At 46.5% G+C, this 135,885-nt stretch overlaps 17 protein-coding genes across 19 annotated transcripts in view; 10 read left to right on the top strand and 7 right to left on the bottom strand.

Annotated features, from left to right (window-relative positions):
• Positions 1 to 3,053: 3,053 nt before the first annotated feature.
• On the top strand, positions 3,054 to 17,072 carry LOC136932699 (AP-4 complex accessory subunit RUSC2-like). Its single transcript, XM_067227917.1, has 13 exons — positions 3,054 to 4,568; positions 5,004 to 5,526; positions 8,182 to 8,772; positions 9,320 to 9,490; positions 9,728 to 9,886; positions 10,433 to 10,509; positions 10,786 to 10,960; positions 11,143 to 11,248; positions 11,500 to 11,546; positions 11,784 to 12,697; positions 12,834 to 13,096; positions 13,428 to 13,595; positions 14,002 to 17,072. The coding sequence occupies exons 1-13, from the start codon at positions 3,054 to 3,056 to the stop codon at positions 14,198 to 14,200; spliced, it is 4,908 nt and encodes a 1,635-aa protein (XP_067084018.1). The 3' UTR covers positions 14,201 to 17,072.
• A 2,114-nt stretch (positions 17,073 to 19,186) lies between these two features.
• On the bottom strand, positions 19,187 to 21,818 carry LOC136932700 (C-C motif chemokine 19-like). Its single transcript, XM_067227918.1, has 5 exons — positions 21,762 to 21,818; positions 21,607 to 21,678; positions 20,282 to 20,405; positions 20,086 to 20,200; positions 19,187 to 19,547 (listed from the first exon to the last, which is right to left on the bottom strand). Exons 2-5 carry the CDS (start codon positions 21,659 to 21,661, stop codon positions 19,509 to 19,511), a joined length of 333 nt encoding a protein of 110 aa, XP_067084019.1. The 5' UTR covers positions 21,662 to 21,678; positions 21,762 to 21,818; the 3' UTR covers positions 19,187 to 19,508.
• Positions 21,819 to 23,588: 1,770 nt separating this feature from the next.
• Positions 23,589 to 25,539, bottom strand: LOC136932701 (C-C motif chemokine 8-like). Its single transcript, XM_067227919.1, has 4 exons — positions 25,433 to 25,539; positions 24,737 to 24,860; positions 24,341 to 24,463; positions 23,589 to 24,162 (listed from the first exon to the last, which is right to left on the bottom strand). Exons 1-4 carry the CDS (start codon positions 25,491 to 25,493, stop codon positions 24,156 to 24,158), a joined length of 315 nt encoding a protein of 104 aa, XP_067084020.1. The 5' UTR covers positions 25,494 to 25,539; the 3' UTR covers positions 23,589 to 24,155.
• A 4,619-nt stretch (positions 25,540 to 30,158) lies between these two features.
• ube2l3b (ubiquitin-conjugating enzyme E2L 3b) lies at positions 30,159 to 32,881 on the top strand. The gene is made up of 4 exons (XM_067228285.1): positions 30,159 to 30,224; positions 31,465 to 31,560; positions 31,700 to 31,886; positions 32,407 to 32,881. Exons 1-4 carry the CDS (start codon positions 30,198 to 30,200, stop codon positions 32,559 to 32,561), a joined length of 465 nt encoding a protein of 154 aa, XP_067084386.1. The 5' UTR covers positions 30,159 to 30,197; the 3' UTR covers positions 32,562 to 32,881.
• A 2,569-nt stretch (positions 32,882 to 35,450) lies between these two features.
• On the bottom strand, positions 35,451 to 39,734 carry ydjc (YdjC chitooligosaccharide deacetylase homolog). The gene is made up of 6 exons (XM_067228020.1): positions 39,605 to 39,734; positions 39,172 to 39,345; positions 38,713 to 38,875; positions 38,328 to 38,427; positions 37,254 to 37,431; positions 35,451 to 37,150 (listed from the first exon to the last, which is right to left on the bottom strand). The coding sequence occupies exons 2-6, from the start codon at positions 39,333 to 39,335 to the stop codon at positions 36,796 to 36,798; spliced, it is 960 nt and encodes a 319-aa protein (XP_067084121.1). The 5' UTR covers positions 39,336 to 39,345; positions 39,605 to 39,734; the 3' UTR covers positions 35,451 to 36,795.
• Positions 39,735 to 42,513: 2,779 nt separating this feature from the next.
• Positions 42,514 to 44,904, top strand: sdf2l1 (stromal cell-derived factor 2-like 1). Its single transcript, XM_067228010.1, has 3 exons — positions 42,514 to 42,745; positions 43,547 to 43,743; positions 43,888 to 44,904. The coding sequence occupies exons 1-3, from the start codon at positions 42,514 to 42,516 to the stop codon at positions 44,164 to 44,166; spliced, it is 708 nt and encodes a 235-aa protein (XP_067084111.1). The 3' UTR covers positions 44,167 to 44,904.
• A 22,357-nt stretch (positions 44,905 to 67,261) lies between these two features.
• On the bottom strand, positions 67,262 to 68,254 carry LOC136933141 (keratin-associated protein 4-6-like). Its single transcript, XM_067228522.1, has 2 exons — positions 68,249 to 68,254; positions 67,262 to 67,852 (listed from the first exon to the last, which is right to left on the bottom strand). The coding sequence occupies exons 1-2, from the start codon at positions 68,252 to 68,254 to the stop codon at positions 67,262 to 67,264; spliced, it is 597 nt and encodes a 198-aa protein (XP_067084623.1).
• Positions 68,255 to 69,266: 1,012 nt separating this feature from the next.
• LOC136933142 (interleukin-17F-like) lies at positions 69,267 to 70,430 on the bottom strand. The gene is made up of 3 exons (XM_067228523.1): positions 70,416 to 70,430; positions 69,907 to 70,082; positions 69,267 to 69,486 (listed from the first exon to the last, which is right to left on the bottom strand). The coding sequence occupies exons 1-3, from the start codon at positions 70,428 to 70,430 to the stop codon at positions 69,267 to 69,269; spliced, it is 411 nt and encodes a 136-aa protein (XP_067084624.1).
• Positions 70,431 to 71,891: 1,461 nt separating this feature from the next.
• Positions 71,892 to 84,903, top strand: top3b (DNA topoisomerase III beta). The gene is made up of 18 exons (XM_067228358.1): positions 71,892 to 72,295; positions 73,134 to 73,265; positions 73,649 to 73,755; positions 75,453 to 75,527; positions 75,663 to 75,859; positions 76,339 to 76,495; positions 76,794 to 76,907; positions 77,428 to 77,518; positions 77,915 to 78,069; positions 78,191 to 78,296; positions 78,425 to 78,571; positions 80,880 to 81,053; positions 81,547 to 81,675; positions 81,920 to 82,069; positions 82,237 to 82,337; positions 83,018 to 83,219; positions 84,110 to 84,297; positions 84,547 to 84,903. The coding sequence occupies exons 1-18, from the start codon at positions 72,226 to 72,228 to the stop codon at positions 84,826 to 84,828; spliced, it is 2,577 nt and encodes an 858-aa protein (XP_067084459.1). The 5' UTR covers positions 71,892 to 72,225; the 3' UTR covers positions 84,829 to 84,903.
• A 1,308-nt stretch (positions 84,904 to 86,211) lies between these two features.
• On the top strand, positions 86,212 to 94,493 carry ppm1f (protein phosphatase, Mg2+/Mn2+ dependent, 1F). 2 transcript variants are annotated; one of them, XM_067227972.1, is made up of 10 exons: positions 86,212 to 86,244; positions 87,955 to 88,021; positions 88,151 to 88,308; positions 88,927 to 89,107; positions 90,159 to 90,283; positions 90,862 to 91,064; positions 91,374 to 91,562; positions 91,812 to 91,955; positions 92,539 to 92,632; positions 92,836 to 94,493. In XM_067227972.1, the coding sequence occupies exons 4-10, from the start codon at positions 88,929 to 88,931 to the stop codon at positions 93,222 to 93,224; spliced, it is 1,323 nt and encodes a 440-aa protein (XP_067084073.1). In that variant the 5' UTR covers positions 86,212 to 86,244; positions 87,955 to 88,021; positions 88,151 to 88,308; positions 88,927 to 88,928; the 3' UTR covers positions 93,225 to 94,493. The 2 variants fall into 2 exon arrangements, with proteins under 2 accessions (XP_067084073.1, XP_067084074.1); XM_067227973.1 differs by lacking the exons at positions 86,212 to 86,244; positions 87,955 to 88,021 and having other exon boundaries at positions 88,244 to 88,308; positions 88,920 to 89,107.
• Positions 94,494 to 95,225: 732 nt separating this feature from the next.
• LOC136932876 (C-X-C motif chemokine 11-6-like) lies at positions 95,226 to 97,370 on the bottom strand. Its single transcript, XM_067228174.1, has 4 exons — positions 97,150 to 97,370; positions 96,699 to 96,822; positions 95,588 to 95,674; positions 95,226 to 95,449 (listed from the first exon to the last, which is right to left on the bottom strand). Exons 1-4 carry the CDS (start codon positions 97,202 to 97,204, stop codon positions 95,413 to 95,415), a joined length of 303 nt encoding a protein of 100 aa, XP_067084275.1. The 5' UTR covers positions 97,205 to 97,370; the 3' UTR covers positions 95,226 to 95,412.
• A 1,209-nt stretch (positions 97,371 to 98,579) lies between these two features.
• Positions 98,580 to 100,329, top strand: LOC136932877 (C-X-C motif chemokine 11-1-like). Its single transcript, XM_067228175.1, has 4 exons — positions 98,580 to 99,062; positions 99,275 to 99,398; positions 99,567 to 99,661; positions 99,793 to 100,329. The coding sequence occupies exons 1-3, from the start codon at positions 99,002 to 99,004 to the stop codon at positions 99,649 to 99,651; spliced, it is 270 nt and encodes an 89-aa protein (XP_067084276.1). The 5' UTR covers positions 98,580 to 99,001; the 3' UTR covers positions 99,652 to 99,661; positions 99,793 to 100,329.
• Positions 100,330 to 100,728: 399 nt separating this feature from the next.
• Positions 100,729 to 102,057, top strand: LOC136932933 (C-X-C motif chemokine 9). Its single transcript, XM_067228250.1, has 3 exons — positions 100,729 to 100,815; positions 101,161 to 101,287; positions 101,366 to 102,057. Exons 1-3 carry the CDS (start codon positions 100,761 to 100,763, stop codon positions 101,460 to 101,462), a joined length of 279 nt encoding a protein of 92 aa, XP_067084351.1. The 5' UTR covers positions 100,729 to 100,760; the 3' UTR covers positions 101,463 to 102,057.
• Positions 102,058 to 108,013: 5,956 nt separating this feature from the next.
• Positions 108,014 to 109,174, top strand: LOC136933019 (interleukin-8). The gene is made up of 4 exons (XM_067228369.1): positions 108,014 to 108,083; positions 108,510 to 108,642; positions 108,840 to 108,920; positions 109,088 to 109,174. The coding sequence occupies exons 1-4, from the start codon at positions 108,020 to 108,022 to the stop codon at positions 109,140 to 109,142; spliced, it is 333 nt and encodes a 110-aa protein (XP_067084470.1). The 5' UTR covers positions 108,014 to 108,019; the 3' UTR covers positions 109,143 to 109,174.
• Positions 109,175 to 109,256: 82 nt separating this feature from the next.
• Positions 109,257 to 118,020, bottom strand: cnot6l (CCR4-NOT transcription complex, subunit 6-like). 2 transcript variants are annotated; one of them, XM_067227963.1, is made up of 13 exons: positions 117,922 to 118,020; positions 116,853 to 116,974; positions 116,362 to 116,548; positions 116,030 to 116,115; positions 115,828 to 115,917; positions 115,631 to 115,699; positions 115,128 to 115,285; positions 114,575 to 114,729; positions 114,194 to 114,345; positions 113,702 to 113,917; positions 113,135 to 113,334; positions 112,817 to 113,022; positions 109,257 to 110,443 (listed from the first exon to the last, which is right to left on the bottom strand). In XM_067227963.1, the coding sequence occupies exons 2-13, from the start codon at positions 116,962 to 116,964 to the stop codon at positions 110,440 to 110,442; spliced, it is 1,635 nt and encodes a 544-aa protein (XP_067084064.1). In that variant the 5' UTR covers positions 116,965 to 116,974; positions 117,922 to 118,020; the 3' UTR covers positions 109,257 to 110,439. The 2 variants fall into 2 exon arrangements, with proteins under 2 accessions (XP_067084064.1, XP_067084062.1); XM_067227961.1 differs by having other exon boundaries at positions 117,917 to 118,006.
• Positions 118,021 to 118,596: 576 nt separating this feature from the next.
• mrpl1 (mitochondrial ribosomal protein L1) lies at positions 118,597 to 122,508 on the top strand. Its single transcript, XM_067228168.1, has 9 exons — positions 118,597 to 118,686; positions 119,135 to 119,252; positions 119,383 to 119,656; positions 120,173 to 120,256; positions 121,001 to 121,072; positions 121,172 to 121,283; positions 121,416 to 121,516; positions 121,812 to 121,893; positions 122,347 to 122,508. Exons 1-9 carry the CDS (start codon positions 118,614 to 118,616, stop codon positions 122,442 to 122,444), a joined length of 1,014 nt encoding a protein of 337 aa, XP_067084269.1. The 5' UTR covers positions 118,597 to 118,613; the 3' UTR covers positions 122,445 to 122,508.
• A 1,772-nt stretch (positions 122,509 to 124,280) lies between these two features.
• The window catches only part of fras1 (Fraser extracellular matrix complex subunit 1), a 71,920-nt gene continuing 60,315 nt past the window's right edge, over positions 124,281 to 135,885 (top strand). The window contains exons 1-2 of the mRNA XM_067228524.1: positions 124,281 to 124,347; positions 125,756 to 125,787. Of these exons, the coding sequence (XP_067084625.1) occupies positions 124,281 to 124,347; positions 125,756 to 125,787 (99 nt within the window). The remainder of the gene's footprint in view (positions 124,348 to 125,755; positions 125,788 to 135,885) is intronic.

Raw genomic sequence — 135,885 nt, forward strand, 5'->3', positions numbered from 1 at the left:
CAATCAAATAAATGGATATAAACTTGACTTTATATGGACAATATTAAGGCCTTCAGGAAGGGTGTGTGTGTATGTACGTGCGAGCACGTGTGCCCTTTAAGTTCTTACCTGATATATCCACAGGTCTGAGAGGTAAAGCTCTTCAGCTGACAGGAAGACACGCACACACACCTGAGTCCTGTCTGCTTCTCTTCTCACTGAGACCTGACAAGGGAACACGCGTGTTACATGTTCACACTCGAGAGGGAGATGATCACACTCACTTGTCTGTCAGTGTGTGTGTGTGGGGGTTATCAGGGCAGGAAGAACATGGCTGATCTGTTATTGTTAAACATTTATATGGACGCCCATATGTAGTGCCTCTAAACTGACTGTCTGAGAGAGATACCCGAGAGACAAGGCCTGGAAGTTGCAGTTGTGTGTGATGATACTGCAGCTACATAGTGGTGCTCTGGCCCGCTGCTCAGGTGGTGTAGTGGTGCTCTGGCCCGCTGCTTCCTGTCTGCACTCTGCAGACAGGAAGTTGGAGTAAGCACACTCTCACTGATGCGTTTCAGATCTCACATCGTTGTGATCCATTGTTAGTGATTGGTTGAATCTGTTGGTTGGCCTCTCAAAACTTCTTGCTGGATTTATTTTCCTGGAGTGAGTTTAGACATGGTCTGCTCTGAATAACCTTACACCTGCCTCACAGCTGGTTCCCTGTCTGGCTGTTCAACCCTTAAATAACCGTATCCATGCACAGGACTTTTTGTCTGGGACAATTCTGGTCAACCTGTGGTGTATGTTTGAAGGAGCAGATTTTGAAGGAGGCTGTGGAGTTTGATGCTACTAACCGAGCTAGTCCACACTCCTCTCAGACTTCTGGACACTGTTTAGGCATTTTACTGACCCGGCCATGCTGTGGTTCACTGGCCTGGTCTGAACTTGTTCTATTGCCTGACAACATGAGCTATTACCAATCTTTACTGTTAGGGTCAGGCAAATAGTCACTCTCCAAAGTTAGCACCCACAGTAGTTATCTTGAATGCAGGATTTTGAGGCCAAGGACTAAGGTTTCATACTTTTCTGACTTTTTAATTAAACCTTTATTTTCCCACGGTTGTTTCCTGCTTTACTAGAATCCATGAAGAGAGTGAGACCAACTGGAGGAGAGGTAGAACGAGGAGAAGATTCAGGAGTAGATGAGAACTTGTCTTTTTAAACCAGTGATAGTATCCTGCACTCTGTTGCAGTAGAGTTTTACTCAAGCGTAATATGAATTGTAGGATATCTGTTGGGTGGTACATCTCTGGGTGGACACTGCTCCCCTCCCCTCCCGTCCTTTCTTCCTCTTGGAATGTGGTCATGATGATGTAAGAGGGAGGAGGCGGGGCCTAGCAGGATGTCCTTTGTTGCTGCTTTCCCTTTCCTAACATTCTGTCTGTGTGTGTGTGTGTGCCTGTGTGTGTCTGTGTGTGTGTGTGTGTGTGTGTGTGTGTGTGTGTGTGTGTGTGTGTGTGTCTGTGTGTGTGACATGACCCCCTTCTTTCTTTTTCTCTGGATCTTCCAGCAGGATCTCCGGTAGAGAACTCTCTCTCTTTATTCTCCCTCCCTCCCTCCCTCCCTCCCTCCCTCCCTCCCTCCCTCCCTCCCTCCCTCCCTCCCTCCCTCCCTCCCTCCCTCCCTCCCTCCCTCCCTCCCTCAGAGAGCAGTAGACAGGGTGAGGTGATTTCTAGAGAGAGACTAGTGAGTCATGGATAATACAGGATTGATTTAGGAAACTATACAAGTCATTTATGATTTTAGAAGACTGAATCCCAGATATTCCCTGTCTGTGTTTGTCATCGACCTGAGGTTCTGCTGGGCAGCCTAGTGAGACCAGAACGCTCTCCCTTCCCAGCTCCTCACTCCCTGGAGCTATTTCAGCCTCCATCATTTAACATCATTACGGTATCCATGGTTACCGTAAGAGTACCTTATGAGTTTCCCAGCTGTTGGATCAGCATAACCTGCTTCTTCTAAACTTTAATCTAAAGTGTTGATGAGAGACCCGAGATGTATCCAATTAATTTACCATATCACTTTGCTGCGTATTTCTGTCACCTTGTGCTTGTGTTTAGACAACCAGCAATCTTGAGAAGGCTTATCTTAAAATGTCTGCCTGAGCTGGTTCTAATTTTACATAAATATATATACTGTACACAGATGCACCTATTAATATACGATCAGAAATATTGCATATTTGTGGTCGCATAGCCACTGTGTTCTATTGGTGTTTGTTGCTTCAAATTTCAACTTCATACAATGCCACACACACACACACAAACACACATAGACACAGACCAAGACAGATTCCTGCCTTTATAGTTAGATGATGATCTCATAGGCCTGTTTTGCAGTCAGTAGTGTGTGTGGCTGCTGTAGTTAACAGACCTCACCTCACCTCTCTCTCTCTCCTCCACACTCACTGCTGCATGGTGTCTCTCACCGTTTAACCACAAATGATGGATTTTTTCATGGATACTTTTGACTCTGTGGAGATACTGGTGTGTGCGTGTCTGTGTGTGTCTGGTGTGTGTGTGTCTGTGTGTGTCTGGTGTGTGTGTGTCTGTGTGTGTCTGGTGTGTGCGTGTCTGTGTGTGTCTGGTGTGTGTGTGTCTGTGTGTCTGTGTGTGTTCGTGAGGGAACGTGTGAGGGATGCATAGTTGTGTGTTAATATCCTCCCTGTCTCTCTCCAGATGCTCCTCTCTGACCCCAGGCTGGACTCGCCCATCCTCTCCTCCCACATCCCGGGCCCTGCAGCCCCGGGCCTGGCCTCCGTCTGACCCTACAACCTCAACACCTCCTGGCCCTGCGCTACACCTCTCTCTCCCCCAGCCTCCCCTCACCTCTCCCCCAGCCTCCCCTCACCTCTCCCCCAGCCTCCCCTCACCTCTCCCCCAGCCTCCCCTCACCTCTCCCCCAGCCTCCCCTCACCTCTCCCCCAGCCCCCAGCCTCAGGCCCCTAGCCTCCCCCACCCCATCCCCAGTAGCCCACCAACAGCCTGCCAACCCAACCCCCGGGGAGGACCATGGACAGCCCCTCCAAGCTGTCCGGGGAGACCCTTATCGTGCACCACATCCCCCTGGTCCACTGCCAGGTGTCGGGGGGACGGCAGGGGGGCTGCGGGGGGTCGCTGCGGAGGAGCCACCCCTTCAGCCCCCCGGAGAACCTGGGCCTCAGCCGCACCACCTCCCTGCCCGAGAGAGACGTGCTGCAGAGGGAGGCGCTGCTCTACAGCAGCCTGGTCCACGCCTCCTGCCGGCCTGGAGGAGGAGGAGGGGGGAGGGGAGGGAGCACGGCCAGCGACGACTCCTCCTACACATCGTCCAACTCGGGGGATCAGCCAACCACGGCTCACACGCTGCCCAGGACAAAGCCCAGGAACCACGGCAACCGTCTCCGTCACAACCCCTTCCTGCTGAACACTGAGGACGACGAGGAGGAGGAGGAGGACGACGGAGACAACCTCAACGGTTACCTGGAGGACTCCTCTTTCCATCTCCACGGCAACGCCAACTCCACCCTCGACGACGGGGTACCCCCCTTCCACCTCCACGACCTGGGGTTCCCCCCCGAGCCCTTCCTGCTGCACGGCACTCTGGGAAAGCCCTGGGGGTCCAGCAGCCGGGAGTCTCTCAGCGGCACGACTTCCGACCTCTCTGCCCACCTGGAGACCCTGGACCTGCTGGGATTGGACAGCCAGCGTCGCCACGGCAGCAGCGGCTCCAACATGTCCATGGACTGCGGGGAGCAGGAGTGGGGCGAGGATGAGGAGGAGGAAGAGGAGGACCATCCCAAGACAGGTTCCTGCTCCTCCAGCTGCTCCGCGCCTCCCTGCTCCTGCAGACCCTCCCGGACGTGCCCCCAGCTGCCCCACTTCTCAGAGCCCTACTCAGACTGCCAGCTGGGCTATGGCAGCGACTCGTCCTGCAACAGCTCTGACGGCGTGCTGGTTAATTTCAGCGCCATCTTCAACAAGATGAACAACAGCGTCCCCGCCAAAGTAGCGCCTGGACCCTCCGCCAACCTCAACAGCTCCGCCCAGCACTCCTGTGTCTCAGAGCCGGGTGGGGGGCGGGGCAGCTGCCATGGGGGCGGGGCCTTCTACCTGGACCTCCACACCTCCCCCACCGACCCCCCCCAGCCCCAGCACGCCCCCTGCCCCTCCAACACCCTGCCCGTCTATCTCCAGGAGACCCCCACCTCCACCACCTCCCCCTGCACCTGCTCCGCGCAGCACCAGGGGCCCCTGGACCTGGACGACAACTGCAACTCCTACCAGAAGCTGGGGGAGGCGGGGCCCTGCCTGCAGAGCCAGGCCCGGCTGGTGGTGGCCACCCAGAACTACTACAAGCTGGTGACCTGTGACCTCTCGTCCCAGTCCTCGCCCAGTCCCGTGGCCTCGTCCGCCACCAGCTGCTCTGACGAGCACAGCAAGGAAAGCCCCACCCCCACAGAGTACTTCCTGTTCAGACACCAGGCCGAGGAGGGGGGCGGGGCCAGGGAGGAAGACCAGGAAGATGAGGACCGACAGTCACCGAAGGTAGGAGGAGACCGAGGGAGGTTCTAGGTGATTCTAAGCAGTGCTAGATTCCCTCAGTCGCTGTATGTTGTGTCAAAACAACACGGACAATCTCTTACCCCATATCAGGAGTAGGATATTCTGTTTCAGCTGTAATATTTCTATCTTGGCCCCAAATGTTCTTTCCACAAAGGAGAAAGAGAGGAAGTGAGGTGGGTGTGAGGAGACTTGGAATGTTCTATTGTGGTCAGAGGCGGGGGGGTGTATTCCTGGAGTTTCTGTTCAGTGTGCGTGGCTCAGCTGCTTGTGATGAGCCGGTGTGTGTTGACACAGTACTCTGACACATAAGGAACATAAATAGTACAGTCCTGAAACAGTACAGTAAATATACACAGTAGCTATGCAGTATGTTGTGTGATGCCTTATCCCATACCTGTTCTGTCTCTCTGTCCTCAGCGTGATGAAGAGGAGGAGGAGGAGGAGGAGGAAGTGAGCAGGGCAAAGCGAGACGTGGGCTTGGCCGGTAGTGCTCCAGCCCCAGGTGTGATCGAGGGTCAGGTGTACGTCAACATCTCCCCTCCCATTGGCTGCCGTGCCGACATCGGTGGCGGGGTCTCCGGGGGGCATACCCTTTCCCGTAGCTACGACCGTAGCCTGGCCCATGCCCCGCCCCCTGGGCTGGGCCCTCTGGAGCGCATGCTGAGCTGCCCCATGCGTCTGAGTGAGGGTGCCGGCCACGCCCTCGGCCAGGCCACGCCCACCAGGGTCACCTCCTTCGCCGAGATGGCCCGCTGCAAGCGCCGGACCGGAGCCTTGCTGAGGACAGACCCCCTGTCCGGCCCCCACGCCCCCTCCGCGGCTGAGCCCTCCCCCCCGGCGGAGCAGCTGGACCCTGGCTCCACCCCGCCCCCCTGCCCCCTCACACGCTGCTACAGCCAGGGGAGCACCGAGGCCCAGCAGACACGCTCCAGGACTGGAGGTAGGGAGGCAGACTGGAGGCAGGGAGGCAGACTGGAGGCAGGAGTACAGACTGGAGGCAGGAAGGCAGACTGGAGGCAGGAAGGCAGACTGGAGGAAGGGAGGCAGACTGGAGTCAGGAAGGCAGACTGGAGACAGGAAGGCAGACTGGAGGCAGGGAGGCAGACTGGAGGCAGGGAGGCAGACTGGAGGCAGGAGTACAGACTGGAGGCAGGAAGGCAGACTGGAGGCAGGGAGGCAGACTGGAGGCAGACTGGAGGCAGGAATACAGACTGGAGGCAGGAAGGCAGACTGGAGGCAGACTGGAGACAGGAGTACAGACTGGAGGCAAGAAGGCAGACTGGAGGCAGGAAGGCAGACTGGAGGCAGGGAGGCAGACTGGAGGCAGGAGTACAGACTGGAGGCAGGAAGGTAGACTGGAGGCAGGAAGGCAGACTGGAGGCAGGGAGGCAAAACAGGACTGATCAGGACCTAACCACCAGACTGGTATCACTAAACGACCCTAAAGGCTTGACTGCTATCAGTTTAAAATAAACGATCCAGGATTCTTTAAACCTGTCTTTCCATGAAGTCTCCTTTTAAATCAATGTCTCGTATTTAGTTCCCCATTTACTGTTTCTAGATAAAAGGTATTAAGACAGATAGGGATGATTTAATATTGAAGTACAATGTACAACGCACAGTAGTAATACTCCCTTCTAAGTTAAACAGACATGACTGAGCTGGCATTACTTTCTACTGATAGGATTAAGAAGTGTTTCCTTCCTGTGTTGTGGGAGGGTCAAAGGTGACTGTAGGAGGTTGATCATTAATAGCCTCTCGCTCCATGTTGAAGTCATACTGTGTATGTGCACCTCACACACACACACACACACACACACACACAGCTAGGACCAGAACCAGGTGAGGACACCCTAACAGGTGAACGAACTGCGTGTGTGAAAGTTTGTTTGTTTGTGTGTGTGTGTGTGTGTGTGTGAGGCGGATGGAGGGATGAAGGAGGGAGGTTTCAGTACTCTTAGGAAGAGGATGGTCTAAAGCGCTAGCCAGGTTCATCCATAGCATAGCTCTGATTTAAACACTTTGTAATCTAAGCACAACAAGACTTTATTTTGAAATGGAGTCGATACTTGCATGTGAGTTATTCAATAATCCTGGAATACAGTCTAGAATACAAGATGTTGGCTGTAAGGAGAAGTTAGGTAGGCAACTGTATACTGCAGGAATCCTTATTGCTCATTCTGCATTCCTGCATTGAAAGGCACATTGGTCTGGAGAGAAGCACTTGCTGGCTAATGATGTGGGTTGTGTTCGGGGTGAGCAGCCCTGAGGTGGCTAATCGATTCACCCATGAAATAGGAGAGGAGAGGAGGGGGAGAGAGAGAGAGAGAGAGAGGGTGGGAACAGCCGTGCATGTGTGTGAGTGTGTGGCGTACATGGGCGAGAGACATTCAGTCTGTGAGAGAGAGAGGTCTCTGAGAACAGTCCAGGGTGTGTTGGCTCTGCCTGTCACCCAGCTCAGCGCTGCCCCTGGTGGCTGACAGGGTCCATGCACCCAGCTCAGCGCTGCCCCTGGTGGCTGACAGGGTCCATGCACCCAGCTCAGCGCTGCCCCTGGTGGCTGACAGGGTCCATGCACCCAGCTCAGCGCTGCCCCTGGTGGCTGACAGGGTCCATGCACCCAGCTCAGCGCTGCCCCTGGTGGCTGACAGGGTCCATGCACCCAGCTCAGCGCTGCCCCTGGTGGCTGACAGGGTCCATGCACCCAGCTCAGCGCTGCCCCTGGTGGCTGACAGGGTCCATGCACCCAGCTCAGCGCTGCCCCTGGTGGCTGACAGGGTCCATGCACCCAGCTCAGTGCTGCCCCTGGTGGCTGACAGGGTCCACGCACCCAGCTCCAGTGACACTTATGAGCTGGCCAGGGGAGACAAACAGCTTGCGCAATGTCTCCGACGTCACACAGAAAAACACACTGAACACACACGTTCACACATGCCTACACACACTGACAGACTGAAACAGGCTCACACACACACACATTACAACCACAGAGAAGAGGCTCTTCTAGTGCGGCTGTTTCTGCAGTAGGACAGTGACGCAGTACCTGCAGGTGTATTCTCTGTGTGTGTGTCTGTCTGTGTGTGTGGGTGTGTGTGTGTGTTGGTCTGTCTGCCTGTCACAACACACCCTGTGTCTTACAGCGACTGTTTGTGATAATAACTGTTCACTGTTGAATCATGATGACGCATTTTCTGTTAGTGTGTTCTGGACAGGATTTATCTTCAACTTGGTGTTACTAATCTGCTTCTTTTTGAATGTTCATAATTCTGTCTGATTTGAAGGTTTAGGTTCTAAGAGGAGAATACTGTATGTGAATATACAGAGAGCTGGAGGATTGTTGAGAAGGGAGCTGTAAGAAAATGAAAAGACCTATTCTGACCTTCAGTGTCTTATTGTCTGTCTTCTGCTCTAATTCTCTGTCCTCTTCTCTCCTCCTTCCTCCATCCCTCTCTCCATCTGCCCCTTTATCTGTCACTGTCCTTCCAATTCTCCATTCCTCTTTCCTTTCTCTCTTTCATTACGTCCCTCTCTCTCTTCTCCCCTCCCTCTCTCTCTCCTCCCATTACTCCCTCTCTCCCTCCCTGTCTCCCTCCAGGCTCTCTGTCCTGTTCTCCAGACTGCTGCCCGGCTGTGGTGCGCTACAGCAAGGACCAGCGTCCCACCTCCCTCCCCATCCAGCCCTTCACCTTCCACCACCAGTTCTCCAGGCCCCAGCCCAAGCCCCTGCTGCCCCTGCTCACAGGCTACGTGTCTGGGATGCAGGCCCGCTCCGGCTCCGGGGGTTCTGGAGGTCCGGAGGGGGATGAGGTGGCCGACGAGCCCTCGGACAGTCCTCGCTGCTCGGGTGCGGTGGCGGTGGCCCCCCCTGGCTCGGTCCGGCCCTCTCCTCTGGGGAGTTACTCCCCCGTCCGCCTGCAGGGGGCGCCCAGCTCAGGGTCCTGCTCCACTTGCACCCCTAGCCCCCCACCCCCCACCTGCCTCTCCTGCCCCCGCTCCCCCCACGCCCAGACGGCCGCCTCCCTGCCCCCCACCCCTCCGCTGGGTGTGTCCCAGGCAGCGGTGCCCCCCTCTCTGCCCCCTGTCCAGGGGTACCAGCGGGGGGCGCTGCCCAGCACCTGCATCAGCCCTGGGGGGCCGCATGTGTCAAAACAGGCCGAGCACAGTCAAGGACCCCGCCAGCACCACGGTAGGTGTCCAGAGATGTGCATGACAGGGTGTGGTCGTGATCGTGATGGGGTGGCTGGTGACACAGTTGGTCTAGTTTTGTTTGTGGCACTCACACACAGACTCGCAGACACTGTACTTAAGAGTCATTGAACTGTTCGACGTACATGCGCACTCACACACACGCACACACACACACACACAGGCTAAGAGCCACACCCTTTCTTCTTTTCCTGCTGCTCTGATTGACTTCCTTCTTTACATTCCTGTTCTTCTTTCACTGACTCATCTTTGTCTCTCTGACTTTTTCACCACCTCTCCCTCCCTCCGACTTTCCCTCCCTCCATCTTACCATAAACCTCCTCCACCTCTCCCTCCCCCCCTCCACCTCTCCCTCCCTCCATCTTACCATAAACCTCTTCCTCCATCTCTCCTTATCTTCCCTGCCAACCCATCATTAAATCTCTTATCCTTCCCCCGCCTTTATCATGCTCCTTCTCCATTTCTATCCTTCCTGTTTGTCTTTCAATATTCACCCTATTCCTCCACCTCCTCCACCTCCTCCATAGCCCATCATCTCTCTCCCCAGGCTCTCAAATGGCGAGAGTATCGCCGTAGAAACCCTCTGGGGGTGGAGAGGGCAGGCCGCCTGGACCCCCACAGGGGAGGGGGCGGGACCAGGGCCCGCCACGCCCGCCGCAACGTGTTTGACTTCCCAGCAACCTCTAGCCGCTTCACTGGTGCTGATCTGCCCACTGTGTGTGTGTGTCTACGTGTGAAAGAGAGAGAGGCATTGCGGGGGTTGTAGAATGAGTGTGTTTGTGTGTGTGTGTTAGACTTCTTTAGTAATTAGTAATTTACTAGTAACTGGTCATTTGCTCACAGCTGCTGCTCTGTGAAATCATGTAAATGTTTGTGGATCTAGTTACTCATAATAAGTTACTCATGTGTGTGTATGTGCGTGTGTGTGTCTGCAGGGCCTTCAGTAAAGCAGCTGCAGCAGTACTACAGTGACTACCTGCCAGACTACTTCTCCCTGGCAGAGCGTCCCCCGGAGGAGTTCTGTCTATCCCCCGACGCCTCCTCCTCCTCCTCTTCCTCCTCCGAGATCTCTGTCGACCTGCAGCAGATGAGAGGTGTGTGTGTGTGTGTGTGTGTGAGCTGGTTCTGAGGGTCATGCTGGATGTATCCTGCATCAGCTGGGTGGTGTATCCAGCCTGGGGCCAGGATCACACGCTGGATCAGTCAAGAGAAGCAGAGAAGAAAGGATGGATTAGCATTGTCTGACGGGAGAGAAGATAGAGGGAGAGAGATTTAGAGAGAGGGAGAGAAAGAGAGGGAGAAGGAGAGAAAGAGAGAGAGGAGGGAGAGGTAGAAAAGGAGAGAGGGAGAGAAGGATATAGGGAGAGAGGGAGAGAAGGAGAGAGAGAAGAGGGAGATTACATTAGATGAAAGAGACCAGTGTTCCAGTTACCTCAGAGAGCTATTCACCTATCAGGGGCTTCTATCATAATCAACTTCCTTTTTACTCTCTCTCTCTCTCTCTCTCTCTCTCTCTCTCTCTCTCTCTCTCTCTCTCTCTCTCTCTCTCTCTCTCTCTCTCTCTCTCTTCCTCTCTCTCCCTCTCCCTTTCCCTCTCTCTCTCTCTCTCTCTCTCTCTCTCTCTCTCTCTCTCCCTCTAGGTTTGGTCAAAGCCATCAACACTGCCATAGATCTGATTGTTGATCACTTTGGGACAAGTCGTGATCCAGATGTCAAGGTATGTGCCTCTTACCTCCCTGTAGGAGAGCAGACTGTAGATGATGTATTCAATATATAATGTATATATAGATGATGTACATCTGTTTCAAAAGAGTATACTTCCTTCTTTCATCCTCTTCTCTCTTCCTCTCTCTCCTCCTCTCTCATCTCCTCTCTCCTCTCTCCTCCTCTTTCTCCTCATCTCTCCTCTCTCTCCTCCTCTCTCATCTCATCTCTCCTCCTGTCTCTTCTCTCCTCCTCTCTGTTCTCTCCTCTCTGCCCCCCACCCCCCCAGGCTAAGCTGGGGAACAGCTGGGTGAGTCCCAACGTGGGCCACCTCATCCTGAAGTACTTGTGTCCAGCCCTGCGGGGGGTTCTGCAGGACGGCCTCAAGCCCCACGTCCTGGACCTCATCATCGGCCAGCGTCGCAACCAGCCCTGGAGCCTGGTGGAGGCCTCCACACAGCTGGGTAGGGGGGGCTGGAGGTTGGGGTGGGGTGGATTGGAGTGAGGGGTATTACGTATAGTACTGACCTGACCTGACCTGACCTGACCTGTCTCTCTCTCTCTCTCTCTCTCTCTCTCTCTCTCTCTCTCTCTCTCTCTCTCTCTCTCTCTCTCTCTCTGTGTCTTTCTGTCTGTCTGTTCCCAGGCCCGTCCACGCGTGTGCTACACAGCTTGTTCTCTAAAGTGAGCCAGTACTCGGAGCTCACCAGCCACAGCATGAGGCTCAATGCCTTCATCTTCGGTCTCCTCAAGTGAGTCTGCCTTCTCTCCTCTCTCTCCTGCCTCCCTCTCTCTCCTGCCTCCCTCTCTCTCCTGCCTGCCTCTCTCTCCTGCCTGCCTCTCTCTCTCTACTCTTCTCAGAAGGCAACAATAAAAAAAGTTTTAAAAGGTCGAAGTTTATTCCTCCTGCTGACTCCTGTCTCCCGCTGTCTCCTTTCTCCTGCTGACTCCTGTCTCCCGCTGTCTCCTTTCTCCTGCTGACTCCTGTCTCCTGCTCTCTCAGCTTGAGGTCGCTGGAGTTCTGGTTCAACCATCTTCACACTCATGAAGGTAAACATCTGAAGCCTCCTGATTCCAAACCTTTCGTCTTTCCACATTAACATTGTATTTGGCAACACTTTACATTCAGGTTACAATACCTACCATGCAGCTACATAAGAATACCTATAGTAACTGTTGTGTAATACCTATAGTAACTGTTGTGTAATACCTATAGTAACTGTAACTTGTATGAAGCATCATGCTTGTTGGGTCGTGCTGTTGTTCATGCTGCTCTCCCCCGGTCAGACATCTTGGCGGTTCACTACCAGCCGTGGGGTTTCCTGCCACTGTCGCAGGGGCCGTGCCAACCGCTGTTCCAGGAACTGCTGCTCCTCCTGCAGCCCCTTTCGCTCCTCCCCTTCCACCTGGACTTCCTGTTTGAGCCCCACCTCCTGCAGAAGGGGCAGGAGCACCTGCGACGAAAGGAGTTGCTCTGCTCCGCCGACCAATCAGCTCGCTCCACCTTTCAGCTCATGAGGGGGTGGGGCACGCCCGTGGTCGAGGGGGAGGGGGTGGAATCTGGCGCCTGGAAGAGGAAGAGGGCAGAGCTGAGACGAGAGGGAACATGGCCAGGGATGGAGGGGGCGGGGAGCAGGATGGAGGGGGTGGGGCAGGGGGAGGGGCTTCCCAGAGAGGGAGGCGGGATGGACTCCATCGGGGCGGAACTTGGATGGAAGCAGCCAATGGTGGACATAGAGGAAGGGATCTCCACCTTGTGGAGGGAGAGAGGATCCGCGGGGCAGAGAGTGAAGGGAGTGGGTGGAGAGAGTCACCAGGACAACAGGGATGGAGAGAAGAAGAAGGAGAGAGAGGGGGTGGTGTCGGAGGAGGGCCGTCAGAAACAGGAGCGCCAGGCAGGATGGTGGTACCAGCTCATGCAGTCCTCCCAGGTCTACATTGACCAATCAGCAGAGGGGTCGAAGTTCACCCGGAGCGAGAAGAGGAAGAAGTCGGGCGAGAGGCGAGCCAGCCAACTCCCGCCCACGAGGGAGGGCGTGGTGGAGGGGGCGGAGTCCAGACCGGAAGGGGAGGAGCCCAGGAAGAGGAGCAGCAGCGCTGACTCGGTGGGGAGTAGAGGGAGGAGGGCGTGGATGGGAAGCCCTCCAGACTCCGTCCTCTGCCAGGAGAAGGAGAAGCTCCAGGGGCCCACAGGGGCCCAGGCCTCCGCCGCCCGGCCCCAGGACCAGGCCTCCGCCGCCCGGCCCCAGGCCCAGCCCTCCGCCGCCCCGGCCCCAGGACCAGGCCTCCGCCGCCCGGCCCCAGGACCAGGCCTCCGCCGCCCGGCCCCAGGACCAGGCCTCCGCCGCCCGGCCCCAGGACCAGGCCTCCGCCGCCCGGCCCCAGGACCAGCCCTCCGCCGCCCGGCCCCAGGCCCAGGCCTCCGCCGCCCGGCCCCAGGACCAGGCCTCCGCCGCCCGGCCCCAGGACCAGGCCTCCGCCGCCCGGCCCCAGGACCAGGCCCTCTCCCAGGGCATGCGCTGGGGAAGGCTGTTCGGCTCCAGCAGGGGCTCCTCGTCCAGAGCAGACGACTCCAGGCAAGCCAAGACTCAAAGAAGCAGGTGAGCTGGAAATACATATAAGGTGTATATGATGATATATATATAAGGTGTATATATATGATGATGAGATGATTCATTTATAAGGTGTAAATGATGTTGAGATGATTCATTTATAAGTCTCTTCAAAGTAACAGCATAGACTTAGTGTCTGCATGCTGTATAGCAAACTGCTAACCTTGCTCACAGATAGATGACATGCTATCAAATCTATTCATAGCATGATTTGAAGTTGTCTTTCAATGTAATTTACAATGACCAATACGTTTATCATTCATCCCAACACTGCTATATCAGAGAGAGTTTATTTCCTGGTTGTGTTTGTCCCTTCCAGGCTGCCATCCGGATGGCTGAGTCTGGACAGGTCTGTTCTGGACATGGTGGCCCAGACCGTGGGGGCGGGGTCAGGGAGGAGGGTGGAGCCTTCAGCCCCGCCCCTCGACAGCCAAGCTCCTCCCCTGCAGCCTCAGACAGCACAAGCTGTAGAGACCAAGTCTCCATGGTAACAAACAGGCTAACGTTAAGACACCCTCATACTGAGACTGATTGGTGCTGCTGTCAGAATGGAAGTCAAACGGAACTCTCTCTCTGTCTCTCTCTCCATATCTCATTTCCTCCCCCCCCCCCCTCTCTCTCTCTCTCTCTCTCTCTCTCTCTCTCTCTATCTCTCTCTCTCCATCTCTCCCTCCCCTCTCTCTCTCTCTCCATCTCTCTCTCTCTCCATCTCTCATTTCCTCCCCCCCCCTCTCTCTCTCTCTCTCTCTCTCTCTCTCTCTCTCCATCTCTCTCTCTCTCCATCTCTCCCTCCCCTCTCTCTCCATCTCCATCTCTCTCTCTCTCCATCTCTCCCTCCCCTCTCTCTCTCTCTCTCTCTCTCTCTCTCTCCATCTCTCCCTCCCTCCCCCCAGTGAGGTGAGGGCTCTGTGTCACCACATCGCCACAGAGCCAGGCCAGCTGAGCTTCCACAAGGGAGACGTCCTGCGCGTGCTGGCCCAGCCCGACTCCCACTGGCTGCTCTGCTCCCTGGGGGCCAGCCGTGGCCTGGTGCCCCTCATCTACGTGACGCTCCGCAGCCTGGGGGGGCCCCCCCACGGGGGCCCGCACTGAGGGGAGGGAGGAGGGAGGGGAGAGGACGAAGGGAACACGGAAGCGCCTGAGAGGGGAAGAGAAAGAGACATCAGGTCTGGATGATGTCGTTGCTGGATTCGAGACTCCTCCAGATGTTTAAGATGTTTGGGTGTGATGTGCTCTACTGCAGGATGATACTGGGACTTACAGACACATCTACACAGGAACGGGTCCACATAGGAGCGCATGCAGGCACGACAACACACTTGCACCTGTGAGGAGAGTTCCTCTCAAGCATGCACTCATCCAAAGAGATGATGCAAATACACACACACACACATGTGCACACACACACACACAAGACCTAGAAGACTCTGTGCACAGCTCTCAGAGGTCTCAAACTGTCCGTCAGATTCTTTTTGATAGAGCGATATAAAGCAAGGAACCATATTAAATGTATATAGTGTATATACATATATACACACACACCATACCTAGCTGTGCTTTATCATGCTGTGTATGCCAAGCCCTTCACCCGGCTGTGCCACAACAATGCTAAGCTAATGCTAAACATCCAGCATCGCAATCAGAAGGACAAACTGAGCAGGCAACTCTCGAGTCATTCATCCAGAGTTCTCCAAACCCTTTAGTCTAGTCTTAGGATGACAGTTGGTTTACATAAAAAAAGATAAATTCCAGTAGAGGTCATTGTAGATGTGTGATGAGGCCTGTATGGGTGTCTTAAGGGCCGTATGCTCTGTGGGACAACCAGACACGCTTTCAGCTCCTTTCATCTTCTCATCGTTGTTGCTCGTGCTTGTTGCCATGCCAACCGTTGGACGGACGATTTAGAAGTGGAACCTGTCTCTCCCTCCCTTCAGTTGCAGTGTTTGGGTGACTGCCAGGTTAAACCGACCAATCACAGGCAGAGGACTGTTGTGCATGTGAGGAGACAACATAGTTGTGGATTCCAGACTCCTCCCTTCTGCCCCCACAACCAAACCAAGACAGGCGGATCAGCTTTCAGCTGCAGTGGACCTGTGTATTTAATTCTGACATACATACTATACGTGCATATATGACTTACACATGTGGTGAGTTCTGTTTATTTATTGAAGAGTTCTATAATTTATTTAGATAAGCGTGTGAATGGTTGGGATGGATACAGAGGGAAGGATGTCTAATGAAAGCAAAATCGTTTTGGAGTTGTTTTACAGGTGTTAGGTTGAGGTATTTGACAGGTGTTTGGCGGTTGTGACCTGCCTTGTCCCTGTTAACGGCCATGACCCTGGGGTCACTTTCCCCCAGAGCTTCTACCAGACTCCTCAGGTGTATTTCTGGAAATAAAGAGTTTAAAGATGTTTTGTGGAAGCTGATGAGAACCCCAACCCGTTCTTCACTGGCTGTGTACCTGTGACGCCCAGGTTTGCTATGTGGCCTTAGGTTCAGACTGAGATGTACAGAAAATATACTGTAATGCTGGGAGCAATCCTAGATGATGACTATTGAGGGTCGTTACCAAAAGACTTTCCTAGTAATAATACACCACTTAACGGGTTAGCAAACGTTTCTTTGAGGTTTCATTGAGACGTTAATCTAGTCAGTAAGTTAAATATAATGACATTTGTTTTCCTTTTTCTTTTTTTTACTTTCTTTTTCATATAATTTTTAACATTGCCTCAACGTTAATGATGAACTGTAAATATGATTTATTTGAAAGGTTCATTTCTGTAAGAGAAGTATAGAGATTGTTAACATTAATGAAGCTATAAGTGTTTGCAAATGTTCCTTAATTTGACTGTTAGCATTGATGCTAACTTCCTGGAGGCAGGCCATGGTTTCCTTGGAGACGCTGAGAGAAGGTTCGCAGTCAGTAGTCTATGTATATGTAACTATGTTGGGACTGGATGAACTCACTCCTCCGTAGATATATACCGCCCACCCACACCATCGAACGGTTATCTTTTGTGTGGCGTAGCTGGTAAAGAGGTGTTTACGAGAGGTGATGGTTGCGGTCAGAGAATCAGAGGACTGGTTCGAATGCCAGAGTGAGGAAAGAAGTGATCTTGACCAGCAACGACATGCATCACGATGGACTGGGTCGCCGTTCTTCTTCCAGCACGTTCTGCTCTTCATGACATCCTCAGCTGCTGAAAAGTCACATAGAGAAACGAGTCAGAGAGAGAGAGATCATATGGGAGCTACTGATCGACGATTAAGAACAATTCAATTCCATTGGTTCAGATTGGTTTATTATTTTTCGCCATACTGCAGTGTCCTGCCAGACTCAATGTGTTGGCTGAAGATCTGTACAGTGAGCTTAGCTCAATCACATTCTCCCACAGTCATGGTTTGTTCAAAGGACAAGTCTACATAATCTATATTTGTGCAGTTGTAGCAAGGGGTCTCTCTCTGTCTGTCTCTGTTTCTCTCTGTCTCTCTCTGTCTCTCTCTGTCTCTCTGTCTCTCCTAGTCTCTCTCTGTTTCTCTCTGTTTCTCTCTGTCTCTCTCTGTCTGTCTCTGTTTCTCTCTGTCTCTCCTAGTCTCTCTCTGTCTCTCTCTGTCTCTCTCTGTCTGTCTCTGTCTCTCTCTGTTTCTCTCCTAGTCTCTCTCTGTCTCTCTCTGTCTCTCTCTGTCTCTCTCTGTCTGTCTCTGTCTCTCTGTTTCTCTCTGTCTCTCCTAGTCTCTCTCTGTTTCTCTCTGTCTCTCTCTGTCTGTCTGTCTCTGTCTCTCTCTGTTTCTCTCTGTCTCTCCTAGTCTCTCTCTGTCTCTCCTAGTCTGACTCTGCTCCTGCTTGTACAGTACCTGTAGCAGAAGTGGCTCTGCTGCCCTCTGTGTGTCCATGCTTTATGACCTGTATGACATTATCAACCTACTATGGATATTATTAACAATAACAAAGTGCTCTTGTGATCACAGTTCAAACGACTCCCTCGTCTATTACCCTCAGAACATCTTGTATTGATATGCTGCTGTCATTGTTTCCTGTCACATGTCCTTCACTGTTTCCTGTCACATGTCCCTGTTCCTGAAGAGCAGCATGGAAGTCAATATCAAACCCTACTGGGTGCATAGTGGATGCTTGTCTCCATGGATACACAGTGAAGTCTGTGATTTAGATGACGTTACAAAAGCATGTGTTTTCCCAGGATTATGACATCAGCAAATGACATCACAAAGCTCAAAGACCACAGATTGATGAAGGGAAACAAGTCTTCATTCGGCCACTAGATGGGGATGATGCTCCTAACTAGCGCTCATGGTTAGCTAGAGGTCAGGATGGTGGTTCTGGATCTTGGTGACCCCTAGTCTTGGTGACCCCTAGTCTTGGTGACCCCTAGACCCCAGGAACACGAACTCTGCTCAGGGGTATGGGTGCTGACTGGAGGGAGAAGCACTGCACATCATTTGGTGGAGTGACACATGGAAATGTTCAAACAGTAAGTATCTCATAAATGGTATATACTGTATATGAACAGACAAAATAGTGATTTTAGACTCATAATTCACTAATAATTCATACTGAGTGTTTTAATGAATACTAAATGTAACAGATATAGCTGCCCTCCAGCCAGCCACGCACAAACCTGGAAAACCCTTTCCCTTAACGAAAAGGAAACCCCAGAACTGTTTGAGGTGCACCTTCTCAGCCCTGAAGCCGTGCTCAGTGGTCCTGCTTTTCCCATGGTAACTTCCTTGTCTACAGCAAGGGAGTTTTTTTCAGTTCAGTTTCAGTCTTCCGTTCACGTTTCCAGTTAACCGTTTTCAGTGTGACGGAAAGCAGGGAGTGAGAAAGCGTGCATGCAGGCCCTCGCTTGTGTCTCCAGTGAGCTGCCAGGGTGAGAAAGCGTGCATGCAGGCCCTCGCTTGTGTCTCCAGTGAGCTGCCAGGGTGAGAAAGCGTGCATGCAGGCCCTCGCTTGTGTCTCCAGTGAGCTGCCAGGGTGCCCCAGGAGGGCTTTTTGAGCCTTGGTTTATACCCCGTATAAACCCTTCAAGCACAACAGGTACTTCTGCCTTGTGTCAACTACTTGTCAGGGCTGGTTACAGCTTACAGGTTACATAAACAGGAGGTCACATCTAAGAGATTCCACACCCAGTCTGTTACAGTCGGTATCAGATAATATAAGAGGATTTTTCTCAAGTTAATCGGGACTTCCCAGGGCCCGTAGCAGTTTGCACAAATATGCAGTCAGTTGCTCAATGTGTTCCTGTAAATTGTAAGGTTTCCGAGAAGACTTCCCTATACATGGCTGGGAGAGAGTGCGTCCGCTGACATTCATTCACCATGTCTGGTGATTCACCTGGTGAATGAATGTCAGCAAAACAGCGCCAGAAACCTCCATACTGGTTATCATGGGCGTTGTTTTAACAATTTACTTTATCAGTCAGTGCATTCATTTAGATTGATAATCCCGTAAAAATGTGTGCGCTCACATTAACTATTGATGTCCCTGCCAAAGCTGATATCAAACTTGCGTCCCTGAACTGTTGTATAGTGGGTTAAGCAAGGAGAGTTTCTATAGCCTACTAGTGCATTGTGCGCAGCAAGCTTGAAAGATAAAAAAGGGATATGAATAGGGGCCTGTGCCCCAGTACAGTTTTATGTCTAACAACGCCTCTGCTGGTTATAGTTCTTATTACCGCCGTGCAAATGTGGAGCATCACTGTTGATATTTACACTCATTCGTTGACATTCACATTCACTTCCACTTTATCTCCATCAAAAGATCATCTGTCAACATCTCTCCCTCCCTCTGTCTTTTTCTCTCCTTCACTCACAGTCAACTCTGTCTGTTTTTTTTATATCTGTCTCTCAACAACACTCTCTACCTCCTTCCTTTTTCCACAGAAGTTACCAGTAAGCTTATCAGCACACATCTGTGTGAAAACAGAACACAAGTACTTCTTCCTTAATCTACTATTTAGTGCTACCACAAGGGAAAGTTTTTGCACCACCTCTCCTTTACTTGAGAATATGGTTTACCCCCCCCCCCCCACACACACACCGAGGACACAAGGATAATTGATTTTAAATTAATCTCTTTATTGAAAGGTTCTGTTAAAAAAATACAATTTGACAAATGTAACAAAACAGTAAAAAGTAAAAGAAATCTGTTCTAATGGAATTTGTTATTAGCTGCCCATAATGGTGTCCTATATTGTCCTGCCTCTGACGATAACTGCTAGATGTATATCTGTACTTCTAAGTAACAACATGGACTCGTGTCAGATCAGGAACAGACGGAAAGTGCTTCAGTGGTGAAGAAGAAGAATCACATTTTAGATCTTATTCTGTCGGCTGTCTGAGTCAGAATGCTCCTCTATCATCGACCAGGACGCCGAGCTCAGACTGCCTGTGGCTTCAAACCTCTGCAGCGTTTACCCTGCACACACACACACACACACACACACACACACACACACACACACACACACACACACAGCAGAGGTTAGGATAACAGTAGTATTTTAGAACATGCTAGATACCATTATGTAAATATCATGTTGTTGATACAGGTATTACATTACATTTAGTCATTTAGCAGACGCTCTTATCCAGAGCGACATGGTAGTTATGAAACTTTAAATGTTGTCCACAACTGTCAATTTCTCTTAACAACAGTTTTCTGTTCCGTTATATTGTGGTTCCATGTTGTTGTGTGGTTTTGCAATTACACATTGAGTTTCTCTGGAAGGTTCATCTTTGTTTAAACTACTGAGTCACAAACTCTTCCTCATGATGATTCAACTATGTTTGTGGCTTTTGAGGTCTGAGGCTAGACAGTGATGACGTGTTTGAGGTTTGTGGGATTTATATGGAATCTTGAATGAAAATTGATTTTTGGGATGTAATCTTGGATTAAATGAAGGTGTCTTCCTGGTTTTGCTCGTGAGCAGTGAGGTCAAGGGTCGTAGGTTTACCTGGAAGTTGCTGCTCCGACACTTCTTGGTCAGGTGGTCCACATGGTTGATGAGGTCTCTGACCCAGGGCTGGCCAGGTGTGGCACACAGGAAGCGGTTCTTCTTGGTCACAAAGCTACAAACACAACCAGCCAGTCACAGTCTGCTTGGGCGATGTTCTCATGTTAAACATGCACCAACCCCACAAGGTCCTTACATGACTGCGTCCAGCGAGCAGCCCTGGCCTAGGTGCTGGTGCTGGTAGCTTCTGACCAGCTGTCTGGGGATCTCACGGTCGCTCACCTTCAGACAGCAGTCCACCACCATCTGGCCCTGAGTCACTGAGAGGGAGGGAGGAAGAGGGAGGGAGAGAGAGGGAGCGAGAGATTGAGAGGGTGAGAGGGAGAGGAGAGAGAGAGAGAGAGAGAGAGAGAGAGAGAGAGGGAGGGAGAGGGAGAGAGGGAGGGAGAGGGAGAGAGGGAGAGAGAGAGAGAGGGAGAGAGAGAGAGAGAGAGAGAGAGAGAGAGAGAGAGAGAGAGAGAGAGAGAGAGAGAGAGAGAGAGAGAGAGAGAGAGAGAGAGAGAGAGAGAGAGAGAGAGAGATGCAGGGCAAGGAGAGATGATGAAATTATGCTTAATTTTGACATGCGTGGAGCTGGTGAAGGAAAGATCTCAGAGGTTAGTGAAGGGTCACACCTCGCACTCGGTTTGTTCACCTGCAACAAAAGACTGTCAGCACTCACAGTGAAAGGAACTGAATCTCTTGTGTTGGGTGTCCCAATCCTGACACATGACGTGACTGAGAACTGTGTTGTTTACTAAAACTAGATATGCAATACTCCCTCTGCCTAATCTGTTGGCACACACACTCACACAGACAAACTCTCAAACACACACAAAGTGGAGGATAACACACAGGCATTATGGACAGACATTATTACACATGTACATACATATTTCATAAACGCTTAACTGCAGTGGAGTTGTAGTGAGGTACTAAGCGATCATGTTCATGTTGACAGAACAGAAAAGAATCAATAATGCATTCAGTCTGTCTGGGGCTTTCCCAGAACACTGGAGTTAACCTGTAACCTTTATAACACTGCAGTGAGTTGCACCACGGATTGTTACATAACACACCCACACACATCTACAAGCACACACATACATACATATACACATACACATAATCACTTTGTAATGCCCACACACAGAATATTACTGAATAGTGACAAAACTAAATCTGTCTTGTTTGCCTGCCTGCCTGCCTGCCTGCCTGCCTGCCTGTCTGCCTGCCTGCCTGCCTGCCTGTCTGCCTGCCTGCCTGCCTGCCTGCCTGCCTGTCTGCCTGTCTGTCTGATCTGCCTCCTGATCTGCATCCTCATTCATGCATGGTTGTTCAAACAGTATGATACTTCAAACAGTATAATTTCAATCAACTATCATTTCACAGTTTGACATAATTACAAGATTATCATCATTACATTTGACAACGCAATGCAGTGTACCACATAAAGTACCCATGTTTGACATCAACACTCACCAGTTAGGAAGCAGAAGAGGAGGCCACAGAATAGGAGTTTGTACACAGCAGCCATGACTAGTAACTGATAACCTGTAAAGAGAGATTTCAGTTACTGTTTGTGGGTAAGAAGACGTCTTTCCTTCTACAACGGCACAACAGTGACCTCTGCTCACTTGAGTGTGTGTCCTTGGTTGTCTGAGCTTGGTGATGCTGCTGGACTCTGCTTCGGACTCCCCTCACACACACACTTTATATGTGGTCTAGGTTTCAGTTTGACTCACCCCCCTCAGACATTGGATACCTATTTACTTCCCTTAGGACAAAACAACTGGGGGAATTCCATCTTTGTTGTTTGTTAGTTTTTTTAGATAAGTTATTTCATCATTAGATTCTTTACCGACATGTTTGCATGTAAAACTATTTATCATGTTCTTAGCATTCAGCAATGGTCGTAGAAGTCATGAAAGATAGATTTGTTTGTTTCATTCAGAGATTAAATCCTTCTATCTGGTATTTGATTTCTATATTTTTTGTGTGCAAATGACATAAAAAAGTTCCTCGAGTGTGTGGTATTGTTTTACAGTGTGCATGGTTTTTGAGCACAGTCAATTCATATTTTCTTTGGAAGGAGCATCAAATCAGGAAGTTATCTTGCTGTGCAGAGCCCATATCGTATTTATGTTCCCTAAAAAAATATTACTCAAGAGTCAAGAAGTGTGTTTGTGAGAGTATGTGAAACGTCTTGTGATGGCACGCAGGAAAGTCAGCGATACACTTCATTATTAGTCATTATTACAGTCGGTTATCCAGTCTTGAGGTTTCAGAAATCTCAATAGGAAGCACCTCTTTAGTGAGAAAAAGTTTTCATATCAATGGAAACCTTTTGTAGTACACAGTGAAAACCCACAGCATTCATCCCTTTGATGAGAATAGCAATGCCTTTTTAGTCAGTAGTTGAAATATAACTTGTTTTCTTATCAGGAGTAATATGAATATATACACATTCACTATTTGCATCTATCAAGATAGACTGTAACAGCATATAATGAATCAGATTTGACCACAGAGGTGTGTGTTTGCCTTACAACTAAAGTTTCGTTTTCATGGAAATGGTTTTCTGATGTGTTTCTCCTCAGCCACAGTCAGAATTCCCCTGATCTTGCTGACCTTGCTGCTCTTTTTGGAAACAGAACGAGAAGAGGACAAACCAGACACTCTGCTACTGAGCAGAATTTGTTGGCACCAGGCCACAGTGTAATGTCAAACTCCACAGTGAGAGTGACTGTGAGACAGAAACAGGAATGTGATGGTCTCCGACCCTGACCTCAGCTGTACTGACCTCTACAGGATGCAGAATGACCTTCACATCCCTTAAGGACAAAGCCCTGGGGACTGGAACAAGTCTGGTCCATAACTGATGAGAAACACATGCACCCTTCATGGTAAGGTGATGTGCGTGAAAGTGCTTATTGGACTTTAGGGGGAAAGGGAAATTGTGAAATATTTAGTTTAAATGGTAATAGGAGATTAGATTTTGTGTGTCTAGGCCTAGATGTGCCTGTTCAAATTATTTATTCCTGTGAATGTAGGAATTATTTAACAAGTTTTTTTCTTTTTCATTTTTCTTCTTGTAGAGTTGTAGTTTAGAAAGGGGTTCAAAAGCTTTCAAGCATGTGAGACAGTGTACTGTTTGTGAAACGTGCAGTAGCGTGCAAACGTGAGGTAGCACATGCCTGATTAACCTGTTTCTGACTTTTTATTGTGTCTCGTGCAATGTTTGTCACATTTTACATTTTATTAATTTGTTCTTGTCTAAAGAATCCTGAAAATATCAAACTAAATGAGTGTATCAATATAATTATGTTTTTATTATGTGATTATTCTGAATAATGTGACAAAATGTGGCAGTTCAGTAATGTGCTGATGATGTAGTGTGAGTGGGTCATATAGAGAGCAGAAACACAGAAATTATAGATTTGATAATGACATTTTATGTCCAAAGTTACTTGAAATGTACATTTTGAATGCTTTACATAAACACATATTACAATATTACTAATTGTATAGTTACATTTACATTTAGCAGACGCTCTTATCCAGAGCGACTTACAGTAAGTACAGGGACATTCTCCCCGAGGCAAGTAGGGTGAAGTGCCTTGCCCAAGGACACAACGTCATTTTGCACAGCCGGAGAATCGAACTGGCAACCTTCAGATTACTAGCCCGCTTCCCTAACCGCTCAACCACCTGACTCCCTGCACATATAGTGCAACTATACAAAAACAAAGCTTATCATTGGTGAATAAAAAAGAACAACAAAGTACTCATGCTTGTATATTGACATGGCCAAGTGCAAACTAGCAAACCAGAAAAAAAAAGATTTCGGCATAAAACCATATTCTAAAACCTTGTTTACCATATAACTTTTGCAACCTATATGAATTCACTGTCATGATAAAGGTGAAATGATTTGAAATCTTCAATCGTCAAGGGGTTCCTGATGGATGAACTTGTTCTGATGCTCCCCTCCCTGCTCTCCTCTCCTCCTGTGTTTAAACCAGTTCTGTTCAGGTTCTGGAAAACAGGAAGACAGGCATAAATAAAACACCTCAAAATTGGGCAAATCAGAAGATAAGTTTAACTACTCAAGTAGAATAAATAACAACAGGTAGTTCCAATGAGAAGAAGGAACTGATGAACGGATTGCAATCCCAGCAGTGTTTGTTAAGAATCAGTAGATGTTGATGTTTACCTGTCATGTTGAGCTGCAGAAGCCCCCTGATGTCTCCGGTCCACGAGGGAGATGTAGCCTGCCACCCACCTGCTCTGGCTGGGGTGAGGGGTGCACAGTCTCAGACCATTCTTTGTGATGAACCTGGAAACGCCCCAAAACAGATAATAATCAGAATCAGAATAAAGTTTAATCGTCAAGTAAGTGTACAAAAACAAGGAATTTACTGCGGTGGGAAATGATAACATATTTATTTAGCAGAATCTTTAATACTGCGTCCGCTTATTATTATTATTATTATTCATAATCTAAAGCGACGTACAGTGGAGGGAGATTTGAACCTGAGACCAGGCCGCATGTAAATAACATGAATTTCCTATGAAGCGGGATTTTCGGTTTGCATGGATTGGCACTCACACAGTGGCATCGATCTGACAGCCCTTGTCTGTAGTCTGGAGCAGGTAGGCCTGGACCCTGATGCGACGATTGAAGGGGATGTCTGTGGTGGTCAGACAGCAGTCCACAGGCACGTCAGAGAAAGCTGGGGAGACAGGAGGGTTAGATATGATTAGGGACGGATGGAGACAAGACACCACTGTGACCAGGAGGAGGAGGAGGTGGAGGAGGAGGAGGAGGAGGGGGACAAGGAGGAGGAGGAGGAGGAGGAGGAGGAGGAGAGAGAGAGAGAGAGAGAGAGAGAGAGAGAGAGAGAGAGAGAGAGAGAGACAGAGAGAGAGAGAGAGAGAGAGAGAGAGAGAGAGAGAGAGAGAGAGAGAGAGAGAGAGAGAGAGAGAAAACAACATGACATTTCAAGCTATTCTCCTCCAGTTGATTTACAGTTGCTCGTAAGACACAGGACCTCTGTGTGCCAAATGGAGTTTAGAAACACGGGGAATAACACCCGTTTACAAGAAATCCTCCATCACTGGAACAGTTGCTTGGACTGGACTTCCTAGAGATTTCCTGTGGTCATGAGTTATGGGACATGCTAATACTCAAACTGTTTCATACTGAAATGTGGGTAATATTTATCCCACAACGAAAACATAAAATCCCCTCAACTAGTTTCAGCATTAGCTATGGTCTACCTGAAGTGTGAGGTGTTTGTCTTACCTGCTGTGTAACTCATGCAGACGATCGCAGCGAGGAGGAGGAACGCCAGTCCAGATGCCATGGTGAGCTCGAGGGTGTAGATGTTTCAGGTGAAGGTATGTTTGTTTAAGGAAGATGATGTGAGCCCAAGTGAGGATGCTCAGGTGTTTATATACACACACCTGGACTTTCACTTTCATTCTTATCCGAAATAGGTGAGACTCCACCTCCTGCATCTCGTAAACTAAAACAATTACCTCCACCCCCACCTCTCCACCCCCACCTCTCCACCCCAACATCTCAATTTTCCACCTTCTTCTCGATGTCTTGTTTCAACACGTTTCTCCTTTTTTTTCTTTGACCTCGTATCTGATTAAACATTCACGGAGAGTGAGAAGGTGAAAGCACTGTACATACATTGGATTGTTTTGGCTCTATAAAAATGGAAGCTGCATTCTTGGTTGTGTGATGCTTGAGACAAGTATCTTTCACATAGGTCCATGACAGATCTTTATCTTCCATATTTCGCAGCACTACTGAAAATGTTAAAGATTTTCCCAAAGGTGACATTTTTCCCTTCTGCTGTTGTCTTGAGTTGTGTGTCCATCATTTGATGTGAAGGTGCCTCTAAAGGTGCCAAACTATTCATCACAACAAATGTAATTTCCCTTCTTAAGTTTATAGGGAAGCGATTCTTCCCCATTTCGATGTATTCTCTCAGGAAACAGGAACCAGAGAACCATGTCCACTGCACAGTGTGGCTGATTAGCTAATACAGAAACATTATCTGACTGCTGTCATGGAGGTGTTGTTGATGCAATGTAGTATTCATTTGAGTATTCTGAGTAAGACGTTAGTACTGTCTGATAAGTGAAATGAAATCCTTACCTGACAAACATGCTGCTAGTTGTCCTTAATATTTCCTTCAACAACACAGGCCTATCTTCAAAGACCCAGACACAGTGGAAACCAGCTAAATTCTACCTGTTTTGCATTCTGCTAATTGTAGTTTAAATTGTTTTGCATATGTGTATACATGTTTTTTATTTGGGTTAAAAGCTCTGTCAGAGACCAGACCAGAAGAGACCAGACCAGAGCAGACCAGACCAGGCCAGAGCAGACCAGGCCAGACCAGAGCAGACCAGACCAGGTCAGATCAGATCAGACCAGGTCAGAGCAGGTCAGAGCAGAGCAGACCAGAGCAGACCAGAGCAAGCCAGAGCAGACCAGAGCAGACCAGACACGGCCTGAAGCTTCAACTGCAACAGGAGAGAAGTGGCACAGGGAGGGAGATCGTTTGGTTCTGAATGTTTGGTGGCTAATGTTGCAGAGCTGGCTTCAACTGTGAGATTTAGACACAAAGACAAGATTAAGAATCTCGGTGTGCTTGATGTTCTGTAGCTGGGCTTGTTTCCGATCACCTTTAAGTACAAGCTTACAAACATTATGATTAATCGCTTCAAATCACAAAGACCCTTGTCTGCAAGTCCTTTCAGCAGGACATGAACTGTTGATAGAGACTTTCAGCCCAAATGATGTCTATTATTTAGCTCACATAAATACTTATACAGACATAAACCTTGTTTTAAATAGTGAAAATTACAGCTTGAATTCCATGCTGGAGTATTGAAACGGCCCCATTTCCAGTAATACAAGTCCCTCCACACCACACGCACACACACTTTTTATGAGATTTGAAATGGCTCTACAGTAAATGCTTTAGCATGAACAATCATTTTTCAACCAGGCATGTAATATATTTACAATAACTTTTTACACTACGTAACACGGTCTGGGTACCGACTTTATTGCACAAGTCTGAACATCATTGTCAACCTACCCCACCTACCACACTGCCAGGAAGACAGCATCCTGGAACAAGATGACATCACTCCCTGGGGGGACGAGAGAGGGCATGTTTTCTCAAGCATGTATGTGTGTGCGTCTGTGTCTGTGAGTGTGTGTGTGTGTGTGTGCGTCTGTGTCTGTGAGTGTGTGTGTGTGCGTCTGTGTCTGTGAGTGTGTGTGTGTGCGTCTGTGTCTGTGAGCGTGTGTGTGTGTGTGCGTCTGTGTCTGTGAGTGTGTGTGTGTGTGTGCGTCTGTGTCTGTGAGTGTGTGTATGTGTATTATGTGTATGTGAATTAGATATACAGGTACATTCAAAGAAATACATATGTACAAATGTGTTGAGTTGATTTTCTCGGAACTTTGTTGTTTGACATGCAGTGATGACGAAATGTGCTTAATGAACTGTGTTTTTTTTTCTTTGTTTATTTTTGCCTATTGTATTATCAAGCACTTCCAGTAATCTGTTCTTTACGCTCGGGAGAGTAACAACTGAGTGCCAAATTTCAGGAAAACGAAAGTTTGAACTACCCACATGTGACTGGATATATGTATGTGTGTGTGTATGTGTAAGTGTGTGTTCTGAGGTCTAAAAGAGTAGATTTGAGTACATGAAAGGTGTGAATATGACCTTTTTTATATAATTTACTTGGTCAATGTAAATGTCACTATTCATGTATGTATGATGTATTATGTATTTTAGTTAAGATCAGCCTGCCCAGAGACTACGGGTGAAAATTAGCTCTTGAGCTAAAGCCTGGTACTATGCATCTCTCCTCTTGAGGTTAATGTTTATTGTACGCTGTCCCTGTTTCTTTAAATAAATAAATAAAATAAATAAACTGAGGCCAACTGCTGTTTGACTCCCACTCAAAATGACATGTCTGTGTGTTTTACGAGGGTTAGGGTCATCCTAACCCCCCCCCCAAAAAAAAAATTTTGGTTCTATTTTCTATCGGTACAACAGTTGTTGTCTAGATTACGCTTGTCTAAATAGAAGGTTATGGAGGTTTGTAGCAGGCAGCCACAACAGGCATACACCTAATCCATTTTAATGACAGTGACCATTCCACTGTTGTTGCTGTGTTGAAGCCTAAGACCACCGCTGCCACCCAGTGGTCACTTTAAGAGAACAATACTTCAGATAAGACTTGTATCAGAGTTCATTTTAACAATTGTTTTGTTAAACTTCAAATTTAGCCCTTATTCTACTCCTCGGATTATATTTATGGTTGGTTTGTTGGAGTCAGGTGGCTGAGCGGTTAGAGAATCGGGCTTGTAATCAGAAGGTCGCTGGTTTGATTCCCGGCCGTGTCAAATGATGTTGTATCCTTGGGCAAGGCACTTCACCCTACTTGCCTCGGGGGGAATGTCCCTGTATTTACTGTAAGTTGCTCTGGATAAGAGCGTCTGCTAAGATGACTAAATGTAAACTGTTGTCTAATACAGCCTACAATTGCACATTCCTTGGGCACAATTCATACTTTTTTGTTATAAACATGAAGCATAAAACGGCTTGTGAGAGATTCAGAGTTCATTCTACTCATAAAAAAAAGTAGCAATCACATGACAATAGTGTTTGAATAGTTGGCTACCTTATTGTCTGCTTGGTACAGGTACTCTTTCTCAAGAGAAAAAGGTAGGCTGTGCGTGATATAGCGACACTATTTGGACTAGAAAACAAAACCACATACAACTATAACCTTCTCAATGTTATGATATTTTTCCATCATCTTTGTGTCTGTCTAATTTCTCTTTTTATAACTGAGAATGTACAACTGGAAGTTAATCTGCAGCCTTCTTCCGTCATCGTGAACATCAACCTTGTTTGTTTGTGCATCAGAAAAGGGGCTGTGGTGAACATTTGAATTTATTTTCCTTTGATTATTTTAACAAAACATAGCTGACTACCTAAAACGTCGTTTTTACAGTTTTTCTCAATTGCTAAAACACTAAAACCCATTGGCTGAACAAAGTTCTAAGTTGCCTGAACTCATGTAGCTAATTGTGCCTGTCTGTTGTCAATACATTAAACCATTTCACATGGTAAAACACAATTTGCAGATCTCACTTAGACTGTTCAGCAAAACTCTAAACACATTCTCATTTTTAAAACACATTCTGCACTCTAATGCACATGTCATCCATACTGGTAAACACAAATGGCAACAATCAAATACAAATAGAGAAAACATGTCATTGACTAAACACAACCACTAAAATTTGATTTAACTTGTTTCAAATTATGTGACACAACCAATATAAGCCAGTTCAGAGAGCAAACAGGTTGTTTAAGGTGGGAAAATATTGCTTGTGATGTCGACAAAGTGCTCTGGCCTAACCCAGCCCAAAGACAAGAAGAAGCACATTGATCACGTGTTTACTCCTTTGTTTTTGTCCCTTTCAGTATTGTATACTGTAGTACAGTGCATTGTAGGCTGTATACTGTACAATGAACAAATTGTATGGCCCTGAACATTGTGCTTTCCATTTGTTACAGTAACAGTACTGACTGCTCAATAGATTTTGACTGGTTGCAGGTTCATATCAACAAAGAACAAGAGTGAGTTGTGAGTAGTGAGATGCAGGGTACAGTACTGTATAGGGGTACAAGGAGGAGAAAGAACAAAACAATTGCAAAGAGCAAAGCAGAGTAGTCATTTCTGATCAATTTTGAGCTACTATGATAGAACATGTTTTTGTTCATCAAAAGACAATGACGGATAAATATGAAATTTATTTTGAGATTACGTAAAAATGTGTTTTCTATTTTTTGGTGTATTGTTTACTGACTGCTTGATAGTGTATATAATTTGTATCACTTTGTTTACGCTTCTTTCCCTACTATGTAGAACTACGTCTGTGAGTGGAACCCACCCGTCTCTTCCAGTCAGTCATCCTGTTGCCGCACTGTATTCTGGGAACACACAGAACATTCAAGATGGCGGCGAGCAGGAGGCTGCACAAGGTAAATCTTCTGATATCCCTTTTTTCATATGTATGTAACCATTGGGGGCTTAATGGGATAATAATGTATTCGCAGATCACACAACGCAACTTAATTGAGACATGTATTGTCCTCTGAATGTGTGGTCGACCAAACGTGTTGAAAAACCAACCCGCTAAAAGCGAGAAGTCACTCTTTAGCCATCTCGCTAGCTTACGCCGTTAGCTAAATATTTAGGCAGGGAAGCACCGGCAATTTAGGCCAGAGATTGATAGACCGGTTTTCAGGATCAGGGAAGTAATTGGCCAGCTAGCTAGTTAGCCTGCGACGTTGTTAACTGAAATTTAACACAAAGGAAGGCAGTAGTGTAAAACTGAAAACTCATGATGTAATAACGAACGTTACTCTCTTTTAGCTATATCTAACCTGTAGTGTGGCTAGCTAGGTAAACAACCGTTGTGGTAAATAAACCGTACTTTCGGATGACTAGGCTGTCCGAAATAAAGATGGGGAGTAGCTAGCAAGGTTAACTAGCTGGTTTCACGTATTCAAACAAACCACTTTCGCTAATCAGGCTATCCATACCACGTTAGCCAAACGATTAGCTAGATGTTTCAAAACTAACCATGTAACGCTAACGCTTTAGCGAGCCATTTCACTGAGCCAGGTCATAATTATTGACAGGAAGTACTGTCATATCTTTAGTCAAATCATGCCCAAATTCTTAGCACGCTAACTACCAGTTAACATTAGCTACCTAGTTTGTTTGTTAACTACCCGTTTTTGTTTTTGTGGGACACGTTTTGGTCCGCTTTAGTTGGACTTCATTATAATATAGCTATCCGTCACAATTTCGCTAATATCTGGGTGTGGACCTGAAACTTGACATCATTCAAGCGAACGTTAGCTAGCAAGCTAACGTGCTAGTATCGTTTTCGTGTAATCAAAACCGAAACATGAACTAAATCCGCAATATCGATGATGTCGTCGCTAACAAATGTTATTAATAGTAGCCCAACATTAAGTCAACAGTTTAATTGAAAGTCTGTTTTCATATTTTTTCTTATCCAACTTAAACATGACACAGTCCATCTCTATTATTTAACAAGCTAGCCTCATTGGCTCATATTGATTTGATGCTAATGCCTTTCTTGGCCCCCTTGAAAATCGCCTTTTAAACAAGCAAACACTTCCATTTAAACAAGCAGATTTTTCGTATTGAGATGTTAATTGTATTTTTTTTCTTGTCATCCTCCCTCAGGAACTTGACGAGATTCGCAAGTCTGGAATGAAAAACTTCAGAAACATTCAAGTTGACGAATCAAACATATTGACATGGCAAGGCCTTATTGTCCCTGTAAGTGAAGTCGTAGTAGTTTGAAAATGAGGGGCAAACTGCCATGACTAGATGATTTCATTACCTCGGCAGACATTTTGCAGGTGTCATTTGCGGTACTTATTAACCATGGTTTATTGTGTACACTTCCTCATTACAGGACAACCCTCCTTATGACAAAGGAGCGTTCAGGATCGAAATCATCTTTCCTGCCGAGTACCCCTTCAAGCCCCCCAAGATCACTTTCAAGACAAAGATCTACCACCCCAACATCGACGAGAAAGGACAGGTGTGCTTGCCTGTCATCAGTGCAGAAAACTGGAAGCCAGCCACCAAAACTGATCAAGGTGAGCAAGCGAAATAAGAGGAGTCTTTTCTGTCCACACTAGCTTAAATGGTCCATAGACAGTGTTGATATAGAGGGCAGGGGTGGCCAGACTTATCACTCAATGCCACACAAAGAATAAAGTAAAAAAAAATATATATATATATATATGTGCACGGTTTTGTCACTTGAAGTTGTTCTGTGGCCAAAAGTGTCACATCAAATATATGAATCTCCATCATTTCCATGATATTGGAAGTAGAAAAACAAGGGCACATTATTTTAGTAGTCCCATAAAATTGGAATAAACCAGTTATGAGCAGGCTGTAGGATGGCCTTGAAGCTGTTCCCGACCAGAGCGAAGGGTAGTGCACTTAGTCTCTGGTGAATAAACACCAAAGAATATGTCACTGCGTTGTTTGTTGCCCTCATAGCAAAAACAGTTTAATTTTACGAGCCTCCTTCTGAAAAAGGGGTATCACTTCAGCCTAATTTGACTGACTTAACTTATCTTCCTTTTGTATTTCATTTTTCTTCGTTAGTCATCCAGTCCCTCATCGCCCTGGTCAACGACCCTCAGCCGGAACACCCCCTCAGGGCCGACCTAGCTGAGGAGTACTCAAAGGACCGTAAAAAATTCTTTAAGAACGCAGAAGAGTTTACAAAGAAACATGGCGAGAAACGGCCAATGGACTGATCACATGACGAGTGTCTAGCCCTCTGATCTCTCTGTTTCCCTCTCACTCACCTGCCCAAGCAAATATCTTTCTCCAACATCCTTTCCTCCCTCTCTCCACTCCTGTCCCCCCACACTTCTCCCTGTCCTTCCCTCACACTCACATGCTCCCCAGCCAGCCCCCCAGCAGCCCCCCAGCAGCCCAGGAGCAGCCCCTCTGAGCGTGGCCAAGTTAGCCTCAGCCTCCCCTCCTCCAGGACTCTCTGTGGATCAGACAGGTTCCTCCTCCTGGTGACACATAGCTTGAGGCTGTTACTTACTTTCTACTATTTTCTTAAATCAAAAAAAAAAAAAAAAACATGAAAAAAGTGGTTAGAGGACTTTGTGTAAGATGGCGCACTAGGCATTAAAAGATATATAGAAGGAAAATGCAGATATACAATGTTTTAGTTTGAAAAGAGGTTAAAAGGAAGAACCACAGCTCGGTAGTCCATCTTCTTTGATGAGTTTTCTCACAGAGGGTCAAGTTGAAACCCTGATATTCATTTTCCCTCTAGTTTCATCTGACATGCTCTGTCACACCCAGAAAGAAAATGTCTTACTGAAAACCAGAAGACAGCCCTCTAGAGATCTAGGACCAGGAGGTGTGTGGTGCAATGTTTCTTTTCCTGTTCTGACTACTTCTCTGCTTCTGAAGTTGCACTGTATTCTCTGGAACAAGCCCTCCCTCCCTGTAGTTCGTTACCCATCTAGACCAGACTCAAAATGGCAGCCTATACACCAACTCTGTTATCAATTACATTGTTTCATAAAAGATTGAAAAGGAAGCCTACAAACCTTGTGTGATTGATTTAAGACATGACACTCCATTTGACAAAAGGCTTCATCTGTTGAAAACAGATAAGCCCTTGTAACCGCTTACACTAATTCGAATCAGGTTCTTATATTAGATTATCTTACTGCTGATTAGCTATGTTTTGGAGAAAAAAAAAATATTTACATTCTGTGAGGCTTCTTCCTGGTTTGGGTCCCTAAAACTACAAGACCCAGGGATCAAAGGCAATCGTTTGTTCACTAAACAACGTACAAACTATTGGCTCTTCACATTTGCTTGCTGCCAACAAAGCAGGAAGTGGAAAGGCGAGTAGATCCTGTTGTCTGCCATCCAGGCTGCCCGTTTAAGTTATGCACCTGGTGTCACAACACATCCATAGCATTCAATTGGACCTCTTAACACCTTGCTACAGGGGTATAGTTAGTGGTAGGCTTCTTCGCTTGATGCCCCTACAAAAGGGACTTGCCTAATGATTTGTCAGAGGAGAACCATGGTAAAGGTTCCCTGCAGATCCTTCCACAAGCCCCTGGGCCTACTGGGGGGGCTGCCCACAGGCATGGTTGGTGGGGATGTGGCCAGAAGGCCAGTGTAAGAGCTGTATGACTTGGGCCAATATTTCCTAATAAAGATGGCTTACCATTTGGCCTCACTGTCTAGGTGGTTGTGATGGTCATGTTTGATGTGTGAATGGGCTGGAAAAGCTTTTATGTCAAATCAGTCCCTCAAAAAATATTTGAGAGACAGTTCAAACACAGCAAGTATGTGTTTATATCATACACACATGTAATGGAAGATTTAGCTTGAGAGAGGTGTGGTTTGGTTCTCAATGACTACCCCAAATCTTAGGAAAGATGTAATGAAGTCATCTTAGATCATATGGTCTTCTACCCTGGTCTTAAAGACCCACTGTTCTGTATGTTAGATGTTTCCCTCTTCCAACACACTTGATTCAAATGAAGGGGTCATTATCAGGCTTCTGCAAAACTTGATAACTACCCATTCATTTGAATCAGGTTTGTTGGAAGAGGGGAAACGTCTAAAACATTCAGGACAGCGGGGTTGTAGACCACTGCTCTAAGATGACATGCTGCCTCACGTTTGTGATGTAAAAGTCCACCACTAGGTGGGGCAACATTAAACACGCCACACAACCTTCTAAGATTCAAGATGCCCTAAGCAAAGAGTTTTCTGTAAAAGCCTTTGCTTATACCAGTCATGCTTTCAGATCCATTTGGACAGAGGGGACACCAGACAGGATATCTGCCATCTTCCCGTAACAAAATATGAGTTGACGGTTGGTTCATAGTGGTGATAACATTTACATTTATGCATTTAGCAGCTTGTATCCAGAACGAGTTCCAAGAGGGAGCTTCACTAAAGTGCACAGGTCACTGAACATGAGATAGCCCCATTTCGTTAAATAGTTAACATTTACTTAATAAACGTGCCACGCTATAATTCCCTTCCTGTCCACAGCCTGCCCCTGTCTGGCCCTGCCTGTACACAGCCTGGTCCTGCCTGGTCCTGCCTGTCCACAGCCTGGACCAGCCTGGCCCTGCCTGTCCCCAGCCTGGCCCTGCCTGTCCCCAGCCTGGCCCAGCCTGTCCCCAGCCTGGCCCAGCCTGTCCCCAGCCTGGCCCTGCCTGGCCCTGCCTGTACACAGCCTGGTCCTGCCTGTACACAGCCTGGTCCTGCCTGTCCCCAGCCTGGCCCTGCCTGTCCCCAGCCTGTCCCCAGCCTGGCCCTGCCTGTCCACAGCCTGGCCCTGAGTCATCATTACTGCTGCTTATCTGTCCAAGGCTTCTCCTTCATGCCCATGTCAGAAGCTGTTATCAGGTCTGTTTGGCTCATAAACACATCTTCTGATACCTTTGTACAGTAAACTGTAGTTGTTTTGCTGGTAGTTTGCTGTGCAGTGGCAGTGTAGTTTTGAGTGGACTTCACCAAACATTATCCATTAGGTTTAGTCTTGTGAATCCTTAAACAACAATCCTTTCTGAACATGTTTTACATATTAGCAGACGGTGTGGATAAGAGCGTCTGCTAAAATGACAATGTATTACATAAGACAATCATTGAGGCTTTCGACTTGTAACATTTATTAACATTATTATAAGTTCTTCCAGTTTTGCATTTAATACAAACTCGGCTACAACAAACATATGGCTACAACTGATATTCTATAAATACTCCTGTCACACAATCTTTTATAAAATATAAGAGAATTATTCAAATCAGTGTTAATGCATGGTTATGTAAACATATGTGATGGGTCTGTAAGAGCTGTAGCCACGCTCCGTCTGACAAGGTAGTTTGCCACTCACGGGATTTGAACGCTCAGCCTCCGACTTGCCAAGCGTGACCACTACCAACTATGCCAAAGAAAAGCTATCTCTTCTTTGACACGGGGGGCCTCTTACATACCTGAGGAGTGAGTTTCACGGTTCTCACTCCGTTACAATATAGGACGTCATATTAAAATTAGGGTTAAAATATAAGTTATAACCAGAATGTGTAACTTTGGCAGTTGAACTTCTGGATGACATCAAGATGTGCAGATAACTGAGGTTTTGTTTGGTTGTTTGGTGCTCATTTGTACTCACCTGAGATGAAACAACTGTTGCGCTAAATCAATCTAAAGAGACTGTGCCTGTATTGTGCCTTAAAAACACTAAAGATTTAGTGATGAACTTATTGTCATGGCTATGGTCGCCCAGTTATCCACTGTCAAACTGCTTCCTTACTTCTTTGAGCGACACATGACATTGAAGTGTAGGTCAAATTCAAATAAACCGCCACTGGCTTTATCCCTTGATTTGACATCACTGATCTCAGAAAGGTCATCCTGTCTAGATTCCTGTCATTTTACTTTCCTTCATGTTTAAAATGTATGGTGGTGCCAAACAGGAGGGGATGAGATTATTTCAAGATGCAGGAAATAAACCCCAGAGATTCAGCCCGTGTGCTATGTGACAAGCGTGTGCAGCCTGTGTGCAGCCTGTGTACAGCCTGTGTGCAGCCTGTGCGCAGCCTGTGCGCAGCCTGTGCGCAGCCTGTGCGCAGCCTGTGTGCAGCCTGTGTGCAGCCTGTGTACAGCCTGTGTGCCTACTGGAACATGGTGCTGTGCTAAAAATGAGCCTGCAGGCAGAGTCCAATCTGCCTTAATCTATTTAATCCCAGGGGCCTAAAGAGATTAGCTCAGGTAAATGTGTCAATCCCTCTAACCCAATCCCTAGTTCCTGAGAACTGGGGAAGGCTAGAGTGGAACTAGTGCTATCCTACTGGACCTAACTTACTCCTTCCTGATTACACTCTATCAACTGATGCCTCCATAAACATCTTCATCAGGGGACGGAATCAAGTCAAGTTTGGTGCATAGAGGCGGGTGGGGCTGGAGGTCAGGTGTGGGCCTGTGGGAGGTCACAGGTCCTTGAAGGCACACAGCTGGATCCTCTCCTGGGAGTAGAAGTCCAGGAGCAGTGGCTGGGTCAGGGCGCTCAGCTCCAGCTGCCGCTCAGCCGAGCAGGAGAATTCGTCGGGGCCCTGCCCACAGCCTCCCTCCTGCGGGCGGCTGGGGTACCCAGGATGCACCATGAGTTCAGCCGTCAGCGGGGCCCGCTGGGCCGCAGAGAAGAGGGAGGAGGAGGAGGCCACGCCCCCATGTCCTACAGGGGGTGAGAGATGCCCCTCCATGGCGTAGCCCAGGGCCCGTTTGAGGTTGGGGAGGGACATGTTCTGGCCCATGGTGGTAAGACCCAGGTACACGTCAGGCCACCTGGGAAGCCGGGGTCACAGGGTCAGGTAGGCTGGGTAAGGCTCTGTGGTAAAAACCTCTACAAGAAGGGGCGTTTCTGACAAATTGGTTTACACACACACACCTGATGCCGTGGCGACGGAACACGGGAGCAGCCTCCTGTGCATCCTTCTCAACCTGAGTGTAGAAGTCTTGGAGAGGCGGGCTCAGCCAGGAACATGCATGCAGGCCTGCCTCCACAGGAACACGTGTGTACAGGATCCCAAAATCAGACAGCACCTGTGCAAATACCTCCCGCACCTCTGGAACACACACACACACACGGTTCATGTCTTTGGCTGATTAAGTTCTGTTTAATGGATCTGTACTGGTCAGACAGACAGTTCTCTGCTGGCAGTCTGTCCTCCAGATGGAGGCAGCCTGGTCACCAACACATGCTCAGTACACTCCAGAAGCTTTGTCTGCAGCATGAACACAACAAACATACCATGCAATACCTAAGCAAGTATTATATTTACTAAAACACCAATAATAGAGTGGTAAGAATAAACCCAAAATATATAATTAGGTTCTACCTCATCTTAAACCAATAACCAGTACCATGTTTTATGGACAATACACAGTAAATATCATCCAACAAACGTTTTGCACAATTCCCCTGCATTGGCCAAAAAACCCCAGAGTAATATAAATAAAAGAAAATGCTAATTTAATTGTCACAATACAGCATGTGAATCAGCCCAACCCAGACATGTGGTCAGACGTGTGATCATGTGTCTGTTTGGCCTGACTCAGGGTCAACAGAGCGATACTGAGTGAGGCAGATAGGAAGTTAAGAGCCGGCGTCACATTATCTAAGGGCACACCATAGTGAGGCATCTCACAGAAGCATCATACATAAGTGGGCCAGCTAACTTCTATAAGCTATTTATGCATGAAGCCCACAGACACACAGCATAAATGGTGTTTATGAGCCCACAGACACACAGCCTACATGGTGTTTCTGAGCCCACAGACACACAGCCTACATGGTGTTTATGAGCCCACAGACACACAGCCTACATGGTGTTTCTGAGCCCACAGACACACAGCCTACATGGTGTTTCTGAGTCCACAGACACACAGCATACCTGGTGTTTCTGAGCCCACAGACACACAGCCTACATGGTGTTTCTGAGCCCACAGACACACAGCATACCTGGTAGCACATGCACATGCTGGTGGCCGTCCATGTGACACGGCAGGTGACCAATCAGCTCCTCGAACAGCCTCACCTGTGCCCTGAGTTCCAGCTCCACCTAGACACAGGCACACACACATACAGACACAGGCACACAAACAGAGAAGTGAGAAACTGCCAGAGGCATAGTTATAAACACCTGCCATATGTGTATACTCCCAGATGTAAGACAACACCACCTCACAGAGTAACTACACCTTCGAAAGGAGAACAGCAGAACCTGTGTAGAAGCTCTTCCTCCTTCAGGGAACACAGTAGAGCTACACCTCAAAACAGCTATGTAAAGTCTGCTTAGTTGCCATTTGGTTGTCAATGTTAACAATAATGATGAAAATCAAGTCACCTCTGCCATGTTCAGATGGCCATTCTGTAGTGCTTTGCGGAAGCCCATCTTTCCAAGGAAAAAGCCTTCCTGGTTCAGAAGGGTGGAGGATCTCTGCTTGAGACTCTGGCAAACTGGCACTCCTTCAGAGAGGTTGGCGTGGAGACCGATGGGAATGTGGTGTCTGCAGTGAGGAATACTGTGAGAGTCAGGACTGCTACGTAGATATCACAAAAGATCAACAAAAGCTGGTTATTGTACGTCAAGTTACAGTTAAGCAATCGTATTTATGTTAAGAATTTGAAGATTTGTAAGTGCCACCTAACCAACATTAAAGTTGAAACGTCTGTTGACCTTTTAGTTAGGCATGTATAACAAAAGTCTGGGATATATCAATATTTTTGATAAAGTATATATATATGTGTCACACATTAGCAAAAAAACGAGTAGTCTATGGCTAGATACGTGGCTTCAATTTACCTTTTGGCCAGAACTCCGGCTTCCTCCGCCGCGGAGGCGTTAACCAATAATGACACATTGGAAATGCCCCCAGCTTGGAAACAATCCACTATACCCTGGTTCCTCTTCGGACAATACCCAAAATCATCTCCCGTCACCACCAACTTGACTTTGGGCTGTGGCATGGTCTCTTAGCTTTTGGAAAAAGTAACCAAGTCAACGTTGAGCCGGCTACTTTGTTTCAAGCGCTTTTCAAAAATATGGCAAGGAGCCAGCTATGACTCACGTAACTAGATGCATATCATAGATTTTATGAAACACAAGACCACATGACCGTTTAATGTTAGACTGAATAACAAGCAGAACACAAGACTATTCATAAGCTTAGATTGCCTCACCTTATCCTCGTCAGCAACACAATAGTTAATATATTCCTGACATTACTTTCACGTACAGGCTAGGCTATACGCCATTCCATAAATACAGTTCACGTAAGTAGCCTATCATTAGAATCGCAGTTTCGTGTCTATAACAGAAAGAACTACAACTTGCATCGGATCCACATGAAGCTTGCTTAGTGGTCCTTTCATTGTACCCAGTCCTCAACCAAGCGAACAGGAAGACAACTTGCCGCCACTTAAAGACTAGCATTCTATATGAGTTCTACATTACCTTCACAAAATGTAAATGACTAAAAAATATACTTACATTTGTATGAGAATGATATACAGAGTAGCATACAGGCAGGCCTACATGTCACTTGTTGCTACAAATTAAATGGGCGGACAGAAACACGACTAGTCTCTGAGATGAGTGAATTAACCATCACCTACGGTAAGATTCGAGATGGGAACTGGAATGCTCTGCAAATATCGTAACAAATACTCATCTTACCCATTTTAAGACACGCGTTAGGCCATTAAATATCTGAAGCCAGCCACAACGATGAAACAATACGACCACACAATACGACCACTGTTGTTGTATTAATACATTTCAATGATCAACGAATTACTTCAATTTATGGCGACCTCGTGTGGACACATTGTGCACCTCTTGTGGACATTTTTTTAAATGAAATTTCAAAAAAAAAATTTGAAAAAAGAAATCGGAACTGCAGCCTCTAACTACTGCAGCCTCTCAGTACTGCAGCCTCTCACTACTGCAGCCGCTCACTACTACAGCCTCTCAGTACTGCAGCCTCTCACTACTGCAGCCGCTCACTACTACAGCCTCTCAGTACTGCAGCCTGCAGTTTCAAAACGTGAAACTTTTTTGTGTCAAGTTTTTTTTTTTTTTTTTTTAACAAATAATCTGAACTGGAGTCTGTAAGTAGGCTACTGCAACCTCCAACTACTGCAGCCTTTCATTACTGCAGCCTCTCAGAACTGCAGCTGCTCATACTGCAGCCCTAAATAGCTACATCTAGAATATAGCCTATGACCGAGACCTTAATGTATTGTGTTGTGTATCTGTCACAGGCTTGAAAGTGAGGTACAGGGTGTATTTGTATATTTAGTTAACTGGGTTATTATTTGGGTTGCAGTGGTGTGCTTTGTTTTGTTGCTGTGTGCGATAATATCCACATATCCGATAATACTGGACCACTATCATGTCCCTTTTGGAAAATCTAGCTGTCGTATGAATGTCAAAATGGATATAGCCCTTATAGGCCTACCATGGCGCTATTATAACAGTGTTTAATATATTGACGATGTATGCGTTCTGCTTCTGTGATTGTTTCACAATGACATTCGATTTCTGAGCATTGTTAAATCACGAAATAGAAACCACGCGCTCTGTTTGCGCTTGACGTTACAGTTAAACGGAAAAATAAATCTAGAATACATCAGTGGAGTTTCACAACACCTGGAATCTGTGAGTTCCGTCAAAGCCTTTTGGAGGCCACGGGAATATCAGATCTCCAAACGAACAGCCCTGGAGAGTCCTTCATGGCTCATCACCTTACTGAGTCAGAATGTGACCTCTTCCGGCGCTTAAAGCTGACTGAAGAGTGGACCGATTCCTTGGAGGACGTGGTGATTTTGAGCCGGGCCTCTGGCTTCCCTGCCCAAGGACAGGCGTCAAACTCCGGTCCGAGTGATGTCATGGCGACGTATCTGTGTGAAGAATTCAAAACTTTCTTAGAGAAAAGAGGAACATATAAGGAGCTGGAAAATGTCATTTCCAAAGTCCTTTTAAAAATTGTACAGGCAAAGAAGGCAGATGGGAGCTCGCTGTTTGTTGTCAAGCCCAATAGCACTGTTGAAGTTCCCACGGAAATAGTTACCTCTCCTGTCAGTGAGTCAGACGAACCCTCAATCGCAAGGCCTACACTTCGCACTGTGTATACCACCACTGTAAGCGACATCTTACAAAACCAGCAGACGTCATCTGACTTGCAGGTTGAGCAACATGATGCATTTGGATGGAGTGAAGATGGTACACATACCAATATCGTAAAATGTCTAAATAAGATTGACTTTGACGAATTCTGTGATGTCAAAACGAATCTGCGCGCCGACGGCATGGTAGGTTTCTTACTTGCTCTCTCCCTCTATCCAAATGGAAGATTAACTCGCGCGCGCGCGCGCGCACACACACACACACACACACACACAGAAACACACACAGAAAGTAGTACGTCTGTAAGGAATCTGTTGTTCTGACATAAGAACTTTCACACAACGAAACACCAACGATTATTATGTTAATATTTCTCTTGCCAGAGACTCAGACAAGCGCCTCGCAGGTGCAGATCCACGGCGCGTGGTGGGAGCGACAGCGCCAGGCGTGGTACCGACTCTCTGAGGGCGATTCTGCTGGGCGCGCTGTCCAGCCTCAACCGCCAGACCAGGAGAGAAATAGCCCTGTCTCAGAAACTGGGGATGATTGTCACCCCACTGCCAAACGATGGCAAATCTGGCCAGCAATAAATGTCACAAAGCATTTTGTTTGTTTGTTTCTCAATTGGGTAAATGGTGTTATTAGATTAAAGTGATTGGCTAATGATAGGCTTCAAACGGCTGATCAAGATTAAATGTTTTCTGGTCAACATCTGCTGTAGTCTCAATAACTCAGGTGTTGGGATACCTTTATACATTTGTAACCTAGTTGGAAACTACATTTGACTGTATAACAGTTAATGCACAATTTTATCAGAAATGCTCAATGAAATGCGATAACTTTTTTATCACTTAAGAATCCTCAGATCACGAATAGGTTATTTCGGACTTCCTGTCTTTGCTAAATGCATGACGTCACGCTTGAACCAATCCGCAAGCAGCATGTGTTCTTTGCTTCCTTGTTCTAGGACTTGTCATGTTGTGATTGGTTAACGTCACCACTAATGTTTGAAAGTGGATGGAAATCAAGCTGTACATCCTCACACACGATTATGTGTCGAGAGACATAACAATGAGATTAATCCACGCTATCCGTGTCCTCTTCAAATCATTCTGTGTACTGCTTTTGTGGTCAAATTCCGAGGGTAGAGAACCTGAGTACGACTATGTCACATGCGGTTCACTTGTAAAATTGCTGAACACGAAACACAACGTTCGTCTACATTCCCATGATGTCAAATACGGCTCAGGTAAATAACCAGTTGTTTCTTATAAGATCATGTTGTATTAAACGTTGTCTGAAGTGTTTGCATATCCACCAGGAAATGGCAGATACAGCGAATATACCTCAGCAAACTAGCTAGCAAAGTGGCTAGCTATGGATGTATTGTATAGGCTATTTGAATGTATCGTCCTAACCGGTTTGGCTACTCTAGTAGTGTGCCATTGCATTGCACACTTCATTTTGTATACTTCAGCTCGGAACAGTGTTTATATTAGGTAGGATGTGACGGATGTTCGAGGGGCTTGAATGTTTCTTAATCCTTTGGTTCTAAAATCCCACGTCTGAAGAAATGGCAAATACGTGACGTCTCAGCCCCGAATACACATCTCAAATATCTCGTTTTGATCTGCCCTCATAATGTTACAACCGCCCTGAATGCGAAGCGTAGGCTAGAGCCACAACTTCCGGAGCAGGTGCATTGTAGTCGTGCAGTACCTTAAGGTACAGAAAGAACCGCATATCATGTCGTTATTTAATATTGAGTGTAGTGTATTTTGAGGCACTATAGGTCAGTGGGGTTTTTTCCCCATAAAGAAATATCTAAATTTCTATTGATTTATTTGACCTTTATTTATCCAGGTAAAATCAATTGAGAACCAGTCTCATTTACAATGATGAAAATCGTTGTGGCAGCTTCTGTAAACCAGTTATACATCACCAGATTGATCACCATTCATTTTTGCTTTGAGATCTTTACCCTCAGTTTGAAGTAGAGGTAACCCTGAATTGTTGATGGTCTTGTCTTGGGTTATTTCCTTGTCTGTAGGCAGCGGGCAGCAGTCTGTGACAGGTGTGGAGAGTGCAGAGGATGCCAACAGTTACTGGAGGATCCGGGGCAGGCCTAATGGGACATGCCTACGAGGAGCACCCATCCAATGTGGGCAAGCCATCCGCATCACCCACATGCAGACAGGACGCAACCTGCACTCCCACCACTTCAGCTCCCCGCTGTCTAACAACCAGGTACGACACACACACACACACACACTCTTTATGTATGTGTCCCATACTTCCCAATCCCAAAACAACACGTACACTTGAGCCTGGCACCTTCACATGATAAACGCATGTTCTCCGTGTCTGGGGGTCCCCGGCGCCCGTCTCCAGGAGGTGAGTGCGTTCGGGGAGAACGGCGAGGGGGATGACCTGGACGTGTGGGCGGTCCAGTGCAGCGGGGAGGTGTGGGAACGGGACGACATGGTGCGCTTCAAGCACACGGGCACCAGCGTGTACCTGAGCATCACGGGGGAGCAGTACGGACACCCCATCCGTGGGCAGCGGGAGGTGCACGCCATGGCAACGCCCAACCAGCACAACTACTGGCGCGTGATGGAGGGCGTGTTCATCCAGCCCAGCCAGGAGCCCGCGCGCCACGATGAGCTGTGATGACATCATCCCACGCCGCGCGGCACAATCAGCAACGTAGGATGAGATGACGTAACGCAGTAACACGGTGGTTGTCAGCTGAACTAGAATGCGATGTAAGAGACACGTGATGAATGATCAGCTCACATGCAGTGATTATGTTTAAACTTGTCTGGTTCGGTGCATTGGCTGGCAATGTGCAAGGAGATGAATTGATGGACATTTTCCACAAGTTTGAATTTGGTTAGTTTAGTACATTGTTGCTTGATATTCTTCAAAACTCTTGAACACTTAAAACCTTACTTTTGCGCTTGCATAATGGTCAAATGTCATCAAAAGTACTGTAGTGTTACACTCTTCACAGATAAAAAAACATAAAAGGCCTGAGTGTTGCAGGAAATGTTTATTCTTCTGTGGAGAGATCAACACCTGAGAGAAGTTCTGTCTTAAATCCAGACACACCCTGATCCCACATCACGCCCTTATAAGAGCAACTACATCATTCCACGACTGTATGAACACAGAACTGATGTCCCTGGACCACACGTTAACACCAACCCATTCTAGCCTGAAATCTCTATCTGATAAGCCTGTGTCATTCTCAGTTCAAGTCTTGTTGATTTGTTCCTCTATGCTTGTGTGTTTTCCTCTTGGGTTATGAATTTTACACTAGGTTTTGTGTCACACCAAGTTTGTTTTGGAGAGATCATTTGGTTTATTTGTATAAACGTGGAAAGATCATTTATATTTAAAGAAATTCTGTCTAAATGTTGTAGTTTTGCCCTTTTGTGGTTCTTAAAGCATAAGTGGCACAGTCTTAGTTTGGAATAGTTAACTTCTCTCCATGAGATAGCACTTGCAGGTCATATGCAGCCTATTAGTCTGAAAACCAGCCAAAGAGCATCAGTCACTGAATAATCAGATTGCACTTTGAACTTCCAAAATCCAAACACACACACACATCATTTTGACTACAAAAAGGGCATTTAAGCGTGGCAATTATCAACTGTTTGACTGGTATAGCACCATTGTGTGTCCATATGGGGGGGGGGGGGGGGGTACTAGAATTTGAAGACGTGTTCTCTAAATGTCTTCAATTATGAGCAAAATAATGGACATGAAGGTTTTGAGACTTTTGTGCACAATAAATAGCCTACTTGGTTGTCGGTTATTTTCCTGTCGTATCGGTTGATGATTCATACGTAGATACACTGCCGTATCGTCGTTTATTTTTCATGTAGGTTCATTTTGTTTCCAGCATAGTGAATTTACCTGTGTTAACTGGTGAAGTGTCCACTAGTGCCTTCTAGCGACTGAAAGTAGTAATACAGAACACTGCACCGTTGAAATCAAGACATCAACTTCACCCCAAGACTAATGCACTTGTAGCGACCTGAAGGTGTCTGCTATTGTATTACATCCATACAGCTTAAGTCCTCTATAGGCTCATCTCCTTAATCTCCACTATTGAGCATTTGGTTAGAGCATAAGAAAATTTGACAGTCTATATCCTAATGTACCGTAGCCGAATGCATAACAATACGTCTTCAGATCTGGGATAAAGGGAGGAGAAACTACTGACGATAATTTAATCCAGTAACCAATATAAAGGAATACAATTAAATTCAAATTAACACATCGGCCTATCCCTTACGTCATGTTACGTTCCTGCTCGGCTCATCTCCTTAATCTCTGCTGTTGAAAACTCAGAACAGAAGAAAACTTAATTTACATCCAATGAACCAAAAGTGTTCTCCAAACGATTATGTTTCCAGATCAGGGATAGGCTACAGATAGGAACGTGAACATGATGAATATTATTTAACAATTTCACCAATATTAATGAATAAAAAGTAATTACACTTTGAATGTCAAATGTGTAGGAAATAAAAGCAAAGCGTGAGCATTAGCCTATATCCTATTCAAAATCGACAATGGAATTGTTTTTAGCCCGACGTCTTCCACTTCTTTAATGGTGACGGAATAATCTGTTGTTTTTGAAATGGCGGTTTGTTAAATTGTGGTCGGGTAATTTTAGAGTAGCCTACCCTGCTAATGTTGTTAGTAATTATTGCAGACCTTTCTGGATAGGTTAGTATGTAGGCTATAATACTAATGATAATACTAAGCATATGCATAATTATAGAATAGAATGTATTTGCAATTCATATAGTTCACATAATATTTAAACTAAAGATTTTGTGGATTTAACAAATGAAGGTGTAGTTAAAGCCACCTCATTTTATTTGAGCTTTTATTCTTATTCTTAGATATTCGTCTGTACGTTTTTTTACGCTGTTTTAAAATGAAAAATATAAATCTAGCGTTTTCTAAGAATGCTTTATTTAGCCTTCATTTAAAAGCTTTACCTGATTGACTCATCCCAGTAGCCTAGCCTATACTATATGTACAGTATGTTCTGAAATAGGATATACAACTGTGCAGTCTTGCAGTAAGGTTAAAGAGTGACAACCCCTTAGGCTATGACCATTAGGTTACAGGAGTCAACAGTTTCTGAAGAACTACTTATATTGGCGTGTAGGCTATGCTAATTCAGCACACCTGATTCTAATAATTAGCTGTTTGATCAGGTTATTTGCAACTATGGTTTGTACAAACAGGTAGCTGTCCAGGAACAGTGTTGGAGACCCTTACAATAATGTCTCCAAAGTCGGTCGTTTCTGGCACTTGCATTTACGCATAGAATCCGGAAGATGGCGACGAACACCAGTGAACGGTCCACCCATGGACCAGTGAGGCTGAATGTCTGTCCGCATCCTTGCCTTGGTACTATAGCCTACGGAAGGCCTACAAGACCTGTTAATATTTAATAGGCCTGTTTCAAGCGCGTTGGTCTTTGGACACTTAGACAAACACAATTATGTTGATTTAATTTAGCATGATTGTTCACACGGCAAACATGGTTGTGAGATAGCAGGTACCCTAAACTAAATCATACATTTGACTACGGCTTTTTGTCCCCGTAATCAGATAAACAGGCTATACATTGACAGTCGGTATGGGTCTACTCTTGCTGGCTGTTCATGTAGGCTACAGGCTGTGCATGTATAGGTTACATAAAGATCGAGAGCGTTTGATGATTATTATTGTTTGTGTGTGCTGTAATGTAGGCTACATGCTACGTTTTTATTTGGTGATGAACAGGCTTTGTTAGCGTGTATTGTCAAATGAGGTTATTCAAGATAAAGATCGGCTGCCATGGTTACTTGTTTAACAAAGGGGGAGGGGGGGTGCTGGTGATGTTTTTTGATTGGCATTTAACTGTAGAACTCGAGACAACTATCATTTCGGCAGACATCTTCCCTCAGTATGCCTGCGCCTCGTCCATTAATTGTATATAGCGGGACAAGTAAACCCTTACTTCCCAGCGTGAGAAATGGTGGAAATGCGTGAGAAATACAAGGTGTTGCCCGAGAAACGGCTGAAATGCGCGAGTCTCACGGCGAATGCGTGAGACTTGGTTAAGCTGGGAGCCCTGCCTTGTGCATGTGCTTGTCATCTCAGAATGAGAGCTCGTGAATGCATTTTACCGGAATGGTCTCAAACAGTAAAATTACCGAAGCCAAGCGTCCAAAGATCCTCATGACGCCTGACACACAAGTTGGCCAAGCCTATAAACAAAACCTTGTTGATCCATGCGTTAATGTAGCCTGATCAATCAAATCAAAACAAGAACATTACATTTTGTAGGCCTACGTTTTTGCATTCGACCTTTCTTTCAAAATGTATCCTTTCTTCCATAAATGGCGGTAGGGCCCTTTTCAAAGGTCTAACCTTTCCACTTCTATCAACTGACCACTCATATCTTAAAACCATCAGGTCAAGGAAAGCAAACATTTGGTTTGTCTCGGTCCAAATGATGGGACTAGCTGTTAGCGGTTGTGTGTGTGTGTTTGAGGGCCACTGTCGCCACCTCGTCACACGTCATCAGTATGAGCAAATGGTGACGTAGGGGGATGAATGGGGACTTGCATAAAACCGGAGTGGCAGCAGCGTTTGTAGAGCCGCGTGAAAGCGGGAAAGGAAATGTAAATGCTGCTATTGGGACCACCCACGAGGAGGCACCACGTCTGAATAGGAAGTCTGGGAGCGGAAGGGATTTTTAAATTAACTTGCGTTTTAATATCCAGTTTTATTAGTTGTTTTAACACTATCGTAGGTGAATTACGTCTTTCTAACATCAGGCTAGTAGGTACATCGATGGAACTGGACCGGTTTATAGAGCACTCAACTAAATGTTTTAAATGAATGTAGACTATTTATTTTGTTCGAATCTATTACACAGATGGTAGGCCTAAAATAAGTCAGATGTCAGATAGCATTAACTGCACAGACAACACAAAGTGTGTACACAAATGATATTGTAAAAACGATTTTAATCATCATTTACGAGCGTATACCAGATAAGTTAAAAATAGTTGGTTCAACTTGAGCACTTCGCCTTCCAAGTAGAGGCTAAAACCGTCTTCTGAGATTTAATTGATGTAATTTGTTAAGTTTATAGGCACCGTTAAAATCAAACTCTAGATGTATTTCTAACACAAACAAAACGACGTATTTCTATTAATAAAAGCTCTCAATTCAAAACAAGCATTCATTAACAGTTTCCAAATAAATCGAGCCCAAACGGAAATATTTTGAAAAAAAAAAAACGTTTTATTTGTCATCCACAGGATATCACTTAACACATTGCATCACACAGATTTGGTACCTGTACATTGTTTATGTATTTCCTCAGGAGGGTAAAGCTCTGTCTGCTCTCAGTTCCTCCGTCTGTGAACTATCCAAGCTGACTGATGCCCTTTCATTATTGCACTGCTTGCTGCAGCTTCCACAGTAGTGCAACAGGGAAAGAGTGCCAGGCAGAGAGCATCCGGTTTTCTGAGGGAAAGTTCTCCAGGCCCCCGTCCTGAAGGCCCCCAGCCTCCAGGCCCCCACCCTGCCCCCTCACCCTGTCCCCACAGAGCTGCACCCCAGCGGGCAGGACAGCAGCAGCCCAGCTGCTCTCAGGCTTACAGAGACCCTTGCTCTGCAACCAACACAGTCTCAATGGCTGAAATCAATTCTCCATTTAGGATGTTGTGAATGTGATATTACTGAGCAGGGGTGGAGTAGTGGTGGGGATATAGCTCTAATTCAATAGATGATGCATTTTCTTACATTGATAGAATGATCCTGATTCCTGCCCACACAACCTCAAGGCCCACAGCACACTGCCACCATATAAACTAGATGTTGCACCTCAAACTACTTAAAATTAAATTTATTCTTGCAATTATGTAGACACAATTCCCTCCTCTATCTATAACAGTTTTATACACAATAATATGAAACAGATTTTACACTTCCTTAATGACCATACATTCCTATGATTAGGCAAATATATGGTTCCTCAGAATTAATAGGATTTTTTTTACACATGCTTAATAACTATTCGGTATGGCAATAAATGAGTTCTACTGAAACTTACAATATACAACTCTTCCTGAAGGTTTTTTAATTTAAAATAGTCTTTGTCAGAAGTATACTTTGAATAATTTCCATCATTACGAACTCTTATAGTAAAATACATTTCACATCAACAAAAATGACGAGATCAATTCAATTCCAACAACACAATGAACAAGAACAAGTTAATTGACACAATGTAACGTAGGTCCTTGTAGATTTGTGAGTTACACTGGAATAACCTTCCATGAACATGATCAATTCTTTTGTTTTTTCACTGCTTTTTGCTAAAGCTTCTAATGAATTATTTCACAGTGTTTCCGTGTTTTGTATACATGGTGCTGGTGTGGCAATGTGTCTGCTTAACTCACCCTATATCATCATTCATCATTCTTTATAAAAACACAGAGCAAGACTTAAACAAACTTATGGCCTGCAAAAAAATTTAAGTCTTTGCTTTTAAATCACATACTTAATTAAACAACCTTCACAAACAACTAACAATAACTCAATACCAGGAAAACAAGTCAGGAGCCGCCCAGTGGACCTTCCCTGAAGTCGAGACCCTATAAGCAATATTGCACTGCTCTGTTAACACTCAAAGCAGAGGCAATATTGATAGGGTCACGTCTGCAAGGCATCAAATGTGTATAAATGATGATATGAGCACCATACGAGCAGCCTAGAGGACAAGCAGGAGACAGACATGGCGGCCGACGTAGAGATGATTATTAAGGCACACAACATACCTGCGGATTTTGAGGAAAGAATGTCCAATTAGACGGCCCGTCTCCTGCGTTGGCTCTCGTCACGTGGCAGGTTTGTTGACGTCGTGTGAATTCCAAACTCTCAGCAGCTCTGGCGCTGGGCAGACAGGGCTCTGAGTATCCCAGTTCAACCATTTGTTCTGTTTTTGCTGTCTTCTATTTTCTGTTTATCAATCCTCTGTTTTCTTCTTCCTGATTTCTTAAAGCACCCATCAGATAGAAGTTCCACCACCGGCTGTGTGTTATCTCTAGCACAACCTCCAGTTTCAGAACACAGAACACCTAATCACGGCTGACAAGTGACAGCTTATCCGACATTTCCGAGAAAACACGTAAAGACCGAAATCAATAGACCTACGAGTTTTTCATACGACGCAGAGCAGACAGCCTAGCATAAGTGTCCCGTCCTCCCTTTAACAATTGTAAAAACGCAATGAGTCCCACTAAGGCACAAACCAATCAACCATCATTCCTGCTTATTGCATGTCAAATTCTACAGTCAACCACATTGTCGTATTGAAAAATATTTCAGTTTGATCCTGTCTGGACTGTTAATATCCAGCAGTCGTATGTCATACTGAACACGCTTGGTGCACATGGTTTCCTGAGAGGGAGGGAGGGAGGGAGGGAGGGAGGGAGGGAGGGAGGGAGGGAGGGAGGGAGGGAGGGAGGGAGGGAGGGAGGGAGGGAGGGAGGGAGGGAGGGAGGGAGGGAGGGAGGGAGGGAGGTGCATTCATTCAAAATTGAGCTTTTCAAAATCTCAAATTTAAAGAAATGGATATTATAACAAACAATTCTTTGTAACCACTTAGTATCCACCTAAATAATCAAGCACACTTGTCAATTGTAGCCAAACAGGCATAGCAAATATTAAAACCCAAATATTTAAAGCCTACTTGGGTAAGAAGTGACATACAGCTGCTGTAGGTTTACAATAATTCACGTTATCTGACCTATTAAATCAATCAGAACAGACGAGCCACAGAGAAGCGATAGAGGTTTTCAATGTAGCGTTTCTGAGGGACTTTCGAGCTGAAAATCCATAGTCTTCACGTTGTTTCCATTTATCAAGAATAAGGAAACGTTTGGGTCATTTTAAACAGAAACAGCTTCCAAAGAGGCACTATTATTTTCAGTGGCAGAAACAGTGAACTTTGACCCCCATTAAAACCATAGACTTTGGAGACAACAGATGTGAGAAATTCCGCAGTGCCTTTTTTCTTAGAATTTCGAAGGGGCCCCAGCAATGTTCCGAAAACATCCAGTCTCTGATTCAAGGCAATGTAGACCTATTTTATATTTTATTTTTGTTTTATGTTTCTGTTTGAGGATACTCTAATCACATCACTGAAATAAGGTTGTTTTTCCATAATGTCAGACCCACTGATACATTGTCCAGTAAGAAAAACAACAAATAATCCTTAGAACGATCATTAGCATTGCTCCTAAATGGATTTCTAGGATGTGATAAACACCACCATTGGCTGTAGTGGTCAAGGGAAAGCTGATCGAGGTCTATTCAGTTAAATCCAATTGGCTTCATGACTTGCGCTTCATATATTCTGGTATTTGCCTGCCAGCATTCATGCAAGGACAAGCTCCTACTTGCAGTTTTTATAGTGGACTACTGGAAAACAGACTACAAGTATTTTACCCACCCTAAACTCCCGCCCTAATAATCCTTCACGTTCTACCGGTAACATCAACCCAGTGGTCGTGTCAACAAAACCTGGCCGAGGGCCAAACGGCTCCAGCCAGCCTACCTGTGATGCAGGGCTACATCAACACCAGCACAGACACATCTGACTCACTGACAAATCTACATGCAGTAGTCCATCAACTGCACACTGTCATTATCGTACCCAAGGATCTCACCCTATTTTGCACATAAACTCATGGCGCCATATTGTAAACAACATTGAGTAAGGAGTGAACGTATACAGAGGGAATTGGGCTGCCTAGACTGTCCGTCACACACTCTAACACACACACACACTAACTCCCACACAAACACACACACACAGGCAACTAACCCCTCTGGTCACAGAAAGCAGCAGTCTACAGCAGGGATGAAACGTATCCCAAGGCGGTTCCCCTCCTCCCTGTTCCAGAGCAGGACCTGCCCTCTGCATTCCTCAGAGGAAGCCCCTCCCCCATGCGACCTGACACAAACATGCAGCCCCTTCCCACCCACACTGCTGAGGCTTACAAGCATAGGATGGGATCCGCCGGGAAGGGAAATTAGGTAGTGCTTAAAATATATATATATATATGCATTTATTTATTTTTACAAAGTTCCACTCAAATTATTTGTTTGCAAGAGACAAAAACGAATAGCCGGAAATTCATTGATTTATGTCATACCCGTAACTGCAACAAAACAGTGTTATTGGTCAACTGAAAAATGGCAGAATCAGTTCTTCTGTTACCATCCTTGTGGGAAGTTGTTTTAGTGCATAAACGTCTCACAAACACTCTCTGGATAAGAGTGTCTGCTAGAAAATGACTAGATATAAATAACAATATCTTTAAATTGTGATTACGTGACTGTTTCTTCATTGATACTTTTTGGTGGGCCTATTGGTCCATGTTCCAACATAAATAGCCAACAGCAGACATTTAGACAAATATTTGTTTAATGATTAATTGAGAATGAAATTATTTTGGTACAACAATCCCATTTGTGAACATTTAACGTCTTAAATTGTAGCCTATAACTTCAATTGGTTCGATTGATTTGAGTATCAGTCAAATCAGTTTGGGCCTAGCCTAATCTGCCTGCAAAACTGTTATTTTATCTTTAGTTCTACAGTGAATTTATTAGGCTTTTATGTCTAGGTAATAACAGGTAGTTCCTTTATTTGCTGTGAATCTGCCGTTTCTAGCACAGCTGTGGTATTTAAACAACGATATCTTTTTTCTAGGATAGTACATTTTAGCTTGCCTAAATCTAACCCCTTACCAATACAAGAAAACACCACGAGTCGCAGTGGTTTAGGTTAAACCAATGTGTATATTACACTATTTTCAAAACGTGTGAAAAGTTGTGAAACTGACTTCAAAGCATTGTTTGAATGTTACTTTATCTGACACGTGGTTTCCAATGCAAACGAAGACGACCTCTGAAGTTCTGTCGAACAAAATGTTCTTTTTTTGGAGGCGTGGTCAATAGAGGCCCTATCTACTACAGTAAAAAAAAAAAAGCAAGTTTGGTTGAAAACAAGACCATTGACTGATTCTACAGAACGGTGTTGGTGTCATGGGAATAGCTATGCAAAGTGTAGATTCACAACACAGGCGGAAGCATTAAGATAGAAACAGCAGTAAACTTATATAACACATGGCTGGATTTTTGTGTGAGTTTCGATAAGTTGAGCAGGCTGGTCTCGGAGGCGGAAGACGTGAAACACTAGAGGCCCACAGCAGAACCGTGCAAACGCTCTATACACCCTCCGTCCATAAGTGACAGCATCCGCTTCCAGCGAGGCTCTGGCGAAGGCCGAATGCTATGACAATACTATTGCACTGCTTCAGCGGATGGAACAGTAGTGCAACATCGTCAAAGCAGCTGACCTCTGCTCACGGCTAACCGGAGTGCACTCATACACAACCACACACACTCACGCGCGCAAACAAGACACACACATAACAAACACAAATTTGTCCAGAAAAAAGGCCCACTTCATTGTATCACAATGGCCAAAATGCTAAATATTATGTAATTCAGCAAAGAGCACATGATATATAGGCCTACTTTCATTTTTTTTTTACTAAATCCGTTTACAGTTTTGAATCCAAATGTCTGTCTGAACACGACCTATGGACCGTTGAACTTTCCTCCTTCAACATCTAAATGCCTAAATTACTTAATTATATTTCTACATATGTTTCATGTATATCGGCCTAATGTATCGTTAAAGGCTGTCACAATTAAACTTAAATCACACAATCAACTTGGTTTTTGTTTCCTTTATGTCATAAGCTAATTTGTGTAAGCGGAGATAAGGTGTCGTATCCAGAAGAGAGGAGTTCAGGAAGTTGGGGGTGGAGGGTGAAGATTAAGGGTGGGGGTCTTTTATGTCAACCAATGCCCTTTTAATATTGCACTGCTCATCTGATTTCACAGTAGTACAACAGAAAAAGGGCTTTGGACAACAACATTTATGCGGTCTCGTTAAATCCATTGAATATATTTCCAAATCCTTGAATACAGGCCGTCAACTATATTAACAGTCCAAACACATTTTGACAGCATGGGATTACTGCCTATATGCTACGTTTAATTTGGTCGAATTTAAATTTCACACGTACAATTGCACGTGTCATCTAACACTGCCATCTTAGTTTTGATTTGATTTTAATAGCCGGTTATGGGCCTTTGGCGAACATCTGACACAATGTATGAAATAACACCTACTCGATGAAAAATAAGGAATTAAAACGAAAGGTCGAAAATAATAATATTTGGGACAGTGTATGCCTGAGTTTGTAGAGAAAGCACGTCGAATGGTTGAAGTCTGATATGTTGCAAATAGACGTTTAACCTGTTAGTCATCTTATCTTCAATTGTCTACTTTAGTCACATTGTTCAGAATAAATGGACCATTACATTAAACAGGAATGCATCTAACTATACAATTCCAAGCAACGTAGAACGTCCAAAAGTGAAGAATAAAATATAGCCTATGTAATCGAAATAAAAGTTGAAACATTTTTTATGTTTGGGTCAGGTAAAAACTGCAAACACTAGACATAGGAAATGAGGGAGGGGTCAGCATATGCTATGTGGGGCAAAGAGCACATTCCGCGATACAATACCAGAAACCTTCATTTAATACGTACTATTCTTGTCCCCTTGGCCAAAGTGGCAATTTGAAACCCTCCTCGTTTTATAGAGGAAGGGGCGGGGGCGGGTTGTTATTTCCAATGTTCAGATGAGGTTTGAATCACACAAAAACGTCGCCGCCAAAGTGAACCTTCAGAGTTGCAGAACTTATATTTAGGTTCAAGACTTTTTGTAATCAATTCACACTTCAGACTGTGTCTACATGTAAACTCTTTGTAACCTTCCATTAAAATAATTAGCCGCACGTTGACTTCAGACCGTGGACCACCAACTATTTCTAAGTCATTTAGAGGCGTAATTACATCCACCTCATAAATAAGTACAGCAAACTGTTTTGAGACCATTTTCCAATTTCAGGGGTTGCAATAGGCTAATCACCTACAGCATTACCGTGTGTCAATAACTCCAAATAAACTATTTTGATACCGTGACTGTATAATGCATTTGGGGGCTGAAAAACTGACTCCTGCCAACTTATAACAAATCTTTGTCTTAGCAAGAAGACATTCACCAAAAAGGCTAAGGCCCAACAGGAATAGTTTTAATTCGTGTAAAAACAGGCTACATTTCATTCGAAAATGGGACTCTTATGCCCACACCCGCCAGCCTTCAATATAGGCTACACTGGGCTTTCAATAACAGTTATATCTTAGTGTTGTAAGAATACATAGGTACAAGAATGAACCTCTTGACATAACCCATACACGTCAATAGTCATGACCACCTCTGCGTTCACACATAATGCATGTGCATTCACTTGTCAATCACACCCCTTTCTCTGCCCCTGTATCACAGCGCGGGCCAACACACACACACACACAAAATATTTTAAACTACTTCAGCCGAGTGCGTACCCCTCCCTATCCTGAATACCCAAACCAACATCCCGGTATCGCCGCGAGCTCCCGCCATTTCCCCCACTCACAAGGATGCTACTCACACGGAGATGAGCTCCTCAGTTCATGAATGGTACCTGGCCATGGGAGGGACAATCCTTGGAAGACAGAAAAGGAGAACGAGAAAATGAGCAAAAGTTGTTTATGTGATAGCAGGTAAATGTTCTGCATTTATCCGGCGTATTCCCCAAACGAACATCCATTGCAGTGTTAAGTTGTTCGACCAAGCATGGAAGGCTGTCGCATGCATTGTCTCCAAAATAGAAATTGCATTTCGTCCATGGCCAATCCTCACGGCCTCCGAGCTCCGGACTCCATCTTTGACTAGTTGACATTCAGCTCTTGCTGAGGCAAATTCCTTATTTGCATGCCAGTTTCCGATTGGCCCGTTTCTGCGCTAGTCTTTGCCGCGTGACGAGCCATTGGTTGAATATGTCGGTCTTTAACTATCTTATCACTTCTAGGATTGGTCGCGTACCAAGGAACGTCATCGTATAGTTTTCTTTTAACAATGAACCTACATTCTGTCTTCCATTCACAAATTTCTGATTACCCGCGTGGAGGTTGCGAGATAGTCATTTAACTTCTCTATTAAAGTTTGCCTGAAAAGCTATTCTCTGCTACTTTATATCCCCTGGATTTGTACGTTTGTGTAAAGCCACATATATTGTATTCGATCTAGAGAATACAAGCAGAGAAATTATCTATGAATTTACTGTCCCATGGGATAGAACATAAATGAATGTAATCACTTCCTGACCTCCAAACCATCAGAAGTGAGCATGCACATTTGTACTCCGTGTAATTAGCACAAGATATAGCCTATCTATGTATCCACGTACGCACGACAATCTCGATGTTATTCATACACTAAAACATACACAGATTTCAGACTTCACCAGAAAACAGTGTGGGCAAGACTGGGAAACCTTTTCAGCGTTCGCCTATACTAGTGTCATGGTAACCCTGGTAACCAGTTTGTTAGGCTAAACAAATGCCCTGACAATGGACGTTTTTTCGTATATGCAACTCATATAGCAGGGGTACAGAGCTGGGTAGGGTAGCAGGGGTACAGAGCTGGGGTCGGGTAGCAGGGGTACAGAGCTGGGTAGGGTAGCAGGGGTACAGAGCTGGGTAGGGTAGCAGGGGTACAGAGCTGGGGTAGGGTAGCAGGGGTACAGAGCTGGGGTCGGGTAACAGGGGTACTGGGGTAGGGGACTAGCGTGCTGAAGGCGCTTTGGTTGACGCTTGGAGTAGGGCAGCGGGCTGTGAAATTTGGCATTCCTGACCAATGGTGCTGAACTAATGGCATTGTCCAGCGGAAAAGAACCCGCCTTTCGCTACCACACTCCCCCCTCCCGGTTCTGCGGGGACCTGATTGTGCAGCTAATCGGCGGAGAACGTTTGATGTCAGGCAGAATGAATTCCGAAAGCTGCGAGAGGAGCGAAAGAGGGGACACTTCTATCTGCGCCTTCAGTATCTCTCCCGCTCTCCCACTGACTTTCATACAAAAACTTGCTTAAACCGAGCTCACCCTCTCCTCTAAATACAGATTAAACCAGCCTGTTATGTGTTTGAAACGCTATGTAAGGAATGTTCGTCTGTGTGCACGCGCACGGGATAGGAGTTTGAACCGGGCGCGCGTGAGCAGCCTGTGTGGCTGAAGTGTAGAACGGGGGCGGGGCAGAAGGAATAAATCACAGAGCGAGGTATGTGGGACAGAGGAAGGTGGTGTAAATGCCCATATTTAGTCATGAGGCCCCCGGTCTAATTCTGTTGATATGCTATATCATCACCATTTGTCAACTACACCAAAGATGTAATCATAGGCTTACTTGCTTTGCTGTTCACATGACGAAGCGTTGTTTTTACAGGTTACAAAACACATTCTACGTTGGAAAAAAACAGCTCAAGTAAGGCGTGTCAAGAGACTAGAAACTTGTTTGCCAAAGTTAATATATAGTACAAGTACTTGTGCAATCGCATACCGGTAAATGACTTGACAGACGTTGCAAGCAGGGCCTTACTCTGAATATAATTTAATATTAATTAAAAATCACATGAGCTTTCTCTAATAAACTGATGGAAACGAGAAGACAACTCAATAAAGTAATCAAATGAAGAAATGCGTCCAGAAGGTCGACTTCAAACCAAACGGGATCAAGCAATCACACTTGACTCTGAATGCCCAGCCTGTGTTGTCACTTCCTCACTGCATGACGCTGCAGGAAGTTATGAATTAAATGATTTGGGGTGTCTGTATTAGGTAACAGCTCATTAATAACAAAAAACAACCGAATAGAAACTCTGAAAAATGAAATAACAAATACATGTTTTTGAAAAATTATTATATCAGCAACAACTATTTATACACAGCATGAATACATTTGCAGTTAATCAGTGATAGATTTATTTTAGTTTATTTGCAATGTGATTACACTGGAGGTGTTTTTGTATTCTCAGTTGTTAGCTAAGAGTAATATGAATAACTGTGGTTAGAAAATCTTTGGAAGGCTAAGCAAAGTAAACCAACTGTCCATCACACAGACAGCCATCCATTCTGTGGTCCCTGTTCAGACTGTACGTGAGCCATGGCCCGGCTGTCAGGAGGCCTGGGGTCTCGTCCTGGGGTCTCGTCCTGGGGTCTGTTCCTGGGGTCTCGTCCTGGGGTCTCGTCCTGGGGTCTCGTCCTGGGGTCTCGTCCTAGGGTCTCGTCCTGGGGTCTCGTCCTGGGGTCTCGTCCTAGGGTCTCGTCCTGGGGTCTCGTCCTGGGGTCTGTTCCTGGGGTCTCGTCCTGGGGTCTGTTCCTGGGGTCTCGTCCTGGGGTCTCGTCCTGGGGTCTCGTCCTGGGGTCTCGTCCTGGGGTCTCGTCCTGGGGTCTCGTCCTGGGGTCTCGTCCTGGGGTCTCGTCTTGGGGTCTCGTCCTGGGGTCTCGTCCTGGGGTCTCGTCCTGGCTCACAGCCCAGGCTGAGTCCCACCTGCTCCCAGGGGGTGTTTCACCTCAGATACATGCATTTCTATTCAGCTGAGGATTTTGAATTCACAAGCATTACTCCTGTTTGAGGCGCAGACTGTCATATGTAGGCCCATCTGTATTTGTAGTTGTGTGTTGTTAGTTTTGAAACAAACCTGTCCTACAAGCTCTGAACGAGTCTCTCTTAGTGTAAAAATCAACAATGTTGGCATCAACGTGTCAATCAGGTGTCAACTTGTCAAACTGTTCCTTTAAACCAATGAGAATCGAAAGAATGCTGATGAAATGCTTTTGGTCTTTCCTTTGCCCCCACGCCGGTCACCTGACCAGCCGCATGCTAACATGTGACACACCTCTGGCAGACGTGTGCACAGACACACACACACAGTCAGACACACACATGTGCACAGACACACACACACACACACACAGTCAGACACACACATGTGCACAGACACACTTCCACACTAACACTCTCCCCCATGTTGGGTTTAAGACTCACACATGAGTGACCCCTAAAGTCTTAATTTCTGTTAGTTTTATGATGCATTAAGCCCTTGTTTACACGGCCTATAATAGGTGTGCAAGCCACACTGTAAACAGCAGTGAACTGACCCACAGGAAGGTATAAAGCACACACACACATCCTATAGACACACATCCTATAAACACACATCCTATAGACACACGTACTATAGACACACGTCCTATAGACACACGTCCTATAGACACACGTCCTATAGACACACATCCTATAGACACACGTCCTATAGACACACATCCTATAGACACACATCCTATAGACACACGTCCTATAGACACACATCCTATAGACACACATACTAACACTATCTGAAGGGTCTCCAAGTATGTTATTGTCAGGAAATAAAATGAGTCAGAAACCGGATACAACTCTTTATCTGAGGACGGTTTGACGTGGTAGAAATACTCTTGCCTTATAGATGACATACATTTCTGTAAATCTGACCAATCACTAAAAAGCTGAGGTGTTTTGTACACATGTTTGTTTTGTACACATGCATAGGAGGTGTGTGCTATATACACACACACATACATACATATTCACACACACAAACCTTTCCTTTTGCTTCCTCCTCTTCCTCCCCCTATCTCAACTCTGCTAGCATCATCAGCCTGCTCTTCACACAATACTGTAACACAAAGAAAGAAACTGAGTCGATTCTAAAATAATTACGTCACCCCCCCTCCCTCCCCCTCCTCTTCCCTCCCCCCTCCAGTTACCCTCGTGTCTTTGTACCCTTCTTCCCTAGAGAAGGCCCTCCTCCCCCAAACTAGCCCTCACTCTCCTCCTCCCAAAAATGACCTTTGACCCCCAAGGGGTCAGCAACCGTAGAATACCCAGATGTCACGGTGTGGAATGCTGGGTGGCTCAGGTTACCCTGGGCAACGTGGCGCCAGAGAGAGAGAGGGAGGGGGGGGGGAGAGACAGAGAGGGGGAGCGAGAGAGTGAGAGAGAAAAAGTGGGAAAGAGAGGGAGAGAGAGTGTGTATTTGAATGGAGCATACCTGAAATCCAGCCTTCCAACTAAAGCTACTGGTATACTTGCTTATAAGCAGCCTTTTGTGATAGTATAAACTTCAAAATGCCTTTATTAATTTTTGTTGTGAAAAACACAAAACAATTACATGTATTACGTTGATATTTCCTCCTTGTATACTAGTAATATAATTTGCGTCAATTGCACTTAATTTACAGTGTCCTAATATTCCATAATATTTCAATCAAAACATGCCTACATTCATATGCAGGGTTGCAATAATGTGTTTCATAATGGCATTATGGTTTACCTTGTTTGTCAGTGGGGGTGATCGTGAAATCATAATGGTACTGTCCAATGTGATGTCACAATGCTTGTCTGTGATGACTATAGAAGGTGGCACGATTCCTGGCTGCCAGCTCAGTTTTGGTGTCATGTTGGTTATTTGTGATGTCATAGTGGTATTCCTTGGCATAACACTGACATCACACTGCCAATGTCTTCCTGTGAGATGTCAAAAAGAGGTTGTGCTATAGTTTCACATTGGTGTGCTATGTCATAACGATATTGCATTTATGTAAATTGAATATTCTTCTGTGGTTGTTTGTTTTAATTGTAGATCACTGTGAAATTTGTTTTCAATCAGATTTTCTGTGATTTTACAAATCATTTAAACTTTTCTATTAATACCTCATTTGGATAAAGGCATCTGCTAAACGAAGAACATTTTAAATGTAAAACTTTATGAAACACAAACAAAGAACAAAACAAACTATTAAGCTTGTTTTGTCTCCTTTTCAACCGTTAACCTTGTTCCTGTCTGAGGGGAGATCTTCTACCCCCCCTAGCAGCCTCATCCTGAGCTCAGCCTGCAGCTCCCTCAGCTCCAGGTACAACTTGGTTTTAGGATGTCAGATCAAGCATCAGATTAACCTCCCCAACTGCCGACAGCAAATAAATATGTGAAACACTGAAAACAATACTGTGAAATTCACCTAAAACTGAACCTAGACCAGTGCAGTAACCTGCTCCTAGTGCCTCACCATCTCCCAAACAAGTTTTCTTGGTTACATCATCACATCCTCCTCAAGCCCCGCCCTTTCCATGATGTCAGAGGTCAAATGAGAACCTGCTATAAACACCCAGGGTGGCTTTCTGGAAACACACTTATTCCTTTACAAACAAACGAATTCATTTTTGAGTCATTTAGAAATCTGCCATTTTTGGTTTTCTATTTTGGTGTTGTCCAAACTATGACAAAGCTGACATCTGAATTGATTCCTTCAGATATCGATATATTCTCCTTTTACATTCAGGGACGTGCTGGACTCGGGGCATGTTTTCCATGAATAGTTTTTTGCTTTGATGTGACCCAGCACCTCTGAAACTCCTGACTGACATTATTTGCAACCATTTGTTTGTTTTTAAGTCCTTGTTTCAACCTATTTTCTTACCAGTTACAGAGTTATCCTAAACTATGCTAGTAAACACAGTTGCCTAAATCGAATGCAATATGAAGATTAACTAAATGCAATCTGAGTGGAGTTTACTTATAACTAAACAATTATTTAGCTCTTTCGTGTATGCAGAAACATACACAGATACAACCGGCAGGTATTTCGATTAATTGAATGAGGAATGGTTACGTATTTTTTTAATAACAATGTTTACTTTAGATCATTTGCCAGCCGAGGGGGTAGAATGAGGAAACGTATTTGGCTGAGAGTCCCCTCCCCTCTTCTCTCCTTTTCACCGCGCATATCTGCATGAGTTTTTGAAGGCAGCCACAAATGGAGGCCTATATCTTCCGCGAAGAGGCGTTGTACTCGCATTCCAAGGGGCGTGACTACATTTGTAGCCTCCGGATTCTGTTTCCTGACTGGTCCCACCGTAGCTGCTTAACTACTATTTTGGTACTCCCTTTTCCGCCTTAAGACAAGAACGTTTCGTCATATACTTTTTGATGATTTACGATAGATCTCTTATTTCTGTTGGTGGACAAGGCTTTTTGACATAATCAAAGAAGTAAATAAGTGAATTCTGTAACCTCAAACAAGATATTTTAGGGTTAATTATTTTTGGACAATTGACTATACAGGCTTGTATGATGAGGCTATATTGACCAACATCTTACCGTAATATTAGCATGAAATTCACCTGAAGAGTGGTTGTACTGTTGTATGTAGCCTGTTCAGTATTTATACTACACTAAAGACATGAAATCGAAAAAATATCAAATGTTGTTGTCATAGGGAATTCATTTTATTATTAATATTTAAATGTAAATTGTCTTTAACGAATTCCAAAATATTGAGGAATTACTGATAACAATTTTGTTAGTATTGTGGTTTGACTGTTTTGGAAAACAGCATGCAAGTTATGATGTTTGTACCTTTCAAATATATCTTAACAATAATTTTCATTTATTTTTATGGCCTACAAAATTATTGAATTGTTGCCTTTACAAATATACTTATGTTATGAATAGCTACGTTTTGATAAATTATTGAGGGTATTAAGTAGGCTATTAAATAGGAATGTTATTGTTTCAGATTGTCTCGAGGAAATACCAATATGTTATTGTCTAGAGGAAATAAAACCAATAAAAAAAAAGCGAGCAAGGAACATTATTAATGTCAAAAACACCACATTTGCTTTTTGAGATTTGTATGGCAAAGTTTTACTGGAAAATAACAAACTGCCATCATCAAATAAATTATCTGGATCTCTTCTAAATATTTAGATGGAATAACCAGATTCTAAAGATAATCAATAAGTTCATTTTCTGTTTTCTCGTGGAATAATATAAAATACAACTCATGAAAACATGTTACAAATGACCTCTATTTTTATTTATAGCTTTGTAACTCAAAATGTTAAAGGCCTTGCTTTCTTAAGTAATTAATTATCACAAATGGTTTAGGCAGAATGATGTTGATTCAAACATTTTGGAAAAGTACATCATCAGTTTTTTGTTAAATCATTCAACCTTTTTTTCTTTAGTCACATTGAATCAGAACTATGAAAATAGGTACTTTTTGGTTAAATGTGGTTTCATTCTTAATTTAAAAGGATTTACAAGTGACTTTGGACAGTGTTATTTTAGAGATAAAGATAACTGACAATTATAAGATATTGTTCTATGTAACTGCAGTCTCTTTCCATCTCTTGTTTTTCCTGAAATGCTGTTTGTAATGTCTCCTCTACAGGACACTGTCTCCTGTACAGGACACTGTCTCCTTTAGAGGACACTGTCTCCTGTACAGGACACTGTGTCCTCTACAGGACATTGTCTCCTCTACATGGAATGTTTGGGAAGGTGGGAAGTTTTGCAAAAAAATACATTTGAAAGGAATTTAACAGATTTGTGTTCATAGATTGGGTTCCGGAGAAAGAATAAACAAACATGTTGTGTTGCCATGTGAGGTGATGTACTTAAGTCGGCATGTCACCAAAAAAATCGGTATTGGTTTTCGTATGTTAGCATGATAGCTTTTATGCGTGTTAAACTTCCATATTGTATTCATTGATGTGTGTGTTTGCTTGTGAGTATATGTAATGAATGTGTGAGCGTGTTTACGTGTCTGTTCCTGCTGGTCTCCTGAAAAAGAGAATGTACACAGCTTGGAACTTCAGAGGAATTCCACCCTCACTGTCCACATACCTCCTCACCATGAGTGGAAAGGTCAAAGAGCACCAATCGCAATGGCGAGAGGACTCTGTTCAAACAACTCTGGAATTCTAGGTTGGAACTCGGAAAAGAGAAGGCAGGGTGGGAGGGGGGGGTGGTTTCCATCCACACAGAGGAAGAGAGGAGAGGGGGAGGGGGTTGCCAGGGGTCAGGGGTGAGGTGTGTGTGGTGAGGGATAAAGGGATGCATGAAGCTACCCTCATCAAATCTAATCAATATTCCAATGAGGGAATGGGGGGCTGTTGTGGTCCTCCAATAGCTATGACCTCGTCGGACTCCTACCCTGTTCAGTGTGGAAGTCTCTGTGATGTTTGTACTCTTCTGAGAGAGAGAACAGTTTCCAGCTCAATCAGATAAAAACGTAAACAGAGAGAACAGAAAAGATGGTTGAAATGGTGAGAAGGAAAACGGGTCAGAAACAAGTGATTTAAGGACAGATGGGGAATGGGTAGTAAACAAACAAGAGTTTGAGAAAACTGACAGACAATCTGACAAAGACTGATTGAAGACTGACCAGACAATTAACTAAACTCATCTGGAACACACTTTTCGAGTCCCTCGTAGGAATAGAAAAATAACATTTTGAAAGATGTTGGTCTTTCCAAGGGTTGTTTTCAGTTTCCTTTCAGGGGCCATGTTTCTGGACCCTCACTGACCTTTCTAACAGCTCAGTGCTACAATCCATACTTTGGCGGTGGAATTCCCACAGCTAGTCTGAAGAACTTTCTAACTCTAACGATATATAGAACCATATTCTTCAGGAAACACTGGGTTGAGGAGAACTAGAGGTGGACTGGAGGAGAAGAAGGAAGAGGTGGAGGAAGGAGAGTAGAGGAGGATGGAGATACAGGGTGAAGAGGGGGAGGGAGGAGGAGAAAGTTGGGAAATGAGGAGGCAGAGGACGAGAAGGCGCAGGATGAGACAGAGAACAAAAGGAGGGGTGGAGGAGAAAACGGAAGAGTGGAAGAAGGTGGAGAAGTTGGAACAGAGAGATGAAGCCACTGAAATGAAGGACAGAATGGGGTAACTCAGTAGAGAGGGCAGTGTGGAAGGAGAGAAGGAGGAAGGAGAAGAGTGAGGTGAGCAGGAGTGATGAGGAGGAAGAGCCTCTCTGTGACAGATGAGAAGTAGATGTGCTGGGGGAGAAAAAGCTGTGACTCAGCAATCAGGGCTTTGTTCACACGCTCTCTCTTTCACCCTCTCTCTCTCTCTCTCTCTCTCTCTCTCTCTCTCTCTCTCTCTCTCTCTCTCTCTCTCTCTCTCTCTCTCTCTTTCACTCTCTCTCTCTCTTTCACTCTCTCACCCTCTCTCACCCTCTCTCTCTCACCCTCTCTATATCTCCCTTTTTTCTCTCTGTTTCTCTCCCTGTGTCCATCTCTCTGTTTCTCCCTCTGTGTTCCAGATCTTTCGACATCTCTTTACACTCCCCCCGTCAGCCCAAACCCCTCCCATGACTGGATGCTCTGGCCACACACACTGCCATCTTGGAGCCAGTTCCTTCAGGTCTGTGCGTGACTGATTAGTGCACGTGAGCCCCACGCGTGCACGTTACCAGTTGTCATGGCGAAGTCTTGTTTCTGTGTCTACTGATGTTTGTAAGGTTCATCCTGTCTCTTCTCATAATCCAGGGAGCCCCCTCTCGGCCAACAACATCCCTGTTTGATCTGAGCACGGGCAATAAGGCTGTGCGTCGTGTTCCATTCTAATGGATCCGGTGCGATGCGAAAAACTGGAGCACGTTGCCATGGCAACGCAGCCACAGACCTCATAAGGCAGCGTAACGGGAGAACGGCGCAACCACACGTCCACAGAGTCACAGCGCTGTTCTACCCAATCACAACGAGGGGTGTAGGGGCAGGGGGAGGAGGGGCAGGGGGAGGAGGGGCAGGGGGACGAGGGGCAGGGGGAGGAGGGGCAGGGGGAGGAGGGGCAGGGGGATGAGGGGCAGGGGGACGAGGGGCAAGGGGACGAGGGGCAGGGGGACGAGGGGCAGGGGGACGAGGGGCAGGGGGACGAGGGGCAGGGGGAGGAGGAAATCTCCATGCTTCTTCCCCTTCTTCCTCTCTCAGTTAGGATCTATAGGATCTCATCGGCTGTAAGGGTGTGTGGCTGTGAGGCTGTGAGGGTGTGTGGCTGTGAGGGTGTGAGGCTGTGAGGCTGTGAGGCTGTGAGGCTGTGTGGCTGTGAGGCTGTGAGGGTGTGAGTCTGTGAGGGTGTGAGGCTGTGAGGGTGTGTGGCTGTGAGGCTGTGAGGCTGTGAGGCTGTGTGGCTGTGAGGCTGTGAGGCTGTGAGGGTGGGTGGCCTTTTCAGTGGTGAGTCACCCCCCTTCTGAGTCACCAGCTGACTGTGATATACATCCACTGTGATTCAGACTGTGTTCAGGAGTTCTCACTATCTTTCAGAAAGTATGTCAGCTGGACATACTTTCTGAGCAAAATCGTATTTTACTTTTAACACATTTAATATTTTACCCATTTAAATTCATGTATACCAGTGGACCCCTCCCCCCCTTCTACGCACGTAAAACAGCCCAGTCATGCATTTGCATACGCGTGCATCTGCTGCAGCCTGTCAGCCCATTCACCCTGCAGCCGCAGGCTGGGGGCTAGGATGCATTTAATTGATTGCCCACTTTCAAGGGAGAGCGAAGGAAAAGAAATCTGTCTTATTACCCCCCCCCCCCCCCTTTCTCCCCCCTCCCAACCCCAACGCCCCCCCAACCCCCAGCCATCTGCCTGTGGGTCACCATCCCATCACCATCCCAAAAGATACAGAGCCGTCCTCCTTTCTTTGCCCCCCTGCACACGTATCCCTGTCCTCCATCCTCTCACCCCCCGTGACCCGACCGACACCCTGCAGCCTGCAGGTCTGACTGAGGCCTGCAGCCTGGAGGAGCTGAATCAGCCGGCTGCAGCTTCCAGGAGCAGGTCTGGGTGGATCATGTCTGGGTGGATCAGGTCTGGGTGGAGCAGGTCTGGGTGGAGCAGGTCTGTAAGGAGCAGGTCTGGGTGGAGCAGGTCTGGATGGAGCAGGTCTGGATGGAGCAGGTCTGGGTGGAGCAGGTCTGGGTGGAGCAGGTCTGGATGGAGCAGGTCTGGTTGGAGCAGGTCTGGATGGAGCAGGTCTGGGTGGAGCAGGTCTGGGTGGAGCAGGTCTGTAAGGAGCAGGTGTAGATGGAGCAGGTCTGGGTGGAGCAGGTCTGGGTGGAGCAGGTCTGTAAGGAGCAGGTGTAGATGGAGCAGGTCTGGATGGAGCAGGTCTGGATGGAGCAGGTCTGGGTGGAGCAGGTCTGGGTGGAGCAGGTCTGGATGGAGCCGGTCTGTAAGGAGCAGGTGTAGATGGAGCAGGTCTGGGTGGAGCAGGTCTGGGTGGAGCAGGTCTGTAAGGAGCAGGTGTAGATGGAGCAGGTCTGGATGGAGCAGGTCTGGATGGAGCAGGTCTGGGTGGAGCAGGTCTGGGTGGAGCAGGTCTGTAAGGAGCAGGTGTAGATGGAGCAGGTCTGGATGGAGCAGGTCTGGATGGAGCAGGTCTGGATGGAGCAGGTCTGGGTGGAGCAGGTCTGGTTGGATCAGGTCTGGGTGGAGCAGGTCTGGATGGAGCAGGTCTGGATGGAGCAGGTCTGGGTGGAGCAGGTCTGGATGGAGCAGGTCTGGGTGGAGCAGGTCTGGGTGGAGCAGGTCTGGATGGAGCAGGTCTGGGTGGAGCGGGTCTGTAAGGAGCAGGTCTGGATGGAGCAGGTCTGGATGGAGCAGGTCGGTTGATTCATGTGACAGTCTCAAGAGTTAGTTTGGAGTTGTGGTCATAGTTTCTTATCATTAGTCCTGTGTACTGTAAGGGTTTAACACCTGACTTTGAAACATAATCAAACTCTTTATTTACTGGTCTTGGAAATGTAATGAAAAAAATTGGAGAAAAAAACATTTACATAAAGGATCCATACCGCCATCAAGTGGTTTGATGTGAGCATTGCATGTTCTATTTACTAATTTTAAAGGCTAAAGGGGTTATGCCAGAGAACAGGCTCTGGTTATGCGGAGTGCCCAGGAAACGAACCGGAAAACAGATGTAATCATTTCCGCTGCTGTGCTAACCAAACGGCAAACCCAGCTAGTTCACACAATCAATAACATTATTATTAAGTTCTTAGCGTTAAGAGCTTCTTAACGAATCTGGGAAACCCGGCCATTATCATTATGAGCATTTTGGCCGTTTAAATTAGTTCACTTTGAAGACCATGTATTTATCCAAACCGTTTAAGTACCAGATGCGGGAAAATACGAAACAGTGATTTTTCATGCGTATCTCAGTGTGAAATGTCCGGATGATCTGATGTTGTACCGCCTGGCTAAATGCAGAATTCCCATAGCCTATTTCGGTTCAAAAGTAACGTGAGTAAACACACCTTCAACTTTGACCCATTGGTGGCGCTAGATGGTTGGAATGGGAGACATGAAACTTGGTGAAATTGATGAGGGGACTGGTCCCAAAGAGTGTGCCAAGTTCGACAACTTCTGACAATACGGTTCTAGGGGCTGCCATAGACTCCCATGGCAAAAGAAGATGTGTAATAATAATAAATAATAAGAAGAAGAAAAGGTAGAAACACTTAAGGTGGCTTCGCCGCTTCGCGGCTTGGCCACCAATTATGAGAAGAATCTGGCAGTGCTATGATTTTTGTAGACTCCAAGCTCATTGTCCACTGTGCTTTTCTGAAAGGGACTCGTTCTAAATCCATCTGTATTCAATGAACATATAAAACACATAAATATTTTTTTCTGTGAGGTGGGAAATTTATTGATTATAGGAATTTGACATAGATACATGATTATAAATCATAATACTTATAAGTGACATTGGCAACACAACACAACAACTAACAAAGCATATGAACATAACATTCTCAACATCACCATGAATACATAATGTGAAACTAAAATATACAGTTTAATATCCAGTTCTTAGAATAAGCTTTGTCTAGAAGTAGCGCATATACAGGCGATGTTAATGGCCTCATATTCCAGAGAGTAGGTGGCACAGCGTGTGTTCTTCCTGAGAACAGGCATCTTCAGGGTGATGGGGAGGGTCTCCAGGCTGCTGTCTAAACCCCTGCAGGAGTGGCTGGTCAGGCAGTTAGCCTCATAGATGACCTGAGGGACCCTGTCCAGGTCAATGTGCTCCCTTGGAAAGAGAGAGAAACGGGTTAAATCAAGGTACCAATTCTCCTCCAGCTGAACCAGGGGCCAAAGTTTGTTTTCACATGTGGGTGGGGCAGTTTTGTTTTTTTATAACCGAGGATGCGGCCGTAAAATAAATTCTAAACATAAAGTGTGAGGGACAGATTTGCCGTTTTCAAATTGTAACTGAAACCTGAGCTGAATACTTACTGAACATTCAGAAAAAAAAGCTATCGGCCAAAGACTTTGAGACCTTCTGATCTACTGCTCATAAATTATGTGAAAAGCACTATGCTGGTGAATTAAGAATATTCCCAACACTCCTTGACTATGTTGCATTCACCCTTTTTTGTCTACAGGGGAGGTTAGGAAGCTAGTTATCCGACGTAGAAGTGTCCTGCCGTCGGGGGAGTCAGCTACTCACACATAGCTCCAGGGGGCCACGCTGCGCTTGTTGATGCTGTTGGGCAGGCTGACGAGCTGGGCGTGGTACTCCTCCAGGCTGCTGGTGCAGTAGGCCTCATCTACACACTGGCCCCCCAGGGGCCCAGCCAGGCACTGGCGCAGGACCAGCAAGCAGACCACGAGCAGCCGAAAGACCTGCCGGAGGAGGAGAGAAGGGTTTGGTTTCAGCTCTGTGGCTGGAATACCGGAGGGTTTCATTTTATCTGATAGACTTAGATGATGCTATAAAGATGTAAAGCTTTTAAATTAAATACTAATTGCAAGTTCTCACCCACCAGTGAGATGTGATGTGGGATATTACTTGTCTAAGGGAAAACCAAACTCATTCACAAAGTCACATCAAACACAATCACCTCATGTAGCCTATAGTCCATCAGTGGGAATCACTTACCTCCCATCATCTGTACACCATCACATGCCTATCAATCTATTACTCCAGGTAGCAATCATCACCACACAGTGTCTCACCTGGAGTTGTTGCATGCTGGGATGTGATGGTGGGTCTTGGAGGTTGTTTCTGAGCAGGAGGTTCTGGACGGATGTTGTTTGGGGCTTGTGGATACTTCAGGTCTTCTCTCAGATAGATCCAGTTCGGTGTCCATCGAGTCAGACTGTGGCGGCATTTATACTCCAGGGAAGGAGAGTCTGGATGGGGGGGGATATTCTTAATTATCATTTAGCCTTGGCAAAGGCATTTAATGAGTTCATGTGTGCGTCATAACGTTTGGAATTTGAATACAAATTTAAAACAGTTCACTGGAACATCCAGCGAAAGAAAGCCTCTAAAGCCCATCCAGGTTGACCATACCTGCCCCACACCTGCCCCACCATGCTGCCCCACACCTGCCCCATACCTGCCCCACCATGCTGCCCCACACCTGCCCCACCATGCTGCCGCCCCACACCTGCCCCATACCTGCCCCACACCTGCCCCACCATGCTGCCTTCTGGACTACCAAGCCCTCTTCTCCAGACCTCTACGGTACATCGTCCCACAGCTAACCTACCCACCTAACCCTAACCCATAGCTAACCTACCCACCTAACCCTAACCCATAGCTAACCTACCCACCTAACCCTAACCCATAGCACACACCTAAGATTCAGTCCAGGCCGTCTGATCCACCTAAACATAGACTTCCAATGTGTTTCTCTTGCTCTAAACTCATAATGGCCGGGTTTCCCAGATTCGTTAAGAAGCTCTTAACGCTAAGAGCTTCTTAGGAGCGTTCTAAGAGCGTTCTAGAGCGCTCTTGGAACGTTCCTAAGAAGTGTTGGCTCTTTAATGTCATTGTGTACTAGACTTGGAAAGCTAGTTGTTTTAGTACATTCAAATAGATTTGAGGAGCAGCCATGATGCATTGGAGACATACAAAAATATATTTTTTGTTGTCGCGTGAGCGTAACAATGTCTAAGTACACAGAAAAATCCAGTCCAGTTGCTGTGGCCATTTAAACCATGCACTTAGCTTGGCTGGATAACTTTCTCAGCACCAGTCATATAGAGGACCAAACCTGCCATAATTAAATACTTATATAAATAAATAAGTGTGAGTCAGCCGGCTGAGCGGTGAGGGAGTCGGGCAAGTAATCTGAAGGTTGCCAGTTCGATTCCCAGATGTGCAAAATTATGTTGTGTCCTTGGGCAAGGCACTTCACCCTACTTGCTTCGGGGGGAATGTCCCTGTACTTACTGTAAGTCGCTCTGGATAAGAGCGTCTGCTAAATGACTACATGTACATAAATAAAACACATCTGAAGTAATGTGAAGTTGCATGTCTTTCAAAAGATATACACATTTCATTTAAATGATGTGACACATTTCAATTTAAACGAAAAGTGGCGGGACATAGCCCATTACATGCACTTAGCTTGGCTAGCTAACTTTCTCAGCACCAGTCAAGCCTTTCACCCGGAAATACATCTATACCATCATGGCCGCCCGTACCGGTGAACCTGACAACAACAACCAAAGTTTTCTATCATATTGATGCTTTCTTTAATTTGAGCGATAACTACAATTTAAATTTAAGCTGGACGGATACATTGGCATTGTCGAGATAGGACACAAAACAGCTGGCTATAAGCTAACGTTTTACCAACAGGTCTAGGTAGCTAAAGTTAGTTAACTTATCTTACCGATGTGGCACTAGGTATATCAAGCTAGCTCGTTTGATAGCTAGGCTAGTTAATGCTAGTTAGCTACAGTAGCTTACTTACCAAGACATATTTTTTATATCGCGAAATCCCAAAGAGATATCGCTCTACTCAATTTCAGCATGAAAACTGTATTGATGGTAGCAGAGAAGCCTTCATTGGCACAGTCCATTGCCAAAATATTGTCAAAAGGTGAGTGAGAGTTTTGATTTTTTTATTGATTGTTGCACATCGTGGAGAGGCATTTTCAGTCAGTGTGATGGGAATGGTCTAGTCTAGGCTCAAAGCACTATACAAACTATCCTCAACCTTGAAATTGAGGGCAGGGATGAGTCTAGTCGCTTTGTCACTGGCTTGCTCTCACTGAATTGCTCCTCCCAAGGTTTCTTCCATTTTTTCTCCTGTAGTGAGTTTTTCTGGGAGTTTTTCCTTGTCTTCCCTGAGTGTTCCTTGTCTTCCCTGAGTGTTTAGGTTGGTTGAGTGGCAGTTCTATGGGCGTATGTGAAGCCCTCTGTGACATGCTTGCGTGTAAAAAGGGCTATACAAATAAATGTTGATTTGATTAGACTCTCCAGTCACGATGCGCTTTTCAAGGCCCCCCATTAGCACATAGCCTTGGCTTGGGATGAGCATTTCATTAAACGAGTCACAATGTTGCATTTAGCCCTCGTATTAGCCCCATTAATACACCAAAAGGGAGTTCCGCCTCAAATCGGTTTAGATCGGTCAGTTGTAAAGATTACAGGTAAAAGTTAAGTAAAGTTTTTGTCTGTGTACTTCCCAACGGAAGTACTGAGCTGCCTTCAGATTTTAGAGACGTCAGAGGGGACGGCATGACTGTTTTATGAGACTGGAGGAGCGTTCTCACCTTAGTAAGAGTTCAAATGCTTGTCCACATCATTCAAATCAAATTGCAATGTCACGAAGGTAAACTGATGCTGGAAGGAAAGAGGCCTGTCATTCAATTATCGTCACTGATATTTTCTAACACGTTTACCAAATGTAACCATACTCTTCCTCTGTTCAACAGGATCCTGCTCCAGTCGCAAAGGACTCAACGGAGCATGCTCAGTGCATGAGTATGTTGGCAGCTTCCAGGGTCAAAGTGCACGATTCAAGATGACCTCTGTGTGTGGACACGTCATGAGCCTGGACTTCATAGGTGTGTCTCTGAACCCCCACATCCACTTCCTGTGTCTCTGAACCCCCACATCCACTTCCTGTGTCTCTGAACCCCCACATCCACTTCCTGTGCCTCTGAACCCCCGGATCCACTTCCTGTGTCTCTGAACCCCCACATCCACTTCCTGTGTCTCTGAACCCCAAGATCCACTTCCTGTGTCTCTGAACCCCAAGATCCACTTCCTGTGACTCGTCAGCCTACCTTAAGGCGTGTTATATTTAACATGGCCCAGTCTGGCTGAATTTGGTCTGGGATCAAACTAAAAGAGATTCTCCCTTCTCTTTCCTCTCACGTTATGATTCAAACTGCTCCCGTGTATGGCCGTCAGATTCAGTCTGCTTTTCACTGTCGTCTGTTTCCAGGGAAGTACAACAACTGGGATAAGGTGGACCCTGCCGAGCTCTTCAGCTCGGCTCCCACGGAGAAGAAGGAGGCCAACCCCAAACTCAACATGGTCAAGTTCCTGCAGGTGAGTCTCACCTGGGGTCTGCTCTGGGCCTTCAGGAGGTGAGTCTCACCTGGGGTCTGCTCTGGGCCTTCAGGAGGTGAGTCTCACCTGGGGTCTGCTCTGGGCCTTCAGGAGGTGAGTCTCACCTGGGGTCTGCTCTGGGCCTTCAGGAGGTGAGTCTCACCTGGGGTCTGCTCTGGGCCTTCAGGAGGTGAGTCTCACCTGGGGTCTGCTCTGGGCCTTCAGGAGGTGAGTCTCACCTGGGGTCTGCTCTGGGCCTTCAGGAGGTGAGTCTCACCTGGGGTCTGCTCTGGGCCTTCAGGAGGTGAGTCTCACCTGGGGTCTGCTCTGGGCCTTCAGGAGGTGAGTCTCACCTGGGGTCTGCTCTGGGCCTTCAGGAGGTGAGTCTCACCTGGGGTCTGCTCTGGGCCTTCAGGAGGTGAGTCTCACCTGGGGTCTGCTCTGGGCCTTCAGGAGGTGAGTCTCACCTGGGGTCTGCTCTGGGCCTTCAGGAGGTGAGTCTCACCTGGGGTCTGCTCTGGGCCTTCAGGAGGTGAGTCTCACCTGGGGTCTGCTCTGGGCCTTCAGGAGGTGAGTCTCACCTGGGGTCTGCTCTGGGCCTTCAGGAGGTGAGTCTCACCTGGGGTCTGCTCTGGGCCTTCAGGAGGTGAGTCTCACCTGGGGTCTGCTCTGGGCCTTCAGGAGGTGAGTCTCACCTGGGGTCTGCTCTGGGCCTTCAGGAGGTGAGTCTCACCTGGGGTCTGCTCTGGGCCTTCAGGAGGTGAGTCTCACCTGGGGTCTGCTCTGGGCCTTCAGGAGGTGAGTCTCACCTGGGGTCTGCTCTGGGCCTTCAGGAGGTGAGTCTCACCTGGGGTCTGCTCTGGGCCTTCAGGAGGTGAGTCTCACCTGGGGTCTGCTCTGGGCCTTCAGGAGGTGAGTCTCACCTGGGGTCTGCTCTGGGCCTTCAGGAGGTGAGTCTCACCTGGGGTCTGCTCTGGGCCTTCAGGAGGTGAGTCTCACCTGGGGTCTGCTCTGGGCCTTCAGGAGGTGAGTCTCACCTGGGGTCTGCTCTGGGCCTTCAGGAGGTGAGTCTCACCTGGGGTCTGCTCTGGGCCTTCAGGAGGTGAGTCTCACCTGGGGTCTGCTCTGGGCCTTCAGGAGGTGAGTCTCACCTGGGGTCTGCTCTGGGCCTTCAGGAGGTGAGTCTCACCTGGGGTCTGCTCTGGGCCTTCAGGAGGTGAGTCTCACCTGGGGTCTGCTCTGGGCCTTCAGGAGGTGAGTCTCACCTGGGGTCTGCTCTGGGCCTTCAGGAGGTGAGTCTCACCTGGGGTCTGCTCTGGGCCTTCAGGAGGTGAGTCTCACCTGGGGTCTGCTCTGGGCCTTCAGGAGGTGAGTCTCACCTGGGGTCTGCTCTGGGCCTTCAGGAGGTGAGTCTCACCTGGGGTCTGCTCTGGGCCTTCAGGAGGTGCACTTCCCAGAGGTGCATTTCCTGTCTTTTCAAGCTTTGTCCAGATTGAGTTAATAACTCATGCCTGAAATGTGTTGACAACCACCCGTGGTGTAACCCCTGTTGGTCCTGGGTGTCTCCAGGTGTAACCCCTGTTGGTCCTGGGTGTCTCCAGGTGTAACCCCTGTTGGTCCTGGGTGTCTCCAGGTGTAACCCCTGTTGGTCCTGTGTGTCTCCAGGTGTAACCCCTGTTGGTCCTGTGTGTCTCCAGGTGGAAGCTAAAGGCTGTGACTGTGTGGTTCTGTGGCTGGACTGCGACAAGGAGGGAGAGAACATCTGTTTTGAGGTCATCACAAATTAAGGATTTCTAAATACTCTGTTGTTCTGTACACACACAACTGCAGTCAAATGCTTCATCGCCGAGCTAAACCCAGCATGCGATCCGCTCTCCCTCCTCCTTTCTCCCCCTTCCTGCCTCCAGGTCCTGGATGCCATCGAGCCCGTGATGAACAGGTCCTACAGCTCGGAACAGAGCGTCTTCCGTGCCAAGTTCAGCTCCATCACCGACACAGACATCTTTAGCGCCATGAGCCGTCTGGGTGAGCCCAACCGCAACGAGGCGCTGTCTGTAGACGCTCGGCAAGAGCTGGACCTGCGCATCGGCTGTGCCTTCACACGGTACTGCCCCCTCAGGGAACCTGCCCCCTCAGGGAACCTGCCCCCTCAGGGAACCTGCCCCCCCCAGGGAACCTGCCCCCTCAGGGAACCTGCCCCCTCAGGGAACCTGCCCCCCCCAGGGAACCTGCCCCCTCAGGGAACCTGCCCCCTCAGGGAACCTGCCCCCTCAGGGAACCTGCCCCCCCAGGGAACCTGCCCCCTCAGGGAACCTGCCCCCTCAGGGAACCTGCCCCCTCAGGGAACCTGCCCCCTCAGGGAACCTGCCCCCCCAGGGAACCTGCCCCCCCAGGGAACCTGCCCCCTCAGGGAATCTGCCAGGGGGAGGGCATGAAACTGGTTACAAGCGGGACCTCATTTTATCCAGTATTTGCCGTTTTCATAGTTTAGAGCATGAGAGGCCTATTTCCGGATGTGTAAGTTAAATAATTACGGACTTGATTCAAACTTGTTGATTCCGGGTGCCTCTTTGTTATGACCAGGTTCCAGACCAAGTACTTCCAGGGTAAATATGGGAATCTGGACTCGTCGCTCATCTCGTTCGGGCCGTGCCAGACCCCCACGCTGGGCTTCTGTGTGGAGCGCCACGACAAGATCCAGTCCTTCAAACCAGAAACCTACTGGGTCCTCCAGCCCAAGGTGAGCACCCCGCATCATCAACACGCTCACAGCTCAGATGTTTGTGATTTGTTGTGACCATCTGCCTAGACTGACCTATAACCACCCCAACAAGCTAAGGTTTAAAGTGTGTGTGTGTGTGTGTGTGTGTGTGTGTGTGTGTGTGTGTGTGTGTGTGTGTGTGTGTGTGTGTGTGTGTGTGTGTGTGTGTGTGTGTGTGTGTGTGTGTGTGTGTGTGTGTGTGTGTGTGTGTGTGTGTGTGTGTGTGTGTGTGTGTGTGTGTGTGTGTGTGTGTGTGTGTGTGTGTGTGTGTGTGTAGGTGTTCAAGGGGAAGGACAGCCCCTTGACTCTGGACTGGGACAGAGGGAGGGTCTTCGACAGGGACGTGGGCCAGATGTTTGTCAACTTAGTCAAGACCTCCAGAGAGGCCAAGGTGAGACCGTCACACAGGACTCAACATCACCACCTCACCTCACCCCGACATCACCACCTCACCCCCCACCCCGACATCACCACCTCACCTCACCCCGACATCACCACCTCACCCCCCACCCCGACATCACCACCTCACCTCACCCCGACATCACCACCTCACCCCCCACCCCGACATCACCACCTCACCTCACCCCGACATCACCACCTCACCTCACCCCGACATCACCACCTCACCCCCCACCCCGACATCACCACCTCACCTCACCCCGACATCACCACCTCACCTCACCCCGACATCACCACCTCACCTCACCCCGACATCACCTCCTCTACTGTCACCTGTTGTAAAACCACTGTTGAGAACATGCCCTTCTGAGAACTGATTAGACACATGGAGGGTATTGCTTCACAAGTCATTAATCTCACCTGAAGTGTCAGCTGTACAGAGTGTGAACTCGTTGCTCTGGCTTTTCTAATCCCAAGGCTTCTCCCCCGTCATGCTGTCTTCTGTCCTGCAGGTAGAGTCTGTGAGCAAGAAGGAGAAGGCCAAGCCTCGGCCCCAGGCCCTGAACACGGTGGAGATGCTGCGCGTGGCCAGCTCCTCTCTGGGTACCAGAGCCTGCAGGGGCGTCAGGGCCATTAGCTCAGCCAGGGTCGCACTGCTTCTACCTTCCGCTTTGCTCGTATTCAACTAAATGAAGAGCAGCCTTCAGGGCTTTTAGTGCCGTCAATCCATTTAAGGACAGTGAATCATTCAGCCATTTAGGATCCCTTTGTGTAGGAGAACATCATGGCCAGCAGACAGTGGAACATAAATATGGTCTTCACAAGTGTTGTTGCAGGGTGTGTGTGTGTGTGTTAGTGACTGGTGTGTGTTGCTGCAGGGTGTGTGTGTGTGTGTTAGTGACTGGTGTGTGTTGCTGCAGGGTGTGTGTGTGTGTTAGTGACTGGTGTGTGTTGCTGCAGGGTGTGTGTGTGTGTTAGTGACTGGTGTGTGTGTTGCAGGGATGGGTCCCCAGCACACCATGCAGATAGCAGAGCGGCTGTACACTCAGGGCTACATCAGCTACCCCCGCACAGAGACCACGCAGTATCATGACAACTTTGACCTGAAGGGGGCGCTGAAGCAGCAGGCCAGCCACCCCTACTGGGCTCAGGAGGTGAGCAGGGCCAGGACACAGTCACACACACACACACATACAGACATGTGTACACACACACACACACACATACTTGAAAACCCTATGCGGGTGCATGAATGGTGTTGGTTTGTCCCCCCAGGTGAAGGCCCTGCTGTCGGAGGGTCTGAACCGGCCCAGGAAGGGATCAGACGCGGGCGACCACCCCCCCATCACCCCCATGAGGGCAGCCTCAGAGAGCGAGCTGGGTGGGCGCTTCTACATGGACATATAGATGATATATTATGCATGTGTAATGCTCGTGTTGACAGACTTCTTCAGTTATCATGATACTGCATTTAAAGATAATGAGGGGTTTGTCTCTTTCTCCCTGCAGGAAGTGATGGCTGGCGCCTGTTTGAGTACATCACCCGACACTTCATCGCCACCATCAGCGAGGACTGCAAGTACCTCCAGACCACCATCACCTTCACCATTGCCTCCGAGACCTTCTCCTGCAGCGGCAAGACCCTCATCTCAGCCGGTAAGGTCTGACTCCAGATCTATTGGTAAGGTCTGACTCCAGATCTACTGGTAAGGCCTGACTCCAGATCTACCGGTAAGGCCTGACTCCAGATCTACCGGTAAGGCCTGACTCCAGATCTACTGGTAAGGCCTGACTCCAGATCTACCGGTAAGGCCTGACTCCAGATCTACTGGTAAGGCCTGATTCCAGATCTACTGGTAAGGTCTGACTGCAGATCTACTGGTAAAGTCTGGGTCCATATTATCCACCAGATGATGTAAATGTTTTTACTTAAACTAACGTGTGCGTGTGTAGTTCAGTAACGTGTGTGTGTGTGTGTGTGTGTGTGTGTAGTTCAGTAACGTGTGTGTGTGTGTGTGTGTGTAGTTCAGTAACGTGTGTGTGTAGTTCAGTAACGTGTGTGTGTGTGTGTAGTTCAGTAACGTGTGTGTGTAGTTCAGTAACGTGTGTGTGTGTGTGTAGTTCAGTAACGTGTGTGTGTAGTTCAGTAACGTGTGTGTGTGTGTGTAGTTCAGTAACGTGTGTGTGTAGTTCAGTAACGTGTGTGTGTGTAGTTCAGTAACGTGTGTGTGTGTGTGTGTGTGTGTAGTTCAGTAACGTGTGTGTGTGTGTGTGTGTGTAGTTCAGTAACGTGTGTGTGTGTGTGTGTAGTTCAGTAACGTGTGTGTGTAGTTCAGTAACGTGTGTGTGTGTGTGTAGTTCAGTAACGTGTGTGTGTAGTTCAGTAACGTGTGTGTGTGTGTGTAGTTCAGTAACGTGTGTGTGTAGTTCAGTAACGTGTGTGTGTAGTTCAGTAACGTGTGTGTGTGTGTGTAGTTCAGTAACGTGTGTGTGTGTGTGTGTGTGTGTGTAGTTCAGTAACGTGTGTGTGTAGTTCAGTAACGTGTGTGTGTAGTCCAGTAACGTGTGTGTGTGTGTGTGTAGTTCAGTAACGTGTGTGTGTAGTTCAGTAACGTGTGTGTGTGTGTGTGTAGTTCAGTAACGTGTGTGTGTGTAGTTCAGTAACGTGTGTGTGTGTGTGTAGTTCAGTAACGTGTGTGTGTAGTTCAGTAACGTGTGTGTGTGTGTGTAGTTCAGTAACGTGTGTGTGTAGTTCAGTAACGTGTGTGTGTGTGTGACCCTCCAGGGTTCACGGAGGTGTGTGTGTGACCCTCCAGGGTTCACGGAGGTGTGTGTGTGTGTGACCCTCCAGGGTTCACGGAGGTGTGTGTGTGTGTGACCCTCCAGGGTTCACGGAGGTGTGTGTGTGTGTGACCCTCCAGGGTTCACGGAGGTGTGTGTGTGTGTGACCCTCCAGGGTTCACGGAGGTGTGTGTGTGTGACCCTCCAGGGTTCACGGAGGTGTGTGTGTGTGACCCTCCAGGGTTCACGGAGGTGTGTGTGTGTGTGACCCTCCAGGGTTCACGGAGGTGTGTGTGTGTGTGACCCTCCAGGGTTCACGGAGGTGTGTGTGTGTGACCCTCCAGGGTTCACGGAGGTGTGTGTGTGTGTGACCCTCCAGGGTTCACGGAGGTGTGTGTGTGTGTGACCCTCCAGGGTTCACGGAGGTGTGTGTGTGTGACCCTCCAGGGTTCACGGAGGTGTGTGTGTGTGACCCTCCAGGGTTCACGGAGGTGTGTGTGTGTGACCCTCCAGGGTTCACGGAGGTGTGTGTGTGTGACCCTCCAGGGTTCACGGAGGTGTGTGTGTGTGACCCTCCAGGGTTCACGGAGGTGTGTGTGTGTGACCCTCCAGGGTTCACGGAGGTGTGTGTGTGTGACCCTCCAGGGTTCACGGAGGTGTGTGTGTGTGTGACCCTCCAGGGTTCACGGAGGTGTGTGTGTGTGTGACCCTCCAGGGTTCACGGAGGTGTGTGTGTGTGACCCTCCAGGGTTCACGGAGGTGTGTGTGTGTGTGACCCTCCAGGGTTCACGGAGGTGTGTGTGTGTGTGACCCTCCAGGGTTCACGGAGGTGTGTGTGTGTGACCCTCCAGGGTTCACGGAGGTGTGTGTGTGTGTGACCCTCCAGGGTTCACGGAGGTGTGTGTGTGTGACCCTCCAGGGTTCACGGAGGTGTGTGTGTGTGACCCTCCAGGGTTCACGGAGGTGTGTGTGTGTGACCCTCCAGGGTTCACGGAGGTGTGTGTGTGTGACCCTCCAGGGTTCACGGAGGTGTGTGTGTGTGACCCTCCAGGGTTCACGGAGGTGTGTGTGTGTGACCCTCCAGGGTTCACGGAGGTGTGTGTGTGTGACCCTCCAGGGTTCACGGAGGTGTGTGTGTGTGACCCTCCAGGGTTCACGGAGGTGTGTGTGTGTGACCCTCCAGGGTTCACGGAGGTGATGCCGTGGCAGGGCATCCCCCTGGAGGAGGCCATGCCGGTGTGTGAGCGCGGGGACGTGTTCAGCGTGGAGGACATCAGGCTGGTGGAGAAGCAGACCAGCCCTCCAGACTACCTGACTGAGTCTGAGCTCATCACCCTCATGGAGAAACATGGCATCGGTCAGTCAGTCAGCTGTGTTCACCTGTGTTCAGAAACATGGCATCGGTCAGTCAGCTCAGCTGTGTTCAGCCCACACAAGCAGACCTCCTAGATTCTTCCCCTTTTCTATTTTTATTATATACTTTTTATGTAATCTATTTACTGTAATTATTTCTCTGCACTGTTATGGAGTCAGGTGGCTGAGCGGTTAGGGAATCGGGCTAGTAATCTGAAGGTTGCCAGTTCTATTCCCGGCCGTTGTGTCCTTGGGCAAGGCACTTCACCCTACTTGCCTCGGGGGAATGTCCCTGTACTTACTGTAAGTCGCTCTGGATAAGAGCGTCTGCTAAATGTAAATGTTATTATAACACATTCAACCAGTCTATAGATTCAATTATAAAAGAGTCATTGAATAATATAAGAGTAAATGCTATTCTCAGCTTTGTACCAGTCTGCTGGTACCTGGACCCTAACATACACACACACACACCCTGACCTGCTCCCGTCCTCCAGGCACTGACGCCAGCATCCCTGTCCACATCAACAACGTGTGTCAGAGGAACTATGTGACGGTGGAGAACGGACGCAAGCTCAAACCCACCAACCTGGGCATCGTGCTGGTGCACGGCTACTACAAGACAGGTGTGTGGAACAGGGGGTGTGTGGAACAGGGGGTGTGTGGAACAGGGGGTGTGTGGAACACGGGGTGTGTGGAACACGGGGTGTGGGGAACACGGGGTGTGGGGAACACGGGGTGTGGGGAACACGGGGTGTGTGTGGAGTGTTATTAGCCTCATCTAACATGAACAAAATTATGACAGAGTATGCCTTCCCTTTCTCTCTCTGTCTGATGCTCCCTCCCTCTCTCCCCCCTCCCTCCCCTCAGATGCGGAGCTGGTCCTGCCTACCATCCGCAGTGCTGTGGAGAAGCAGCTGACCCTGATAGCGCAGGGCCAGGCCAACTTCCAGCAGGTCCTGCAGCACACGCTGGACATCTTCAAGAGGAAGTTCCACTACTTTGTCGACTCCATCCCCAGTGAGTCAGACCCTCCTCCACCCACCCTGTGATGGTTAGAATGAGAGGTAGACCCTCCTCCACCCACCCTGTGATGGTTAGAATGAGAGGTAGATCAGGGGAGTTCTGGAAGGCACTAGGGGAGTTCTGTCTGCACGGTTCCTGTTCCTGTCTCTTGTGGTCTCCAGGTATGGACGAGCTGATGGAGGTCTCCTTCTCTCCCATCGCCGCCAGCGGGAAGCCCCTGTCCCGCTGCGGCAAGTGCCACCGCTTCATGAAGTACATCCAGGTCAGCCCTGCTAACCCTCCCCCATGCTAACCTTCCCTGATGCTAACCCTCCCCGCTGCTAACCCTCCCCATGCTAACCCTCCCCACTGCTAACCCTCCCCGCTGCTAACCCTCCCCATGCTAACCCTCCCCGATGCTAACCCTCCCCGCTGCTAACCCTCCCCATGCTAACCCTCCCCATGCTAACCCTCCCCGCTGCTAACCTTCCCTGATGCTAACCCTCCCCGCTGCTAACCCTCCCCATGCTAACCCTCCCCGATGCTAACCCTTCCCCATGCTAACCTTCCCTGATGCTAACCCTCCCCGCTGCTAACCCTCCCCATGCTAACCCTCCCCGATGCTAACCCTTCCCCATGCTAACCCTCCCCGATGCTAACCCTTCCCCATGCTAACCCTCCCTGATGCTAATCGAGGCGCTTATTCGTCAGTTGGGTCTGACTGCCACGCCACCAACACACCTTAGCCTGTCTGTGTTATTTCCCCTCCTGCTGGCCCTCCCTCTCCTACAGTAGGTGTAGAGGCCAAAAGCCTCCTAGCCTGGTCGTGTCTGTGTATTTCACCACTTCATGTTTGCTAGACTTGTGAATGAAGCAGTTTCTGATTGGCTGACCAGCTGAAAAAGCAGTTTCTCATTGGCCGTTCAGCTGATAAGGCAGTTCCTCCCCCCCTGGTGTGTGCAGGCCAGGCCCAGCAGGCTCCACTGCTCCCACTGTGATGAGACGTACAGCCTGCCTCAGAACGGAGCCATCAAGCTGTACAAGGAGCTGCGCTGCCCTCTGGACGACTTTGAGCTGGTGCTGTGGACCTCCGGCTCCCGGGGGAAGAGCTACCCCCTCTGCCCCTACTGCTTCAGCAACCCCCCCTTCAGAGACATGAAGAAAGGTCTGTCTGGGGGGCGGGGGCTGGGGGTGGGGGTCAGACAACCAAGGAATGAGTGTGTGGTGTGTTTGTGTGTGTTCCTTCATCTGTAGATGCTGTTGGCATTTCCTAATGTTGTTGATTAGTGTGGTTTGGTACATGAACCATTTCAGGCACATAAACACTGAGTCTGATCATGTTCTGCTTCTGTATAATGCTGTGCCTCCTTCTCTCTCCCCTGCACCTCTCTCTTCTCTCTCCCCTGCATCTGTCTTTTCTCTCTCCCCTGCACCTCTCTCTTCTCTCCCCTGCACCTCTCTCTTCTCTCTCCCCTGCACCTCTCCTCTCTCCCCTGCACCTCTCCTCTCTCCCCTGCACCTCTCTCTTCTCTCTCCCCTGCACCTCTCTCTTCTCTCCCCTGCACCTCTCTCTTCTCTCTCCCCTGCACCTCTCTCTTCTGTCCCCTGCACCTCTCTCTTCTCTCCCCTGCACCTCTCTCTTCTCTCTCCCCTGCACCTGTCTCTTCTCTCTCCCCTGCACCTCTCTCCTCTCTCCCCTGCACCTCTCTCTTCTCTCCCCTGCACCTCTCTCTTCTCTCCCCTGCACCTCTCTCTCCTCTCTCCCCTGCACCTCTCTCTTCTCTCTCCCCTGCACCTCTCTCCTCTCTCCCCTGCACCTCTCTCCCCTACACCTCTCTCTTCTCTCTCCCCTGCACCTGTCTCTTCTCTCTCCCCTGCACCTCTCTCCTCTCTCCCCTGCACCTCTCTCCTCTCTCCCCTGCACCTCTCTCTTCTCTCCCCTGCACCTCTCTCCTCTCTCCCCTGCACCTCTCTCTCCTCTCTCCTGCACCTCTCTCTTCTCTCTCCCCTGCACCTCTCTCTTCTCTCCCCTGCACCTCTCCCCCCCCCTGTCAGGTATGGGGTGTAACGAGTGCACCCACCCGTCCTGCCAGCACTCCCTGGGCTCTCTGGGCATCTCTCAGTGTGTGGAGTGTGAGGGGGGAGTGCTGGTGCTGGACCCCACCTCAGCGCCCAAGTGGAGGATGGCCTGTAACAGGTGTAACGTGCTGGTGCACTTCTTTGAGCATGCACACAGGGTGCAGGTAAGGACACCACTGGCCTTGTGTTTTTGATTCAAAAACGGAATGCTATGCAATATGGAGTCTTAACTGGAGTCTGTTTTGGTACTTTTATCTGTTGTTATTATTCTTGTTTTTGTGTTGTTGTTGTAGGATGTGTTGCATGTATGGATACCATGTGTGTGTGGGATTATTCGAAGTTGACTGATACGATTATTTTCCCCTCCTTATCTCCCTCCTCACCCCCGCTCCTGTTCCCCTCCGCTCCTGCAGGTGGCGCAGGAGAGCTGTGAGGCCTGCGACGCCTCCCTGGTGGCGGTGGACTTCAACAAGACGCGCTCCCCGCTGCCTGCAGGGGAGACCCAGCACAGCGGCTGTGTGTTCTGTGACCCGGTGTTCCAGGACCTGGTGGAGCTGAAGCATGCCACCATGAGACACCCCATGCACCGGGGGGGGGGCGCCAGGCGGGGGGGCCGGGGCAGGGGCAGGGGGCGCAGGGGCAACCCCAAGAAACCCAGAGACAAGATGGCCGCCCTAGCCGCTTACTTTGTGTAGAGGTTTACAGTGTTCTAAAGTTGAAACGACTGTAGTATAATTTCCTTGAATTAAATGTCTTTTCTTCTTGTTTAATCTACGTTTCATTCATGTTTTCCATTTTTAGCCCTTGGAGACCCCTGGACGTGGCGGAAAGGATAACTCAGTGATAACTTAAATATATGTTGATAACTTAGTGATGTTGGTAACTTAGTGATGTTGATGAGAACAGAGACACAGACAGGAAGTTCATGCAGGGAGATCTGAGATGTCTTTATTACCAGACAGCAGCAGCAGCCTTGCTGGTCTCTGAGGCAGTTACACCCCAGCTGTGTTTTTAATCCATGCTCGGTAGCCTGGATGGCAGAGATCCATGTAAAATGAATGTGCGTAAAAGACTGCCTTCGCAGCACCAGACTGAACTCCATATAGCTGATCATTGTACTCAAGACCTCCCCCTGAGTCTCCCTAGAAGAGAAGTGAAAATCTAAATATGCACAGAGACAGCAGGCCTATAAAAAAGCAATGATAAACAATGAAACTTAAAAACAATATTGTATTTCTGTTAACAAGTTTAAAATCGGACATATCTGGAGGTAAAGATGAGGCACCCTGTCTCTCACTGAGGTCCCTCCCACCTCTCAATCTAAACTACATTCAAATAGCAACATTATTCATGAGGATATATTAAAATGTCTTACCTTACATGGTTGCACAGGTTTAACACTGGTACAAAGGAAATGTTGATTGTCACTAAACAAACTTTTGGAGTAATCTTTCACGTATTTAGGCTCACAGGCTTGTACTGTTGTTTCAGCACACTGTAGTTTAGCAGGCGTATCATTTCCTATGGGTTCAAATGTTAAAATATATAGTCCGTTCTGAAACATTGATAACGTTTGTACTTCAGTATGTTGTTAGTGGGGCCTGTCATGCAGGTGTTACCTTGCTCCATGGTGGCTGGATCATAAGTCGTCGCAGCCCAGCCTCCGACCTTCACTGTCGTATCCACAGCTGGTGTTGCACAGCTGGCAGCAGGAGGAGGTTGAATGGTGGGTTGAGACTCGGGTACTAGTTTTGGGAGCTTAATCAGGAGGAGATCATGTGCCTTGTTGTCTTTTTTGTAGACAAACTGATGATCGCTTGGTATTACTTGCTTAAAAACTGAATTGAAAAAATCGATGACATTTGTTTTTGCCTTTACTATCCAGTGTGCGTCTGTGTGCTTCCCTATTTTGACGGTCAACTCCCTGAGAGAGGTGGAGGAGGACACAAGATGTCTGATAACATACCTGGAACACTAGTAATACATAATCATAATTAATCATATTCACGTATAATGCCTTTTCCTCACCATTCAGCTGTGTTAGTACTGCAGTGACCAGCTGTAATAACCCATTCAGGACTGATCAGGGAGCCTCCACATTCATACACTTCGTAAGTAATCCAATTGATTTTCTTGACCTGTTCCACAACTACATGGTAGAGACGTTCAGTTGAAAGACAGTTTTTTCCACCAATGAGGCGCTTTTGAAGGTCATTAGATGTGACACCTGTGATAGAAGAATAGTTCATTCAAGTAAGCATAGTCTTGGCAGCATTAAAAGGCTTACATTTTTAAACCATATAATCCATAGAGGATATCTATCTCCTGTACTTTTGAAAATATACTAATAAATTACTGTTCTTAACTCTTTGCTAAAACTTGGCATGCTGCCATAGGTACTTGTTGCTGGCTGGCAGACTGGTTCGTCATACAACAGCACTACTATTGTGTTTTTATTAAAAACCCTATATGATTTTGTATTATCAAATATACAATGTCCCTTTTAATGTGCAAAAACATAATCGAGAAATGGGGACATGTGTTTCTAATTCAGTCTTCTTTAATTTATTGGGCTTCAAAAACTTTGAGTTACAAAAAAGATATGACATTGACATCCACTTTGTTGCTGACCTATCCATATACTGTAGCAACAAGGCTGAGCGACCAGCTGGTAGAAAGTTTTACCTTCAACCATGAAGAAGAGCAGAAGAATCCAAGGCTTCATGATCCACTTCAGATGAAGAAGATGTGCATCAGTGGCGTGTGCCTTCCACTTTTATACACATTTCATCCACCTTAAACTGACCAAATCACTATGTAGGCAAGGCTTATGAAAATAATAATGTAAATTGGGTTTTAGAAACAATAGCACCTATGTGAAGAAAGTAACTGTCACATCAACTGATAAGCATTTTACAATGCATTACATGCAAATTGGGAGACAAAGTAATAAAAGCAGAGCAAACTTTATATATATAACTGACTCACTGATAATGTGATGAGTTTCAATGGAATCCTATCATAGACTAGGCCTTGTGGTGCTAAACATAGTATAGGCCTACAGGTGAGACATGGTATAAACATAGTAGGGAGTCAGGTGGCTGAGCGATGAGGGAATCGGGCTAGTAATCCGAAGGTTGTATGCAGAACCGTTTGTTTGTTTGTTTGGTGTTGTGCCCAACGGGTTTAGCTGACTGTAATCATTTTTAAACTAATATTAACTACACCACCGTTATATTATTTGCAAATATTCGTATTCCTACAATAAAAAAAACTAATCAAATAAACGCCATGCGTAAAAACACCATCGAAGTAGCATTTTAACGGCTCTGACATAGAAATATTAGAACCACTATATTTATTAACACTAGACAGATTTATGTTAATAAAACAATACGAAAAGTATGAGTTCATTCTTTCAGAGGTCAGCTATTGAACTACCATACCAAATAGGCCTAGCAGATAACGCTGGATCCGTGGAACCTAACACGATCAATTCCTCAGAGGGAGGGAACAGAAATACTGAGTCCGGTCATAATTATCTTGTGAAGCATCTTTGAACAAAGCAGAAAGTAATTTTCGTATAGTGTTTTTGTCCCTCAATAGTCTTTCCGGTTTTGCGAATTCGGGTACAGAATAAGAGCATTAGCTGATATGTGCCATAAACGTGAATTGGCCAGGTTAGGTCCAGAAACACCTAAATCGCCAATCTCAGTTATGTAAAGGGATACACTAAATAGTCTCCCCACTAATGTTTAGGATACATTTACTAATACTGCTAACCCATTCTGATTCAATTTTCCTGTGTTAATCTCTCACAGAGCTGCTTTTCTCTGCAGCCAGCCACAGAGGCAACCATTAGTTCAACCATGTTTGTGAGTGAAAGCTGTAAGAAAAAGCCTCTAATACCGATGTTGACTATAAATATACCAGTAATTTTACATATTCTTATTTCTCTCGGTTAACTTTAACAGTAAAAATGACTTTTGTATTATGACCTTTTTATTTTGAAAAAAGGTTTGATGACTCAACCGGAAAAGGGATTCCTTATTGAGGCTGGCTGCTGCTTTGCAGAGGGAGGGGCTGCTGCTATATAGACGTAGTTATATATTAGAAACTGTATAACTCTGGCTGTTCTTCACGGGAATTGAGTGTCCTCGCTGAGATAGTCAAAGGTACGATCTTGTCATTGTACTTGTGTGCACATGTAAATAGTAACGTTATGTAGACAATCTTGCTGAAGTGAGTTGTTCGTTGCCTTTTGTATATAAAGTTAGCCGCGAAGCGAACTGCTTCTTGCCCTAGCAATTGAAACATTCTGTCAACTAAAGTAAATATTTCCTCCTGCGATTGAACGTCCCAGTGCAAAATGTTATCGTTGTAAGTTGTGGTGTTCCAAATAATTCAGTTAGAGAACCCGTATTTTTAAGAATTGGCCAACTCGTCCAGCATGTAAAGTATTGCCATTGCTCAATGTTGAACTTTCTCAGAAACATCAGTGGAGCTAAATCCTTCGATTAGCAGCTCCTGTACATTTCAACACGGTTTCGTGCTGCATGCATCTCCAAAAAATGGCCTGCTGGCTTTCCCTGGGGTTTGCTAACTCATCCGGTGTTATGACCACAAGGACAACATAACCCTTGGGAGGGCTGTAGGTTGTGTTTGTTAGACTGCAAGACTAGTCTTCCCCACCCCGTCACAACTGACTGGCTGAAAGAGGTTGAGAACTAGACCCACATTCTTCTGATCTAACCAACCTCCAAATTGGTACCTGTGACGCCACCAGACGTCAGGCATGGGCAGCACAGCGGAGGAGGAGGAGGCCAGATGTTTCCTGTCGAGGTTCGTGGAGGAGTTCCCTGTTCCCGTGGGCCCTGGGGTCCCCCTCCCCCTCGCCCCCCCCAGCCGACCCCCCACCCTGGATGAGCTGAGGGGGGACAGTCTGGACCTTGGCCTGCGCCTGTTGGCTGCCAGGTGTGTGTGTGTGTTTTGGTGTTCACAGAGAGCATTCCTCACATTCCTGCCTAGGGAAAGCAAGCTGATCCTCGCCTATCTCTGTCCCGCCCTCTACGAGTAGAGAAGGCTGTAGTGTCTCAGCCAATGGGAGGAGGGAGATGAGGGAGGCTGTAGTGTCTCAGCCAATGGGAGGAGGGAGATGAGGGAGGCTGTAGTGTCTCAGCCACTGGGAGGAGGGAGATGAGGGAGGATGTAGTGTCTCAGCCAATGAGAGGAAGGAGATGGGGAAAGGATAGAAACTTGGCATTGAGAGCTTTGGGAAGCTTTCTGTCAAATGTGAAAGATCTGTTTAGACCCAAACGTTCAGGCCAGAGAGGCTCACTACGCAGCAGAACATCATCTGTTCTTTTGGATATATTCCTGTGAGGTATTTCCTGTCGGCAAGACCTAATTTCCTGTCTGGAATCACCATTGTTATACCCACTTCCTGATTCTCCCCTCAGTGTTTCCCGTTCGACGCAGTTCTCTGGCAGTAGCAGAGTAATACAGACTTGTCATTACGCTGACGTACCGGCTAGATAAGGACCAAGGATTGTATAAAGAAGTGAATGTCATATATATTCCTAGTTAATTCATGTATTTGGCTAAACTCATACACAGGGAGCTAAAGTTACTAGATCTGTATTCTGCTCCCTTAATGTTCGACTATCACATCTCTAAAACAAACGTTTTACCTGGTGAGGTCTACATTTCCCCAGGCTTGTGTGCTTCTGTGTGTTTGACACCTTTCGTCTCATCCTGTTCTCTTCCACCCTGCTGTCTGGTCCAGGAAGGCCTAGTCTCATCCTGTTCTCTTCCACCCTGCTGTCTGGTCCAGGAAGGCCTAGTCTCATCCTGTTCTCTTCCACCCTGCTGTCTGGTCCAGGAAGGCCTAGTCTCATCCTGTTCTCTTCCACCCTGCTGTCTGGTCCAGGAAGGCCTAGTCTCATCCTGTTCTCTTCCACCCTGCTGTCTGGTCCAGGAAGGCCTAGTCTCATCCTGTTCTCTTCCACCCTGCTGTCTGGTCCAGGAAGGCCCCGGGGTCGCTGGCTGCTGCCCTGTGTGAGGCTGCGGTGTCAGAGCTCCTGAAGAGTGACCTTTCACCTCTCCACTGCCCCAAAGATGCCCAGCAGCAGGATGGAGAACAAGTATTATGTGAGTCCCAAACCCCTAATCCTGACCTCTAAGCCCCTTCCAAACCTCCACCTTGACAACCTCACCCTTCTCAACCTCCCCAACCACCCCAACCCTGACCTTATGTGAGTCCCTTGCCCCCTCCAGCTTGCGTTTCATAGTTGAGTGTCGTTGGCAGGATAAGCAAGCTAATCTCTAACCCAAATGTGTCTTCAGTGTGTAGTCAAATTTCTGTAAAAGCCTGATTTGGTTACGAGCAGAGAGACTGTTGTGTTCTTATCAATACTTTTAATTCACCATATTAATCCGTCCATGTTTTCTTGTGTTGGCTCAGAGCTCTGTGCTACACTACTCTTCATTTGACTACCCATGTCTGCCCTCTGGTAAACCACAATAATTCAGCTCTCTCCAGTGATGATCACTGAATAGCAGACTGTACCCATAACCCTCGTCCACAGAGCTGTAGCCCTAACTCTCGCCCTAACTCTCGCCCTAACTCTCGCCCTAACTCTCGCCCTAACTCTCGCCCTAACTCTCGTCCTAACCCTCGTCCTAACCCTCGTCCTAACTCTCGTCCTAACTCTCGTCCTAACTTTCAGTGCTCCATTCGGAGCCCGCCCAGCGTCTGTTCTTCAACAAGCTGCGGGAGGTGGGTGTGGCCTGGCACCAACGTCTCCCCGTCCTCCCCGAAGCCCCGCCCCTCGTCCCACTGTGCTCCGCTCACGCCATCAGGAACTCCCGCAGGAAGATGGAGGACCGCCATGTGGCGCTCGCCCACTTCAACCAGCTCCTCGGCCTTCAGGTATGATCTTCCCCAGGTCAGACGTGGTCAGGGTCAGAGTTAGGGTCAGGGTGTTTCATCTGCTCCATCCAGGGTGTCCCGGTAGCTCACCGGATAACTGAGCTAAGTAGAGCTATGTAGGCTGAGGCCTTACCGCAGCCACCTGGGTTTGAATCCAGCCTGGGCCCTTTGCTGCATGTCTTCCCCTCTCTGTCTCGCCCTGCCTTTCCTGTCACACTTCAAACGGTCCAATAAAACTTAAAAAAGCCTTAAATGTATTTCTCAAACTTGCTGGGAGCTTGTTAGTGTCCTCAATACTGTGCTCTGCAGGACGGGACTGCTCGCCAGTACTACGCCGTGTTCGACGGGCACGGGGGCATGGACGCGGCCAACTACGCTGCCACCCACCTGCACGTGCTGCTGGGCCAGCAGGGGGCGCTGGCCTCGGACCCGGAAACTGCCTTCAAGGAGGCCTTCACACGCACAGACCACATGTTCAGAGGCAAAGCCAGGAGGGAGGTACGCTGCATAATAGCACCTGAACTAGCTGGGCATGTGTTTCCTGTGTTTCAGGGATGTATGTATTTTCATGCTGGGATGGGTTTTCTGGAGCAACAGGTTCATGGAGCAGATATGATTTAAGGGTCAGAAATGATTTAAGGGTCAGATGACACTGAGAAGGGCTGACTGTGCGTGGTGTTTGACTCGGTGTGTGTGTGTGTTTGACTCGGTGTGTGTGTGTGTTTGACTCGGTGTGTGTGTGTTCAGCGCCTGCGTAGCGGCAGTACGGGCGTTGCCGTGCTCCTGCAGGGCGAGGCTCTGACGGTGGCCTGGCTGGGAGACTCTCAGGCCCTGCTGGTGAGGGGGGGGCAGGCCGTCACCCTCATGGACCCACACAAGCCTGAGAGAGAGGTGAGACACACACACACACACACACAAGCCTGAGAGAGAGGTGAGACACACACAAGCCTGAGAGAGAGGTGAGACACACACACACACACACACACAAGCCTGAGAGAGAGGTGAGACACACACACACACACACAAGCCTGAGAGAGAGGTGAGACACACACACACACACACAAGCCTGAGAGAGAGGTGAGACACACACACACACACACACACAAGCCTGAGAGAGAGGTGAGACACACACACACACAAGCCTGAGAGAGAGGTGAGACACACACACACACACACACACACAAACACACACAAGCCTGAGAGAGAGGTGAGACACACACACACACAAGCCTGAGAGAGAGGTGAGACACACACACACACACACAAGCCTGAGAGAGCTGAGACACACACACACACTCTCCTTCCCTGTGTTACAGTTAGGCTGCTGTATATGTGGGATTCTGTTACAACATGAATACAACCTACAGTGGCCCTCCATTCAGTGTCTCCTCCTCCCTCTCTGAATGCCATCTCTCTATCCTCCCCTCCCTCCCTCCACCCCTCCCTCTCCCTCCCTCCCTCCTCCCGTGCCCAGGACGAGAGGGAGAGGATCGAGGGGCTGGGCGGCTGCATCACCTTCATGGGCTGCTGGCGTGTCAACGGCACGTACGCCGTCTCCAGGGCCATCGGTCAGTAGCGTCACATGTAGTCTGTGTTCCGTATCACAGGACCGTGTGTCCAAACTTCAGAGAAATGTTGTGGTTTGTATTGTTCGGATATCACTGCTAGGTGCCACACCTAGAGGTTTGCTTTTGTAACAAGCATCATAATTGCTGTTCGACATGGCTGGACCCTTCTCTCTGTGAGGATCCTGACTCCTGTCTCTCTGCAGGGGACTTTGACCAGAAGCCGTACGTGTCCGGAGATGCTGACTGCTCGTCCACACGGCTGACCGGCAATGAGGACTATGTTCTCCTGGCGTGCGATGGCTTCTTTGACACCGTGAGTTCAGAAGAAGTCCCGCAACTGGTCCTTGGGGCGCTCCGCAAGCACAGGGAGCCCCTGGAGGGGGAGGAGCCTCAGGGGGAGGAGCCTAGGGGGGAAGGGGAGGAGCCTCGGGGCCTGTTGGGCGAGGACGTGGCCCGGCAGCTGGTGGCTCATGCCAAGGCTGCCGGCTCCAGTGACAACATCACCGTCATGGTGGTGTTCCTGCGCTCGCCTGAACTGCTGCTGGTGGGAGGGGCCCAAGACTCCAACTCCCAGGATGCACAGGGGCAGTGAGTCAGGAAGACCACTACCCTATCAGCACAAAGGCACTTGAAAACTAAAACGGAAGGTTGTGTATGATGTGCTGGTGCCAAACTACTGACGCGCTAAAAAATGTAGTTGTGCTACATGTGGACAACTAACAGACTACTGAAGCTAATATCGTGGTAAAACTAAACTTAACACAACCTATTTTTGTTGTGACACCTTCAGTGATGCATGCAAAACTGATCAGATTTGACCAGTGTTAATAACAGGACGTTGGCAGCTTTATCACTGGCCTTCTGCCTTTTCCATTTTTCTCTTTTTTCTCACTGTTACAAACGAATAGCGATCTCTGTGCCATATCCTCCAGTTGCTGAAGGAACAGTTTAATGAGCTGAAAGAGAAGCTCTGTGGTGTGTTATGATTATTTAACAATCACAGCTATGGGGTCTCTTAACCACATTGTGTTTCCCAACATGTGACCTCACATTCGTAGGTGCCGTAAAGAAACGTTTATATTCATGTCTCAAACCTGGCATCACAAAAGCCTGCAGAGCCGGGCCTGTAGCTAGCGGCAGAGCCGGGCCTGTAGCTAGCGGCAGAGCCGGGCCTGTAGCTAGCGGCAGAGCCGGGCCTGTAGCTAGCGGCAGAGCCGGGCCTGTAGCTAGCGGCAGAGCCGGGCCTGTAGCTAGCGGCAGAACCGGGCCTGTAGCTAGCACGCAGGAACTGTGCATCAGTTTTGTTGATCGTCTCATGCTCCTCTCCCACACACCCACAGAGCAGAATCAGTGTTATAAAATGTCTGCTCTATGATTGGTTGGAGATGGCAGTCCAAGATGGTGTTCGTATTGTGCTCAGCCTTTAGGATGGTTCACTTGGTGCAAACTGTCTCTGGAGTTTTTTGTGTCTGCCTGCTAGTTGTGGAAGTGTAGTTGTGATCTGTCAATTTCAGCCATGTTTTATCCTGTCTAGGTCCTCTGTGTCTTTATGACAGGATCACGCATGTGTTCATGTGAGAGGTCAAAGTGAAATTGTGTTGTGTTCAGCACTTAGTAACTAGCTGTGACATGATTGCATCATGGTATGTTAATGATTTAAAATTCCTAATTTTATACATTTTCTTGATTCTTAACTGACAGTATTATTGTTTCCTGTTAAGTGTTTCCATTATCATCGTACAGTAACGTCAGGGCACCTCGCTTGATGACAGCTCATTTTCATACTGTTTTGTACCCTCCTGCCATACTCCTTGTAGTTTTATGACATTTAGCACTGTATTAAACATTTGTATTTACATTTCCAAGATTTAACATCTCATCTCTCACTATGTCATCTTTAAGTCGACCTGGCTACTGCACAGTTTCAGTGGTAATGTTTCATTTATTGAGTAATAAGCAGTAACAGACCACAGACTCAAAGCATTGTCCACCAACCAAAATGATGGTTGTGGTTTTACATGTCAGCATTTTAGGCCACGTTGAGCAGCTCAGAAGTTTTATTTATGTCACAGCGCCACCTAGGGTCAGCTAGTGGTATTACTCTCATCGCCACTACAGACCCAGCTGCCCACCAGCTCAGGACTGACGACAGCTACAGAGCCACACACCTCTGAATGGAATAAGATTAACAATATGATAATAAAAGGTTTTGTTTATTAGGCCCCAAACAGGTCTTTCTGATACAGAAAGGTTGTTTCTTTTAAAAACTAATGATAAAAACGCAGCACTGTAATAAAACCCTGTCTTATGATACCACACTGCCCCTGTGGACATGACATGCACTCACTAAAACATTTCCTCTCTGGGGAAGTCAAACTATGCTGAGAAATATCTTTATAATGTAAAACGTAATTCAGCACAGAGACTCCCGGTGTCTCGTATGTTACAGTGCCTAACAGAGTCTCGCGGTGTTTAATATACCATCATTTAATGATCAATTCTTTCCTTATCCATACTTGCGGTTTCTCCAAATTCCAAAAAATTTAAAACAAAAACTGTTAACAGAAATACATTGTTTAATAGAAAAGCTCAACATACACAGTATTTACAAAGTGGAATCTTTAACGACACTAAACTGTACATATTTACATGTTTTGCTCAGTGATACAACCACAGTATGTTTTGTAAACCACAAACAAAGTTACTTTTGTTCATATTTGGATTAAGATTATCAGTGAATATCAGTACACCCTCGTCAGTTTGTCCTCCTCAGGTCCAGCTCACAAAGAAGGTGTCTGAGTTCCTAAAACCGAACTCCTAAAAAAAGGAATAACAAAGATTACAACGTTATTGTACTTTGCTAGAAGCCGATTAAAGCATAAAAACCAACTGTCTGAGGGTGTGAGTAAAGTTTTTAACTGTAGGTTATTGGGATTGACTAGTCATTAACCTCACCTGTTCCTCATGGCTTTCTGCAGTAAGTTCTTGGCCATCTGAGACTCGGGATTCAGGCAGACTTTCCCTCCTTTTTTCAAGAAGATTCTGAACATACAGGACAGAGACAGTTAGACGCTGAGGAAGCTATTACACACACACCGCACTGTTGTTGGTGAAGCAGTAGCCCTCTTTGTGTTATAATAATGTTACATATACATTTGTTTGGGGTTTACATATTTGTTTTATACTGGCACCGGCTACGTCATTTATTGACGGTTCCTCAGTAGGGGCGGAGCTATACCTTTAACTGTGTGACGTAGGTCAAACGGAGGAGAGCGTGTGTTTTTTTAATTTTATGTTACAGCGGGAAGACACTTTCGGTGTTTTGGTGGGCTTCTTAATAAAGATGTACCACAGGTCTGATATTATGCCAGATAGGAGGAAAGAGAGATGCTCTGGGCGTCTAACTCGAAGACTAATAGGGAGGATTGACGGAACTGTACGGTCTCAACATAATTCACCACACCTGGGAAGTTTTCACTGCACCTCGCGTCACAGTTTTAGTTTTTTCACGGGTCACACCTTCACGTAGCCCACGCTACACGTTTACTACTTTCATTTTTGTTCAAAAATACTAAAAATAATTGTACTAAAATATAAACGAACAATGAGCAAGACTGGAAAACTCTGGGGCTTTTCGCAGGTGACCGAAAGGACGTTACAGGCCGTCCTTGCTTCGCGGGACTGGAAGGTAATTAAACCTCGCCTCTGTGGTAAATCGTCAGATGCCAAACCGGTCTTTTCTTTCGTGGGAAAGTTATTTTCTATTATTAGTAGGATACAACCTCACATTAAAATACACACCAAACAGGTACAATTGCCGTACAGTAGTAGTCAGCACAGTAGTCAGCATCCCACACAATATAACTGAACAAACTGAACATGATTGGATTCAATTCAATCTTATTGTTGATTGTATTCTACATTGAATTGAATCCAATCATGTTAAATTGTCGAGCCTGTCCGTCTCCGTGCTCTCCTATCTACACACACACGTGTCATCAATCTCAGTTCCAGGTTACACAGCACAACACGCAGTGATGTTGGTATGTTTACATTACACACGTACATCATCTCCAGCTGAGGACAGTAGCTGCTGGGCGCGTGGAACTCCAGCTTCACCACGAGCCTATGGTTCACGCGGTCAACTCCTTTATCCTGGCAGAAGCATTTCGTGACGTTACTTCTTCTACCTGTGGAGAAAGTATTTTTAATTTATAAAACTTTAAAAAAACTTTAAACAAAAATGGTAATCATGAACATTTAACAAATTAATACTATCCTAATATGACCTACAAAGCCCTTAAATACATATTTAACGTTGTCAGCCATCGTGTGTGTGAAAATGTAGCTTGTTTGATTGTCTGTACAGTAGTACCTTTTGTTAGTGTATTCATGAAAAATGCATAACCTCCATGACCATCATCTGAACGAATCATTCAAATTCACATTCATGCCTATAATACTGGGTTTGCAAGTTCTTTACAATGCAGTTAGCTTTTGAAGTGAAGAGATCTTACCTTCGACATGAGCAACGAGGATGCATGCAAGGATGACCAGTGTGACTGACTGCATAGTGCTGTCAATGGATGATTGTCCTGGTCTGGGTAGCTGGAGTGATGAGAGAGGGATGATTGTCCTGGTCTGGGTAGCTGGAGTGATGAGAGAGGGATGATTGTCCTGGTCTGGGTAGCTGGAGTGATGAGAGAAGGAGAGGACTGCTGGTATTTATGTGCTTACTCTGCCACACAGTCTATAGACCTTCCCCTTTTCCTGCAGGAGCGTGTCTTCTCCTTTCTCACACACACACACACACACACACACACACACACACACACACACACTAATTTCCAAGAAAACACGCTTCTAGAGGAAAAATAAAACATGAAACTTTCTGAACTACATAAAAGAATTATGTAGTTCAGAAAGGACACCTTAAATGGGAAAGCTAGAAGACAGAAATAATAGACAGACCTACTGAAACCAATGTCAACACAACTACTAACCCTAATCCTAATGTATACTTGGGGAATATTATGAAAATGCATGTTGCATGGACAATATATAACAATTTAGTACCCATTCTGCAGAATATAAGCTAAATAAGAAACACAAACAATTTATTTTCCAGAAATCCATGACCTTTAGAAACAGTAGGAGCTAAAGCAGGAATGTGTACAGTGTGTATATATACTGTACTTCACACTGTATGCTGTTCTAACTCCAGTTCATTGTTTTCCTGCTACAAAGTGAAGACGTATCTTGGTTTACCTTATTGCTGTGAAAGTACCAAGTCAATGAATTCAATTGCCAAGTACAAGTTCAGTATAAGTGATAAAGTAATCATTAGTTGTAATCTTCAATTATTGTTAATTGAACAGTGGTTAATGACGGACCTCTTCAAAAGTATAAGTAGTTTGCCTCAGAGCTTGTGTTCCCTGGACAGAGTGATTTCTTGTAAATGGCAATGTCCTTTCAGACAGAAACGTTTGTGGAAGCCGTGGAAGCTCTTGAGAATGTAGTTTCACTTCTTCAATTGGCTTTGTATCCTAATACATCGCGTGCCAGTCTCGTTTAAAAATAAATAAATAAATGAATCAAAGCTTTTTTTGTTCAGTTTCACTTTCCCATGGCCATCGGATTTACAGGAAATCTGAGATGATTAGGCTAATTTTACATTAATTCAGCATTGTCCCTAGCTCTACACAAATGAATAATCATACTAAAGTATGAGGTTATGTGCATGTTTTGAATGCGCGTATTGTGGTCAATTAATAGTTCATAACATTTGAAAGGTTAATGCTGTGTTCACACCAAACCCAAAGCGAATTATTCACGCGGTGAAATTACATGTACTTAAGTCAATGCAAACACGCAAATGAGGCGAATTTGCGTGTTTGCATTGACTTTACATGTAATCTCGACGCGCAAATAAGCATAAGGCATTAATAGTCAGTCATAACTACCATTTTAATGTATATAAACATGTAGATGAAATGATAGAAAGTGTGTTTTTTGGAGAAGGGGCATCTTGTAAATGTTCTGGAGTGCCACTGGGTTCCGGAGTGACGTAGAAAAAACGCTCCTTTAAATGGATCAAAGAATAACAATGAACACTGGATCAATGTGTGTCCAGTTTCTAAAAAAAGAAAAGGGGAAAAAAGGTTTGGCTACTCTTCTTTTAAGAGGATGCAGTTCTCAGAAATGAAAGTGCTTCCCAAGAGGACATGATGAAATGGCTAATAAACCTGATGGGGGGGAATCCCCAGACCTCCCTTACTTGTACACAGATGGTATAAATTCACTCCTCCTCTGACTTCACCACACACTGCTGATCTGAGCTGCAAACACACCCACTGAAGAAGTACTGTCATGGCCGACACTATGAAGACAGCGGTCCTGCTCCTGGTTTCCAGTCTGATCCTAGTACAAGGTAATACTTCAGAATTAATATTAGTCAAATTCAGCAGTTTACAAAGTTTTGTAAAGCTTGGTTCAAATGTTGTTTTTGTGAGATATCATCAGTGTAATTGGGACTGTAATTAATAAAAGTGTCTTAGAGAGAAATTCACCTTGCATGTTTGCCTGCTTTAGCATAAGTTTAATACCTAAAGTCCTTTAAAATGTAATGTTGGTGTTGCCCAGGGCGGCTGGGTGGTCTCCAGGGTAAGTGCTTGTGCCAGGATGACGCCAGGCGGATCAACCCAAAGCTAGTGACCCAGGTGAAGGTGCACCCCTCCAGCCTCTTCTGCCCACGCAAGGAGGTCATGTAAGTAGAAACTCTAGATTTTGGTCAAATATATTATTATTATTAAAAAACCATTGTGAGTGTGACATTACATTTGGGGGTGTGGGTGGGGAGGGGGGGGGGCCTACATGAACTGAAGGATGAGGGTTCAGGTATACTTTGTTTTAATAGCAGCTTGTCTGTTTTCAGTGTGACTCTGAAGAATGGAACAAGAAAGTGTCTGAACCCAGAGTCTAAGTTTGCCAAGTTCATTGAAGACAAATACAACCCTTAAGAGAACACGGGTAAGAATGATATAATCACACAAAGACAAACGATGGCTACGCTTATATTTCTATTCTATGTTATAGTAACATTTTATTGTAATTATATTGTCATGTTAATGTACTAAATTATGCTTCTTTTTATTCCTTAGATAAAAAACATTGTAGGAGAAAAAACATTGTAGCAGAAGGACTGTGTGTCCTGCGACCTACAGACTGGAGCAGCCTGAGGAGGGATGTGAGGATCTGGGAATCTGACCTTGACCAAAGTGCATTTGAGTTCATCATTGTACACTCTGCGTTCCGTGGGTTTCACTGGACAAGCACAAACTGTAAATGTCACCATGACTGACTGCTGTTCACCATCCCTGTCCTGCTGTTGGCATGCTTTGTGTCGCCTTGTGAGAATGTGAATGTCTGGTTATTTATATGTTTTCTGTGTGTCTTTTATATGCCTCTGTAACGCATCCTTGGGTGTGTGTAAGGTGCTGTTAAAGGAAGCATTTGAATGAGAAATTGATGTTTGTGTCATAAAAGTATTGTGTTTTACTTGGCCAGTATAGACTTTTGCACTTATTTAAATTATTGTGTTTTTATTATTGTCATCATATGTTTGTCATTGTAGACTTGGACTCTTTATAAATAGTCAACATGTACAACTAAATAAATAAACTGTTCACTTTCTGTTACATTCAGTTTCTTCTAGTGTTTTTTATATTCACTGCCAACATTAGTCTAATTTTAGATGTCCCTAGTACATTATATTATACTTGCAAGTAGCGCCCTCTCGTGTTCGCTGGAGGCTGAAGCCCCCTACCCTCTGACTTCATCACTACTGTGTCAGTGGGTATGTTCGACTTCCTGCAGCGCCGGCAGTGCCGACAGCCGTGAATGCCATTGGCTGCTTCAAGTCAGCCGGCTACCGGCTGTCAGCGCCGCCTGCGCTGCAGGAAGTCGAACATACCCACTGACTTCATCCATGTGACCGAAATCCCCGTCTGGAGTTTCCCTGGGTCAGGAAGCCCCCCCTGCTCCCCCCCTGATCCTGTAGTAGAGGAGGAAAGCAGCTCTGCTACACTTCAGTACCACTTGATCTTCTGAGAAGTGAGAACCTTCCACCATGAGAGCTCTTGTTGTCGTCCTGCTGTTGGCCACATTGATGATCTCAATACAAGGTAAGATATATTTTATGTGTAAGTAATGTGAGGAAGATTGATTTATATTGCTCAATTATAAGAAATTATCCGCAGCAATAAGTAACATTTATTGACTGAAATATAACGGAATAGCTTTATCTGAAGGTGCCATAATATATCATACAGTATTCTTAAGTATAAGGTAGAATAACATCAAGGTAAAATGTATGTGTAATATTTATTTAATGAAAGTATTGCATGTAATTATGATTACTTCTCATAGCTGGTGTCTTAACTTGCTGGGTGCTGATAGACAGTTATACATATGTATATTATACATATGTATATTATATGTGATTAACTGTGATTGCTATTGTTGGTCAGCCTTGCCGGTCCATGGAGGAGGGCGATGCCTCTGTACTCGTACACTCCTCCGCCGAGTGCGGAGCAAGAACATCCTGAACCGCAGGGTCTTCCAGCCCAGCCTGTGGTGCGACCACAGCGAGATAGTGTGAGTCACTCGTCTTCATTCAAACACAGTACGTTTGTGACAGAAGTCTTCACCTGTCTTATTTGATCCTTTCCACAGACTGCAGTTGATCAAACCATCCATCAAAGTGTGCCTGAACCCAAATTCTGACCAGGGAAAAGAATTCTTGAAGAAGTGGTCAGCGGGATGGTATTAGAGGCAGGAGGCAGGGGCGAGGAGGAGGCAGGGGAGGAGGAACAGAGTTCTCCTATAAAGGCTTTAGTGGTTATATGAATGAATGGTTGTGTGAAGCCAGGATGGATAAGAGAGGGTTTTTGGTTTACATGTGTGTTTTTTTCTGCAATGTAATGTTGTAGTTGAGATGTTATTGTTGCAACATTGTTCACTGTGCCTGGTAGCTGAGACAGACCATTCCTTGACTCTGACCACCTAAATACTGTTAGAACACTTCTGTTTGTTCATCTTCTGCAGTATGGATTATTTGTATGTTACTGTTGGTGTCTGTCTGGTCATGGTTGTTCTGGTACTTTTCTGTTCAGCAGAAAAACAAACTAGTCCTGAAGAATGATGGTGCCTGAACAAATTGTGTCGTCCTGTGTCGTCTCTCTGCCTGTGTCGTCTCTGCCTGTGTCGCCTCCCTTCCTGTGTCGTCTCTGCCTGTGTCGTCTCTGCCTGTGTCGTCTCTGCCTGTGTCGTCTCCCTTCCTGTGTCGTCTCCCTTCCTGTGTCGTCTCTGCCTGTGTCGTCTCTGCCTGTGTCGTCTCCCTTCCTGTGTCGCCTCCCTTCCTGTGTCGTCTCTGCCTGTGTCGTCTCTGCCTGTGTCGTCTCTGCCTGTGTCGTCTCCCTTCCTGTGTCGTCTCTGCCTGTGTCGTCTCTGCCTGTGTCGTCTCCCTTCCTGTGTCGTCTCCCTTCCTGTGTCGTCTCTGCCTGTGTCGTCTCTGCCTGTGTCGTCTCCCTTCCTGTGTCGCCTCCCTTCCTGTGTCGTCTCTGCCTGTGTCGTCTCCCTTCCTGTGTCGTCTCTGCCTGTGTCGTCTCCCTTCCTGTGTCGTCTCTGCCTGTGTCGTCTCTGCCTGTGTCGTCTCTGCCTGTGTCGTCTCTGCCTGTGTCGTCTCCCTTCCTGTGTCGTCTCTGCCTGTGTCGTCTCCCTTCCTGTGTCGTCTCTGCCTGTGTCGTTTCTGCCTGTGTCGTCTCTGCCTGTGTCGTCTCCATTTACATTTTAAATGTATTCATTTAGCAGACGCTTTTATCCAAAGCGACTTCCAATAGAGAGCTTTACAAAAGTGCATAGGTCACTGATCATAACAACGAGATAGAAATCCAAGTTTCCAACTCATGTATTTAAGCACGGCTGAGAGACAGAGTTTTCACTCATGCCATCAGTTTGTCTTGAACTGATTGTTTTATCCGGGCCGCTCGACTAATAAACAAGTCAAGTCCTTTCCTTTGTGGTGACTCCTTCCGGCCTGCCTTCTCCATCCTATCAGTCTCTCAATAAGAGTCATTGTGTTCCTGGAGGAAACTAACATCAGGTCCAGCAAATCATTCATAAGTACCGTTGTCTCTCTTCCTGTGTCATCTCTCTTCCTGTGTTGTCTCTGCCTGACTTTAACCAGGGTTATAAACTCAAGAGATTTCCTTATTTTAAGGCTAAGAGAATGTTCTGGTGAGTGACACACTTTAAGAACCTGTTGCAACACAAGATTTACAAATTTAAAGGTACTTTCTTTTTTTAAGGGAGTTCCCCCAAAATGCTTCAACACATATGGTATGACCCTCTGAAAACATTCTCTTTCGCAAACAAACTTGGATTTACACAAACTTGGTTTGTCATTATCTTTGTATAGATTGAGTTGAACGGTTTTATCATAACCAAAACCACTTAACCCTCGTGTTATCTTCGGGTCATTCTGACCCATCAGTCGTTGTGACCCACCGTCGTATTGCGACAACTTCACCTCATACAAAAACAGTGAAGCATTTTCTTATGTATGGCTGTCTCAGACCCCCCACATTGCGAAGGTTAAAAGAAAATTATTTTTATTTGTTTTTGTATTGGGTAAAATTGGGTAAACACAACGATGGTTCGTTATGAACCTTTGGGTCATGTGACCCAAAAGCAGCACAAGGGGTTAAAAAACATGTACCATGAGGGGAAAAAAGATTTGAAAAATAAAAAAAGAAGTAAGTTATTGTAAAGATCAAGCAACAAATATAACAAAGGGAATTATTGAAAACAATAGAACATTTACATTGTCATTTAGCAGACGCTCTTATCCAGAGCGACTTACAGTAAGTACAGGGACATTCCCCCGAGGCAAGTAGGGTGAAGTTCCTTGCCCAAGGACACAACATCAGTTGGCATGACCGGGAATCGAGCTGGCAACCTTCGTATTACTAGCCCGATTCCCTCACCGCTCAGCCACCTGACTCCCTATAAAGTCATAAATAGTTTGGACAGCATTCGGATTGCGTCATAGGTGACAATGTCATAACAGGGGTATCCGGGACAACCCAGGCATTGTTTGACTGACATTAATCCCTTGAGAGCTCATTACGCGTTGTCATACTCATAGCATGAGTATTTCTATACTCTTTGCTCATAGTGAACACTAGAGGGGGCTACTTGCAAGTGTCAGAAGCTGAAAGATAAAAAAAAGTCCTGATTCTTTTTCAGGTCACATCACACAGCAAGGAAACCCCCTCTAGTCTCCTGCTCTGCATGTTTCTGAGACTCTACTGACAACTCTGTTAAACAATCTCAAACAGCACAACAACACACTCCTGAAGGGGCTGGTTCACCTGAATAGATTTGATCAGGTATTTTGAAACCCATATCCCAGAGAGTGTAATGTAGAGCATGTGTTCAGCACCTGTCAGGTGGGTATTACGGCCCCTCAGTAGGAGCCAGCAGCAGTGTGATCTGGTGGACAGCAAACCACAGCAAACCATTTGTCCCTTTTAAATATCCTGTACAAGGGCAGTTCATTTAGAATTATTTAATCAAATATAAACATATCAGAAAAATATTGAATTAAAGTTATAATACTTATTTTGAGACTTTAACGCATTGTAAACAACCAAGTCTATTATCAGGTGCTTACTGATCATTTATATATTCTACTGCCTTGCAGTAGGGTATCGTTTGGAAAAATGATATTTTGCGATGAACACATCCTAGCATTCCCCACTGCAGAGTATTTGCAGACTTCTCATAATGCAGCCTATTTAAAGCTGCAGGAGTGTGAAAGCCCTGTCTGAGGACATCTGAGTTTCCCCATCGTTACCTCAGGACTGTGTGCAGGGGTCTGGCTCGTCACCTCAGGACTGTGTGCTGGGGCCTGGCTCGTTACCTCAGGACTGTGCGCTGGGGTCTGGCTCGTTACCTCAGGACTGTGTGCTGGGGCCTGGCTTGTCACATCAGGAATGTGTGCTGGGGTCTGGCTAGTTACCTCAGGACTGTGTGCTGGGGCCTGGCTCGTCACCTCAGGACTGTGTGCTGGGGCCTGGCTCGTTACCTCAGGACTGTGTGCTGGGGCCTGGCTCGTTACCTCAGGACTGTGTGCTGGGGTCTGGCGTGGGCTCCAGTTCTCCAGGTGGGCGGCCGTGTTCTGGGTGAAGTTATGGAGCACAGGCGTTGATACACTTCAGTTGTCTTTGATACACTGGAAACCATAGTCAGAATAACATGTCTAATAGTTTCCAGTTAAGGCCCCCAGGCCCCGCGTGGCTTCTTGTGTGGGGAATGTTTCCTGAGAACAGTGCTGCCTCAGAGGAAGGGGATAGGGGAGGAGGAAACTGTTGCGAATACACGCATGCACAGACCAGAATGGCATACTTGGATAGGAAACTCATTCTGGTGACCTCTGACACATGCTTGTCACAGACAAACTGGTGTTGTCTGTGAGAGAGGGAGGGTGGTTGAGGTATTTTATTTGAGGGAGTTTGAGGGGGAACTAATACAGTGTTGACATGTTTATGTGATTTACATTAGCCGTTCAGTTGTCAGGTGGATTATGAGTTTAACAACTGACTTCATTCAGGTTTTGTTTTCCAGAGCTCTTAGGGCTGCAGGAGAGCCTGTGTTGCGAAGTTCAGGAGTGGCGTGTTCCAGTATGAAACTGGCATGTTCCCCTCACGGGGAAGTGCACTTCAGTTCTAGGAACATGCTTTCTATTCTAATTCTGGTGGTGGAGAAAGTGAACTCCTGGGTTTTCCTGTCTTGGTATTTTGGTCTGTTTGATAAATCAGCGGAATAGCTTGTCTGGCAAGCGCACTGATAACTGTCAGTTCTTTAAATATATTTGTTTTGTAGCATTTTTTATGCTTTACATTTACATTTAGTCATTTAGCAGACGCTCTTATCCAGAGTGACTTACAGTAAGTACAGGGACATTCCCCCGAGGCAAGTAGGGTGAAGTGCCTTGCCCAACACAACGTCATTTTGGGGAATGACAGGGAATCGAACCAGCAACCTTCTGATTACTAGCCTGATTCCCTAACCGCTCAGCCACCTGACTCCCGCTTTATTGGACAGTTTTAATTGAAGTGTGATAGGAAAGGGAGAGGGAGAGAGACGTGTAGCAAAGGGCCCAGGCTGGATTTGAACCCAGGTACGCGCATTTACCGGGTGAGCTACAGGGGCTCCCCATAACTGTCCCCATAACTGTCCAGCCTCTGTATCAGTCAAGTTGATAAGTACAGTGAAAACACAGCAGTTTCCCCACAGCATTGATGCAAATATCCTGCATCAACACTTTTGTAAGTGCCTTTATTCCAGTTTGTCTTAGAAACTACAGCTCACATTTTGACATTTGCTTCGAGCGTTAGTCACCTGCTGTTTCTCGGGTTGGTATCAAATGTGTGAAAGTGTTGCAGAACCCCACTGCTCATGAGACGTATGTCTGGGTTCCAACTGAAACCACTGAATGCGCAGGAAGTTGCTAAAAACATATGTCAGAACATTTCCCTTCTACCGCATTTTGTCTGCATCAAATAATAATTGAAAATGAATTTGTGTTGGGAAATTGTACCAAATTAACACTAAACAGCTAGCGTATGCCATCATCTTTCCACACATCAAGTTGCACAGATTCTCCCATTCTTCCTCCACTCCACATTGGTCAGGTTCCCCTTGAGGGGACGTGATGACCCAGACACACGTGTTGCTGCGTACCTGCATGTGCAGCAATCCCCCTCCACCATGCCCGGCTCCTCCACCAGCTCCTCCACCATGCCCAGCTCCTCCACCATGCCCGGCTCCTCCACCATGCCCAGCTCCTCCCTACTGTCTTCTGGATCGTTCCTACAGGACGTTGTTCATGCTCTGCAATGCAAAATCTATAATTGTGAAAAGTCTCTGGCTGTAATGTGCGTCTGGATCTCTGCTCCTCTGAGGGTTCTTCCATGTAACTCCAACTGAAACGGTAAATGAACTGCATTCATACAGTGCTTTTTCTACCTTATCAGCACTCAAAGCACTTTACATATTATTGCCTCTCATTCACACACTCACACACCGATGGAGGCCGAGGCGCTGGCCTGCCCAAATCAAATACAAGCTTAATTGAATTCAGATCAGGTGATTCGGCTAGGCCAGGTAAAAATGATCCGAATTTTTCTTCAATTAAGCTATTTTGCTTGCAAGAAAACCCCAGATTTGCGCCATAGGTTTGATGAAATTATAAATATACAGTTGATCCAAGTTATTAAGTTATATTAGGATGAACGGGAATTTGTGTGTGTAGACAATATTCAAAGTTGGGACCGGAGATGTCCTCCCCATAAATACACAAAACAGGATGTGGTTTTGTGGTCTGGTGGTTTTCAATAAAGTCAGCATGGACTCTGTCTCGCCCTTCCACTTTGCTGGGTTTGACTTTTACATCAAAGTTGGTATTTTCTGTTCCTGATTCGTTTTCTTTGAATCTGCCTCAAGTAAATCAAAACTGTGTCCCTGAGTTGTGACTCTGGGGTTTAAACAATATGACCGTATGCCCAGCAGAGATGGGAAGAAACAAAGTACTAATACTTTGTTACTGTACTTTAGTAGATTTCACAATAAACTTTTTACTTTCACTTCTTAAAATGTTTACACAAATATCTGTACTTTCTACTTCTTACATTTTCAAGCCAGGCTTGTTACTTTTGTTTTAATCTGTATTTGCAGGCATGATCTCTCTCCTCTCCTCACCTCTCCTTTCAGTGTGTGTGAAATAATAGTTGTGAAAAATGAATAACTGTGAATTTTAAGGGCATTTCTCTGAGTTTGGAAAGGTTGAAAAAAAAAAGGTTTGTTTGCGGTCAAAAACAATTCTAAACTAAATGTATCATGAACAATCCCGTAATTAGGGGAAAAGTCATTAATATCATTATTTGCACACTCACATACACAAACATGGTGGTCAGGTGGCTGAGCGGTTAGGGAATTGGGTTAGTAATCAGAAGGTTGCTGGTTCGATTCCTGGCCAGGCCTGGCCGTGCCGAATGACGTTGTGTCCTTGGGCAAAGGTACTTCACCCTACTTGCCTCAGGGGGAATGTACTTACTGTAAGTCGCTCTAGATAAGAGCATCTGCTAAATGACTAAATGTAATGTAAATGTAAACATAAATAATATGATCAAACCCTTACGGTAGGGGAAAGTTTCACAGCCCCCACTTCCCTGTTTTGAGCTATATAAACCCTGAGCATCTCGTCTCCCTCCACCTCCACGCTGACACCCAGCCTGCCTCCTGCCTGCCAGCCCAGACCTCAGCATGTCTGTCACCCAGCTGCTGCTGCTCAGCATCCTGGCTTTCTGCTGCAACATCTCTGTTCATGGTGAGTCCATCAATGTCATGTATCCAGCTGTAGAAACAATATGTGTATATTACAATAATGTATGTGAGATTATCAAAATACTATAATAAGACTTTATTTATATAGCATTATTATTATTATTTCATACAAGAATTGCAGCTTTATGTGCTTTACATACAATCAATAAAAACCATAATACAAGTGATAAAAGTACAAAAAATAAATTCCAAATAATAATATTTAAAAAATGTTTTAACTCAACAAAATACAAGCCGCAATCTATCTGCGGTCTCTATATATATGCTTGTCAGTTTTTTTAAAGTTGTTTTTTTTAAATATATATATATGTACACACATATATACACACACATATATACACACACATATATAAAGAATTCCTCTACTCACCTGCTCCACCTGTGCTAACCTCCACCTGTCCTCCTGCAGCCTTTCCTGAGGGGTTTGGCCCCACGCTGAAGTGCCGCTGTATCCGCACCACCTCCATCCCGGTGGGCCCTCGCCTCATCAGGACCATCAAGATCGAGACCCCAGGGGCCAGCTGTCGCCACACTGAGATCATGTGAGGCTCAACACACCAAAACGCTACTTACAAAAAAGATTGTTAACAATTCTGTGTTGGACTGCTGCTGTTTGATTGAAGTTACTCTCCAGGAGAGATTTTGGATGAAAGATTTCTTAAATCAGTCCTTAATTAAAATGAACCCCAAACAAACCTCTCCTAACCCTAACCTCTCCTCTCCTAACCCTATCCATCAGAATCACCAAGAAAGACAACTCCACTATCTGTGTCAATCCAGATGAGAAGTGGATTCAAAAGGTCATTAGCAAACTGCAAAGGTGAATAAAAATCCATCTTTCATTCCTTCAGCCTCTCTTTCTACCTCTCCCTCCCTCCCTCTCTCTATCTACCTCTTTTTCTCTCTCATAGACATGCAAAAGTCTGTGCTATTTATTTGGCCTGTAATCCGGATGGATGATGCCTCATGCTGGTCTTCTGTCCACAGAATGAAGAAGCAGAAGAGATCAGCAGAGGCCCATTCCCTCCCCCTCACTAACTAACACTGCTTGATCTGGCCAGAAAATAATCCTATATTTCATTGTTACACAATAGCATGAAATAAAGACAAATGTTGGTATTCAACACATGAAAATGAATAAAGACAACATGCAACATGATTTAAAATGACTCTTTATTGCCCAAGTGAGACGGAGGGGAAGTGAATGACAGTACCAGTAAAGAGTCTACGGTTTCTACTGATGTAAACATACAGTAACTGAAAGCCTGAAACAAACACTTGTTTTTCTGACACCAGTCAGCCAGCACCTCCAGTCAGGACCAGTCAACCAGCAGTGTTTGGTGTCGTTCTGCAAACAGCTGATGGCTCCCTAAGCCCTTCAGAGGCGCATCCCTTCAGCTCACTCAGCAGACCTTGTGTCATCAGACTGACAAAAGGTACCATAGAAATCTTTCATAAATCTTTTTATTGAAACTGCACCTTTTGAATGCTGGTTGCTGTGCTGGTCATTTCTAACCCCCCATTACATAACAGTTATGAAGGCCTCTTCTCACATACTGGTCCACATGCATGTTTTAATCATCAGACTGCCTGGGTAGTACGATGTGTCACACGTGTTTTCAGCACAATAAACCTGTTAATCAACTGTTCTAACCTCAAGACCCACATTTCACCTCAGTAAGTCACTACCGGGGTGGGGGGGTTGGGGTGCGGGTGGGGGGGTTGTGCTGGTGGTTGCGACTGCACAAATGTCCATCACTCATGATCACTCCAACATACATAATTAAGCAAATCACACGCAAAGTCATGTTCTCGAGTAACAGTTACAGGCCTGTTACATCTGTAGAGCTACGAAAACTCTTAAATGGCAGCTAATCACCTGCTGAATATCCTTCAGTATAGCTGCACACCTTAGACAGCACAAACCTGTGATCACAGCCAGTAACAGATGAGCCTTTGACAGGCAGGCAGACTGAAGCTGTGTGGACAGAACAGGACCCCAGTTAGGTGGTTCCAAAGAGCTGCACCTCTGTTCCTGCTGTTCTCTTTGTAAAAAAGAAGGATGGATGGATGGCATGAAGGATGGCATTCTTTTGAACTTCTTCGACTTGTCGGCAGTGCTGCTGTTTGAGAGAGTACAAACTAGGCACGTCCTAAAAATGTGAGGTGTGCTCTATATAAACAATGTGATCAATTTGTATCATAAATTAGTGTAGAGTTTCATGAACTGTCTGTAGTTTTTAATTGGCGGTATTTAAGTGTAGAATAGTACATTTGTGAGGTGGAAGGGTAAAAGGTAAGAGGGTGAAGTCCTTATTCCGAACTCACAAGCAGAAAAGTCAGCTGGAAAGAGGGACAAAAAGAATATTATTTAAGAATATTAATCAACACTTAAAACTTAAATCTTTCAAATGCTGAGAGAAAAAACTAGACAATTTCCTTTTAAATCTAGAACATTTATCTATTTTCAAAAGCTGGTAGTTTTGTACTGCCTTTCAATTAGACAAAAATGCCCAGAGTCATCGTCTTTCTCACTGTGTGTAAAAGTTGCAGGGGTGGGCTTTCACAAACAACAGGCAGAAGGGTGCAAACACCACAGACAGGTTTAAATTGGTGACAAACGTACCCGTGTTAGAGAAAGGTACATCCCAAACAGATGTTAACGCTGTCGCCCAGGACAAATACATAACTTGATGTACATCTGTCATTAGAAATCCCCAGTGGAACACAACAGAAAAGCCAACAGAGTGAAGTATGGGCCCTGAAATGCTCACAGCTGGTCAGAAGCCCGTTCGTACACATGTTGGTTAGCATCAAATAACGCAAAAGAAAGCGAAGCCTTTCCAATGCCAAGGCAAGTTATGTCAACAGCAGCTTAAAACTGGACGTACAGTGTTACAATAATTAACATTTATGCATATGAACCCCAAAATATATGGCTTTTTTCAAATACTTGACAAAAGAAACCGTAAGTTTGATCATGGCGGCTTCTTACCAGCCAGGCACTAACTGTTGACAGTACCATGTGACTGATGGGTGTGGACAGTACCATGTGACTGATGGGTGTGGACAGTACCATGTGACTGATGGGTACAACCATGTGGTCATGTATGTGTACATGAAACATACATGCATGCATACAGACAAGGACGCACATTGTCCATCCAGATGTTTATAACTCACTTCTACTTCCTACTACTAAAGCTTTTTTCAGACCGACAATTTCTCTTGCTATTTAGTTTGTTCAGGACCAAATTCTGTGTCAGTAAAAGGGCTGAGGTTATTCAGAATGCATAGAACCCTAAAACTGCATTTGACACAATTTAAATTAGTTGATTTTGTCTTCAGTTATACAGCACGTGTGTGCACATAAATACATTTATGATTGTTTTTTAAACCCATACGGATCTGGCCAACAACAAGTATGTGTTGTCCCAACATGGGAAACTATTTTCATATTTCATATATTAAGAAATTCACATCCATTTCACATGGCGAAGCTTATACGATTCATTTTTGGAAGGGTTAGGGTTTTGGATGACGCTTTAGGCAATTCGGTGTGTTTCGGGAATTTAGGGGTGAAAAATCTGAAGAAGAACAGCTGTCAGTCTGGAAGTATGCAGGTCAGCTCAGAGGGCTCTGACGACCGTCACCCTCTCCAGAACCTGCAGGCTTTAAGAACCGGTCTAGACTTCTCTTTTGTCTTGTGTCTTTCCCCCTTATTTTAACAATGGAGAAATAACCATTGTAGACCAAGTCTAAAGGACCCAGGTAGTTATGATTGTCATAACTTCCTACTACAGCAGTCAGGATCCTGCTGAGAATCCCAGGTTCTGAAAAGCTACAACATCTAAAAATACGTTTCATATTTAGATTTCCCTCTTGTTGCTAAGCGTAGTGTCGAAAGCGGACAATTATAGGAGCAGCAAAAACGAATCCCTGATATAATGTGTTGTATGTTTAGACAGAATCAACATTCAGGGGGTCATGTTTGATGTGCTATAAATCTAACATGTTGGAAGAACTGCCATGAAGCAACTACCAATCTGACTTCAAGTTCATCTCTCAGGAGACAAGGAGCTGAGACAAGGAGCTGAGACAAGGAACTGAGACAAGGAGCTGAGACGAGGAGCTGAGACGAGGAGCTGAGACGAGCTGAGACGAGGAGCTGAGACAAGGAGCTGAGACGAGGAGCTGAGACGAGGAGCTGAGACAAGGAGCTGCGACAAGGAGCTGAGACGAGGAGCTGAGACAAGGAGCTGAGACGAGGAGCTGAGACGAGGAGCTGAGACAAGGAGCTGAGACAAGGAGCTGAGGTCTCCCTCCGCTGTAAAGACCTGCCCACTCACCTACCATGACTACAACCAGAGCCTAAGATCTCATGGGAAAAACCAAACACTGGGGTTCCTGATGTAAAACAGCGGCACCACAACCCTAAGAATGAGCCAACCCCCACACACACATTTGGTGTGAAGCCTTTTATGTGGCAAAAGCAGAGAGGCTGGGGAGATCATTCACTCAGGTGCAAGAAGGTTAAAAAAGGAGCATCGCCAGGCGAATACTTCACTCCTTTGAGAAACGGCGAGAGAGAGAGGATTGAGTCTGAGTTTGACAGTTATGTAGTGAAGCTACACAGGTGAAGCTACACAGGGTCCTCTGGGCTTCACTGGAGCGGGTGGACGATGTGTGAGGAGGGCCAGTCGAGGGGGGCGCTACCTGTGGGCGGCCAGGTGCAGCCCGTTGAGAGGGGGTGGGGGCGGGTGCAGCTCCAGCTGGGCCAAGAGGGAGAAGTGGTCCGAGGGGATGTGAGGGTGGGGACAGCCTGTGATGTGGTTGTCCTTCAGCCACTGGGTCTCCAGAGGCCCCAGCAGCCCCAACACACTCATGTGTGTCCTGGAGAAGAAGATGTAGTCGATCACACCCTGAGGGAGGAGAGAGAAGAGAGAGAGCATGTTCAATAAAGTCTACAGTCATTCCAAATAACAAAACTTCACTATAAGATGCCCTTGTAGGGTTAGACAGTGTGTGCCTCACCTTGAAGTCGTAGGTGTAGTTGGTGTAGGGCATGGGGCTGCCCTCGTAGGCGCTCCTCAGCTGGAAGCTGTGTGTGATGCTGCCGTCAGAGCCGCTCCGGCCGTTGCAGCTGAAGTTGTTGAGACACTCGCTGTAGCGCAGGTCCTTGAAGTCCTTGTGGTTTTCTGCCACGCCTCCCCGGCTCAGGTACTCCACCACACCTTCACACAAAACACTCTGTTCACGTTACGTACAGGACCATGTTTACGTCACTGACAGATAAGGAATACTTTTCTTTGTTATAGAAATTATTTTAATTAGAAATGTAAATGATCTTTTAAATTAATTCTTTTAATTATGAAACAGTCAAATTGACCTACCAGAGTAAAGAGGGCTGTGTTGACCTACCAGAGTCACACTGAGGCTGTGTTGACCTACCAGAGTCACACTGAGGCTGTGTTGACCTACCAGAGTCACACTGATGCTGTGTTGACCTACCAGAGTCACACTGATGCTGTGTTGACCTACCAGAGTCACACTGATGCTGTGTTGACCTACCAGAGTCACACTGAGGCTGTGTTGACCTACCAGAGTCGGGGAGAGAGTTGAGGTCGGCACACAGGATGATGGGGATGGAGATGGAGTCGTGTGTGTCCTGGCAGCCTGAGGCCCTCTGGGCGATGCTCTTCAGCTCAGACAGGAACATCATGGTCTGGACCAGCTTCACGTCTGAGTACTCCGGGTCCCAGTGCATGTGGGCATTAGCCACCAGGAGGAGCTGCTTCTCCTGCAGAGGCTTGAGCCCTGTGAGGGACAGGCCCAACACCACGCCCCATTCTAATAATAACACGACTCAAGTTCACACACTTATCTGAATTTAAATTAATGCTATGTAATTTTTGTTGTTGTAATTCACTCCCTGAACTATCTGGATAAAAATGATACAGAACCTACAATGGTTAACACCGCAGAGCAGCAACTGCCCTCTGCTGGTACATCTAGGTACTGCACCTCAATGACACAACGACATGTTTATTGATCTAAATCTCTCTATGCCACAAAACAAAAACCATGTCTTACCTCCAGAGAACATGTCTTTGTTGACCTCCAGCAGGACGGCGACCCCTATGTTGTCCTTTGTCATCACCCTGTTCAGCATGACCTCCGACCCCTCCGAGTTTGCCATAGCAACCTGGTTGAACTCTACCGTGTGTTTCTGCACCAGAGTGAACCTGAACACAACCACACACAGATGACTCCCAACTCCACGTCTGGGATCTTTAAGAAAGTTCCAATCTAGGGTGTGGTGCTGCATGCAACTTATGAGGCATTAGTACCAAGTCATCAAATGTTGTCATACTCATGACAATGTCAGACCTCATATTTCTTGCCCTCTTATGGATGTATCATCACACGTGCATCAGCAAACAGAAGTGGCAGATACAGAAAAGCAGTTCTCACTTTTCCGTCTTGAAGAACACGGCACAGCCGTCGACGTGCTTCCTCTCCTGCTCTGACACCAGCTTGGCTCGGGACTTGGGACAGAAGTAGCCGTCGTAGCCACGCTCCTTCAGCGTAGCCAGGAAGAGGGTGTAGTACTGCTCCGTCTCCACCTCCTGGGGAAACGCGCGCACACACGGTTCAGGGAAAGGTTCCACACGTAAAATGTGTGAGAATGTGTTTGTGTACCGAACAAACACGAAACTGTCTAATGATTGAAGATCTGTCTGACCACCTTTAATGCTACAAATAACGTAGTGCTATCCTGACACAGCTTTGAGTTTGATGCTGCTTGATAAGCAAGAGCATGCTAGGGTCATGATCCATGAACTGGCTTCCTGTGCAGTCCTTCCTGTGCAGTCCTTCCTGTGCTGTCCTTCCTAAGTGGTTGTTTCAGTAACATCCGCAGCGTGCTGTACGCTTGTTCGTCCTGAACAGAGACAGACTGTTTCCTGATCAGGAAGATGAATGACTAGTTCTGCTGATTCTGACTGACATAAGCACACAGCCCCACCTGCAGGCTGATGATGTCGGCGTCGCAGGTATTAATGTCCTCCATGATGCCCTTCTTCCTGTACTCCCAACTCAGTGCCCAGGAGGGGCAGTACCCATACAGCTGCCGCGTGGCGTACTTGTCGCAGAGCACGTTGTAGCACATGACCGTGAGCACGGCTGGGAGAGGAGGGGAGAGAGAGGAGAGGGGAGGACAGGGCTAGGAAGCTGACATACTTAGTCAAGTGTGAGTTATGATGACCAATGGAACAACATTCTACCTAAACACAGTATCAGTGTCAGGTGGCTGAGCTGTTAGGGAAGAGGGCTAGTAATCAGAAGGTTGCCAGTTCGATTCCCGGCCGTGCAAAATGACGTTGTGTCCTTGGGCAAGGCACTTCACCCTACTTGCCTCGGGGGCTATGTCCCTGTACTTACTGTAAGTCGCTCTGGATAAGAGCGTCTGCTAAATGACTAAATGTAAATGTAGCTTTGATATTGAATAGATACTATTTAGAGAAGTACCTGTGGGGATCATTTGGTCTCGCTCTTTCAAGGTGATCCACGGTCTTTGGGGAAGCTGTTCTGGGTGCACTGCACACAACAGGAGACAAAACCCACCAAGACAGTTCATCTGAGCTTCTGGTTTACAGTAAACGGTTGGTTGAATGTGTACGAGATGTGGCCATGGTTCTCTGGTAGAATCTGGCAGCATCCTTTACCTGCTAGATTGTCGAGCATGTAGTTCAAAAGCTTTCTGGTTCCATCTGCTTCCTGGTAGAGGTTGAGGATGTCTTGGGATAAAGGGTTACCTGGGACAGCATCAGTCAGGTGAGGCCAACCACACAGAGAGTAAACCAAATGTTACAAGATGGTACATCCAGGTCCAGCCCACACAGTAAAGCCACATAAGAAAACACATACCTTTCAGACCCAGGGTTTGTAACTGGAACAGCCGCCCAAGTTCGTAAGGCAGAACTCTTAAAAGATTGTTGTTCAAAAGCAATTCCCTAGAAAGATGTGAAGGAAAGCATGAGAGCCCTGTCCAAGAAGGATTACATTTAAGAATCTAAAGAAAACATCCCAACATTTCAACTGCAAAATAGGATTCAGGAAACAAATAATGCCAGCTTACAAAGCAGTGTTTACTATTATATTTCAGAATTGTTAGGTTACACCACTTGACTGGTAGTAGAACTACCCAATATCTGCCTATAACATCCACATTGTTGTGCTGTGCAGGTGAGGTGGTCTACCTGAGAGACACCATGTTGCCCAGCTCTGCGGGTAGGCTGCGGAGCTTGTTGGAGGACAGGTTCAGGTACAGCAGGCGGGGAAGCTTGGCGATGTCTGCTGGAATACGACTGAGGTTGTTGTCATTGATGTGCAGTGCCGTCAGGTGGGTGAGTGTCCACAGAGAGCTGCTCAGGATCCTAACCCGCCCTGCACCAGTAAACAGGTAAACAGGTGCACCATGGAGACGCAGTTATAAACAACGTAACCTGCCCTGCACAATGTAGCAGCAGTTATAAACAAATATGATCACTACTGGCATTATTAAAGCACCAAAATAAATCACACTTGGTCAGGTGAGGTAACTGACCAGCTAGGTGAGGTAACTGACCAGCTAGGTGAGGTAACTGAGGTCACTGACCAGCTAGGTGAGGTAACTGACCAGCTAGGTGAGGTAACTGAGGTCACTGACCAGCTAGGTGAGGTACTTGACCAGCTAGGTTAGGTAACTGACCAGATATCTCCAACTCGGCCCAGTGGGACTTCTTCCCATTGGCTGCGTCCTCGGCTGACATGATGGTATATAGTCGTCGAGGATCTGGAGGATCATATTTTTCCTTTGGCATATCTGTTAATCTGGACACAACGGCACAACACAACTGCATCAAGGGAAACTCATCCCGGTATAACAATTAATCATGAAAAACAAAGCTGTTTCACTGAGCTGACTGCATAAACTCATGGTACCTTAAACAAGTTATTATGAGAGGCATTATCTCATAGATCCAGCTTCATAACGACTGTAGAAGTCTAATTTATCTTTGTAGAGAAATATATATATCATCTGAAGTATCCCGGTTTAAGTAAATAAAAACCAACTGTCGTTTTCCAAGCGTTACAACGTTGCAAGAGGGAAGAATACATGTGTAGCAGCGCACTTACGTAACCTGTTTATCTTGGCGCACTGAAGGCGGTCACAAGTAGCGGTAGCTGCAACTAAGTAGCTATGTCAATAGTCCCTAGTTTAATTCTGGTCAGTCGATGTCCCTCCTCTCATATAACGTTCCTGTTACATGTTTCATCACATGCATACACATTTGTTATATTTATTAAGAGTTTAAAACGACAAAAATGGTTGTCATTTGCAGCGGCCTTTTAAAGTTGGTAGCACGCATGACAACTGATTTACTTTGAAGTTCACAGAACACATGAGCACTGCCAAATGAGTGACTGTCATCTGCTGTAGGCCGCCTTTAAAGACAAGTTATTTGTCAGCTGGTAAACCACAAAATGAATCAGCAGAAATGCTTTGCTGAAACTGGATTTTAACAATGCATAATATTCACAGTTGTATCACTAAAATAAAAGGACTGTCATGTTGGTTAACAAAGCAAATATTCCCGCGAGCTAAGGCACGGGCCTTGAGTCCTTAACCAGCCGGCTGCAGCTCTCCCTCCTCGGGGTGAGTTAGCTAGCAGTCGGACCTTGCAAAGAGGTAAGGTAAGCATACTTGAAGGAAAAAAACAAAGACAGCCTTCAAAAACAAACTGTCATTGCAGCCAAAGCACAACAAATTACCTTACATGCATGCGGGGGGTGGCAGGGTAGAGTTGGTGGTGGTATGGAGAAAGACATGCAGGCAGCGCGCTCGGACGTCCAAGTCCTACACACTCCGTCAAGACTGAAGGAAGAACAACAAACAGGGCTTCCGCTCGTGCCTGCGAACACTGTTGGAGAGTAATCCATCACATTGATTGGAAAATGTCAGGTTTTGAAATGTTGAAAAAATATATATTTTAAAAAGTTTCGAATAACAGGTTTAGATTTTTTTTTTTTTTTTTTCATGAGCCTATTGGACGTTCGTTATTATGGATTGATAGGTTTTTACACCACTCTGTAGTGCTTTTTTCTTTATCCAGATATGGGGACAGTAGTTAAAGTAATGTTTTGTCTTTAAGTTTCTGAATGATTAATTACTTGTAGCCTACAATAGCACATTATGTTTAATGAATAGCTTTTTGGTTAGAACCATGCAATCTACTAAATGCATACATGTATGTTCCCATCAAAACGTTTACAACTTAAACTTACAAACCCCGTAAAGTGTTCGCAAATGCCTTGACTTGTGTTTCAATGTAAAACATTGCTCCAAACTTGTTCACATATGGCTTCACCTATTGATTTTTGTACCACTTATCAGTAATATCGCTTATCACCAATAATCTGAGCGGAACCTTCCTTGGTATTGATGATACTGGTCGGCACTTAATATACCATGCGTTGTTTCTTCACGGACTACACCAGTGTGAAAGCCAACATGGCAACGTGTACGAGAAGCCTTTTAAAAGGTCAGTCGGCATATACAATTTTATACTCAAGTTGAATGCTGTTATTTCGCTCATTGTTTTAAATCCGGCAATGTATTATTTAATGTCTATAGATCTAGCACTATCACTGTTGTCACTATCCTCGTATTTGTTCTCTAAGTTACAAAGCATCTAAAGTAGGCTACTCAAGCTAAGTAGCTAGCGGACCAGCTAGCTTTCGCTGCCCACTGGGCAGCTAGAACCAGATATTTTGTGCAAGCTACCTCAAGATTTGTCCACTCTCGGCTTCAGCGTTTTGGCTAGAAAGATGCTGTAATGCTGTCATCTATTTACGTTATGTAAGCTTTGTTAGTAGTACAATCGAATTGTCTTGGTTAATCACTAACATTACGTTAACGTAGTGCTATCTAGCTTTTGTCTGAAGCACTTGAACAGCGGTTACTTTTGTTTTCGGTCTTTTGTTTTTCAGTTGTAGTAGGATGCCAAAGACAGATCCTAACTGCAGGTTGTCCAACATACACCAACAACACACACGCCTCTCTAACTGCACCCAGGCAACTCACAGTAAGGACCTTTGCTGCCGTGAAGTAAGTTAAACTTATTCTCAACGGATTTTAATACATAGCCTACCACTTTAAATATATATATCTAAACTTCTGTTAATAGTTTACCCACTCTATAAGCAATGACCAACGCATCCTGTTTTCCTACCGGCAGGCCAAAAAGACAAGACAAGAAGAAAGATGAGAAGAAAGTAAAAGAGGAGAAGAAGGAGAAGAAAGTGATTGATAACACGGGCCGCCACAAGCCGTTTGGTCTGACGGCATGGGCTCCTGTTGATGACGTGTACTTGTCGCGGTACTACCCTCGGCCTGCCCACGGGGCTGCCGAGGCTGTCGACCTGCTGAAGAGCTTTCAGCATCTGGACCTCACCCCCCCACACCAGGCTGTTTATATAGAGCTGAAGCTGGACATGAAACTAGAGAAAAAGGTGAACTGACGTCCACTTGGGAGGCTAGTTACCTGCAGTCTGAGCATGGGATACCTGGGAGGCTAGTTACCTGCAGTCTGAGCATGGGATACCTGGGAGGCTAGTTACCTGCAGTCTGAGCATGGGATACCTGGGAGGCTAGTTACCTGCAGTCTGAGCATGGGATACCTGGGAGGCTAGTTACCTGCAGTCTGAGCATGGGATACCTGGGAGGCTAGTTACCTGCAGTCTGAGCATGGGATACCTGGGAGGCTAGTTACCTGCAGTCTGAGCATGGGATACCTGGGAGGCTAGTTACCTGCAGTCTGAGCATGGGATACGGTGTTGGTAACATCTATTCCCATCCTCTCCTGTAAGTCCCTTTGGAAAAAAGTGTCAGCTAAATTATTATTTTGTGTAATATTTAGGTTTGGCCATTTTTTGTCATGAAGTGTTGTGATGTTGGCATCATTGCTGTTCTGAAAAGATGAATTGTCATATTATTCAACCTCTGTTCCAATAATCTTTCTGTTTCAGAAAAAGGTAGATACCTTTGTCAGCACTGTTCACTTACCACACCCATTTAAGACCGAAGTAAACAAAGTAGGAGTGTTCACAGAGGTAAGATATTTCACTACAAAATCTATACATTTCTTCTAATTAAATTTCTTCCAATTGTTTGTGTAGAGTGCTGTGTTCATAGCCATATTTTGTAGCAATAGACAATATGTTACCTTGTGAACATTTTATTTGGATTATAATTATTTGAAATCTGTTGTTTTATTAGGTTTTGCACAGGTTTTTTACATGACACAGTCACACATTTGCACCCTTACTGTGTAAACTTCATTTTGATTAATTGTGACCTGTGATGGTTCAGCAATCTTATATAAAAGCAATTAGACTGAAGATGCATCGTTCCTAGGTCAGCTAACTTTTCCCATCACAGGTTTTTATTGTGTTTTGGCATGGAGACATCCTGAAGAGAATCTTAATGTGGACTGTTGGGCTGCATACCTCATGAGACCGTTAATTACGTTTTATGGGATTTCTGCAAGAGCTGCGTACTCGGATGTTTATCTGTTAGCCACAGCGCTCATCTCAGCGCCGCTTCCCAGAACATGAGTGATGTGGGTTCCCTCTGCAGAACATGAGTGATGTGGGTTCCCTCTGCAGAACATGAGTGATGTGTTGGGTTCCCTCTGCAGAACATGAGTGATGTGGGTTCCCTCTGCAGAACATGAGTGATGCATTGGGTTCCCTCTGCAGAACATGAGTGATGTGTTGGGTTCCCTCTGCAGAACATGAGTGATGTGTGGGGTTCCCTCTGCAGAACATGAGTGATGTGTTGGGTTCCCTTTGCAGGATCCAGATCAGGCCAGCCTGGCCCTGGAGAACGGGGCTGCCTTCGCGGGGGGAGCAGACCTGGTGCAGAAGGTGACATCTGGATTCTCCTCTTTCTCTCCTACTGTTTTTTTTTTTTTTTTTTGGCCCATCAGATTAGTTTACAAGTGTTTTCCTTCCTCTTCATTTAAGATCTTAGATGATGAGGTGGATGCTGACTTCTACGTGGCTGTGCCAGACATGCTCCCCAAACTAGTTCTTCTGAAGAACAAACTGAGAAAAAAGTTTCCCAAGAGCAGGAGAGGTAAGCATGCAGGTTGTGGGTGCATCTCACCAGTCTAGTGGATCTTTCTCTCTGTCCCTGGACCTGCAGTATTAAACCCCGCCTTATGGGAGCAAGGCCTTGTTTCACCATGTTCTCTCTGAACCGGTTTAGGGTCTGTGGGCATAAACATTCCCAAGATGCTGGAGCTGTTCAAGACGGGTCATGAGTACATGGTGGAGAAGGAGTGCTACGTCAGCACACAAGTGGGCTTGGTGAGTTCTCTGGCTGATGGGGGTGGTGCCAGGCTTGAAGGGTGGGGCTGGGGGTGGGGGGGCTGGGAGGTGGGAGGTGGGGCTAGGCCTGTAGGGTGGGGCTGGGCGATGGGGCTACACCTGGAGGGTGGGGCTAGGGAGTGGGGAATATTACAGCCATAGTTATAAAAATACACAATCTTTGTAGTCTCGCAATTTTCACTGGATTCATGGAGTAGTTTGAGGTTGTGTGAATAATTCCTATTAAAAAAAAAAATATTTATGCATGACAGATGTTTGTGTTTCTCCGTTGCAGCTGGACATGCCCAAGGAACACGTACTCGCTAACATCCAGACGGTCCTTGTGGATGTGTGTACCCACCGGCCAGCCAGCTACGGTACGCCCCCTCTCTTCCTCACCTACAACATGATTGTATGGCTGTTTCAGAAGACCTCAATTACCCAGCAGTTAGCGCCCCTCTTCTCGTATTCTCATAGCTCTGTCTCCTCTACTGTCATACAGCTCTGTGTCCTCTACTCTCATATTCTTACAGCTTTCTATGGTTTTGTGCATGTGCATTCCATGTAGGGTGAAACCTTACTGCAGCGACCTGGGTTCAAATCTGGCCTGGGCCCTTTGCTGTTTGTCTTCTCTTGAAATTCCTTACATTTCCTGTCATGCTTCACTTAAAACTGTCCAAAAAATCTTGAAAAATGCCCCCAAAAGTGAGGGGCTTGATCTGTGTCATCGACCAAAACGTTTAGTTAAACAGCATTGCATCCCAGAGGACTAGACAGCTTGTTGTATCTGAACATGTTTCATCCAGGAAGCCTGTGTGTTGCCTCCACAGGGCCGTTCATAGAGAGAGCCATCATCTCAAGCCAAACAAGTGAGGCTCTGCACTTCAGCAGTGAAGAACTCCTTCCCAAAGAGCTCCAGAAAGAGTGAAAGTATTGGTCATAAGACTGATGTACGTGTGCATAGTTACTGTATTAAATATTTAAAATATAAATGTATTATGGATTTGTCATTGGTTGAATGAGATTGCTTGAATCAAACTGTAAACTAGTGTCATTGTCCCATTTAGTGCATTCAATCCATACATACATTCCCAAATATAATGGAATATTTATGTTACTATTTAAAGATGACCTTTTCATTCCAATCGGTACTGCAAAGTCTGTGTTCACATTTAAACACTGGATGGCAGTGTTCACACAGCACAACAAATCTCATATCTTCCTGGGAATGGAACATCAAATGCACATTATAATTTATTTATTTTCGCCTTCATGGGTAAGATCTGTAATGTGAACAGATTTAATTTATAAATAAGAAATAAATCCGGGAGAGGATGTCAAAAGGTGATTGGTGGTGCAGTTGGGTCGTGACCCGCGAGCCACTTGCACGAGGCAGTGACCACAACAACGATGACTTCCATGATAGCTTTGGTCTTCAACCTACTGTAGGCTTCAGGTTGTAACTGATATTATAGGTCTGTTGTGCTTTTTCTTATTTTAAGAGGCGGTAGATGAGGAGCCCATTGGGCCTACAGCAGTGGGTGTGTTGGTGCTGTTCAGGGGCGGATCTAGAGATGTTCATTCGGGGGGCAAGGCGGCGGCAGAAGGAAGTGGTTAGGTGGCCTCCTGGAGGTGAATCAAAACCCAAAGTAGGGGGATACAGTACTTCCAATGGTAAATGATTAGGCTATAAAATTGTAGTTTAAATTAAACACTAATATTAATATTATGTATTGAAATGTTCTGTAATGTACAAACAAAATTTTACCACGGGAAGATTGGGGTGGCAGCTGTCACCCCTTGCCACCCCTTAGATCCGCCACTGGTGCTGTTTGGGCGTTAATAGCGCAGCTGAAAGCGCTTCTCTCTGATGGATTTTTGGCCGGAGACAAAAGCGCCGTCCGGGATCAGGTTGCTCCCACGTGACCTGAAGAATCTCCGTCTCGGTCTCTTGTTAAGCGCGCTCTTTCAGGGACATGCTTGAAAGCCATTTAATAACATCCTCCTTCCAGAATACATCCTAAGCATCATGATAATAAAAGATAGTTCCGATTTACTGCGTCGAATATCCTTCTGTCTTGTTCCTGCAAATATGTCAAGATGGCTCTATGTTAGGCAAAGTTAAGGACTAAAACTGTCTAGCCCTTTAAATTAAGCATTCGTACACTATGCTATAACCTACGAACCTAATGAAGAATGAAAAGATGTAAGGATATTGGTTATTTTTGACACAAACTGAGTAATCACGAACACGACTTTTGTATAAATCCGGAGAAGGCACACCGTAGGCTACTATTGGATTTACTCTGCACAAGTGTGCGGGGGGACGTCCTACGGTGTTGGAGTGGGCTTGGAAGTAGCTTGCAATGCTTGTCACTTCAAACGTCTCTCTATTGCGCGAAGATACTGTGGCTTGTGAATGGTAGTTAAACTCTGATTATACGGCTTCCAAAGTGATATTAGTCGTCATGCTTTACAGCTTTTAAATGTATGGACGGCGACACCTGCATTGTTTCTTGGAAGTTTCGCCAACCGCAAACAGTTGGGCTGCATTCCGTCAAACCGCAACGCTGTGATCGGACCGCTCTCTACCTGCTCCTGCGCGTTACTTGCTGAAGTAATCTCTCTCCCGTCCTCAATTTGCCGTTTTTTCTGGTTTGACTGAATCGTAAGGAAATTCATGATGGTTTTTAAGAATTGCTCTGATTTAAATTAAGATCAAACTGCATTTCCTCCTTTGGATTGAATGCTATATGCAGTGAAAATGAGTTTACGGTGGATCTTGTTAGCCGCTTTGGCTGGAATCATTACCATAACTCCGGGAACACAAGGTTTGTACTCAACCTGCTCCAGTGAATCAAGTAGACTGTTGTTTATGTATTAAATCACGATTGGCCAATTTAGATGACAAATCTAAAGATAGGCATCCGATGATTGTCTAATCGTGGAAACTCACAGAGACAGTTCGCCTACAGCAATCCCAGATTTGACTCACTTATAAATGTATATCCACGATATTACACGAAGTAATCTCCTTTTTTGTTACAGTTTGTCTAGGAATAGACTTGTCCAATTTCATATTGAGAGATTATTTCCAGACAGATTATAATCCTCAAGTGAATCTGTAATCTCGTTTGAAATGAGACAATCATGCTCTGTCTGAGATCACATTTTGACAAATAGCTATAACACCCACGTAAACCGTGTCCATTCAAATTTTAAATCAGCTTCTCTATTCTCAAATATTTCTTCATACACTGTCAAGGCAACATCACTTTGTTTTGTAATGCATGGTCTCAGAAATGGAGTTGCCTAATGATCTTTGTATGTGATTTATGACAGCACCTATTGTGTGTGAACTGTATATTTCATGTCTTTTGTTTTCTCAAGAGTTGAAATCATGTACTTTTTACATAATATGTCGTAACATGTACACATACTCCTTTAGCAGACACTAAATGCAAGTCCCCAATTCACTCAAGATAAAAGATTCATCCTAGCTCTGCTACTATCCCCTAACCATAACAGAACATCACTGAAACATTATGGAGATAATCATTACTGTCAAAAGAGATGATTCACTTATGGTAATGAATACACTCTTAAGAAGTGAGCATGACTTGGGTAACAATTTTGGGAAAATTCAACCGTTTACACAAATTAAATTATGCAGAGTGGTGCCCCCTTGCCCCTATAATTGTTACCTTGTAGTTCTAGTTGGGCTTTTGTGTTAAATCCCTTAAACTCCCAGGATTATACTTTCCCAGCTGGCGATCAGGTTTCTCTGTCCCGTGTGTCAGACTGAAGGCCAGACTCACTGAAGCATGAGCTTGTCAACCTTAGTTTGTTTTCTCAACGTTTACCCTCTTAATTGAGCATGGATAATCATTGACCCTCCATTGCATGTAGCAAGTTTTTTCATAGAAGTCAGTTTGAGTCAAGAAACCTATTAAATGGTTTGTCTTGGCCTGTGTTGATATCTTGTTGTTAAAAGATAGTTAATGTAGTTTGGTAACTCAGTAGCTACTCTGTCCCATACTGTGACCCCCCAATTCTTTTGATCAGATGCTTTTATAATTTATAAATCTCTTCCATGTACATATTTAAATCTTTTTTAATGAGTAGAGCTTCAGCACTTAAAAGGCTTTAGTTGAAGCAGTGTTTAGAAGACCCTTGCAAATGGTTGGTTGCTCCTGATTTGTGCTCTTCTTCTGACGTGTGTCCTGCTTCCCTCTGCAGGAGCTTGTGTCCACCAGGGATCCCAGTACCAGGTAGGCTCTCTCTCTAACCCTAACCCAGTACCAGGTAGGCTCTCTCTCTAACCCTAACCCAGTACCAGGTAGGCTCTCTCTCTCTAACCATAACCCAGTACCAGGTAGGCTCTCTCTCTCTAACCATAACCCAGTACCAGGTAGGCTCTCTCTCTAACCCTAACCCAGTACCAGGTAGGCTCTCTCTCTAACCCTAACCCAGTACCAGGTAGGCTCTCTCTCTCTAACCCTAACCCAGTACCAGGTAGGCTCTCTCTCTCTAACCCTAACCCAGTACCAGGTAGGCTCTCTCTCTAACCCTAACCCAGTACCAGGTAGGCTCTCTCTCTAACCATAACCCAGTACCAGGTAGGCTCTCTCTCTAACCATAACCCAGTACCAGGTAGGCTCTCTCTCTCTAACCCTAACCCAGTACCAGGTAGGCTCTCACTCTAACCCTAACCCAGTACCAGGTAGGCTCTCTCTCTCTAACCCTAACCCAATACCAGGTAGGCTCTCTCTCTCTAACCCTAACCCAGTACCAGGTAGGCTCTCTCTCTAACCATAACCCAATACCAGGTAGGCTCTCTCTCTCTAACCCTAACCCAGTACCAGGTAGGCTCTCTCTCTAACCATAACCCAGTACCAGGTAGGCTCTCTCTCTCTAACACCACAAATGTAAAATACTTGATTGCATGAATTTCCACCAGATCCGTCCTCCTCAGTCATGATGTAAGTCCAGAGGCCAACGGATGTTTGCTTCTGCATAATTCAGGGAGGGACATTATGAAGGTAGTGTTTCTGACAGAGCGATGCTGCGAGGGGCTGCACTGGGCCTCTGTTGTATCAGTTGGCCAGATTTACATCCACTCTCAGTAAATGTGTCCTATCAATAATTAATTCTCGCTCTTGACTGTGTGAATGAAAACACTGCAGGGACGCCTATATGAAGGTTGTGTCGTGAGAGCCTGGAGAGATGACTGTGGCTCATTATAGTTCAATTTATGTTTTTATCTGTAGGTGTCCATATTGGTTTCTTTAGTTTAGTCTTCAACATTAAAAGATTCATATTTAGTTTAGTGTTGAGTACTATCCTGCAACTTTGATGACAGAACATTGACAGGTACGGTGATTTTACTCTGCTGTTTGAAGGCATGTCCCACACACGCTCACTAAAAGCAGGTGGTTAAGACGTCCACCACATCATCTTGTTAAAAGAGCATCTCTTTGCCACGTAGATACCTCCGTTACACTAATGAAATGCAGTTTTTAGTTGTTGTTGCGCAGAGTAGATATTTTGCATGAGAAACCCCTTTTTAGTCCACAGAGACAACTAGTAATCTGCTGTAAAAGCCTTAAACACAGTCCTCAGCGGTAGGCTTGTGGTTCCCATGTTTATTCCCCACATTTTAACAACAACTAATGACAAATTCCTGCTTCAGCTGGCATGTGATCAGCGTAATTACAGTAAAGCCCAGCCATGAACAGCAGGTTCTCTCTTGTAGGAGGCCTGTGGACAAAGCAGTGCGTGTCTCTACTGTGCAGACAGACTCCCCCTCGTCTTAGGTGGCTGAAAATGCCAATTTGGGGGGGAGGAGGGGAAGTGGGGGAGGGATGCAGGATGATTCAGGTACTGTTTTCTTTGGGTGTGTGGAGAGTAGAGGGCTCAGATAAAGAGCCCAAGCATGTTCCAACACACCCAGGAAAGGGGCCCTTCTGGAGTTCAAAGGGAATCCCTCCCACAACACCTGGAGGGTGGTTGGGTACCATCGGCAGGAAAAAAGCACCCAGATTAAAGCCCCGACACAGGAACCCAAGGAAGCAACCTAGCTCTCTGGTCAAGGCTCTCACATGAAGAAATAAACTCTCAGACTGCAAGAAAGGTGTTCATAGTGTAAGTGTGTAAAAGTGGGAGTGCAGAGGGAGAAAATGTGCTTCTGTCTCCATTAAGCCGAAGTTGTTCAAAATGTTAATTGAGACCTAGCAAGCCTGTGCTTACTACTGAGTCTTCATGGGCTGTTGGGGTAAAGCACCTCCAGTAAATAATTTATGACTGCCTTGTTAGCCATCTCACTCCTGGTAGCCCTAACCAGACTCATCTCACTCCTGGTAGCCCTAACCAGACTCCATTCTTACGAGGATGATGAATCAACACAGACAGGAACACTGCAAATGTTCTGCGGAGAGACCGTAGTCGTAAAGTCAGCTCTTGTGCCAGAAGTTAGTGTACACATTTAAACTTCTGCCTCTGAAACAGGTTGTATAAAGCAGACATGATTTTATGACTGTTTCCGAACCATATCTGCTGTGCCTTGTGTACTGTACAGATAGTCTTCTCTGTATGCGCTTAGAGGAGAATGGTCTCTTATCTTGCTAATGTCAAGAGGGCAGAAAGCCGTCCTTACCCCTGTTAGGATTCCTGTTACATCACTTCCTGGTCTGTGTCCACCAGCAGGGACTATGTGGCCTGAGGTGTGGTTGTCGTTATAATAGATGTTCACCCTGGGACTAGCTGAGGATGTGCATCTGTAAGTGAGGCATCTCACTGGTTGGCCAGCAGCAGTGAGATGCAGCACCTCTGATGCGATAATGCTACAGAGCTCCACAGCCAGATATATCGCTTGTGCCCCGGGCATGCATTCCTGGCATTGCAAGTCGTCCGCCCTGCAGCTATCAAAATGTAGGCCACCTCAAGAATAGAACCAACGCTGCAGTGGGCAGTGCAGTGACACCAAGGTTTTTTTTTAAAGAGTCTGAGCTGTACAGGAATCTGTTGAAGCTCTTGATATAGACGGCATGCTCTGAAGTCTGAAGGCATGCGTCCCACTAAAATTAGTTCCAAAAAATTGGGGGGATTATTATTTTTTCGAGTTTTTACAATGGTTGCGTTGAATGATTTGGCAACCAAATGCCCCAGTGAACTAATTTGATGAAGACAATCCTTTGAACAATGTAGAACGGTATGTTCAGACCTAAATACGAGTGGCACGTTCAAACGAGCTTGTCACAGACTTCCAGTTCTGGTTTTATGTTGAGGACATGTCTCAAGCATGGACATTCCTACCCATCCACGTCGTGGCCACAGGGCTGCAGTGGCGGAGGACGATGTTAAGCTCTAACAGGATCTGACTGCTGCTGAGGAGAAGATGTACATGAGGGGAAACAAGCTGGATTACTGCTGCAGCTGGGGGGATTGCTCCTCAGTGGCTGCAGAGCACCATGGGGATTCCCAGGGCTCAACACCCTGTGTGATGAGGACAGGCCTCCTCACACCTCCCCGAGGAGGAGGCACAGGCCACTGGGCTTCACGGGGAGAGAAAGACCAGAAGAAGAAATGGAAAGGGAGTCAGGTGGCTGAGCGGTGAGGGAATCGGGCTAGTAATCCGAAGGTTGCCAGTTCGATTCCCGGTCATGCCAACTGACGTTGTGTCCTTGGGCAAGGCACTTCACCCTATTTGCCTTGGGGGGAATGTCCCTGTACTTACTGTAAGTCGCTCTGGATAAGAGCGTCTGCTAAATGACTAAATGTAAATGTAAATGTAATGTAAAGCATAGAAAACTACTACTGCTACTGGGGAGGAAGGCTCCCCACACTCATACAGGAGTTCATTCCCCCCCCCCCCAGCTGACCAAGGGGGAAATAATCCCAAGGCACAGGACATTTGATGCGTCTGCCTTCAACCCCTACTTCGAATCATTTTTACACTGCTAATCCTAACCGTTTTACCCCCATCAACATTGTGTTACCTACTTGGCTTTTACACCAAAGATCAAAGATGAACATGATACTGCAATAACACAGTGACAAGCTGCCACATTTATCCTCCTACCAGTCTTTCTCTGTAGAAGTCTGTATCATATTTTGTAAAACCTTCTACCAAGACAGGGTTTTACATTCGCTCAGTGGGTGATTTTGTTTGTCATAGTACAGATTCATGTTTAATTTCCACCCTCTTTAAAATCATGGCAGTTAACAAGAAGCCTCAGCAACACTCGACTGAATCTCCTGATGTGTTTCTAGTCACACAGTCTGTGGTGGAACATGTCTGTGTTCTGTTGTGAAGTCCTTCCAGAAGACGTCTGGAGAACATGGGGCAGAGGACACACAGAAATAGATTATTTGAGGATTTGCCATTTGTGTCTTTCTCGCATTTGAATTATTAAGAGCCCCTTGGCTGTGCGTTGCCTACAGCAACTGCTCTTCAACAATACACTTTAAAACTTCCTCTCAGATCTTCAGTATCTATCTATATATGTTTTGTTGGCTTTGTTTATTGAAATTTCCATTACATTTCCAGTTAACTTTAAAGATTTCAGAAGTTAAAATAAATAGTCTTGTACAGAAGTGCATATTTTCTTAATTTTAAACTGTGCACATACAGAGATTCAGTGCTTAGTAATTAAGTATAATAATTCATGGCCATAGACTTCTCAACCCTCCACACCAGTCTCCTACTCAGATACACTTGCCTGCAAATTGTGACCGTTTAATCTGTCTTGGGGTCAAAACTAACCTTTCCTGACTCTTTTTGTTCTGCTACCCATTAACCGGGAAGAAAATATTACATTCCCACCTGCCTTAGAACAGGAATGTTAGCAGGTTTTTCTAGTGCCCCTCAAACATTCAGTCAATACTTCAACTTAAACCAGGACCAAAGGACATGATCGTCGCTTGGTAAAAGTGTGTGTGTATATATTCGTCCCTGTTACAATAGTTTTAATTTCAGAATAGTTGTAATTTGTCAGGATGAACTTTGTCCCCAGCCTCCTGGGCTGGAGTGAGGCTGCGCTACCTTGCACACTCACCAGGCCGTCAAGGAGTGGAGGAAAGTGCTGCAACCTTTGGCAAACATCCAGTCTCCAGGTTAATGGGCAAACACACAAGCTAGCCAGCCGCCTTCTCTCTCCCCTCTCCTCCCCCTCCCTTCTCTCCCCTCTCCTCTCTCTCCTCTCTCCTCCCCCTCCCTTCTCTCTCCTCTCTCCTCCCCCTCCATTTTCTCTCCTCTCTCCTCCCCCTGCCTTCTCTCTCCCCTCTCCTCCCCCTCCCTTCTCTCTCCCCTCTCCTCCCCCTCCCTTCTCTCTCCTCTCTCCTCCCCCTCCCTTCTCTCTCCTCTCTCCTCCCCCTCCCTTCTCTCTCCTCTCTCCTCCCCCTCCCTTCTCTCTGCTCTCCTCCCCCTCCCTTGTCTCCCCTCTCCTGACCTCTTTGGCAGGAGCACCATGGTTTTGTCTCCCAGTTCACCTCAGCCCTCAGTAAACTTTTGAAAGTGTTTGCCTCTGATTTGTGACAAGAATTTGTCCCCAAGCCTTCCTCTAGCTCCACAGCCCCAGCCTGAGCCTGGCTCAGTGGGATGTACAGTTCAGTCTGCCGGGTTACAGGTAATCCACCTAAAGAGTGTTCTGCAGACAGCAGGTCAGACTGGTCCTGTCAGAGGTCAGATCTGCCGCGGCCCAGACACACCTCCAGGATGTTTCCTCCTCTGCAGCAGTCTTGCACTTTGACCTGATCACACTCATCGATTCCTCCTGCTGGCTCTCCTCCCGCCTCTACATACCTGCTGGCTCTCCTCCCAGTCTCTACATACCTGCTGGCTCTCCTCCCAGTCTCTACATACCTGCTGGCTCTCCTCCCAGTCTTCTGGTCTGAAATGTTCCCACAGCCCTCCCAAAGGCCCCTCCCCCAGTATGGCCTTGAAGAGCCCTGGCTGACTTGCCCAGGGTGGGGGGCAGATCTGGCGATGGGGTGTGGGGGTGGCGGCAGAGTTGGGGGGGGGGGGGACGGACTGTTATGCAGCTGACTGTCTCACCAGCATTGTCCCCCTGGCAACGCCATGCAGCTACTGCCCAGAGCCGTCTGTCTGGGCCAGGGGACTCCGCCCCCCTGGAACAGCCCTGCTGTGTGTAGACTGGAACAGCCCTGCTGTGTGTAGACTGGAACAGCCCTGCTGTGTGCAGACTGGAAGAGCCCTGCTGTGTGCAGACTGGAACAGCCCTGCTGTGTGCAGACTGGAACAGCCCTGCTGTGTGTAGACTGGAACAGCCCTGCTGTGTGTAGACTGGAACAGCCCTGCTGTGTGTAGACTGGAACAGCCCTGCTGTGTGCAGACTGGAACAGCCCTGCTGTGTGTAGACTGGAACAGCCCTGCTGTGTGTAGACTGGAACAGCTCTGCTGTGTTTAACTGTGTTTACCTGCTTCCTGTCTGACAGCAGTGGTTCCTGCTCTGCTCTGCAGGGACAGCCTGAAGTGGGAATGTGTTCTGCCTCAGGTGGGAGTGTGTTCTGCCTCAGGTGGGAGTGTGTTCTGCCTCAGGTGGGACTGTGTTCTGCCTCAGGTGGGAGTGTGTTCTGCCTCAGGTGGGACTGTGTTCTGCCTCAGGTGGGAGTGTGTTCTGCCTCAGGTGGGACTGTGTTCTGCCTCAGGTGGGAGTGTGTTCTGCCTCAGGTGGGACTGTGTTCTGCCTCAGGTGGGAGTGTGTTCTGCCTCAGGTGGGAGTGTGTTCTGCCTCAGGTGGGACTGTGTTCTGCCTCAGGTGGGAGTGTGTTCTGCCTCAGGTGGGAGTGTGTTCTGCCTCAGGTGGGACTGTGTTCTGCCTCAGGTGGGAATGTGTTCTGCCTCAGGTGGGACTGTGTTCTGCCTCAGGTGGGAGTGTGTTCTGCCTCAGGTGGGAGTGTGTTCTGCCTCAGGTGGGACTGTGTTCTGCCTCAGGTGGGAGTGTGTTCTGCCTCAGGTGGGAGTGTGTGTGGCGGCTGATTCTCTCATGATAAGAAGGAGTACTGCACCGCAGGCTGCTTGGCTTTCAGTTGCTGTTTCTGCTTCCATCCCTGATGCACATTAATCAGAAGGTCCTCCCAATGACTAGATCATATTCCTCAGTTTTCTAGTCTGTGTATATATAGATTCTCTATATTCTGTGTATATATAGATTCTCTATATTCTGTGTATATATAGATTCTCTATATTCTGTGTATATATATAGATTCTCTATATTCTGTGTATATATAGATTCTCTATATTCTGTGCCTCACGCGCTTGGCGCCAGCTGGAGATGGACCAGTGCCTAACCCTAACCCCTAACCCTACAGGATGCACACTTTGGACTGGGACTCGTCCTTTGCTCTGCACTTGGTGGAAGGACATGCCTCAACTTGTTTTATTAGAGGATTATTAGTCAAGGTTGAGTTAAACTCAAAAGATCCTGTCTCCAACTTTTCTCTTTTATTGATTTTGCAGAACATACAGTTAATGTAACATTTGTGGAGAGGAATTTAGAATTCCACCAATTATGTTCTTTACGACTCATCAAAAGTAAAGTGCATCGGAAGCATTTGCAGTGTTGAGTGCTTGGGGAGGTTAGGGGTGACTCTTATAAAATTAGGTCAACTCTTTACATTCCAGCTGGTTTCCGAAATGAGCTGAAATTTAGATGCATGAAATGAGATCTCCAGGAAATGTGTAGTTCATTCCAAACTGTCATCACCCTCACTGCTAGCACTGTTGTTTTATCCAAGTGGGAGCTACTGGAACACAAAACATGTCTGTGTTTACGTTTGTTTGTTTATTGTTTATTGACTCCCGATTGTTCTGGGCAACAGTAGGCTCCATTGTCACTGCGTTTCTTCTGGGGTACAGAAATGTCCAAGCCTGCCAGGCTATCTGCAGGCTGAAGGCCCAAAGAAACCTGTGGAATTCCTCTGGGTACTCTAATGAGCAAACTTGCAGCAAACTGGGATGTTGTCTCAAGCACTTTTAGGAGTCTTGCATGCCAACACTGAGTTATTTGCCTCTTGCTAAAAAACACTCAGAAGTATATAAAACTGTTGAGAACTCCTGGGTGGGATTTATTACATTATCAGAGTTGATACACACTAATGTTAGCCTCTGAACCAGAATATAAAGTGAGTAGTTGACACAGAGAAGACCGTTTAATTTGTTTTCTGACTTCTGAAGTGAGCATATCAAGAATTTCATTTAAATCAGACCTGAGACGAATGTGTGTATTAGGATTATCTTGCCGTTTATGTAAAGGAGGAAATGACACTTCCATTTCTCTGCTCACCCTCCTCTAGATCACTAGGTTCTTCATCACGAGGGAACTGGCCCTGTCATGCTTGAGATAGTTGACATGCTGGCTGCAGGTATTTAACCTCCGTCCACTCCCTCTCCTCCACCCCAGGAGGGAGGGGGGTAGGAGGGAGGGGTGGAGGAGAGGCAATGGTGGAGGAGGGAGGGGTGGAGGAGGGAGGGGGGTAGGAGAGGGAGGGTTGGAGGAGGGAGGGTTGGAGAGGGAGGGGTGGAGGAGGGAGGGGGGTAGGAGAGGGAGGGTTGGAGGAGGGAGGGTTGGAGAGGGAGGGGGGTAAGAGAGGGAGGGTTGGAGGAGGGAGGGTTGGAGAGGGAGGGGGGTAGGAGAGGGAGGGGGGTAGGAGGGAGGAGTGTCGGAGAGGGAGGGGGGTAGGAGAGGGAGGGGGGTAGGAGGGAGGGGGGTAGGAGAGGGAGGGGGGTAGGAGAGGAAGGGGGGTAGGAGAGGAGGGGGGTAGGAGGGAGGGGGGTAGGAGGGAGGGGGGTAGGAGGGAGGGGGGTAGGAGGGAGGGGGGTAGGAGGGAAGGGGGTAGATGATGGGTTCAGAGCTGCACAGAGAGGTTCTGTCAAAGACAGGGCAGGCAGACAGCCTGGTGTTTTAGGGTTGCGTAAAAGGGTACAACTTGATTGACCTCATACACAAAAGACTCATTCTTTCTGTTGATCAAATGTTGTGACTGGACACGGGCCCAGACAGCAGACACAGACAAGGGCATGTTTTGGATTAATTTAATACCCACCTCAAAATATAGGACAAAGGAAAATGGGTCAGTTTTACATCCTGTTCTATAAATATGAGGTTGCCAGTCAACCAATTACATTTCCTTGTAAAAGTTTTCCTTGTAAAAAAGACAGTCTTTAGTTTAGTGTTTTCTCTGACTGCTGTAACATTCCACACTTAGCTTCTTCATCGGTCTCTTTCTCATAGATCCCTGCTAAAGAGGAGCTTTACATAGCCTGAGTAGCAGTGCGAACAACCATGTCCTCAGGCAAACTTCCTCATGAGACGCTGGCGAGAACGTAAAGAATAGAACGATACGGTATCCTGCTTGAGCGGGGTTCAAATGCCACCAGTGCGCCCGGGGGTACAGTAATACCAGGAAGCTACAGCTACACTGCCTCCCACGCCACAGTCTTTATCTATCTGCTGGAGATAGACCCTGCTGTGGAGATAGACCCTGCTGTGGAGATAGACCCTGCTGTGGAGATAGACCCTGCTGTGGAGATAGACCCTGCTGTGCCTCTGTGTTGGGACCCAGCAGAGCAGAGCCTGGGAAGGTGGCGTCTGGGAAAGGTAAACAGTCTTCCAGTACCACCTCCTCCCACCCTCCCAACAGACCTACAAACACCCAGCCATCATTAATCTACCACACAAACAGTGCCACAGCTCTGCAGGCCAGGCCTGGTTCAGGATCCTGGACCTGCAGTCGTTGCATTTTTACTCCTTTGCCTCCTCACCCCCACCCCCTGCTCAGTCCTTTAGAGAAGTAACACAGGCAAGAAGTGTACAGTTTCTCTCCCCCAAAAGAGAAACAAATTGTTATTTTATATAGAGAGTGAGGGTTACTATGAATATGTTTCACACAGAAAGAAAAGTTGGACATTGGACAAAAGGCTTCTGAGGATGCACTGTCATCCCAGGACCTCGTCTCTCCCAGTCCTGTCCGTCCAGGACCTCGTCTCTCCCAGTCCTGCCTGTCCAGGACCTCGTCTCTCCCAGTCCTGCCCGTTCAGGACCTCGTCTCTCCCAGTCCTGTCCGTTCAGGACCTCGTCTCTCCCAGTCCTGTCCGTCCAGGACCTCGTCTCTCCCAGTCCTGCCCGTTCAGGACCTCGTCTCTCCCAGTCCTGCCCGTTCAGGACCTCGTCTCTCCCAGTCCTGTCCGTTCAGGACCTCGTCTCTCCCAGTCCTGCCCGTTCAGACGTCTCCTAGCGCTCCACAGTGAGCTGCTCAGCATGCTGACTTGTGTGTTTGTGCATCTTAAGTTTCCTCTTGTGAGTTGGATAAAGTGCCGAGCTCTTCCCCTGGTGGATCTGAGTTATGCA

This window comes from Osmerus mordax, chromosome 24, assembly GCF_038355195.1.
Source record: "Osmerus mordax isolate fOsmMor3 chromosome 24, fOsmMor3.pri, whole genome shotgun sequence".
Lineage (NCBI taxonomy): Eukaryota > Metazoa > Chordata > Actinopteri > Osmeriformes > Osmeridae > Osmerus > Osmerus mordax.

Bases quoted from the DNA above. Each gene is read 5' to 3' on its own strand.
- LOC136932933 (XM_067228250.1), top strand. From the start codon at position 100,761: ATGAGAGCTCTTGTTGTCGTCCTGCTGTTGGCCACATTGATGATCTCA. The intron at 100,816-101,160 runs GTAAGATATATT...ATTGTTGGTCAG, and splicing joins ATTGATGATCTCAATACAAG to CCTTGCCGGTCCATGGAGGA. The intron at 101,288-101,365 runs GTGAGTCACTCG...TCCTTTCCACAG, and splicing joins TGCGACCACAGCGAGATAGT to ACTGCAGTTGATCAAACCAT.
- LOC136933019 (XM_067228369.1), top strand. From the start codon at position 108,020: ATGTCTGTCACCCAGCTGCTGCTGCTCAGCATCCTGGCTTTCTGCTGC. The intron at 108,084-108,509 runs GTGAGTCCATCA...GTCCTCCTGCAG, and splicing joins CTGCAACATCTCTGTTCATG to CCTTTCCTGAGGGGTTTGGC. The intron at 108,921-109,087 runs GTGAATAAAAAT...TTCTGTCCACAG, and splicing joins GTCATTAGCAAACTGCAAAG to AATGAAGAAGCAGAAGAGAT.
- LOC136932700 (XM_067227918.1), bottom strand. From the start codon at position 21,661: ATGGCTGCTGTGTACAAACTCCTATTCTGTGGCCTCCTCTTCTGCTTC. The intron at 20,201-20,281 runs GTAAGGACCTTG...TTGTGTTTGTAG, and splicing joins TGCTCGCTGGACGCAGTCAT to CTTTGTGACCAAGAAGAACC. The intron at 19,548-20,085 runs GTAAACCTACGA...GTGTGTGTGCAG, and splicing joins GTCGGAGCAGCAACTTCCAG to GGTAAACGCTGCAGAGGTTT.
- ube2l3b (XM_067228285.1), top strand. From the start codon at position 30,198: ATGGCGGCGAGCAGGAGGCTGCACAAG. The intron at 31,561-31,699 runs GTAAGTGAAGTC...TCCTCATTACAG, and splicing joins GGCAAGGCCTTATTGTCCCT to GACAACCCTCCTTATGACAA. The intron at 31,887-32,406 runs GTGAGCAAGCGA...TTTCTTCGTTAG, and splicing joins AGCCACCAAAACTGATCAAG to TCATCCAGTCCCTCATCGCC.
- LOC136932876 (XM_067228174.1), bottom strand. From the start codon at position 97,204: ATGCAGTCAGTCACACTGGTCATCCTTGCATGCATCCTCGTTGCTCAT. The intron at 96,823-97,149 runs GTAAGATCTCTT...CTTTCTCCACAG, and splicing joins CCTCGTTGCTCATGTCGAAG to GTAGAAGAAGTAACGTCACG. The intron at 95,675-96,698 runs GTACGTGTGTAA...CTGTATGTTCAG, and splicing joins TGTCCTCAGCTGGAGATGAT to AATCTTCTTGAAAAAAGGAG.
- LOC136932701 (XM_067227919.1), bottom strand. From the start codon at position 25,493: ATGGCATCTGGACTGGCGTTCCTCCTCCTCGCTGCGATCGTCTGCATG. The intron at 24,861-25,432 runs GTAAGACAAACA...CTGTCTCCCCAG, and splicing joins CTGCATGAGTTACACAGCAG to CTTTCTCTGACGTGCCTGTG. The intron at 24,464-24,736 runs GTGAGTGCCAAT...GGGCGTTTCCAG, and splicing joins TGTCAGATCGATGCCACTGT to GTTCATCACAAAGAATGGTC.
- ppm1f (XM_067227972.1), top strand. From the start codon at position 88,929: ATGGGCAGCACAGCGGAGGAGGAGGAGGCCAGATGTTTCCTGTCGAGG. The intron at 89,108-90,158 runs GTGTGTGTGTGT...TGTCTGGTCCAG, and splicing joins CTGCGCCTGTTGGCTGCCAG to GAAGGCCCCGGGGTCGCTGG. The intron at 92,633-92,835 runs GTCAGTAGCGTC...GTCTCTCTGCAG, and splicing joins CGCCGTCTCCAGGGCCATCG to GGGACTTTGACCAGAAGCCG.
- LOC136933142 (XM_067228523.1), bottom strand. The intron at 69,487-69,906 runs GTGAGTAGCTGA...TCTCTTTCCAAG, and splicing joins GTGGCCCCCTGGAGCTATGT to GGAGCACATTGACCTGGACA.
- ydjc (XM_067228020.1), bottom strand. From the start codon at position 39,335: ATGCCACAGCCCAAAGTCAAGTTGGTGGTGACGGGAGATGATTTTGGG. The intron at 37,432-38,327 runs GTATGCTGTGTG...TGTGTGTTCCAG, and splicing joins GCATGTGCATGTGCTACCAG to AGGTGCGGGAGGTATTTGCA. The intron at 37,151-37,253 runs GTGTGTGTGTGT...CCGGCTTCCCAG, and splicing joins TTCCGTCGCCACGGCATCAG to GTGGCCTGACGTGTACCTGG.
- top3b (XM_067228358.1), top strand. From the start codon at position 72,226: ATGAAAACTGTATTGATGGTAGCAGAGAAGCCTTCATTGGCACAGTCC. The intron at 78,070-78,190 runs GTGAGCAGGGCC...TTGTCCCCCCAG, and splicing joins ACCCCTACTGGGCTCAGGAG to GTGAAGGCCCTGCTGTCGGA. The intron at 84,298-84,546 runs GTAAGGACACCA...CCGCTCCTGCAG, and splicing joins AGCATGCACACAGGGTGCAG to GTGGCGCAGGAGAGCTGTGA.
- cnot6l (XM_067227961.1), bottom strand. The intron at 116,549-116,852 runs GTCAGTTACCTA...TTACTGGTGCAG, and splicing joins GGCCGAGTTGGAGATATCTG to GGCGGGTTAGGATCCTGAGC. The intron at 113,918-114,193 runs GTAAGACATGGT...TGTCCCTCACAG, and splicing joins CAAAGACATGTTCTCTGGAG to GGCTCAAGCCTCTGCAGGAG.
- LOC136932877 (XM_067228175.1), top strand. From the start codon at position 99,002: ATGGCCGACACTATGAAGACAGCGGTCCTGCTCCTGGTTTCCAGTCTG. The intron at 99,063-99,274 runs GTAATACTTCAG...GGTGTTGCCCAG, and splicing joins CAGTCTGATCCTAGTACAAG to GGCGGCTGGGTGGTCTCCAG. The intron at 99,399-99,566 runs GTAAGTAGAAAC...GTCTGTTTTCAG, and splicing joins TGCCCACGCAAGGAGGTCAT to TGTGACTCTGAAGAATGGAA.
- LOC136932699 (XM_067227917.1), top strand. From the start codon at position 3,054: ATGGACAGCCCCTCCAAGCTGTCCGGGGAGACCCTTATCGTGCACCAC. The intron at 4,569-5,003 runs GTAGGAGGAGAC...CTCTGTCCTCAG, and splicing joins AGGACCGACAGTCACCGAAG to CGTGATGAAGAGGAGGAGGA. The intron at 8,773-9,319 runs GTAGGTGTCCAG...CCTCCTCCATAG, and splicing joins AGGACCCCGCCAGCACCACG to CCCATCATCTCTCTCCCCAG.
- sdf2l1 (XM_067228010.1), top strand. From the start codon at position 42,514: ATGGAAATCAAGCTGTACATCCTCACACACGATTATGTGTCGAGAGAC. The intron at 42,746-43,546 runs GTAAATAACCAG...CCTTGTCTGTAG, and splicing joins TGATGTCAAATACGGCTCAG to GCAGCGGGCAGCAGTCTGTG. The intron at 43,744-43,887 runs GTACGACACACA...GCCCGTCTCCAG, and splicing joins CCCCGCTGTCTAACAACCAG to GAGGTGAGTGCGTTCGGGGA.
- mrpl1 (XM_067228168.1), top strand. From the start codon at position 118,614: ATGCGTTGTTTCTTCACGGACTACACCAGTGTGAAAGCCAACATGGCA. The intron at 121,073-121,171 runs GTGACATCTGGA...TCTTCATTTAAG, and splicing joins GAGCAGACCTGGTGCAGAAG to ATCTTAGATGATGAGGTGGA. The intron at 121,284-121,415 runs GTAAGCATGCAG...GAACCGGTTTAG, and splicing joins GTTTCCCAAGAGCAGGAGAG to GGTCTGTGGGCATAAACATT.